The sequence below is a fragment of the Mytilus trossulus genome, chromosome 8 (genome assembly GCF_036588685.1).
Source record: "Mytilus trossulus isolate FHL-02 chromosome 8, PNRI_Mtr1.1.1.hap1, whole genome shotgun sequence".
NCBI lineage: Eukaryota > Metazoa > Mollusca > Bivalvia > Mytilida > Mytilidae > Mytilus > Mytilus trossulus.
The window spans coordinates 74,348,454-74,492,632 of NC_086380.1; the positions used below are offsets into that span (position 1 = coordinate 74,348,454).

The 144,179-nt window shown below is 31.8% G+C and overlaps 3 protein-coding genes and 2 long non-coding RNA genes across 8 annotated transcripts; 2 read left to right on the forward strand and 3 right to left on the reverse strand.

The window, feature by feature from the left end:
- Window positions 1-4,690: 4,690 nt before the first annotated feature.
- LOC134682120 (immunoglobulin domain-containing protein oig-1-like) lies at window positions 4,691-14,204 on the reverse strand. The gene is made up of 5 exons (XM_063541704.1): window positions 14,086-14,204; window positions 8,217-8,311; window positions 6,894-7,071; window positions 5,488-5,594; window positions 4,691-4,796 (listed from the first exon to the last, which is right to left on the reverse strand). Exons 2-5 carry the CDS (start codon window positions 8,272-8,274, stop codon window positions 4,789-4,791), a joined length of 351 nt encoding a protein of 116 aa, XP_063397774.1. The 5' UTR covers window positions 8,275-8,311; window positions 14,086-14,204; the 3' UTR covers window positions 4,691-4,788.
- A 1,273-nt stretch (window positions 14,205-15,477) lies between these two features.
- Window positions 15,478-28,956, forward strand: LOC134727978 (uncharacterized). The gene is made up of 13 exons (XM_063592375.1): window positions 15,478-15,675; window positions 16,813-16,958; window positions 18,457-18,549; window positions 19,394-19,550; window positions 20,115-20,160; window positions 20,739-20,897; window positions 21,876-21,931; window positions 22,942-23,079; window positions 24,005-24,176; window positions 25,020-25,127; window positions 25,860-26,072; window positions 26,766-26,973; window positions 28,868-28,956. Exons 1-13 carry the CDS (start codon window positions 15,506-15,508, stop codon window positions 28,954-28,956), a joined length of 1,755 nt encoding a protein of 584 aa, XP_063448445.1. The 5' UTR covers window positions 15,478-15,505.
- A 12,146-nt stretch (window positions 28,957-41,102) lies between these two features.
- Window positions 41,103-50,598, reverse strand: LOC134682121 (uncharacterized). 3 transcript variants are annotated; one of them, XR_010100794.1, is made up of 7 exons: window positions 50,354-50,598; window positions 48,809-49,019; window positions 47,637-47,726; window positions 47,110-47,160; window positions 44,167-44,378; window positions 42,329-42,608; window positions 41,103-41,154 (listed from the first exon to the last, which is right to left on the reverse strand). It is a non-coding gene; the product is annotated as an uncharacterized LOC134682121 (long non-coding RNA). The 3 variants fall into 3 exon arrangements; XR_010100795.1 differs by lacking the exon at window positions 42,329-42,608 and having other exon boundaries at window positions 41,127-41,154; XR_010100793.1 differs by lacking the exon at window positions 41,103-41,154 and having other exon boundaries at window positions 41,852-42,608.
- Window positions 50,599-50,688: 90 nt separating this feature from the next.
- Window positions 50,689-74,062, reverse strand: LOC134682122 (uncharacterized). Of its 2 annotated transcripts, XR_010100796.1 has the most exons (4): window positions 73,768-74,062; window positions 66,513-66,588; window positions 51,525-51,654; window positions 50,689-50,816 (listed from the first exon to the last, which is right to left on the reverse strand). It is a non-coding gene; the product is annotated as an uncharacterized LOC134682122 (long non-coding RNA). The 2 variants fall into 2 exon arrangements; XR_010100797.1 differs by lacking the exons at window positions 66,513-66,588; window positions 73,768-74,062 and adding an exon at window positions 53,682-53,914.
- A 26,441-nt stretch (window positions 74,063-100,503) lies between these two features.
- LOC134682123 (uncharacterized) lies at window positions 100,504-102,458 on the forward strand. Its single transcript, XM_063541705.1, has 2 exons — window positions 100,504-101,360; window positions 102,050-102,458. The coding sequence occupies exons 1-2, from the start codon at window positions 100,559-100,561 to the stop codon at window positions 102,430-102,432; spliced, it is 1,185 nt and encodes a 394-aa protein (XP_063397775.1). The 5' UTR covers window positions 100,504-100,558; the 3' UTR covers window positions 102,433-102,458.
- The last annotated feature ends 41,721 nt before the right edge of the window (window positions 102,459-144,179 follow it).

Sequence of the window (144,179 nt, forward strand, 5' to 3'; positions counted from 1 at the left end):
CAAAATCAATAAGGAAAACGAATCATATAATTCATTTAAAGAAACAAATAACGAACTCCTTCATTTAAAAAAAATTATTTATACCCGCGAGCGATCTTTATGTTTTAATTCCCTCATTTATAATTTTTCCATCCTGTAAGTCATTGCTTACGTTTTATTTTATAAATCTGAACTATAATACTTAATGTCTCTTGTTATTTTTTAGGATATTAGAAAGTAACAAAAAGTTGATTCATTATAAATTTTTATCTGATTATTTTTTTTCTTGTCTTGCAGGTTTAAAATGAAGAAATATAACGTATATTACGATCAGCTACATTAGATTCAATAAAATATCATGAGGTGTACTTGTTTTTGTTTTTTATTATCGCAAAATACAAAAAAAAAGAAGTGAAAGTAAAAAAAAAAATAGAAACTTAAAACGAACTCAGTGGAAAATTCTAAACGTAAAGTTATTCAGCAAATAGCAGAAACAAAAAGTTTAACACAACGATCGGACGAAAAACAACCGACTGTCATATTCCGGATCGGATTCAGGCATTTTTAGGTAGAAATTTGTTGATGACCCATGTTTAATAACTAGTTTAACCTCTCACTTGTATGATAGTCGCATAGAATTCCATTTCATGTCTTAGAATCTATAACGCAATACCATCTTGTGTTATTTGTGAAGTATATATAAAATATTTCACAACGTCTGAGTAGCAGCTGCAATTATAAGTTGTTATTCTTTCTCTTACTCTATCTGTGTTTTATTTTATTTTGTGCTTTGTATTGATATGATGAGTTAAAACCTTTTTCAACTTACCAGAAGCGTGTTTCGTCAACAAAAGACTCATCAGTGACCCTCGAATCAAAATAATTAAAAAGGCTAAATAAAGTACGATAATTGTTAACTTCCACGTCGTTTAGTTGAGGGTTGTCTCAAAAGAGGCAAGTTGATCCTTCTGCATATGTGGCACCTGTCTTGTTGCTCAAGCAAGTGTAAATTGATTATGAGTCTGGAATCTAATTTCCTCCGCAAAGGTAAGTATATCCTTAAACTAGGTTTAATCCACCATTTTCTACATTTGAAAAAGCCTGTACCAAGTCAGGAATATGACAGTTCTTGTCCATTGGTTTTTGACGCGTTTTGTTATTTGATTTTGCCATGTGATTATGGTTTTTCCGAAATGATTAGTTTAGTGTTTTTGTGATTTTTCTTTTTTCTGCATATGTTGCACCTGTCCTTCTGCATTCGTTGTACCTGCCTTGTTACTCAAGCAAATGTAAACTGGTGATAATCTGAAATCGATTTTTTTCCGAAAAGGCTATTAGATCTTTTTTCGTACATGTCATCTGACGTCTGACATCTACACGTCACATTCAGGAAAAGGCGTTATCAGTTTAAAACCAACAATTGGGGAAAAGTCCTACCTTTTGACGATAAAAAATTATCACATCGAAAAACAAATGTATAACTCTTATATGACGTGAAGTAAATACTGTTATTTTTTGTTCATTATGTTTCTAGAAAATGTACATTTAAGTAGATACATTTGCAATATTTAATCTCAATTTGAATAAACAAAATCTTGATAAAATATGTTCTTTGACCTGTTGATTAAAATATTAAAACTCAAGACAAACACCAATTTTTATTATTGAAAAGCTTGCTTTCTCTTTAGGGGAAATATAGAATGTGCCGTGTTTGTGAGAGATAATAGAGAGACAAATCGTAAATCGAAAACAAACAAACAACGCCATGGCTCTAAATCTAAGACATAAACAGACAAATATGATGTTCAGTGGTTGTCGTCTGTTAATGTGGTTCATTAGCGTGTCTCGTTTCTCGTTAATATATGGATTACACCGTTGGTTTTCCCGTTTGAATGGTTTTACACTCACTTGTAATGTTGAGGTGCTGTAAAGCTCACTGTTAGCTGGGAACAAAGGCTGCGTGTTGAAGGCCGTATATGACCTATAATGGTATACTTTAATAAATTGTTACTTGGATGGAGAGTTGTCTCATTAATACTCATATCACATCTTACTTTATCTAAATAAAAGTTACACATGACAAAACATAGAAAGGTAAAGACTAAGCAACACGAACCCAACCAAACTATTATGGTGATCTCAGGTACTCCGGAAGGGTGAGCATCCTGCTCCATTTATGGCACCCGTCAGGAAAGAATATCAAGTTACACACAAAACTCCAATATGAAGCACATAATCTTTAAGTCCGATTCTAGGCACGGACGTAGTTTGTCACCTTAATTGCATGTAATAGTGTTCTTTTATTTTAAATTATTACTTTAAATGTCTATTCCTATTTTTGGTGATGTCCTTTTGACGTTTTTCGGTACATCTTGTCTGCTAAAACATTTTTGTTTCTTTTTTTCTGATGTGCTTTGATTGTATGACTTTGTGGTTTTCTCTGTTTATATGTTTGTTTACTAGTAATTGAGATTATAACACAATGCTGATGATAAATCCCTATTTTCATTTTTTTAACCTCTCATGTTTTATCAAATTTGTTTTATTCTACATTTTTTAAATTTTCTTCCTTAATAGCACTTCTGTGTTGACTTGAATTATCAATGATATATTCATAATATAAATTAACTGTTGACAAAATTTAGATTTTTTGAAATACTAAGGATTTTCTACCCCAGGAATAGATTACCTTAGCTGTATTTGGCAAATCGTTTAGGAATATTAGGTCCTCTCTGCACTTCAACTTTGTACTTTATTTGACCTTTTTAACATTTTTCGATTCGAGCTTCACTAATGAGTCTTGTGAAGACGAAATACGCGTCTGGTTATAATATAATTTTCGAATCATTTCTATGATCGTTTTATTACGAACAATTTGAAAGGTGTATGATTGTTTGCCTATATTGATATAGGAAGATGTGGTATGAGTGCCACCAATCCAAGTAACAATTTATAAAAGTCAATCATCATAAGTCAAGGCACTGCCTTCAACTTGGAGCCTTGGCTCACAACAAACAGCAAGCTATAAAGGACCCCAAATATTACTTGTGTGAAATCATTTAAACAGGAAAATCAACGCTTTAATCTACATAGAAACGAGAACAGAAAACCACTTATGAACCACATAAACAGACGACAATCACTGGGCATCAGATTTCTTAATAAGGACAGGTGCAATTTTAGAGGGATGATTCGTTATATGCAAATAATACTATCATAACCTTTATGCACTCATTTGTAGTATTCTTCGACTAAACTAAGCCGTTACTCTTAATTCAAAATGTAAAAAAGAAAATGTGGTATGATTGCTAATGAGACAACTATCCACAAAAGACCAAAATGACACAAACATTAACAATTATAGGTCACCGCACGGCCTTCAACTATGTATGTATTCTGTAGAAGTTGCATTCATCAAATGTTTGGTGATGTTAATTTTGATATTTGAGTATGCAGTTAAAACTTTTCATGTTTTTTCATACATCTATTTTGCTGGTTTTTTTTTATTTCATTTATTTACTCAACACTGGATTTCAAATGTTTAGGTTTAAGCGCTCCTAATGTATCAATGTTTTTTTTTTCTTCTAATTTTAGCCAATTTAGTTTAAACATATTTGTTCCAAGTGGATTTGGAAACAAGTTTTGCAACTTATATTCACCCCTTTTCACTTTGCGGGTGCGAGTGCTGCCTTGTAGCGGCATTATCATGCTCTTTTTCGAAATCTACAAGGTATATTTTACGTTCAAGAGATATGGATTTCTCTTAACACGGGTCAGCCATTGATCGTCCCCTTCCAACGGACCATCATCGTTTCCTGTTGCCGATTGATCCATTTCCTGACTTGTTGATCATTTTAATTTAATAATAGTTCGTTTTTATTCAGTTCTTCATCGGTCAAAGTCGAGTATGACGTCAAATTTTCTTGTTTTTCTCTGAATTTCCATATGAGGCGTCATAATCAAAAGAGAGACGTAAAAAAAGAAGAGTATATCTGGTTGTAGATCAATCAAAAAGAAGGAAGATAAGATTGACTGCATATTGTCTAAAAATTATAAGAGAAACAGATGACAACACCATATCTTGTGCAATATCCATTCTCGACAGTTAACTGTTTAACATTCAAAACACTATGCGAGCTTCGTGTTTTGAGAAATTTTGATAAGAAAATTTAACTGTACCGAAATGAGAAATATCGTATCACACTTGATACAGTTGTGGAATCTATCTATAAACCTTCCGAACACACACAATCCATAAAGTGTTTAACAAATTTATTAGCACTGAGTATATTTCGATACCATTGATTGAGGACTGTTGATACTGTCTGCATAAACTAATTATAACATAAAATTATCTATCTACCCACCATAAGAAATTGAGGACCCAAATCCAACGAACAAAGTGGACATTTCATGAATTTGACTATTATGTGTATGTCTTTTTTGAATCATAAAGCTTCCAACTTTGTAGCATAGTTACCATTACTGATTTCAAATGAATAAAAAGAGAGCGTTAAAAGGCGTGTTCCTAGTGTTTCGCATATATTTATTCAAATTCTTTTAGATTTCGAAACAAGTAAATGGGTTTTATTTTTTTTTTTTTTTTTTGTGTATTTCTTTGTTTTTTGTTTTTTGTTTTTTTTTATAAAATCAGTGGTTTTCCTTTAATCTATACCAGAACATTACTATACAAGTTCTAAGACAACTCCTCTAAAATATACTAATTATTATGCTATAGAGTTTATCATTTGGTCGTTGTCACAATCGTAATCAATGAAGCGGAACTTTACTTTCTCCCAATTCATATCATCAGCAATCTAGAGAAAGATTAGAATGCATCATTATATTAATAATATTTAAATTAAATATTATTTTTTACACATATATATCAATATGTACTTTTAAGGGTTTGTATTCCTATACATTCGGTTTTGACGAATGTAAAACATTTCTTAAAATTATTTTATTAAAGTAAAAATTGCGCTTAAAGTATTAAACATTCAAGGTAAAATGCGATCGATTATTATTACGAATTGTAATCATGTCTCCAAAACTATTACGGGTGCCGCATGTGGAGCAGGATCTGCTTACCCTTCCGGAGCACCTGAGATCACCCCTAGTTTTTGGTGGGTTTCGTGTTGTTTATTCTTTAGTTTTCTATGTTGTGTCATGTGTACTATTGTTTTTCTGATTGTCTTTTTCATTTTTAGCCATGGCGTTGTCAGTTTGTTTTAGATTTACGAGTTTGACTGTCCCTTTGGTATCTTTCGTCCCTCTTTTATGTCTGTTATTTCTAGTGTTTTTATATCACATGATTATATGAAAATAGTTTACCTTCAATATGAACATTGAAATTCGTGCATATACATATTTCAGACGTTTATGGTCTACTTTCCAAATTGTTATTTGGATGGAGAGTTGTCTCATTGGCACACATCTTCCTATATCTAGTTAAGTTTAAATGATGTTTAAAATTACTGTTTTGAAACAATTCTTGTAAAAAGGTACCTGTTCTAATATGAAGTTGACCAGAAGATGTTAGATCTCCAGCTGCATTAAAGGCCTTACATGAGTACTCTCCACTATCTGTAGCTATAGTATTAATGATCCTCAACCTATTATAAAGACTTCACATGTAACATGGTTGAACAAATACATACAAATACAGACACATGAATTTCGATTACATTTAAAAACAAAAATTAAAAAAAAATATGAGGCCTACGCTCTTGTTTGAATAGTGAACCGTATTGCATGTCTTTATACAGTCTTGTCTCGTAAGTAAGCAATCATACCAGGACTAAATTTTGTATATACGCCAGACGCGCGTTTCGTCTACAAAAGACTCATCAGTGACGTTCGGATCCAAAAAAGTTAAAAAGGCCAAATAACGTACGAAGTTGGAGAGCATTTAGGACCAAAATTCCTAAATGTTTTGTCAAATACAGCTAAGGTAATCTATGCCTGAGGTAGAACAGCCTTAGTATTTCAAAAATTCAAAATATTGTAAACAGTTAATTTATAAATATAACCATATCTCAACCAGCAATGGCATCGACCCAGTGGTTGTAAATAAACTCATCATAGATACCAGGACTAAATTTAGTTCATACGCCAGACGCGCGTTTCGTCTACAAAAGACTCATCAGTGACGCTCGAATCCAAAAAAAAGTTTAAAAAAAGGCCAAATAAAGTATCTCTTCAACGCAAAAGACACCCTTGTAGGTATGGAAAAAACGCAGTCAAATGCCACTAAAAAGCAGCACTCGCACCCGCAAAGATGAAAGGGATAAATATAAGTCACAAAACATGTTTCTAAATCAACTATAAATAACTAAATTAAAAAAAAAAATACTGAGTTTACAAAAGAGCGAAAATAACCTGATCAAAATTAATGGTAAAGTGATTTACGCAATAAGGGTATCTTGCTGTTGCTTGTTCTTAATTTTGATCTGGAAATGTTATATTGGTATATCGAGTCGACAAAAATATTCTTCGGATTTGTAATTATCTTACCTCATCTATATTTCCAAGAATAGAATTGTTTAATTGCAATAATACTGTGTTTATATATGTGGTTAGAAGACGTAACTTGTTTCAAAACACGGTTAGTAGCTATATTGTGATATAACATCACTTTGTATGAACAACATGGTGTTGAAGACAAATCTGAACGGTTTCGATAGACTAAGAAATTGATGATTAATGCAATTGTTTCTGTAAACACAAATGGAAGTAGATTCTTAATATTCCATATTTGATCATTTCGATAAGCCACTTGTCTTAAACTGCCATATGTTAAGATAGTCGACAAAATACATTCGTTGAACATTGTGATAGTGGCTTAATACGATATATCTGAGGTCAGTAAATCCCATACTATATTAGCACACTATGTAATTTATAATATTTACCTTGAATATTGTGGAGTTTGTCTCATATTAAAACGCATGGTATTGTTTATTTTCACGCCATTATGAAACCAATCATAATGAGGCATTGGGTTTCCATAAATGTCACATAAGAAATATGCAGTATATCCAATGCACACAGCTGCATTTCCCAACTCTGCAGATTTCTTGATTGTTTGCCCTAGATATAAAATAATGAGGAGGTAAGTATTAGAGTTATGTCAAACAAAAACTAGAGGCTCTGAAGGGCATGTGTAGTTCACGTTGGTCTTGATGCATATCAAACACATTTCACATGACATAGTATGATACTCCAACATTGTAGACAAAATTGACTTCATGACAAAAATTGATGCTTTGTTGATCTTGTACTTGTTTAATGATTAGTTTATGTAATTTCTGTCTATCTTCTTAAGTGTTTGCTGAAAAGGCAAAAGAGTGTAAAACATTCGCCAATTAAGGACAATTACATCTTTGAAGAGTTACCTCCACAGTCTACTAACAATCTGCGAACTAATACTTTTTTATAACTCCTGCTTTGCTTATATTGTTTGTGATCTAAGGTGTTAAATTAACTATTACAATTTAAATCATATAAGACATACAGGGGACAATGTATTTCTCTAAAATACCATAGTTCGTATATTAATAGGTTAGAATTTAAAAAAAAATTGTGCAATTACTTATTCATGGACAATTGCTGCTACAAAAAATAATATTACAGTTTTGACTGGTATGTCCAATTGGTAAATCTCATTATGCTAAACTTTTTTGCTCAATTCAGATTTTCTCTATTCATAAATTTTAAATAGATAATAAAAAAATATGCATTTTACCCCTATGTTATATTTTTGTCCATGGGCTTTTCTTCTTCTCATTGGTCGGATATATTTGACAGATTCTCCGTTTCCATTCTTTATTTCATTTCTTTGAAATATACTCTACGGAAAAATAACATTAACAGATATCTAACTTGTAACACTTAAACCTTGGATGAATTTGGGAACATTGTTTATCTCTATGAATTTAAAATCGCATATATGTTACAACTCGCAGAAAAAAAGCAGAAGGGACTGTCAATTCTTCAGGCATTGCAAAGAGTAAAATCACATAAATTCTGAACTCCGAGGAAAATTCAAAACGGAAAGTCCCTAATCAAATGTCAAAATTAAACGATAAAACACATCAAACGAATGGACACAACAACTGCCATATTCCTGACATTTTCCAATGTAGAAAAAGACATTTGAATACAGTTGCCCTTACATATATATTTATTTTTTTAACTCTGCGGTTTAACTGTTATTCTTATGCTATAGTACTTACCTGCAGTTGCCGAAATCACAGTACAACACAACACGAGCACAGCGACCAAATTCGACATCAGTGATGGTGGATTTTTTTACAAAAGGAATGAATTTCTATATAATAAAATGGAATAAGACAATAACAATCAAACCAAAGGAGTAAACAAAAAAGTCAACATCAACAGTTATAAATAATATGCCAGCTATGCTGGCACATATGGTAGAAGCATCGTTTTGGGACAAAGAACGATAACTCTTTCTAGACGACCCATCTGAAAAGTTTCGTCACTCTCGTTAAATCTCGTACGATTAATTTTTTTTAATGGCTGCAAAAATTCTCGTTCAATCGCGATCTTGCAAAACAGGCAGAACGGAACGAATTCGATATTAAATACGACATAAATTTTGATTTGTTTGCAAAAACAAGAATTCAGAAATTTTGGTAACTTGTGTAGTTTATTTAAATTTTATCGTACCACGGAAATTACCGAAGTTAGGACAACAACATCTGACGCCATGTTTCGTCTGCTACAACATTCCATTATCAGTGAGGTCAAAACAAATCACCTAAATAATAACAGGTACTGCATTTAAAAGTCACAAAATCATAGTAAACGATAACATATTTAGTGTAAAAGTTCCGTCCAGTCATGGGAACACAGTAAAAAACTCTGCAAGTAATACATTTCGGATTTTTTTTTATAATGGCCATGCGGCATGCGGGGTTAACTCCGGTGCACCGGTTGTGGTTGACCATGACTACTTATGTTCACCTGCCACATAATTCCCCATTCCAAAGAACAGTGATAATGACGTTGGTTATACTGTTGAATGTGATCACGGTAAGTCATGAAACCCACAGACTAATTCAAAACTTATGATTACCCCCCCCCCCCTTTTCCATAATTCACAATCTGTCTGGTTTTTAAAAAAAAAGTTGGTTAAAAAACTGATAATAAATGTGCAATTTGGATACTCTCATGTTAGCAACTTCACAGCTACAAATTTATTTTCATGACTTCCTTTGGCAAACTCTCAACAAATCTTTTCACTGATTATGTCACATAGATCCCTTTAATAGATACAGTCCCAGGAGATGGAAAATGTTTTGTATTCTCTCTCTTAGTTCAATCATTAAAGGAGACTTGGAGACTGGAGTCTGAGTAGTACATTTAAGTACAAACTATATATTGTATGCTCTCATATTGTCCAAAATTGGATTTATGGGAAGATGGGAGTTAATTTCATAATATAATCCATGATAATACCATGACTTTGATAGGTATATACATGTACAGGGCATACATTACTTGGGAGATTATCATATTTGTGGGCTACATCCTTAAACATTAAAGCTGTAACAGTCACCTGTATATTTTATGCATCAGTTTAAACCTGATCAAAAAACATTTTCACTCTACCAAGTTCTTTATCACAAAATATATAAAATTGCACCTATTCAACAAAAAAACCTGGAAATCTTACAAGTTTTCTTTCACCATGTGAAGTTATCTAATTATCATCTTTATAAAATGAGTAAATTAAATTTGTTACGAGCATCCTTTTCTTCAAAACATAAAGTTTAAGCATGGTATAATGTCAAATTTATTGAAATATTTGAAGAAATAAAACAAAACATTTGTTTAATTCCAGTTTTAAGGATTTGAAATAAAATGTAATGATGTATAAAATTTGGGTACTGACCTTATTACAGAATCATGAATTGTTTGGAGGTCAGTTGAAACCCATTTTTCTATGACTCTGGATGAACTCAAAATTAAATTGGTGACCGTGTGAATATATTGTAAACAAGGATAGTCTAAAAATAAGCACAGAATAAACTTTTGTCTGGTTCATAGAAAAAGTTGGTGAAAAAACTCACAATATAGTTGCAATTTGTGTACTCTCATGTTAGCAACTTCACAACAGAACTACAAATTTATTTTCATGACCAAAACAAACAAAACAGTACAAACCTAAAGGCAATAAAATGCTTTGCCATGCACAGCCTGATACGACCGCAGATGTATATTGAGCATATAAATAACACAATTTTTTTTGTCAGTTGAAATCAAACATATTTTTATTTTGGATCCTTTAAACTTTAATATGGACTAATTTGAAAACAGATAGCAGGTAGACCCACATATTTCTATTCAGCAAAAGTCTCTTACTACATATCTCCTTAATTTCATATGATAGTAAGTCGTACAAAAATATTGAAAATGTGAACATTTAATTTTTTTCTAGCTTCTCTCATGTGAAAGCAGTTCCTTTTTGGTCACTATTAATGTGTTGCGTCTAAATAAGAATTGTAACACTTTATAGTGACTGAACAGGTTAAACAAATACTTCTCAAGAAATCAAAAAAAGAAGACAACTTGAAACAGCACAGCCATGCCAGTATATGTATGTATAAAACTCAGATCAGAATAGCATGGACAATATGTTAGTTTTATGTCCTTGTGAATTTATTGTGAGGAAAGTTATCAATAATTCTGCAGATAATGCAATTTATTCAAGTGTTTTGTACATTGCTGTTAAAATTTTCACACAATCAGTGAAACATTCAAACAAGCTAAACTGAATTTTTATTACTGAAAGTTTCAAACATTGACAAATGTTTTATTTACCAAATAACTCATGTGTTTCTGTGAGAGAAAAAAAAATACGTGAGGATGTCCAACATCTGCTTAGTGGTTTCGTTCGCGATGAAATGGATGTTAAGACAAATATCAATTTCCGCAGCGTTCGACGTATGAATAGCAAATACAAGCCAAGGCCAATAATTGCAACTTTTGACAATTTTAAACAGCGTGAGGCAGTGAAGTCATCTGCTTACAAATTAAAGAGCTCTCCGTTCGGTCTCAGTGTACAGTATACACCAGCTGTGCTCGCTAAAAGAAAACAATTACTCCCAATCCAAAGAGAAGCTCGTGCTCAACAAGCTAAAGCAGTGATGATCAGAGATAAACTGTATATAAATAACGAGCTTTTCGATCAGATTAAGCACAAACAATTCTTACCGAAAACGGAAACTCAGATACCGAATGAGAAGATCGATGTAGATACATGTACTGATAAGACAACTCATCAAACTGACGAGAAGCAGGCTACTACCAAAGAAGACTAGGATAGCGTTGGAGGTTTTGTGTCTCATTCAAAAAACTGTGACAATTTGAAAGTAATTTCTTGGAGAAATCAAGAAATCAAAAAAAGAAGACAACTTGAAACAGCACAGCCATGCCAGTATATGTATGTATAAAACTCAGATCAGAATAGCATGGACAATATGTTAGTTTTATGTCCTTGTGAATTTATTGTGAGGAAAGTTATCAATAATTCTGCAGATAATGCAATTTATTCAAGTGTTTTGTACATTGCTGTTAAAATTTTCACACAATCAGTGAAACATTCAAACAAGCTAAACTGAATTTTTATTACTGAAAGTTTCAAACATTGACAAATGTTTTATTTACCAAATAACTCATGTGTTTCTGTGAGAGAAAAAAAATCATGTGCAATTTTTGGAATTAAAGGGAAAGAAGATCCTTTTCTCGCTCTGGTGCATGTCAATAGTGAATATATACTTACGGTTACCAAATATATTTTCTTTATCATGATACTCACATCAACATTATCAAGAAGTACATGTACATCATAGGAAAAATGAAGAGACTACAGATTAAATGTTTAAAACACCCTATTTTGAGTGCATCTCCTGCCAAATCTGTACTAGATGAGTATAATTGATTTAAATTAGGTAATTTTTGGAAGAAAAACCCAAAATAAAAAAATAAAAATACCCCCAATAATGTACTATAACCCCAAAATCAATTCTTATCTTCCTTTTGAGTTTTGTGTATGAACCTCCTGGTAAAATTTCATGGAAATCCATTTACTTAACTCAAGTTATTGTCTGAAACCAAATGTGTTTTTTTTTAACATGCTTTTATTTCCCATTTCCATTCTCAATTTGTTTTTGCTGTCAATTAAGAACTTGAAAAGTAAGCTACATTATGTACATGTAACAAAAAAAAATATATGCAAGAAATGACATAAAACCGACTCTGAATTTTATAGTACATGATATTGATGTAGAACTCACAAACTGAAGATGATCAGAAATACAAATGTTTTTTTTATTCGAGTCAGATTTTTTTTTACCGAAGCCCTTCAGCGCTATCATTTAAATTTTTTTAGTCAAAATTTAACACTAGTATTAAGGTTTATCATAACAAATTGGCAAATACAGTCTTATTATCACCTGAAAAATACTGAGTACAGACTGACATGTGCGGTTTGGGAAGTTTTTAATGTTTTTAGATATATAAAAGTTAAATTTATTTTGCATATCTGAAAGATAAAATCATTTTTGGCAAAGATCTGGATTCAAAATAATTTTTTGTCCTATGCTTTTTTATTCGTCAATTTGGGAATCAGAATATTTTTTTCAAGAAAAATAGCATTTTCCATCTGAACTTAAAATTTTATTTAAGACATAAACAATACGTAAATGTAGCCTTGGACATTCGTTCTGAACATGCATGAAATATTTGCCACTGAACGTTAAATAACCAACAACCAATCAATATATAGGACATTATAAAACTGGCATTTCAGGTAGCGCCTTCCTTATATTAAATAAGAAGCAACACGAACTCCACGAAAAATCGGGAGTGAAATCACTTGCACCGGAAGGGTAAGCATTTCCTGCACCGTATACGGTACCCGTCGTGTTATTTATTTGTTCAATTCGGTAATGATGGAAGGTCATCATGACTGAGGAAGAGTAATAGTGATGATTTCTGACACACTTTTGTCGTAATGACCAATCAGCTCATGATGACTACCGTGTAATTTCTAGAGTGATGACCTTAATTTGATTGATTCATAGTGTCTTAACATCTTTTGAGAAAGCAGTAATCCTCGTTCAAAAAAATTAACGTCCTTTGAGCTAACTCTAGAGTAACGTAGCAATTGAGACACATATACGCCATATGATGGTGCCGCTGGGATGTTACTACACAGAACTGTGGAAAGTCGACTATGGGAACATTAAAATCATCGCGTTTTTCATAATTTTTGGTATTCAACCTACCATCAGTAGTCATTTCGAGAAAGGGTCTAAATATGAAGCAGATTTATCTGTGTCGGTAGTATCTTAAATTTCAAGTTCACTTGGATATATTAAATGTAAGTCAATATGTTATTACAAAGAGACAATGTATGTGGTGATATATAATCATTAAATCAAAGCCGAGAGTGATAATGATTTTCGAGGGTACCAATCTGCTCTGTCACTCTCTCAGCCATGTGTTATTTATTTTAATTATTGTTTATAACTGGTGAATTTCACCATGACTTCAAGTACACAATAACGCGTACGTTAGGGTGAAATCTGAAACAAAAAACTGAGGACAAAAATTTTAAGTTAAAAATAAAGTCAGAATGACACACTTTGCAAAAAAACGAAGGCAGGATAACAATTTATGTAAAAACTTCAGGATCAATTAGTGAGAAAATATTTTGTACTAGCCCCCCCCCCCTTTCCCCCCTCCCCCTATCACACATACGCACACAGAGAAAAATCAAATGGTAGTTAACCAACACGACTTTGAATTCATACTGACAAATAATCAGACAACTATTACGTTTAATGCCATTTTATGGCGTACTCAAATGTGGGCAATATAAGGGTACGTGTTTCCAACTGATATGAATGGGTTTTTTTAAAGGTCAACACAACAATTTACTTAACCGACGAATATCGGTTCCTGTCATTTGAATAAGAGATTGAAAAAGTTTTTGAATATTATATGTGTAATATAGGGAAAAATTAGATTGGTAAAAAAAATGAAACAAAAACTATTAGTTTTTACACTTACTTGATAACCAATAAATCCGCCTGAATATCCTAATATTATAAATTAGGTTAGCATGGAACAAAGAAAAAGATTGCAGCTAGTTGAAGATATTGATCACCTATCTTATCAGTTGACACTACTTTAATGTTATACAATGTACGCACTTGCAACTCATATTGTATTTATCTTTAATAGCTTTGTTTATTATGTGTACAACGTTTAAAACGTCACAGTAATAGTTAGCGAACTACCAATTGATTTTAGGGGAGGAGAAAGGGGGAAGGGGTTGGAGGCTAGAATGAAATTAAAAAAGAAGCAGGGCTGAAGTTTTTGGCGTAGGATGAGCACCTGCAAGTTGGCTAAAAAAAGCAGGACGACATTTTGTGTAAAAAATACCAAAAATGTCAGGATAAAGTAATAAAAAAGGCAAAAACGAATAGAGTGAAAAAAATGGAGGACAAAATAACTCTCTGTAGCCCCGTCCCTACTCCTCCCTAAAAACCAAATGGTAACTCCCTTAGTTTCTCATTATAACAACTGCATATATCATATATCAACGCGTCAAGATCTGAATTTCTTATGAAAAAGGGAAAATTGTGCTGAATCCGTTATTTTGTTTATCATGGAATGATCAATAGTTAGAATGCAGTCTTAACACGCTATACGTGATTTAGATTCCTTTGTTGACCCTTTTCATGGATACATTGAAAAAACTCCCCCCCCCCCTCCTGCAAATTGACCAGCTTCCTCTTTTCCAAGATAAAAAATAAGAGGCCCCTTAACACTCTTTACGATGTCTTTTGTGTTGTTTTCCTCAATTACGAACTGAGAGCGAAGGAATCACAATTTTTAATTCAGTTTATACATGTAAGGAGTTTACAAATGTTGTAATTCTATCGACAAATCTAAACCTTAGAAGATTCCATATTACTAAATTTTAAATTTGATGATAAAACGCAACTCTATCACATCAACAGAGCATTAACCTGTCACTTAAGGTATGAAATTAACCACTCAAAGAAAATGACAGCACAAAACTTTTCAACCACATTTTGCGTAATATTTCAGTCTATGTTTCTATTAATATGATGTCACATTTAGTCAAATAACAAAAGAATTATTGTGAAGCTACCTAAATATTTAAAAAAAAAAACCGCAAAATTACAAGAAAGGGAGCACAAACATACACATAGAGAGTAATTCAAAATAGATTTTCAACAACGGATCTGACTTGAATCTTTCTGACAAAATTAACATATATAGTTTAAACAAGGTCGTATACACTATAAAATCAATTAAGTACCTATATGACCATATATTCTCAACCCAGATAAGCATTCCATAACAGTAAGCACTCATTTAATGTATATCAGATTAACACAACTTACTTATCTATTTATTGTGGATCTGGATCACAATTTGTAGGCTAAGTATATATACAATGTTAACTGTGTTGATCTTAACGATCGCATGCACTGTTACTCATGCAGAAATTGTGCAAAATGCAAATATGGAAAGTTTGTCAGTTGCACCTTGGCACTGTCATGGCTGCACTGCTAGTATATCGCATGACAGTTTGAATGGAAAGCAAAGTATTATGATTTCTCACAGGTACTATTTTAGTTTGTATATCAATTAAACAACTTAAAGTGTATGCTCAAATCACACCCTTAGTTTTGATGAATAGCTTCATATACTTTACAACTTTTGAAACATTTGTACTTAATCATAATTATTATATATAGTACTTTTGTGGGTTACGGAAGAGTATTGATATGTGAAAGAGGTCGGCATGCTATATTTGCATAAATGATACGATATGTATTTAATTTCATGCTTTCATTATTTTGATTTTTAGAAATGTAGGTAAATATCATTTGTTTAGGATTTCAGGAAACTATTTTTCCCCACTGTGTTGAAAACTTATTGGTGAATTTGGAGTGTTTTCTCCTTTTTGGTTGTTTTGTTGTTTCTTTGACACATTCCCCATTTCATTATCACTGATATATGGTAATATTACCTTGCACTGATTATTTTCGTACCTTTGCCAAAACGAAAAAAAGACAATGAGAAAAAGCCCATACTGCATAGTCAGCAAAGACCCGAAATGACAAAATTCATACGAGAAACATTTAAAGCCTAACTGTGTGCTACATATGGAACGTAAACCAGATAGAAACAAGACGTATTTGCTTGCCTCAAACCAATACTAGTATGTAGGAAACTCCTCTTCCTCAACTTACACTGTATGCACTAGCTGCTCAAGGACCGGTCGACCATCATATCAAATTTATAGAGAAAATTTAGAATCAGTGATAGAATTTTTTTTTTATAGTACAACAACTTACTAATGCATCCTAAGTTTTAAACAATCGTTAAAAATGTGATGCCGTTTAGGTAGAATAATGTCAACTCCGAGCTCTTTCATATACATCTCACCTTAACTACAGGGCTATGGCAAGGTGGATATTTGTAAATCATCAGTCTAATTGAGTTCGTTGATAATCGTTTAGGTGACAAGGCCAAAAGTCACGATATAAGTAGTATTTTAAGATCTACAAACAGTGAATTTAAAGCTGAAAAGATAAAAACAATCCCACTGAATTTAAAAATATTTGTTCAAGTGAACGAATTGCAAAAACAATTTAAAAATCAGAAAAAAAACCCATTTTGTTTTAAAATTTCTTTATCAGATCGTCACTGTTTGTATGTGTGTATATCATAAGTGTGGCATACTGAATATTTCAGGCGAGCCGGATGGGCTGGAATTGAACAGACAGTGCAAGTACAACCGAATCATTATTACTTCTTCAATGTACACTTAAAACTCGTTAACATGGTCCCAGGACATATGTACCATCATGTCAGTGTTAAGTTCAAATATACAGTTAACAGTAAGTATTGGTTTAAGGTATACAAAAGGCGACCTCTAGGGATTTAAAACGGCCTCGATGATCTCGTGTTACCTTGTTAGCTAGCATTGAGTGAAGGCATTCTACAGTTAGAGACTCTGCTGTATCGAACTTATTAAAGGAGGGCGAACGATACCAGAGGGACAGTCATATTTATAGATCGAAAATAAACTGACAACGCCATGGCCTAATAATTAAACCACATACAAACAAATGATAGTACAAAAGACACAACATAGAAAACCTAAGACTAAGCAACACGAACCAAACCAAAAAACAGGGGTGACCTCAGATTCTCCTGAAAAATAGGCAGATGCTGTTTCACATGTGGCACCCGTCTATTTGTTCATGTTATAACAAACCCGGTAAATATTCTTATTCGGTAGGTCATATTCGTGATGAAAAGGGATGGATTGTAGTAACAATTTAAGGAAAATATCCGTAACGGCCAACCAACTAGTGATGGCGACCGTTTAATTTAAGTAGGGGTGATTTCAACTTCATCATTTTGAACTCTTGTTTTTATAGCTGCCTTATGAGCAGCAACTCTCTATCGATGAAATCATGAACTGATTTTTTGTCGTAAACAAAGTTTGTATTTTTGCTTTTCCCCTAATCACACGTAAAGACGTTTTAACGAAGGTTAGTGTCTGAGAGGCAAAACATATGTCTATATTGGATGACATATGAAAAAGATGTAATCGTATTTGCTAGCATGTTTTAACATCTAGAGTGTCGATCTAGTAAAATTGATTAACCAAATGTTCGATGGATAACGTCCAGTGTCAAATTCGGTCAAGTACAGATCAAAAGGATATTCATTTTAAATTTATATGTTTTGACTTTATATTTACGTAATATTAGCCACTGGACGGAACATATTAATTATTCATTATTATTGTTTACGGATCAAAGAAAGTTCACATGAGCATTAACATAAAAAATAAACATGTTTTCTTCTGATGCATATGATGTATGATGTCTCCAAAATTCCAAATTATGGTTTAATTTTTGATATGGAGCAAGTAATGAAAATGGTATAATATGTTTTCATTTTTGAACTTTATCGTTTTATTTATTGACTTTCTAACTATAAGTTCAAGGTATGCAATTATTTAATTATATGGGAATATAACATACTTTATGAAAAAGTGTTTACATCTATTGCTATTAATGAAAAACAATTAGTTTAATCTTAAAGAGTGCTGTCAACACTACGTACAGTCAGTACACATTGCAGTAGCTCCCTTAATAGTAAAAAAATGCAACAGACTTCGTTCGTATTTTGCCCGGATACATTTCAGATCATGCCTTTAATGGAAATCGTATTGAGTGAAAAAAACAAAAACAAGTCAGACTAGATTTGTAAATTTTCGAAAATACAAAACCAAAAAAAATACCAAAAAAACACCAAGAGTTATCATGGTTATCGTTCTAACAATAATATGCTGTACACCTTTTATAATATGATCTATTGTAGGTCACGTTCACTATGTCAGAATAAGTTACTCACCGATGCAGCAGGTCAGTTTTGGTTACCAAGAAATAGGCGGTGATTTTCATGTTCCGAATGGTAAATATTTAAATTCGAAAGAAACAAAAAAGTATTATATGAGAATTCTAAATTATGATCAACCTTTAAAAAGGTATGGCAAATTCAAATGATCATCGTCTGCAAAATGAATTACTTTTAGTCACAGGGGGAATATCAGAATGTAAAATGACCTACTTGAGTTGACTCTAGAAAGAGCTTAGTATTTTTTAATCTTTTATAAACAGAATTCAAAAAGTGTTCCATAAAGTTTAAATGTTAGTAATTGCTATTTGTAATTAAATACGTACAGGGGTCTATATTGTTAACATACATATTTCATTTGATTGCTGGTGAATAATCGCAGATCGTTGTCAATATAATTGAATGTTATGCGAATGTCATTTTAGCTACGTTTTTTTTCTATAATATATGCGTGACTTATACTTTTCACAATACCATGCATTGTTTTATAATGATTATAGAAACTTTTATTTGACTTATTCCTTGACCTTTGATTGTAAACCGCATAAAAAAAACATTGAAATTTGAAAAAAAAACGTTCATGGTGTTTGTTTCAAATTATTTTTATAAGAAAAATACACAACACACTTTACTTCAACGAGGGGACATGTTTCTCTTTTTTTTTTTTTTTTTAAAAACAAATATTTTGTTCCCAAATTCTATAACAAAATATTGTGGTCAAGCAGATGAGCGAATATATCTGAATTCAGACTTTCGCCCTACATAATAGAGCTTATTTTGAAACAAACGTTAACTGGTAGCATCGAAAAACTCTCTCAGTTTTGAAGTAGAGTGGTTGCTCCCTAAATATTTCGATTTAGACATAATATGCATTATGTAAAATTTCATTTGAAATTGTTAGGTGTGAACAGTATAACCATTTATATTGAAATAAACGAGGCTGCTGCAAACTATTTGCTGGACGATGCAACATTACAAGAGATAACACCAAACACAAACTGGAAATTAGAAGCACAAGCAAGGATTGAAAAAATCAGGAAAGCTCCTCTTAATATAAAGTATGTTCATTGTTTAAAATTTAAAATTTTGAAATGACAAAGAAAGGAGGTTAAACTTAGTTTAGTTATAGTTAACGAATCAACCACTAGATAAAGCATGTGACAAAAATAATACATGTTTAAGTAAAATTCGTCTGGAAATTGGATATTGAAAATTGGAATTCGGATATTGAAAATGGGAAATGGAAAACGGAAAATAGGAAATTAGAAATACGAAATACGAAACGGAAAATGGGAAATTGAAAAATTGGAATTGAGATATAGGAGATGAAAAAGTAACATACATCGGTTTCACATTTTTACGTAAGGATATTAGCTACTCGGTTTCGAAATACAATGCATTTTGAAACAATGTAATTAATTGATTGCTGATCAATAAAAGATCGAAGAAAGCAGGAAAAAAATGAAGGGTTTCAATTATGATTATTACCTTAATGCAGGTATGAATTCATTTGAATTCATATATAGTCAGTCAAAAAGTAATAGATACAATGTAATGATTTTTATATTTTCTGTTAATCTAAAAAAAATAACTTATTTTTTGCACGTCTTTATCACCTTTAGGATTGAGAACCATGACAATGCTGATACTAGTGCTTTTAAGATTGAAGTAAGTATTACTAGAATTATTTCACTTGACTGGGCGGGGTTTAAGAAGTTCGTTTATTTAAGACCAGTCCATCCATAGACAGGAGTTTTGTGATAAACTCATCAATTAAGTGTCCAGTTATTATCCCCATATTATACACTTAGTTATTTAGAATATACGTTTGGTGACACTAACAGATGATAAGAATTCAATATAATTTGTAACGGCAATCAACCTATCACAAACCTCTTCAAATAGACTGTCATTATGCAAATTGAAACATAAGCTCCGCCCGATCAGTTAAAATAATATTGGTAATATATGTGAATAACAATTAGTATGTTTAAAAGTTAGAACTTTGTAATTTGACAAAAACTATGTATTTAATACTCATATCTCTTATAATACAATGAGTTTTATCACGTTTTTTTTTAAACTTAAGACATTTAGAATAAGCTAGAATGATTTTTTTTTAATTTTGAAAACCATTCATCATAGCCGCAATTAGCAATATGTATGGAGGGGGAAATAATAGTGAAGAGGAAAGTGACATCTAAAAGCTCATGAATACTGAGGTTTTTTTCCTGTACATTTCTTAGATAAAACAAGTAACGAGTAGCTTTGCATTTGGTACGGCTGTGCGTGCAGACATTATGATGGATCAGAATCAAAAGGCGTATCATGATTTCGTATACAACAACTTTGAATGGGCTACTATTGCAAACAGTCTGAAATGGAGGCTTATGGAATTCACACAGGTAAACTACTCTTAGAGTATACTTTTAGTTCGCACGAAAATATTTCATTTGATATTTGTAACCCCAAAATCATTTTTTTTTACGATTTGTGTGTTGCCAAATAATTTTATAATTTCCCTATAACTATGACAGAAGTACACACAAAAAAGGTCGTATGAATCATTTTCATTATCTACAAAATTTATTTGCTTTGAAATACAAAGAGACCAATTTGGATGATTCCGTCAATGCAGTATCATGTCAGTCAAATTATTAAGAAACTACGACGCGTATCAAGTACAACCGAATCATCGTTAAATGATCGAAAACTAATTAAAATATTGCCAGCAGCAGTCTGTTTAATGTATCATATCAAATTGTGCTTTTAGCGCTTTTTTTATCTAAATACATAGTGTAACATTTTCACTTGTATTTGATTGGTTAAGCTATTGTTCATATTCATCAGTAGGAAATGACAAATATGGCTATGTTCACACCACATAATATTCTCTGAGAATAGACATTATTTAACGAAATTTGACCTAGAATGATTTACTTTTACAAATTATGACTTGAACTAAGTGTTGTCTCATTGGCACTCATACCACTTTTTCTTATATATATCTAAGAAAGTCTTAATGACAAGAACTAGGCATATAAAGGTTGATATTCCTAAATTTAAAACGCATGAAGTTTTATTGATGTATTGTAATGAAACAAAACGCTTAGGGTTTCTGTAATCAGATTAAATAAAATGTAATGTAAATACTTTTTGAAAGCTTATGGATTTTTGTCAACACTGTTGTTTTATTGTGTTTCTTTTGTTTACATCCCCCCTTAATTGAAAAACAATTCATTTTATGAACTTCAAGGTTTAAAAATTCCCGATCATAGTAGTTGGGATGTGTTAATACAATTAGGATCTGATTAATAAAGTTTGAAATACATTGTGTACCTTATACCCTGTTGTATTTGAGTGTAACTGAATATATATTACAGGGTCACCCAATATGGAATAAAGGAATTCCAGCATTAAACCTTCTCCGTTCTAAAAGGTAGGCGTAATAGAAAATATATATGGTATATTTAAACAAGGACCGAATATTAATACAATATTAAAAACAGTATAAATACCACAGCAGATACGAATTCCAATTATTAATGTTCCTTTAGTGATGATCGAAGCATACATACTTTAAAACATGAAAAGCTAATATGAATGTTGAAGACTTAGAAGATCATTCCAAAAACGACCACGAATCAATCAAGATCCGGAACGTTGTTATCTCAAAAACAGGAAGCATTTATTATTTGGCACAACTTTTTGGAATTTTGGATCCTCAATGCTTTCAAGTTTGTACTTGCTTGGCTTTTTAAATATTTTGATATGAGCGTCACTGATGAGTCTTATGCTTTGTAGACGAAACGCGCGTCTGGCGTACTAAATTATAAATAATCCTGGTAATTTTGATAACTATTAGTAGTAATATTTCCACTGATTTGTAAAAGAGTGGCGAAACAATCAAAATCACAAGTAGGAAATTAGCGATGCCAAGGCAAAAAACAGACCGAAAAGACAAACAAAGGATACAAAACATAGCATAGAAAATAAACGAATGAGCAACACCCTACCAAACAACCAGAGGGGTTACAGGTGCTCTGGGAGGGTAAACAAATCTTTACAATTAGGTGTATGAAATATTGCTGGTTAATAGTGCACGTCTAAAAGACCAAAATGTGAGTATAAACACAACTTCTGACATCGAGTCGACTAGTGTTCGATTTCACTTCTAAGTACCGCGTTCTTAGCGGATGGCAGCAAATGTAAATACAAATTTTCAAGTTTTTTATTTGAAGCGGACAGTGGTGGAGTCAAACGCTTCAGTACTCACCACAATGCCACCAATGCTATATTATGGTGAATTGGGGTTACACATTAACAAACATCTCATATGTATTTTGAATTATTTATATTGAAGTTATTTCTAAACAATACTAGTTTGAATGTAAATTTGCATCGTTAATGCACATTTTATATAAAAAAGCTTGTGTATGACATTTTTAGAATGAAGGTCAGAGGTCACAATATGTTCTGGGGAGTACAACATAATTGTCCGAAATGGATTTTGAATATGACTTCATCAGATCTGAACAATGCCATGCATGCTAGAATTCATGGAATGATGCAACATACAACAGGGAAGTACGTATCATTTTAACAATTTCATAAGTTGCAAACATAATATTCTAGATCCCGGTACTAAGTCCCAGGTATTATCTGATATTGGTATATATGTAACATACTGAATATTGCTATCCGAAAACTACACCAACTGTATATCCAAAACTATCAGAATGTAATGCGTTCAGACGGTATCAATACGTGTAATTAAAATTATGATACCGTTTCCAGTCTTTATTCTTGCCGTTATATTTAAAACATATTTTGTTTGATTTTCATTGAAATATTTTTCAATAATTACAGTTCTTTTATATTAAGAATGAAATGTGTACGCATTCAAAAATGATGTTTTTTTCCTCCTTTCATCTTCACCATTTTTTTTTAAATAATGCTCACAAACATAATATACGATGCAGAGACGGGATGCATATTAGATGGGAACGATGCTTATCCGTTCATAAAGGTCAAAACAGCCTGGTATCTAGCGTTTACAATAAAAACACTGTATACTGTCGATCATCTTAGCACCAATCGAAAGTCATATTATAACACTAACATGAATAATGATCATTCGGTCTAAATCTACTTGAATATATATTTTGATGAGTGTCTTCGTATCTCTGTTTATTAAGTAATTCGGCAATATTAATTCTGAAACAGATGCAAACGTAGGCTTTAGTAAAACAATCAAGAACACTTTGCCATACTTTTGCTAGTAATATATAATATGGAGATGTTGTATGAATGCCAATTAAAAAAAAGAGACAGATATGGTATTTGCTGGCTAATATATCCATTGTAATGAACATGTTGCCGTACGACCTTCATCGATGCAGACATCTCCTCAGTATACCATGCCAACATAGTTTTATTTTTAAATAAGTTATACATATGTCATGCATGTATTAGTATTCCATGTAGTATACTTAGGTACTATGCCTTTTAGAGTTGAACACTGGGACGTCAACAATGAGAATTTGCACGGCGATTTCTACGAACAACACATGTCTAGTCCTAACATTACAATGAAAATGTTTGAATGGATGCGATTACAAGACAAAAGTATGAAACTATTTTTGAACGAATTTAACGTCGTAATGGATTCTTCTTCGACAACAGTACGTACATGTATATATAACTTTTATAAATTGTGACCTAGATCGAGAGTTGTCTCATTGACACTCAAACCATATATTCTTATACCTATGTATCTCTGAAATTGGATTTGGGAAATATAACTGTAAAAAAGACAATTCTGCGAAGAAAGAGAGAAAATAAATACCATGGCATGACAAAAAAAACCAGTCTACAATTGTTTTATTGCATTGTATAAACATGAATTCACATTATAAGAGCTTGAATCTACATTGTAATAACTTGAATGCACATTTTAATAACTTGAATCCACATTGGAATAACTTAAATCCATATTGTAATAACTTGAATCCCCATTGTAATAACTTTAATTCACATTGTAATTACATGACTGCATATTGTTATAACATGAGTTCACATTGTCTCATCATGAAAACCAACCCAAAAACTATGAAAAATAAGCAGTTCTTGCTTCCTTGTTTAGCAAGCGCCACGTTTTAATGTCGAATTAAATGTAGCGTTCCGTGATATTTTTACAAAACGTAGGATGAAAAACTGTAAAGTCATAGGAAATGAAAACGAAAAATGTAAAAATTTAAAACTTGCTGATAAGAATTTGAAAAAATCAAAATGCAGAAGCTGGATTCAAACAAATTTTACACCATTAGAATAGATAATTCATGTTATACCTTAAATGTTTTGTTTGTCACCTTAAAATTTACATAAATGACTGCATAAGATTAATTACATGTAAGCTACTGTGTCTAATATTAGATATCTTCATATAAGACGTACTCTTTTCGGAAATAAAAACCTATTTCTTTTTATGCTCTTTCGTGTTTACATAGTTTGCTTTTTCAATCCAGGCATATAGAAACCAGGGTGATATTTTCAAAACTTCCGGTGTACCTATTTATGGACTTGGTGTACAGAGTCACTTCCATTCAGTTCCAAGTAGCATCGACGTTGTGAAGGTATTCTCGAGACAAAGGTTTCTTTGATAATTATAAATGCAAAAAATATGAAATTACAAATGTTAAAATTAAATGTTGAATTAAAATCAGATTGATATCATACTATGATACAATCTTTAGACTAAGTTTGAAGTTGAACATAAGTGACAAATAAAAGTAAAAAATACAACATTGATTAATAGGACACATGGAATACGACGTCTACATCTTGACTTTGTCGTATGTGTGTGCACATCTTTTATACTTTTAATTTTTTTTTTTAAATAATTCGATGTGTATGAAATGTACAATCGTGGTTCTTGTGTATCTGTCTGGTGCATCTGTTGTCAATAATGAACTTGTGGTTATTTAATATTATAATATATTGATCAGATGTGACTATAAGTAGATGTCGAGAAGACGTCAACGAGACAAAAAAAAGAAGTAATAATCCGAAATGCCGATAAAGTGTCATTTGTGTGTATCTTCAACAATGTAAATAAAGGCAACAGTAGTATACCGCTGTTCAAAACTCATAAATCCATGGACAAAAAACAAAATCGGGGCAACAAACCAAAACTGAGTAACAGTGCTTATATATTAAAGACAAGTTGTTGTCAATCGACAACACTCGAAAACTCAAATATAACATTTAATATTTACTGAAACCTTTCAAACATCTACAATGTGTTGAAGTGACGTTCTTCGAGATATACAAGTATTGACATTACATTTTTTTTATATATGTCATAGTACCGATTAGATAAGTTAGCGGAAGCTGATTTACCACTCTGGATTACTGAACTGACAATTCGCGAGGCAGATGAAAACAAAAAGGCTGCCGTCTTGGAAGATATAATGACTCTATACTTCAGCCATTCCTCAATTCAGGGAATTGTATTTTGGGGTTTTCAAAATTCTTCAATACATGATCATGCTGCAGCCTTAACGTCAAACGATATTGTGGTGAGTACATTTGATTTTTAAAATTTCAATTATTATAGACATTATTAAAATGTATACACTCAAGATTGTTATATAATTTATCTGAACTTTGGTAGTTTTAACTAGTTTAGTAAGATTATCGGCAACAATGTATAATGGTCATAAACCAGAAAAATTATTGTACAGTGTAATTAAAAAAAGGACTTCCCAGTTTCGCAACTAAATATTAAAAAGGGATACAATGACTACATCTGAAAAGCAGGATTTAAAGAAGAAATAGATATTTTATTAAGTTCAAAGCTTGTTTGATGATCTAGTCGAGATCCCTGATTTCTCTAAATTTTGAATTAGATTATTTTTCCTAATTCTTTATTTGTATTGCCTGTAATTCTCTATTTTTTATATTTTAGCACCCCCTTTTCTTTGTTCTTCAATTCCCCTATTTTTAAGCGCTTTATTCTGCTATCGTTGTGCAGTATTCTCTTTTCTGCCATCTTTATCCATACTCTCGTTGTAATCCAACCGATAAAAGGAATGGCTAGTGCATCATATTAAATATATCCAACAACACTCTACACATACTCACTTAAAACTAGCAAATTAACTCACTTACCAATTTGTAGCATCTCTGCTCTTTGATCCGGTTGTTGTCTTTTTGATATGTCCCTCATTTTTTTTCGGTATTTTTTCATCTTGTGCTTCTTGTTTTTAAAGCCAAATGCCGCAGGAAGGAAGTACCAAGAACTGTTTCATAAAACCTGGCGTACCAACGAAGTCCATCCAGTTGCTTCGACTATAAATGCCAAAGGGTTCTTAGGAGATTACGAGTTGACATTAGTCCATCAAAATACAGTTATTCATACTGAAAATTTTACTCTAGACAATAATGGCGCAAACCCAACATTTCATATCAGGGGAACAGGTAAAACTTTCGTGATACTAGTATTAACATTTGTTTTTATTCCGTATGTTTAATAGTGTTTGATAGGGAAAAAAATGAATGCAATGACAATCATGCATCTATTAGCAGACAAAAATAACCATAATATACCATAAAGTCAACTGGAGCGAAAATTATAAACCATAGAAATAGGTCTATATTATATCTCATCTCTCATTCTTCAAAATAATTAAACAAGCACTGAAGGAATGCATGAACAAACATTTTTGTCTAAGAACTAACAAAAAAGTAATGCACACTGAATACCCTTGAGGTTGTTTCCTAATATAAAAAAAAAGTATTAATGTTAAGGGTGTAAATCATGTTCGAAACGTTGATGACACCACGATCACGTGACAAAATTATGTCTATGAGATGATCGATTAAAAACCTGTCAGCTAATCAGATGCTATTTCGGAAAATAAATTATACGTGATTATTGGTTTGATTGTTCCTGGTGAAGTTTGATTACAAAAAGATCCGCATTGAGCACACACGATATATAAAAAGTTGTAATTTAAAGGCAACTCAATAGAAATAGGCCTGATACAACAGCTATACATGCGAAATGTAATTTTTTTCCTAAAGGTGCTAACGTATTACTTTCGATAAATTACGAACTACTTACCGATATAACAGATTAGAAATAAATCCTCGTTTTCTTGTATTTCTATGGAAAACATCGACTTTGGTTTGCAGAAATCAAAATTTTCCCATTTAAATTGTTTTACATTAGTATTTTTGGGGGCCCCTTTATCAACTTGTTGTTCGTTGTGAGATAAGACTCCATGTTGAAGACCGTTAATTGACCTCTAATGATTTACGTTTACACCATGTGACTTTAGATAGAGAGTTGTATCCTTAAAACTCATACCCCATCTTCTTACATCTTTACCACTTGTCTGCAAAGGAGACTTTGACTACTTTAGTTTGCAATTTTGTATCAGATATACTTTTATAGTCAAAGGTAGTGTTCAACAACACTTAATGTGATGGAAATATTGGAAATTGTGAGATACTGTATTGGTATCTTTCGTCCCTCTTTTAAAAGTCTTTTAAATTTACCAAAAACAATTATAGTCTCTTAAGTCAGAGTTGATAACTTTAAGAATGTGAACCTATATAAAAAGGAAATGTGGGATGATTGCCAATGAGACAACTGTCCACAAGAGACGAAAATGACACACACATTTACAACTATAGGTCACCGTACGGCCTTCAACAATGAGCAAAGCCCATACCGCATATAGTCAGCTATAAAAGGCCCCGATATGACACTGTTAAACAATTCAAACGAGAACACTAACGACCTTATTTAAATAAAAAAAGAACAAAAAACATATATGTAACACATAAGGCTTCTGGCTTGGTACAGGCACATACATAGGTAATGTGGCGGGGTTAAACATGTAAGCGGGATCCCAACCCTCCTGCTAACATGGGACAGTGGTATACAAGTACTATAAAACGAAGTAAGAACGAACTATGAAAATCAGTTGATAAAGGCTTTACTCATCAGATGGACAAAAATACAAGTAGATGTTGCCGGGTACTTCTACATTTCGACAACAAAAAGACAGCTAGCTCAAAGCCATTAACAACTAATTAAAAAACATGCATATATGCTATCGGTGGAACAAACCATTCTCCTTTTAAAACAATTATAAAAAAGGATCTCATCTTTTTAAAAAATTGAAATGTGTTAAGGGTTACAGAGCATGTTCAATCCTAAGTATACTGACTCAAATGATTTCGATTTGCAACATACATCGTGTATGTAAATGCTGAAGTGAGTATGCCTTTTTAAAATTTACTATTTCATAATAAAATCTGTGTTCCTGTTTTTTTGCTTTTAAATTTTTATTTCATCTTTTAGATGGACGCTTCCTTAACTGCAGTCATTCAATCAATGTCTGTTTATTTGCAAGTTCAGGGGTCCATGTCGCACAGGTCGCTTTTGGATAATACTCACACATGTTATAGCGTCAAATCTCACCTTAGATAATAAAATTAAAAAGCATGTCAACGGTTTAGACTTCTCTCATTTATTTTCGAGATACGAAAAGGAGATATTGAATGATTGCCAAAACGAAAGCTATCAAACAGAGTTTTAGATTGTACAACACTATATTCAATGTAATATTTTCTATCATCAAACGATCATTCTGTATTTCCAAAAAATCCAATGGTATATAGTAGTAAGTATATCAATACATCTAGTAACCCGGATAATTCAGTACCCCCCCCCCCCCCCCCCTTAATCGTTCTTTCCAACTTGTCAGGTTAATGAAGTAATCGTAAAAATCTAATGGTATATAGTAGTAAGTATATCAATAACTCTTGTAACCCGGATAATTTAGTACCTCCCCGTAATCGTTTTTTCAAACTTGTGAGGTTAATGAAGTAATCGTAGATCAGCAGAATAAAAAGTTAAATTATTCGGGTCAATTTTCATTATGAATCTTAATTTTAACTTATATCGTAATTTAATCATAATTCCACCAACTGTCGTGTAATTTTAAAATACCTACCACGTGTATCGACATATTCTTAGATTGTAAGGGATAACACGATATATATGCCACCAATTGGACATGTACTTCTTAAATTTTCAGAAAAAGTAAAGTTATCTCCATAAAATGTATTGACTCACTGCCAGATCTGATAGGAAACTTCGAAACCGATTATACTATATATTTTGTTTTTGATTCAACTGAAATATTTCTTAATCTTAAGTAGAAAAGCACTTATATTGTACAGTCGAATCATCACCTATAGACAATTTGTCTTTAATTTGTCCCTGTTGGATACGCTTACACTTGTTGATAATAAAAGACGAACATTTACTCTAAAAGCATACAGAACGGACTGCAATAAATTTTGATACTCTGCAATATTCGTTCTCAAAATGGATTGTTTTGAATCTTTGCAAATTGGCTAAAATTCTATGTTTTTTGCCTGAAATCTAATGAATTTCTTTTTGTTTAGAGAAATTGCATCAAACTTTTAAATACTACAGCTTAATTCAATTTTTCTTAGAAAAAAAAAGACAATTCTCAGCTACCTTCAAATTCTTCCTGCAATAACAAAAGAAAATAAATAATATACATACTAATATTTTAGCATTTCCCTGTTCTAAGTCATATTGTACTTTTAAATTTATACAATAAACTAAATTTTTAGCCTTCTGAAATCTTACATTCAAAACTCAAGGCTAAATTTTTAGCTTTCAAAGATTCTCAATTAAATGTAATCAGCTCGAGTTTTAACTATAAATTTGATCAGTTTGAACAAAAACAGTTGATACATGAAAAAAATGCTAAAGTTTTAGTAAAAAAAAATAACATGTTGATCGCAATGCAATATAGTAAATTGTAAATTATAAGCCTGGTACCTTTGATAATCGATTTTGGAGATGGAATTTAGCGACTTTAGCGATCATTATTTTGATTTGATCACGAAAATCACGAGTAAGAGTTTACATTTAAGTTTTGAAACAAGCACTAGAATTGAATGTCCTACAACATTCATAAACTGTCATCAACATGTAGAATAGTTTATCATTATTATACTAATCGACTTTTGGTGGGATTTTATTTCTCAATCTGTAGGAATTATGTGGTTTTGGTAGGATTGATATTCTTTTCGACATTTTGAGATTGCCTCAGGCACCAGCAACCTCTTCAATACTATAAAACTATAGTTTGTACCAGGCAGTATATATATTGTACATATGCCTCATTCAATGTAAAGCGCTAGAAATTAATAGAAATGTACTCTTTTGTAATTTAAGTGATATAGTTCCATCTTTTGCTAATATGTGTGAACAAGATAAGTTTAGTTTCATTCTGAAAAGTAATGATACAGACATTAGTACTGTAAGTGTAGCTGGAATAAGCGATATGTATGATTTGAACATTCATTTAAAGCAAAAATAATGTTGTTAAGAACTTTTATAGTATTAATGCTAATTGTTAATGGCTTGAATTAATAATTTTGTATGAATAACACCTCCACGTAATGTAAATATAAAATATGTATCTCTTATCATTGAGAAAATATGTTTGGTTTGGTTTTTTTGTTTTTGTCTGTTTGTTTGTTCATTTTTGTATTTGTATTTGTATTTTGTAAATGTCGGCTGGTATCATTTCTGTATAGGAATTTACACCAATAAAATTATTTGATTTGATTTTATGCCTATGGTTTGTCTATAGTATGTGTTGACACTTTAAAGTAAATGTCTTCTATTATAAGGACTCTATATGAGGTCAAAAGACATGGAACATGGTATTTGAAAAAAACGAGAGAAAGTTTAAATGAAAACCAGACATGAACTCTGGTTACAATTCATATTTTGTTTACATATTTTCATACAAAATAAAACTAGCAAAACTAGTTATATATAGAGATTAAATAACGTTCAAGTTACCAAGTTTCTCCTCCTCTTCTGGTATGCTTATTTCCCTTGAATACAATTATCATTTATATTAAGAAAACACGAACAGTTGATGTATTGTAATATTACAATAGAGTAAAAACAACTTTGCGCCATTTTGTAATCATAAACAGTCTGCGTCCTTCAAATGCTTTAATTATATTTGATGAATTTATAAAATGTCAAACGTTTACGTGATTTTAACATTTAAAGCGCCTTTATGATTAACATTTTGTCTTTAAAACGCTTGAATAATTGTATCACCTTTAGATTATTTGGTTCTTTAATTATTAATGTTACAGCTTCAATAAAAAAAATATCATTATACATTTCTAATTTTATTTAACTGTTCCGAACTTAAAAGATTCTATAGACACACATTTGTGATATATCAGCTAAGCATGTTCAGATTTGAATGACAATATTTGAGTTAAGAACCTTTCACTTGAGCTTCTCATCAGTATTTACATGAAGATCAATAATAGGAGATTAATGAAAACCAAAACAAATAGATAGATGTACACTTAAGTCATGTAAGTATACGTTATCAGTTTGTGTAAATGCCTTGTACTTAATTCAAATTTCAGAAACGTACAGGCATTTTTGTTGCTAAATCCACGAAATGATATATCAGACTATACATTGTTTCCCTACATACTTCAATTCATACAACAATACACTTAGGTTTAATTGTAATCTTTATATTATTGGTGATTAAATTAATCAGATATTAATAACCAAATATTCAGCTGAAACTTCTACTTAAAGAACCTTCAATTGGTAAGTGACATTCCACATAATAGTTAAATTTGAATATTGTCTATATCGCAAATTCATTTTATTTTGATATTTTAAAACATAACTTAACATGTATTGATATCCAGGTATTTATTTTTATATATTTTATAAATGAGGTACCAAGGATAAGTCTTCCGAATTGTGATAATTTCATTATGACATAATTAATTGTGATGTAATTGGTTGCTTTATTGTGATGTCCCCACAGCTGGCCTTCGACTATTTTATCTTTTTTGTGTGTTATTTTGGCACTTCAACTGTTTGTTTTGTTTTTTTACATCCTTAGCTTTCTAATATAAGGTTCTGAGCGTAAATGATGAAGATCAACCCAGAATAGCTTCATTTTTATCACTTTTGCAGCGATTTTTGTTATAAACGGTTATCTTGGTCTGACCCCAGTCACGAACTGTTTTAAAAATGCTATAATATGTAATATGTTAAACAACACGGGCGGAAAATGTAAGGTAAACTTTGTTTGCTATAGTGGACAAAATGATGACGACAGTGCAACGTGTGATTTTGGAGGAAATTACCGATGCTCACGTTTTTATATATAATATGCATGTTTACCACTCTAGTTTGTAGTTCAGAATCTTCCACTTAAGCATGTTTACCTTCTCATCCACTGGAGGTATGACTGAGAATGTCAACCGTTAAAGATAAGTGCAAAACAAAACAAATAAAATGATATAAACCATAATAAAAGTTAGTAGCCCAAGCAAACGCTTGCATTCAGTTATACAACTCTACACATAAGTCGACATTTCAAAATTTTGGCATTGACAATTATGAAATCATTTGTGCGCTCCCGCTGAATCATCCAGAAAAGCACTCTGGGACACTTTGTTTATGAAATGTAATGGAATTTCTACATGCTATCAATTTTTATGTATGCATAAAACAAGTCCTTCATTTTTCGGCGAAAGCTTATAACTTTGTGTTATAACTTAATGTCTATAAAGTGAGCTGAAGTTTAATACTGGTATTATATGGCTGATTCACTCGTTGAAATTGATCTTTTTTCTATGGAGAACACTTGTTCTGCTGACAGAAATGATAGGGTCCTGATATTTTGTGTACTTTAATATCCTATACTCTCATTCAAGGTTTATCCTTAACTTGGTCTCAACTTTTGAATAATCTCTTTCAACTGTGTCTCTGAATGTTATTTCTGACTATACAGCTTATATGTATGTTCAACTTGGCGTTTATTTTTGTTGTAGTTCAGTTGTTTTGCTGTTCTATTGTTTTCCTCTTGTAGTTGATTGTTTGGTTTTGGTTTGTAATCCGGATTTGTTTTTATTGTTTAATTAGATTTATGACTATGGCGGTATATTACTGTTGCTTTCAGTACGATTAAAGAGTTTTTTCATGATGAAGGCTATACTGTAATATTCATTTTCTTTGGCTGGATAGTAGATCATTTGGCAATCATTAAACCTTACCCAACTATAAAAGTTATTTCATGTCTAGAGTTTATTACTATGAAAGGAGGAAAATAAGAAATAAAACTGTTATGTTGAGAAACTTTAAAATACCCCAACAAGGAGAGTGTCAGTCCACGTTAATACAAAAATTGAAAAAGGGCACTGTCTCTTGTCAAATGAGGTAAAAAATTATAAGCAACAAAGCAACAAATTCAACAAGCTAAATGAAACACAATAATACATCAAGACAATAACAAACAATAAAAAGCATAAACCTGGTGGAACTGAAACCATTTTTTTAAATTATGTCCTGTACCAAGTTAAGAATATGTCAGTTGTTTATCAGTTTGTCCGTTTCTATAAACTTATGTTTTGGACAGGCTATTTGCGATGTTTTTTTACTTAGATTTTTCTTGGAGTTAAGTATTTTTGTTGTTCCTTTATTTCCTTTTAGCGACTGATTCGTATAATCAACAGACCTTGAGTTCTTAAGGATTCATTAAAAATATGGCCATTTCAACATGTTCAAATCCTTTTTTTCTGTTTTATTATTTTTAGTATGTTTCTTCTATCAATAAATCAACAACTACTAGAAACTTATATATGATTAAAATAATTTATTAGCATAGTAAATACATAACAATAAAATAATGTGATCATGTGATACATGTAAACTATGGAATAACAGAATACCATTAGCCAGGTCTGCCACCTGTTAACTGTTGTTGTCCCACTGGTAAATTACGAAAAGGGCTATTTGTAATAGGACCATGGTAAGGTGTTGCATAGGTACATCCTGAAAGCTGATTAAGTCTTTCATGTCTATACTCAGTGCATCTCAAACAAATGCAAACTGGTAAAATGTGCACTAAATAATGAGCATGACAGGTTTTAAGTTCATGCAATAACCTCATAAAATCTTCTGCACTTATATGTCCCTGTAAATTAACTCCATGTAAATTAAGTAAATAAAACTCATTAATGACAGAACGATACATTGGTTTGATATAAAGCGAATGAATTGCAACAGCATTTTTTGCACTAATTTTTCGTGGCAGAAGCAGTTTAACAAATTCTGTTTCCAGTTGGAACTTTTCAATCAGTGGAACAAGAAGAGCTGTTTTGCCCTCTCTGCATCTTTTTACTTCACTATTGTCATTTACTAAGCATTTAAATAAAAAGCCTAATGTAAAATTGCGATTATACTCTGATAAAATAATTTCTATTTCTATTACATCATTTTCATTTTGCATTTGCATATAATTATAAACAACATCTAATAAAAACTCACTTCTTTTTAGTGCTAAATGAACTTTGGTCTGGGGCGCAATGGTAACCACACTGGGTTCACCATCATGACCAAAGTTTAAATGAAGAATTAGCTTATTCATGATAGAATTGCAATATCCCTTTTCCTTTTTTTCCCTAACTATTTAATTATAGTTCCCTATTAAGAATAATATTCTTGCCCGCCCCAAAAAGGAAAAAGGATAGAAGCAGATATGTTTTCAAGATGCTTCTACACCATAGCAAACCTTCAGACAATCATGTGGATAGTGTTTTTAAAACACTCTTTGAATGTCCAAACATTTGGTCTTTAATGTGACCCTTGAAGGTTAATCAAGAATCAACAAAATATAGTTTAAGATATCCAATTATTTTTAACAATGACAAAATATAAACAGTTTATAACTAATTCTTATAATTCATCATTGCAGTGGGTCAAACAGCATAAAACTTCTATAGGCCACGGTGGACTGAATATAATATATATTAACTAGAGGCTCTAAAGAGCCTGTGTCGCTCACCTTAGTATATGTGAATTAAACACAGGAAGCAGACAGTTCATGAAAGCATTGTGTTAAGGTGATTGTGAAGTGTTTGAACATCTTACTTTACTGAACATTTTTTGCTGCTTACAATTATCTGTCTATAATGAACTTGTCCGTGTAGTTTCAGTGGAAAATGTTAGTAAAAATTTACAAATTTTATGAAAAATTTAAAAAATTGATTATAAAGGACAATTACTTCTTAGGGGGTCAATTGACCATTTTTGTCATTTTGACTTATTTTTGAGTCTTAAATTGCTGTACATTATTGCTGTTTACAGTTTATCTATATCTATAATAATATTCAAGATAATAACCCAAAAGAGCAAAATTTCCTTAAAATTACCAATTTAGGGGCAGCAACCTAACATCGCGTTGTCCGATTCATCTAAAAATTTCAGGGCAGATAGATCTTGACCAGATTAACAATGTTACTACCTGTCAGATGTGCTCTAAATGCTTTGATTTTTGAGTTATAAGCCAAAAACTGCATTTTACCCCTATGTTCTATTTTCAACCGTAGCGACCATATTGGTTGGTTAGCTCGGTCACAAAACACAATTTTTTAACTTAATAGCCTAATAATGATTCTGGCTATGTTTGGTAAAATTTGGCTTAATAGTTTCAGAGAGGAAGATTTTTGAAAAAGTTAACGATTTACGAAAAAATTGTTAAAAATGGACTATAAAGGGCAATAACTCCTAAAGGGGTCAACTGACCATTTCGGGTGTAGTGACTTATTTGTAAATCTTACTTTGCTGAACATTTTTGCTGTGTACAGTTTATATCTATCCATAATAATATTCAAGATAATTACCAAAAACAGTAAAATTTCCTTAAAATTAACAATTTAGGGGCAGCAACCCAACAATGGGTTGTCTGATTCATCTGAAAATTTCAGGGCAGATAGATCTTGACCAGATAAACAATTTTACCCATTGTCAGATTTGCTCTTAATGCTCTAAATGCTTTGGTTTTTGAGTAATAACCAAAAACTGCATTTAACCTCCATATTCTATTTTTAGCCGTGGCGGTCATCTTGGTTGGTTGGCCGGGTCAAAAAACACAATTTTCTAGATACACCAATGATGATTGTGGCCAAGTATGGATTAATTTGGCCCAGTAGTTTCAGAGAGGAAGATTTTTGTAAAAGATCATGGAGATTTACGAAAAATGACTAAAATTGACTATAAAGGGCAATATCTCCTAAAGGGATCAACTGACCATTTTGGTCATGTTGCCTTATTTGTAAATCTTACTTTAATGACCGTTAATGCTGTTTTCAGGTCTCTCCATCTATAATAATTTTCAAGATAATAACCAAAAACATTAAATTTCCTTAAAATTACCAATGTACGGGGCAGCAACCCAACAATGGGTTGTCTGATTCATCTGAAAATTTCAGGGCAGATAGATCTTGATCTGATAAACAATTTTACTCCATTTCAGATTTGCTCTAAATGCTTTGTTTTTTTAGTTTTAAGCCAAAAACTGCATTTTACCCCTATGTACCTTTTTTTTTTGCCATGGCGGCTATCTTGGTTGGTTGGCCGGGTAAAAAAACACAAATTTTAAGCAAGATACATCAATGATGATTGTTGCCAAGTTTGGTTTAATTTGGCCCAGTAGTTTTAGAGGAGAAGATTATTGTAAAAGTTAACGACGACGGACGACAGACGATGGACGACGACAGACGACGGACGACAGACGCCAAGTGATGAGAAAAGCTCACTTGGCCTTTTAGGCCAGGTGAGCTAAAAACATGTTATGAAAACATATTATGCCAACATGAATCGTGAAGCAATACAAATAATTCTAAAACTTTCTGATCACTGTGCTCTTAAAATTACATTCTGAGTTTTTTTTTAGTCAGTAAAATTTGAATGTATTTGCAGCTTTATTTGGATTCATTTTAAAATTTTGTAAAATTTAAACCATTTTAAGCAATGTATTGTACATGGTATACTATGTTTGAGGTATTTTTGTACAGTTCATAACAAGCCTTTTTGCAATTATATACAAGTTATCATATGTACAATATTTCTGTACATGATATAACATGTACAAAATTGCAACTTGATATAACATGTACAAAATTGCAACTTGAATACAACATATATAAATATTTACATGATTTATGTACATATATATACAAAAAAATATCCTTATTACCGTTGATTCATTTTTTATCATTGTTTTCAGAAGTTAAAATATATATTTCTCAATCAATTTTGTTTTTAAATTTAACACTGTAGCATTTATTTCTCATCCTAGCTGTATTCTAACAGTATAATGACTTGAACAGGTAAAAACTTACTCTTTCATTCAATCCAATAAAGAGACAATTTTGAGCATAATCTCTTCATCCTGGCTGAACATTAACAGTATGAAGATCATTAAACACAAGTATTTGTCTTTTATTCAATTCAATAATTAGACAACTTGTATATCCAAGCAGAATGATGAAGTAAAAGGATTATATCTATATACATTATGGTTCATATTATAGGTAAACAAAAATGAAGTTCAAGATGCATGATGCGTGAATATTTTGACATTTATGTTGCAAAAGATTATCCACAAATTCTGAAGGTCCACAAAAAAACTGATAATGTAACAAAACATGGAATAAATAAAGAAACTATACCTTTTCACAGAAACTTAAAACATTGTTTATATAAACAAACAACAACAATAAAATATTAAAGTCACAAGATAGTCATTATTATATCATTATCCTCACTGTAACTAAAAATAACTATAAGGTTCAATCTCTTTCACTGATCTATAACTTTCCTACTTTTCTCATTTTAAAGATAAAAACTCTTTCATTCAATCCAATAAAGAGACAATTTTGAGCATAATCTCTTCATCCTGGCTGAACGCTAACAGTATGAAGATCATTAAACATAAGTATTTGTTTGTTTTTTTATTCAATTTTAAAATTTGACAAAATTGATATCCAAGCAGAATGATTAAGTAAAAGTATTCTATCTATGTATATATATCATTGCAAAAATCAAGGTCATCTTTGAATTGAATTTTCTTTATATATATTAAGTTCTTGCTAAAAAATCAGACTTAAGCAAAACTTTACTGAATTTGAACTTTTCGGATATGTCCCTGTTATACACATGGAAACTTTTTTCTCAAGCTTCTTATACTATGTACATGATATAGGGGTGTATACAATAAACAGTGAAAAACAGTACTCATAATTATGATTTTGTTTGTGCATAAATATGAACTTAATGGAAAGAACTGTGTAATACACTCTTTTGTTTGCAATACAGACTCATTTACTCCATGAAAAAATAATATTGAAAATTTGCAGACATAACAAACATTTACACTTAGTCTATCTATTGAAAAGTTGAAAAACTTTAGATAAATAATAATGTAAATTCAAGTCAAACAGAATAAATATATACATCCATGTGTTCTCTTTCCTGATTTTTATTGTTTGCTTTGCATTTGCTTTGCATTTGCTTTGCATTTGGTCAAACTTATGGTAAAGTTGCATAACATAAAAAAGATCTGCTGTCATAGAACTGCATGACTAAACTAAAGGTCACAATATTTTCTTGAAGGGATTTTGTTATATATTAATATATTTTTTTATATTTTTACTTCACAGGCTTTTTTACTCTTCCTATTATCGATTTTCATCAATAAGACAAAAAAAAAAATTACGACATTTTGCAATACCATAGTTTTATCATAAGTAGATATACATTCAACTTATTTGAAATATGACACAAAGTATCCTGAATTTGTTGTTTCATATCAGATGAACTTTTTTAAATCTTAATGGGGCACTAGCTACGAGATATATAAAAAAAAAATTATATATTATTTTTTTTGCTCAATCACTAATGAAATACAATGGTGAAATAATAATTCGCTTTTAGCAGCAAGTATGATTTAGTTCTGTCAAAATAAGCTAAAATCATTGATAATGAATTATTCACTTGCAAGTGAATAATTCAACCTCATAGAATTTGTATTAATGTGAACTTCAATTTAACTCCTTAGCTTGAAATGGATAACACATGAATTGAATGTGTAAAATTATTTAAAGGAAAAGAATATCAACATTGAAAGTGAAACAAAGGTAAATCAATTGATTGACTGATTTGATCCACAGAAAATCATTCTTATACAGATAAAAACGATGATAAACATTAATGTTTCATCTATAATATAAAATTAAATAGACCTAGAATAATCCAAGAGCATGAATTTGCTTGATCTATTTATATCTATATTTATGTTTACATCGCTTATATGGTCATTGAAAGACTTTAGAGGTCAACTCAATAATTAATTAGATGGCGGTCTAGACTGCGAACACACGAAATGTAATTTTATACCGTGTCCTCTTAATATTTTTTTTTAGACTTTAAATAGGTTGGATAAATTTTAACATTATTCATTATTATAAATCAAATACTAGAAATTAAGTAAAGTCGGTGAACATGAATTTGACAGCTAGTGCCCCTTTAACATTTAACATTTTTTTTTACAAGTTCTTTACACATATCTTCCTTCTTTTTCTTTTTTTCTCTCTCTTGTTTACATATGTTTTCAAGTTTTTAATAGTACCAATATCAGTCAGTCTTACTGTACACTTCTTGGATTCTGCTGCATCTATTTTCTTATTTCCTGATCTTTTTCTGCCTACAAAACATCAACTTATTTTACTAACTAAAAAGACTATTATTATGCAAATACATTGCTTTTAAAACTAGAGGCTCTAAAGAGCCTGTGTCGCTCACCTTGGTCTATGTGAATATTAAACAAAATCTTACTTTGCTGAACATTACTGCTGTTTACAGTTTATCTCTATCTATAATAATATTCAAGATAATAACCAAAAACAGCAAAAATTCCTTATAATTACCAATTCAGGGGCAGCAACCCAACAACGGGTTGTCCGATTCATCTGAAAATTTCGGGGCAGATAGGTCTTGACCTGATCATCAATTTCACCCCCATGTCAGATTTGTTTTAAATGCTTTGGTTTTTGAGTTATAAGCCAAAAAATGCATTTTACCCCTATGTTCTATTTTTAACCATGGCGGTCATCTTGGTTGGTTGACCGGGACACCGGACACAATTCTTAAACTAGATACCCTAATAATGATTTTGGCAATGTTTGGTTAAATTTGGCTAAGCAGTTTCAGAGGAGAAGATTTTTTAACCAACTATTATTTTATACTAAATGATTTCTCACCTATTTCTGATTTTTTATCTTTTGTCGATAAATGATTAATAAGTCCTCTAATTGCATCTGAAATGAAAATCAGGATTTAAAAAAAAAAATTCATTCTAACCTTCCCTGAAATATTTGTATGGAATTAAAACAATTAAAACTATTTTAAATTTGCATTATGAAGATGAAACTTCTTTTCACAAACTGTTATCATCCTTTTCCAAATCTGAATAAAATTCTTTTATCAGTCAAATCTTCAAAAGTATACAAGTTGCAATTCAGAATGTAAATAAGATTTAAAAGACAAACTGTGAAAAAAACAATCTTTGGACTGATATAAAGTTGTAAAAACTTTAGATTATTTACCCTTTTTAGTATTTTTACCAATCCTTTCATATTCTCCAGTAGTTTCACGGATCTTTTCTAAATTTTGGCAAACATCTATTGGATTATTTAAATCTGGAAAATTAAACAGTTGAGTAAAAAAGTAAATGAAAAAGGAGAAAAAACAAGCTTATTCCACCAGGGATGATTCTAGGTGTTTTCAAATTGGTCCCTAAAACATCAAATTGGGATTTTTTTAGAATAAAATCTAAGACGAAATAACATTGATTTCCTGTAAAAACGTAAAATGTATATCATTAAGTTTAACCTTTACACTGATGTTCATGTAAATTGTAACATTTTGAATAATTCTGGATGGGCTACTGTAATTACATGAATATTTTTGAACATGAGGCACTTGTCTATCATCTTAGCTATAGTTACCTCGGCCTATTCCAAAAGCATTTCAGCTAACATAAATAAACCACTGAAAAAAATCATTCATCGGGTATTTTTTCAACAGCAGGTCATCTCTATAAATTTACCTTAATTCAAATGGAATAAATTATATGTTTATAGAACACAAACTTCAATGCCATGACAGGCAGAAATTGGTTTAATATAAAATAACATATGAAGGTGTATGCAGTAATATAAAAACAAGAAACTGGAAAACAATAACAAAATGTGACAGATTTCTATTATTCAGATAATGAGTATTCTAATGCAATTTGGATGTAACAATTTTTTTTTCATTGGCTAAAATTTGCTGTCAAATCCACAGTTGGTCAGGCTTAACTAAGGAGGGACCCCCCCCCCCCCCCCCATTTTGAATTGATTGAATCAACAAATGTTCGATTACTACTATATAATTGAAAATAAAACAACACCTACCTTGAATTTGGCGTTTTAATGTAATTTTATCGTAATTTGAAGCGTACGGGTAAGGTAATAACCTCCAGTTTGTAAGTTTTCATTTGTATGACGTCACGTTTAGCCATGACATTTTTGTGCCAAAATAATTCATTAAATTTCGCGTTTTTTTGTTTCTAATTGTCAAGTTTAGTCGTTTTTTAAAGTTTTATCGTACTTTTTCTTTTTGTAATGCATTAGAATCGGAATAACAGTACTGTACTTGAACAGTTGTCACTGTCAATTTTAATTTGATGGTTGCAAATCACTGTTTTACTGTCTCTGATACTGTCTACTGTGTAACAATTGACGGTGGCAACTCTTCAACTACAGTACTGTTATTTCTAATGTAACAGAAAGTAAAAAAAAATATTGTTTTCTCTCATAAAAGTTGTACCTTTGTTTCCTGAATGATGTATTATGAATGATATAGTGTTGTGCATCATAGATGGAATGTCAGAACTGACAGATAGATTGAAAATGTCTTTATATGTCAAGCTGAGATATGAAGTTAATTCATCTCTCACTTCCTCAGATATGCCTCTAGTGTTGTCAACATAATGGTTAAACAGGATCTCCAACTTTTGGCAATGATTTAAATGGCTTATAATTCTGCAGATACTCTATAATTTCAGCTTTCATTTCTTTTGCTTTTATAACTAAGAAGGTGGGCATTCCTGAGGAAATATTTTTCATTTAATTCAATTAAAATAAATAAAAAAAAGTATATAGGAACATGTAAGCTGTATTACTGTGAATTCATTTATTTTCGTGGGTACCAGTTTTCGTGGATTGTGGAAAAATTGTGTTTTTTTGTATATTTCATTTCATGGTTTTTATTATGTGTTGAAACAAGCATAGAGAAATTTGTGATTCACCTACACCCACGTTATCCACAAAAATTGGTATCCCACGAAAATCAATAAATCCACAGAATCTTAAAATATAAGCAAATCAATTGTTCCTCCTATTTTTATTGCATACAGTTTAATATCTCATTTCAATTTCACTCATTTGACTCATGTGTAGATCTTACTTTGCTGAACATTTTTTGCTGTAACATTTTATCTCTATATATCTCCAAAAAAAAATTGAAGATAATAACCAAAAACAATAAAATTCCCTAAAAAATAACTATTTCGGAACAGTAACCCGACAATGGGTTGTTGGATATGTTTGAAAGTTACAATGCATATAGATCTTAACCTGATAATGACTTATGTTTATACCTAACTTCGCTGAATTTATTTACTTTAACTTCTCTCTATCTATAATAGAATTAACGATACAATGAAATAACCAACAAATCAACCATTTCGGGACGGTTACCAAACATGGGTTGTCCAATTGCACTGTTCATCTTATGGCAGATAGATCTTGTTCTATTACTTACATAAACCTCCATTATTTTTGCTCTAACTGCCTTAGTGAGATATAAGCCCAAAACTGCATTTATCCTTTATATAAATAAGAAGACGTTGTATGAGTGCCAATGAGACAAATCTCCATCCAATTCACAATGAATTCAAATTTAACAATTGTAGGTCAAAGTAATGCCTTCTTCACAGAGCCTTGGCTCACATCCAACAGCAAGCTATAAAGAGTCCCAAAATGACCAGTGTTACACAATTCAAACAGGAAATAAAGGGTCTTATCTATTCACAAAACGAGAAACAATAAACATATATGAAACACACCAACAAACGACTTCCACTAAACAAAAGCCTCCTGACTAAGGACAGGTGCATATAATAAATGCAACAGGTGTGAATGTTTTAACAGACGCCAACCTTTACCCTAACCTCATTTACAATAGTATAACTTTACAACATGAAAAGACGCACTAAAAAATTTAATTGAAAATGGCATAATTCTATTAAAAAGACACCAATTTCACAAAAACCACTAAACTATGTTCTTTTTCTTAGCAACAGCATCAAGATTTGTTGATGAATCAAATCATCAATTAAAATTTATAAACTATATACCCTAAGGAACATTCACTTTAAGTCTTTTTGAAGTATTTGACACATTAATTTCAGAACGGAAGATTTTGGAAATAATTCATGAGGATTATAGCAAGTGATGGCATAAGCTCAAATGACTATCTGGATTAAAAACTAAATTTCAGGATTTTGAATGGTTAAAGTAATGGTAGAAACTTTCATTGTACCCTATGTTAGCTTCCTCTTTTTAATGGTAATAGGTATATAACATATTTATATTATCACTCACCTTTTATTGCTTTTAATGGAGAACTATCTTCACTTGTAAGGGATTTCCTAGCTTTTAATGGAGAACTATCTTCACTTGTAAGGGATTTCCTAGCTTTTAATGGAGAACTATCTTCACTTGTAAGGGATTTCCTAGCTTTTAATGGAAAACTATATCTTCATTTGTAAAGGATTTCCTAGCTTTTAATGAAGAATTGTCCACACTTCTTTTTCCTATAAAGAAATTAATTGTAAAGTGTTAGAAGTGAGTGTTACGAAGAAACTTGTGTATTCTTTTTTACGTCAGCTTACTACACAGTTATGTCTAGAACAGAAAAAATATATCAACATACAAAATATAGAAAATACCTACCATTTCTTGCTTTAAATGGAGAACTGTCTTTGCTATTTAAGGATTTCCTAGCTTTTAATGGAGATCTGTCATCACTATCAAAGGATTTCTTATCTCTACTACTTACAATTATGTCATAGTTTATTGTTATACCTTGGTTGTATCAATAAGTGTGTATGCATAAACTGTTTCTTAAATTACTTAAAATGTTAGTATTTATATGTTGTATCCTATAAGAACAATGAAAATAGGCCTATTGTGTTTTATTTTTGTACTATCAATTCCAAGTTTAATTTCCACAGCAGTCACTGTGACTCAGAGTGAGAGAAAGTATATTCCACTTCGTATCTTATCACCTATTTTCCTACGTTAGTTCTAGGAGGAACCCCATTCCTAACTCTTCAAATAATTTTTTTTTTTTTGAGTCAGTGATCATGACTCCTTTCCGTACAAATTTATCGGTTCAAATTGCGATCGTTTTAAATAAAATACAACATTTATTGACAGAACGAGCTAATACTGGACATTTCGTTTGACTCAACATTTAAGGAAGTGAGACAACTCGAAACGATAATATGGTAGACTCCATTTCGCCTGAAGGGGTGTTCTATGATGATGACTACATTCATTTTTTTTAAATGATGCATATGATTTACAGATATGCAACAACAATAACCCTCAATAGCAGACATTCATAGAAAAGATCCCATGAGATATAAATTAATTGAGTGGGGAATCCAGAGCTAAAACCCCTTGAAGTCAAGAAATCTATACGCATGCGCATAATTACCAAAACAAACCTTTGAGCAAGATCGTATATTAAATGTTGACTAAACGACCTAGATGGTTCTCTATTTCTTTATGGACTTACAGTGATCTTAAATATCAGTTTCATAACAATAACATATAAGAAAAACTCCACTTCATTTCTTATATGACAAAGATAGATTTATCTGAATTTCGAGAACTATCGTATTTTATCAAAACTGGGATTCCCTCTGACGTGTTTCTAAATTTATAAAAACACTCAATATAAATACTGCTTAATTCTGATTTTCCGTGTTGTTAAAAACACGCATATAAGTCAATGGAATTATCAAATAACATGTTATCACTCACCTTGTATTGCTTTTAATGGAGAACTGTCCTTGCTTGTAAAGGATTTCCTAGCAATTAATGGAGAACTATCTTCAGTTGTAAGATATTTCCTAGCTTTTAATGGAGAACTATCCTCACTTGTAAAGGATTTCCTAGCTTTTAATGGAGAATTGTCCTCACTTGTAAAGGATTTCCTAGCTTTCCTACCTTTTAATGGAATACTGTCCTCACTTGTAAAGGATTTCTTAGCTTTCCTAGCTTTTAATGGAGAAAATTCCTCCTTGTAAAGGAATATACACTTCTTTTTTCTAAAAAGTAATTAATTATAAGATGTTAGAAGTGACTTGTTAAGATGAAATGCTTCTGGCATGCAACATAATAAGCCTGATACATGTATAATTGAGTAGGAAATTTGTAGATGTGTAGAACAACAGCAATAAGTATTTCTAAATACAAATATTTAAAAATACCTACCATGTCTTGCTTTAAATGGAGATCTGTCATCACTATCAAAGGATTTCTTATCTTTTTTACCTAGAATTATGTCATAGAACTTTTTTGTATAGCTTGGTTATCTATAAAAGAACTTTAGTTAAGTGAGCAGGATCACATATCCCACATCCCTATATTGTCATTAGGCAAACAACATATAAATCTATGATTTTCATCCTTCCCCCCCCCCCCCCCCCTGACAAAGTGGTCCACCTTAACCGATATCCAGCACTTCATTGAAATTTATAGGAAATCCAACAAAAAATAAATGTGCTTTCTACATGTTCTAGGCATAAAGCAAAAATCTATGAACTTTATCCAGTCTCCTCGTGGAAAAAGTCTCCCTCCTCTTATTTCTGTCAATAACAATCCCATCCAAGCTTTTTTGATACCGCTGGACCAGTCAAAAATATTTTACCTTTCGTAACTTAAGTTGCATGGGGTATAAAAAATGTGTATAAATAAACTGCCTAAATTGTTAGTATTCTTTGTTATATCATATCTCCCCAGGTTGGCATAAACATGTTTCTCAAATATTGAAACAAGATATCTACAGAAACAAGAGTCTCATTAAAGCCTGAAATTACTCACCTCTAATTTTTAGGGGCAGATTTTTTATAAATGATTATATATAATTCATGATGCCTTAAGTACAATTAAATACATTTTAAAAAATGATATTTCATTTTTCTGCCAAAAAGCTAAAAAAATAGATCAAAATCATCTTTTAAGAGAAAAAATGGAATAAGAGGTGAATTTTCAAATTTCAAATTACACAAATGAACAACCTATCTGGTTTTATACTAAATCAATACAAATATAAAAAGTAAATAATATACTATGCAGAGTTAACATCTTGCACTATCAATGTTACTGGAGCATATTGATAAATATGTAAGATGGTTCAGACTTATCTGTAGAACCCAAACTGTTGTATGTTCAAAGAAATACTTGTGCAGTAGAAAACAGTACTAATCAGAACATTATAAATTAAAATACTTACACAAGTCAAGAATTACTTACTTGATTTAATCTGGTCTGATGTCCTTTTTGAAAACTTTTTGAATATTCTTCCTACATTTTTTTTAAAAAAGTGCTTGAATACGCGTTATCCTTAAAACAATGGTGAAGTTATTACAAAGTCTTAACATAATGTCACAAAGTCTTCATAACTTCCTACATTTTAAAGATTTTGCTTATTGTTGAAGGCCAAACAGTAACCAATAGTAGTTTACATCTATGCAAATTGGTCTCTAGCTCATTGTTGTCTCCTTGAAAATCTTTTACACATTTTATATTTTCATTAATTAACTTATTGAAAATAAAATCAATTTGCTCTTAGGTCCATGGCCAGTTAAACACGTTTCTACTATAAACCAGCAGAAACCAGTCAAAAGTCAACTTTATAATGATGTCAAACTTGAACTCGTAGAGAGCTTATTTAATACTTGTTCAATGTCGTAACTGGGTTTGGTACCAATGGCAATTATTCCACATATACGTACTTACGTTCAGATGTTTTTTTCAATATTCATTAATATGAAACTCACCTTCAACTGGACCTATTAAAGCTTTGCCTTTTCTTGTCTGGCATGGAGAAATCTTATCATAATACTTCTGAGTGTTACTAATATACATATCTAAAACATAAATTAGAGGCTCTAAAGACCCTGTGTCGCTCACCTTAGTCTATGAAGGACACAGATGGATTCATGACAAACATGTGTTTGAAGATCTTACTTGACTGAACATTCTTGTTACTTACAATTTTTCTATCTATAATAAACTTGGCCCTTTAGATAGAAAGGAAAGTATTTTGTAAACCAATTTACCAAATTAATGAAAATTGTTAAAAATTTACTATAAAGGGCAATAACTCTTTCAGAGGTCAACTGACCATTTTGGTCATGTTGACTTATTTGTAGATCTTACTTTGCTGAACATTTATGCTGTTTACAATTTATCTCTATCTATAACAATATTCAAGATAATAACCAAAAAAGGCATTTTTTTTTCAAATTACCAATTGAGGGGGAGGCAACCCAACAATCATTTCTCCAAATCATCTGAAAATTTCAGGGAAAATAGATATTGACTAGATACCAATTCAATCCTTTGTCAGATTTGTTCTAAATGCTTTATTTTCAGAGTTATAATCTTCATTTTACCCCCATATGTTCTATTTTTAGCCATGGCGGCCATCTTGATTGGTTGCCTGGGTCACTGCACACATTTTTTTTTCAAAAAGATACCCCAATAATGATTGTGGCTAAGTTTGGTTAAATTTGACTCAGTAGTTTCAGAGGAGAAGATTTTTGTAAAAGTTAACAACGATGTCGACGGAGACGAACAAAGGACGAGGAACGCCAAGTGATGAGAAAAGCTCGCTTGGCCTTGTGGGCCAGGTGAGCTAAAAAAGCAATGAACATTCTTTGATTGCAGCAGTTAAGTTAAAATTTAACCTTAAATAGTGACAAACGTTAATGACTGATGAATAAAACTGAAAGTGCAATGCAATGTGATATATGTGGAAATGCCAATGTAAAAAAAAACCTGCATGTTTAACCCAGCCACATTATCTATGCATGTGCCTATCCCAAGTCAGGAGCCTGTAATCAGTGGTTTGTTTATGTGTTACATATTTGTTTTTTGTTCATTTTTATATTTAAATAAGGTCGTTAGTTTTCTATTTTTAATATTCAGACTGGTTACATTTGTGTACCTTCTAATACTTTGAGAGTATTTAAAACAAGCTGCCATGCATCTTTTCTAAAGTAGGTCTTCGCTGAAGTTTGTGTTTCGGGACATATTAAACAGAATATCTGTATGACTCAACAGATTTTCTGGCTTTGTTTCCACTTCTTCTTCAATCACAAACAGTACAGACTGTGCTCTTAAAACAGCATCTAGATCAGCCATATGATGTAAAAAGCCTGAAAAATTAAGATCTAACTATGTAGTTGAAACTTTTAATAAAATTTTGAAAAAGAGGCCATCAATAGGATGTGCTATTTCAAACAAACACTGAATTCAAAAGTCCTCCAGGGGCAGGTAGGAAAAAGTGGATATGACATTTGAAATCATGCAAATGGTTTAATCATTCAAAACAAATAAAACTTAACCTTAAATTGTGAAAAAACGTTAATGACTGATGAATGAAACTGAAAGTGCAATGCAATGTGATATATGTGGAAATGCCAATGTAAAAAAAAATTTGCATGTTTAACCCAGCCACATTATCTATGCATGTGCCTATCCCAAGTCAGGAGCCTGTAATCAGTGGTTGCCGTTTCGTTTGTTTATGTGTTACATATTTGTTTTTTGTTCATTATTATATTTAAATAAGGTCATTAGTTTTCTTGTTTGAATTGTTTTACATTAATATTGTCATATCGGGGCCTTTTATAGCTGACTATGCAGTATTGGCTTTGCTCATTGTTGAAGCCCATATTTTTGTCTCTTGTGGACAGTTGTCTGATTGGCAATCATACCACATCCTCTTTTTTTTTTTTATATATAACAATATCATTAGTGGTTCCCCTTTAACAGCTTATATCTACAGTTTTCACATTTGAAATAAGTTTTTTTGAAGAATACTATACTTTTTCACATAAAAATAGACTGTCCATTTCAAACATACTTTTTAAGACAACTAATTTCTTTCAATGGCCACTTTTGTCCTAGCTTACAAAATTGGAATCAACCATATTTCCTATTTTCAATCATTTGGTTTGACCTTATGGTTGTACAGTCACAAACAAACTAAAATTGGAAGAACAAGGATGTGTCCAAAGTACACGGATGCCCCACTCGCACTATAATTTTCCATGTTCAATGGACCATGAAATTGGGTAAAAAATCTAATGTGGCATAAAAATTAGGAATATCATACCATAGGAAACACGTGTACTAAGTTTCAAGTTGATTGGACTTCAACATCATCAAAAACTACCTTGACCGAAAAATTTAACCTGAAACTCACACTTTCATTTTCAATATCTCAACACCATAACTCCTGAACTGTTTTCAGCTGGACCAAATCACTACTTTCTTGTAAAATTCTGGACCCAAATTTTTTACAGTGTAATTTCACTCCCTACTTACAATTTGAGGCATTAAACATGGAGAAATAAACAAATCCCATTGACTTATCACAAGTAGTTGCCTTTAAACAAATCTAAACACAAACTTATACATGTAAACTAAGCAAAATTTCAAAGTCAATATTCTTCTGACAGAAATAAAAGAGAAGCAAAAACAGACAAACCTGAATCAAAGTTGGATGGTCTGTGTATCAAAGTGCATGTAATAGTGACATGAATTAGACTTGGTACATGTACATCAAGGTGTTGCAAGGTGATTGGATGAACATTGTCACATAAATATTTTAGGATTGATGATCTTTGCTCCTAAGTAAAATTCCTAGTTTTATCAGCATAGTCCTCACAACTATTCGCGGGGTCTCCTACTTTTGGCATTAATTTAATGTAGTTGAACAATTTTGAATATATTTCAAAATATCGAGATATCCAGCATTAATTTTGAAAATTCGCCTTTAGTAAATTTCTGTGCTTGATCTGACGTATTTTCGGGACAACATGAGAGGTTTTTGTGTTGTTTGTCCTTTGTTGATGAGTTTCATCAATCTTTTGTACATTAGTTGATTTTGTTTCAGAATTGTCTTTTCTTTTAGGAGGTTCCTCTTTACATAAATTTCTGATGATTTCCCCCTACAAATAAATTTAGATCTTTAGATACATTAAAATTGTAGAAAAATTTTTAGAAACGTTAAATGGAACAAACATTATAATGATAGTTTATGACTGAATATAGATCTTTACAAATCTTTAGGTTGTAATAGTGATGTTGGGTTTCCTCTCTTCTTCATTTAAACCCACATACAAGTTTATAGATAACACTTACAGGTTACATCTTTATACTCTGAACATGATGCAAATCATCTGATAAATAAGTATTGTTGAAGCGCAGCAAAATGTGAAGTATACATTGTATCAACAGAATTTATGAGAAAGTTTTAAGTTTTAAGAATTTTCAATTATGAAAATAATGCAAAGTTCATTTCTGTAATCTGAATGTTTTTCTTCTCTTGTGTGATTTTTTCATAATGTTGAGCTTCAATATACATAATATATAGATTTGAAAACAATATCTACATTTATTTTTTTCAGTGTTTTTGTTTTTTACTCTGTAAATGTTATATAATAACAATTTCTTACATATTTAAAGAGGTTAACATCGTAAGCTGTAGGACTGTTTTTTCCTGAGGCCCATAAGAATATACATGTATTACTTAGGTGTACACACATTTTTATATCAATTTGTAGTCCTTATTCAGCTCCTTCATTTCAAAGATTAGTGCAAGAAAACTTTAAAGTTCATACCAAACTACATGTACATTATCATATCATTCAAAATACCTTGGCAGCTATTTTAATTACTTTATTCTGCCATTAGCACGAAAATTGCTTGAGGACGATGTGCAGAGCTCACAATTTTTCACATTCACACTGTTATCATTTGTCACTGTACATGTACAATTTATAGCCTCTGAAAAAAAAATCTATAGTACTATCATTTACATCTACTTTACATACCTAGTACGCACATACAAATATTTTGAACATAGGCTAGCTGAATATATAAAATATACAAATAACCGTCACACTATAAAAGATAAAAATGATAAAGACATTGATGGACATCCATCTCTTAGTTAGGGTTTATTTTATCGGCTTCGGTAAAAAAGCGATTTGTATAGAGTTTTGCTATTTTGCCGGTCTTATTAAGACAAACAATTTTACGAACAAGTAAGAACATCCTGACCTCAAATGTTGATGTGCTTGAAGAAAACCTCACATATAAAAAGACAATACAAGTATTAATGGACAAAACAAGCATATAAACTGTTTACTGAGTCACATCTGACCTGATATCTCAAAATAAAATTCCAATCAAGAAGGTCAGTGTTCCTTATACAGAATGCACGATATCAACTGGTGATGAAAGACCAAGCAAACAAAACACATGCACGAAGAGTGGGTCCAAGGATGGGTGTTGCAGCAATGAATAATTAAACAAACATTTGAAAATCTAGTCTACTTAATACAATTTTCAAAAGTATAATCCTTTTTATTAAATCTTAAAGTCTCAGTTAATGAATATGTGAATTAACATTAAATAAGTCGTTTTTTTTTCTATTTACCCTCATAATACGCAGTAAATAAATTAGTGCCATATTACTTTAAAGATATAAAGGTCAATTCTTAAAGGTCAAAGACTATGAATTTAGTTTTTTTCTGAATTACGAATTATCTAAAAAGAATTTATGTAATTTATTCTGTAAGTGTTATTACATTAAATAGTACTATACCAAAATAAAACAAACTGTTTAAAGTAAAAAATCAGAAATATTCTTAACTTTGTATGTAAAAAGTCTTAAAAATCTGTAAACTTCCCATGTCAAAGTAAAAAAACTGTAAACTTCCCATGTATAAAGTCATTAAAACTTAAAGATCCTAATGTAAATAGTGAACATAAGGTTGTTGTGTTAGGATTGTTAATTAAGTTTTCCGTTTATTATTTGGTGGTGGAACTGTTCGACATACGAAAGTATGGTTATCCTTTATCTAGTCGAAGACTAAAAGATTATAGAAATCTCACCTAGAAGCCACATATATAATGTGTGTTCATGATAATTTTTTTCAATAAAATGTATTTCATATAGTCCGGAGCCGGCAACATAGCCACTGCCTTTTCTTACCTTGCTTTCGATCGGTAGTTATATCCTGCATTCCTTGTTTACCTTTATATGTATTAGTCCATATGGACTGGTGTGAAGCCTCATATAAAATCAAACTAGTTGTTATTTTGTATAAAACAGAATCCCGGTCCATTAGCCCTTATTCATGTTCTATCTAGTACATGTTTGCCCTGATTATTATGTTTTGTTGTTGTCTAGTTGCATAATGTTTATTATTAGAACAAAGTATATTCAAGTTTGTTGACAAACAATCGCTGAATATTTGTATTGACGCAACCAATTTATTATTTTCCTGAGATTTGCATAGACGAATTCTGGAATACAATGTATATCTTTATTGATATTTATTACCAATTTGATCTATTCAATCAATTTGTGCATGCAGTAAAATAATAAATGACCTTTCGATAAAATATCCAAATTTCCTGATCTTTTGTAAACATATATGAAATTGTTTCACATTCAATCCAGTCACTCACTAATCCCCACTGTTACGTATATTTTAGACACGAAAAAATTTAATGAAATTAAAAATGTTTTTTCTTTCTTAATAAGTTAAGGTAGGCTGTGGTATCTATTCGAAATAACATCAAACATGTGATCCAAACTTTAATTAGAAAGAAACAGATATTACATTCATTCTTTAAACATTGTTCAAGTATAGATTTCAATTCTTGAAACTTGTACGCACAACTTACAAATTGTGCCCAAAGCGCTAGCCTGACCACTACTACCTAGTCTCTAGACAAATTTTACCAAATATTGAATTTGAATATATAAAAATAAATCGATGAATTATTGTCTTCCTACTTACCAATTGATAATTGACATTTTACATTTAATTTAGAAGCGACAGAGTTATCCGGTCATTCAAGGGTTTCCTAGAATCCTATCTCTCAAGGTCTATCCATAGTCCAAAACCAATTCTGTATCTTTCGGTATATTAACTTTAGACACCAAGAAAAGTTTCTCACAACTTTTTCCTTTTAAATTATCATGCACCACAGAAATAAGTTTAAAACTCGGAAACTGTTACGAAAGATTGAAATATCGTGCTTAGTTTTCCTCTTAATTAAACAAAACTCGACGCTTATCCTTTTAGAATCTAACACTAAATTCGTTACAGGATCAAATACTGCTACTGGGGGCAAATTTTTCTCTGTATATTCCTTCTCGCGATCTTCATTTTCGGAACTTGTTCGGCGATGAAGGTCAACCGCCTCAGTTCAAACATTTACGTATCCAAGGTATATATCTTCAAATCAGTTCTTTTAACTGCAATGACAGACGACTTCAATGATTTGACAAAATCCTCAATATATAGAATAACTACCAACACGTCCCTTTGATGGCGATTTATTACTTTTTATTCGGGATTCTTAGGCATTTAGCGTGACGGTTTTCAACACTTATGTACTTGATTAACTCGACGTTCATAGTAAACTAATACACAGTTTAATTGAAATGTCAAATTTAATTTAGTCATTGCATGTCGAAAAGTTTATACAGTGCTGGTATCGATTGTTAAGTCGACGCAAATATATATGAACCATTATGAATAACAAACAGAGGATGGGTTTATGAAGTCATCCCGTTAGTTTTGCTGTAATACAATTTGTGACCACAGAAGATCTATACAGCTCCATTAAAATCTTCCAGACATTAATGAAACTCTTAACTTGAGGCACGAACACATACATTTTGTATAAAAGGTGACATTGTGACAATTGCCAAACCTTTTAGAATACGTATTAACATTTGTACCTCCCTTTTAACGCTTTGTCAACACTTTGAGTCCGTTCATTCGTCCGTCCGTCTGTCGTCCATAGATCTCTCAACTTTAAACATTTTGTCTTCTCCACTAAAACAACTACATGTAGAGAAAAATGGAAATAAACTAAGCAGTAAGTCTTTCATATAATTTGCCCATTCTGACCAGATGGCCAATCGTTGTTACTAATTAACTGACCAAATTGCAATGGCTTCCGTTAAATTTACGAAGGGATGATTTCAACTTCACCATTTGGAACTCTTGTTTTAATAGCTTCCTTTATTAACAATTGGTTGAGGCAAACTCAATATTGACAAGGGAAACGACAGAATTATCACTTTTCCATTAATAAAGGACTTAACCTATGAACTTATGAACTGTAAAAGTGACGCTCTTCAATTACAAGTTTGATTGTGTTTTGTGGTAAAAAGTATAACGTATAAATATTGTAACATTTGGTCAAATTGTTTCAGCGAATAAGACTTTTTATTTAAAACAGCAACAGGTGCAACCTAAGGGGAAAATCTCACATTCTAGTGTGGGTCAGGTGTGCTAAACATCTGTGAAAATGATTTTTAATCAGAAATCATAAATTACTAAAAAATGATAATTACTAATTCAACGAATTTAAACCGTTCTAACCAATTAAATAATTCGTTATCACAAATTACAAAAAATGTTTTGCACTCTTTTTACACAAAAAAAAAACCTATATTTCCGGCCAGACGCGCGTTTCGTCTACATAAGACTCATCAGTGACGTTCGTATCAAAATATTTATCAATCCAAACAAGTATCGGACACGTAACTAGATACTCCAATTATGATTGTGGCCAAGAGTGGTTAAATTTGGCCCAGTAGTTTCAGAGGAGAAGATTTTTGTAAAAATTGACGGACGACGGACGACGGACGATTGACGCAGGACGAATGACGCCAAGTGATGAGAAAACTCACTTAGCCCTTCGAAGCATGCTATCGCTGTTTTCATTTTGAGCTAAACTGCAAACCCTTTGTTATGTTATAGCAAAATTATTGAAATTAAATCAAACATCACTATAGTGATCGCCCTTATGTCCGCGTCTCACTGTCCTGATTTTTACGCCGATGGCAACTCGATTATGGAAATTTTCTAAATCGGGACTAATCGTTTCCAGATCGGGCTATTCGTGGTGCCATCTTTAACCATCGTAGAACCATTGGTCACTTTTTCAAGCCTCCTGGGACAACTTCGGAAAAGGTTTTTAATTTTCAACATGTTCGTAATCTCGTCGTGTTGCCATCGAATACAAGTACGAAGGCGAAAAGATGGAACTACGACGGCATTAAATCCAGCAAAATGTAAGCTTAATTTTCGCGCTAAAATATATTTTAAGTGCCATGCGCGATATGCACAGCTGGTCAGTCTAAGACCACAATCAAAAAAGACGTTCACAAAAAATGGAACTCATATCATATGATTCTATGAGATTCTAACAAAAAAAGGGAACTGCATTGTTTCTATTATTTCAAATAGAACAAGAAGAGCAGCTATTACAGGCTCAGGATTTACATTTACAAGTATTATATTATTTTTTGTCAATTTTTCATATCAAGTAACATAATGAAAATCATAAATGCGCCTCGTACACCAACACTGCAGGTACATGTATATAGGGAAACCAACTTTTTCTTCGTTATTCTGATTATTTATGTATCGTTTGAGTTGTTGTCACACGAATGTTTACTCCATAACCATTTTGTTTTCTATATGTCATATTTTGTCGCATTTGATGATTTCCCCACATCCTTCCGTGTGTCTATATTATAATGATATTCAACTGGAAAGAGCTCGTTTTGCATTACCTTACCTTTAAGATAGACCAGAAAACATGGGCATAAATATGGGTGATTATTCAGACTAGTAGACACATTTTACAGTTCAAACAAGGCAATGCCGAGCCTGGCATGTCCTCGTATATCACATATTGGGGAAAAATATGGACACTATATGTGTCATATACATGCAGAAAATTGTAAATTGAACGTAAAAAATATCAGATCATTACAAGGAGGAAGAACATACCAAATGTGTTTTGAAGCATAATGGTTTTAGAGTGTCCACAAGGGTGATATTGCCATGTATTACAACTGCCACTGTGACCTTGACCTTTGAACTTTAAAGTCAATAGTGCTTAAGATTTTCTTAACGAGTAACACCATACCAAGTTTTGAGCATTTTTGTTCTAGAGTGTCCATAACAGTTAATCTACACGCAACTTACATGTAGTAGGCGAGGGGACAATAAACTAAGTTTCATAAGAATTAGACAAACAGATCGATTTCCCCCATGCATGGCAGCCTTGTACAGATACGATATGTTGTCGAAATTATGTTCGTACCATAAAAAAATCAAAACAGGTAGAACGCCGTTTTGATCGTTTTCATACATGTATTATGTACATACATGTATTTTACCTTTATGCATCTTGTTTGTTTTCACACCATCGTCGTAATCAATCGTGTAGCAATGGTAATCCATCGTGTACATAGCCTTCGTGATCCATCGTGTAGGCTTCGGCTGAGATATGAAGCTTAAATACACGTCTTCGGTAACCTTCAAATGTCCATCTTTTGCTATCATATATAATTTCGGCACCATCGTATAGACTTCGTTATTCATCGTTCTTGCTTCGGTCTCTTTTTGGTATTTTAACGAGATCGGGAACAACTTCGTACGAACTTAAAATTTTCCCATTCGGGTGTCCATCGTATATAATAATCGGGATAGTGTGACGCAGGCATTAATAAAAGAGGGAAGAAAGATACCAAAGAAACAGTCAAATTCATAAATCGAAAAAAGTGACAACGCCATGGCTAAAAATGAAAAAGACAAACTGACAAAAAAAATACACACGACACAACATATAAAACTGAATAATAAGCAACACGAACCCCACCAAAAACATTAACTTGATGTATTTCAGAGATTGGTTGATTGATTGGAGGTTAACGCCTTTTTTGGAAATATTGGACTATTTAGTGGCAAAGGCGGGTCCAAGTAGGACCTTTTGTATGACAATTTGGTTGATTATATATGGAATGACCGAAGCATGATTGCCCCCCCCCCCCTTTTTGTTTGCTCATCCAGCGGCCTGTCCCTAATAAAAACTATAAAAAATGAAGATGTGGTATGATTGTCCATGTAACATCTTATATATAACATAAAGACACTAAGTACAGATCTGAGAGTACTTGCAGTTACTGAAAATCATTTCAAAGCCACTGGTATATTTCGGCCCTTTTATTTATGTAATTGTGTCATGAAACCCTTACTGAATAACTTGAAGCTAAAGATCGCTCTTTCTTACGTACATGTACAACCGTTTACATCATTTCTTAAATTCCAAACTAAGAAAATATTCAGTTGACGATCGCACTTTCCTACCTTCCGTGCAAGTTTAATATTTCAAAGTCTTTAACTTGCACAATAATGCAGTGATCATGCAATAACTACCCAGAAAGAGTATTCTCAAATAAAGAGCGAACTTAAGCAGAATTTAACAAGAAAGATAATGATGTGTAACTATTGAAGTTGGAAATTGAAAGAGAGTTGGATGAAAAATGCGGAAAGCAAACATTATCTGAATATTTTATTTTGTCAAAATTAATGTCCATTGCTAAAATAAATTTAAGTTGTTAAAATGTAAACGTATTTTTTCTCTTGACGAAAAAAACGTTATTCATAACGAAATGTTCCTTCCGATTAAAACAAAAAAGGAGGTTTTTGTAGAAAAAAACATACAAACAAACTATCGCTGTGTTCATTCTTAACAGAACTCTAAACCAGAGATTTAAACGGTTAAAACCAAATCAAACATATTTAACCAATGATCGCCCATCACTTTTAAAATGTATAGGATAGTTTTATAGATTTGCTTTAAAGATAACGACTATAAAATTACAGATACGAATACACGATTTATATCTTGTTATTCTATCATAAATTCCCATACGAATGACATTCCTTTTGTCGAACACTACACATTGTGACACAGAGTGAGACAAAGGTTGAAATAATACATAGAAACATGAAAATATATACAACTATCGCTGTCTACATTTTTATAAGCAGAACGTCACAAGAAAGATAATGATGTGTGTTAAAGTTGGAAAAGGCAGAATACCAAAATATTCATAATGTAATCATCCTGACATAAACTATTCTCTAGGTAAAAATTAAGTTGTTGATTGATCTTTTGTACCTTAAAGTAAATTAATATTCACTTGCAAACAAAAAAACCCAATCACACTAAGTTTCTTTTTTTAATTATGACATAGAAAAAAGATTATTAGCAAAAACAAGAAAAACATATCGCTGTCTTTGTTATTAGAACAACTCCATATCGAACATTTAGCCGCAAACATAGATAAAACCCGATCGCCTTTCCTATCATTAAAAATAGGATAGTGATGTGCATCAAAGAAAGAAAGCTGCAAAAATGATCTTTTTTTATGTTATTGTGTTATAAACCTTTTACTGACGAAATATAGGCCTTAGCTCTTTCCTACGGAAGCCGATAAGGGCCATTCAAAAAAAATATTTTATGTCGTTATTACGACATAGGATGTCGTAATTTCGACATAACATGTCGTTATTACGACATCGCTATGTCGTAATTTCGACATCGCTATGTCGTAATTTCGACATAACATGTCGTTATAACGACATCGCTATGTCGTAATTTCGACATATCATGTCGTTTTAACGACATAGCTATGTCGTAATAACGACATCGCTATATTTAAAAGAATATGTATTATGATTGGCAAGAGACTAAATGAAAAAGAAATTAACAAGTATACGTCATCATAATGTCCCCGATAATTATAAAAGCCCCCGCATGGTCAGCTCTAAAAGAGGGAAGAAAGCTACCAGAGGGAGATTCTCCGAAATGCTGTGTGGCATACAGTGTTATTATTCAATTATTAGCTCCCTTGGTAAAACTCCAAATTTCATATTTAATGTATTCTATTGTTAAATAATTTACATGAAGCTTATTAAGTATTTATTTGATAATTGCATAGCTTTTGCTATTTGAATTCATTGGTTAAAGATATTTATTTATATTGTAAAATTTAATATTTGCATCGTCGCAAAATCTTTGGTTACCTTCTTTGGATACCTTCAGTGAGAAACTTAAATATGTTATAGATACCAATTTAGATTAACTTGGCCCATAGTATTAGGGCTGTACAGACCGACAAAGTAGCGTTTAGATTAACAATATTCCGGTCGTAGAATAGCTATGCAGTCAAGAATGAAATGTGAAATTAATAGAGGACTGAAATTGTACAACCAAGCCAAGCCAAGCTTTCCATCTCCCTTTAGATAAGCGCAAACTACATGGCTTCTTGGTATAAGGGTGTATTGAAGTATTGATAGCTCTTTTTCTACTTTCAAACGTTGGGCGTGCGCGTATTCCTACAACCCCTAGGATTTAAAACAGAATCTTCGAAATTTCATCCGCAAAACAAAATAAAAATGTTCGAAAACACGAACCAATATTAAAACAAATTCAATATATGTTTTGAATTATGTTTTTTTCTGATCTTCTTGATTCTTAACAGGAACAACGACATGTGTCGGTTCTTTGTGGCGTTAAAGCCGTTATGTTACCAAATTTCATTTGACTCGACTGCATATTAAAGTAGAAAATGAATAAAAATAGTAAGACAATAATAATATCTAACAAAAGTACAAATATTTGCCTCATGTGAGTTCAAATATTGCTGATTCAATAAAATCTTCTCTCCACAGTCTTTTTTCAAACGGTAGCCATTTTTTCCAAGTTGATATTTCATTTTTCAAAGCAGTTAAGGTGTATTTTTTATAATTGATCAAAACAAAAGTTAGATATACGAAGAGTAAAACATGCCAAGATTCTTTCCTTATTAACTACATATTTGGGTCTTAAAGGAATAAAATGCTTCCATACATTACAAAACGGTAGCCAATTTTTCCAAATGTCTGAAATCGTCTAAAATCTTAGAGACGCTGATTTCCGACGTTAAATGTGCTAAAGTTTCAATTAAATGATTATGATAGTTAAAACAAATCGTGTTATGAAATTTGGAGAAAGATGTTAATGATTGCTGCCGGGAAAAAAATAGTGCATGTTGCTAAAGACTCCGCCCGGGGAAAGAATTTGGAAATGGGGGGAAAATCCCATTTTATAAAATAAATTGAAATTTATGTTACGAAAGTACTCCGAAATAGATCATTTAAAGTCTTCACTTCAGTAAGGTGCAATTACCAATATCAAAACAATTAGTACCAGTTCACGGAATGTTTTACTTCGCGATTTGTCCTGCTATTTCGTGATGAAAATAATTCCTGTACTAGCGAAGCCGGAACTTTTCGTCAATATAAACTTGTGCATGAAATGGAGATAATTGAAAGACGAATCCCAAACAGCAACGAAAACCGTTTCAATGAATTAAAAAAAAAAGGATTATATTTTTATTTGCCGTTTTCGCGGACGACCCAGGAGTAGATTACTATATTTCAAAATGTATATATCTGAAGATGACTTGGGAAATAATTCTCAAGCCAAGGTTCAAGTAATTGAAGGGGTGTATTTCGACAACTTATGTGTTAGGGAAAATACAATTCTATTCAAATTTAACCAAGGGTAAAAATGTTCGATTTACTTGCAGAGTGTCAGATATATTTGTATTGGGGATGAATAAGGATATAGAAATTTTACAATGACAGATGATATGCAACTTGAATGTTAAACATCCTATATGATAAAAAAAAAATATGAAAACCGTATACATGTACTTCCGTCCCATCTTTCCTTCCTACATTACTTGCGACAGTACTGAATTTTAAGTTGAAATAACTTAGCATTAGAGCAACTGATACTATAATTCTACTTATTACAAGAAGCCATGTAGTATGCGCTTATTTTAATGGATATGGGATGCTTCGCTGGCGAGTTAGGCTCGCATATTCACATAGGATTGTTTACCTAATCTGTCTATACCACCATTTGACAAAACGTTATTTAATTAATCTTGTATTTAATAAAATATATAAGTTTCTCACTGAAGATATTCAAAGAAGGTATCCAAAGATTTTGCGACGATGCAAATATTAAACTTTACAATATAAATAAATATCTTTAACCAATGAATTCAAATTGCAAAAGCTATACAATTAACAAATATATACTTATTAAGCTTCATGTAAATTATTAAACAATAAAATGCATTAAATATGAAATTTGGAGTTTTACCAAGGGAGCTAATAATTGAATAATAACACTGTCTGCAACACAGCATTTCGGGGACTCTCCCTCTGGTATCTTTCCTCCCTCTTTTATAGCTGACTATGCTGGGGGCTTTTCTAATTATTTGGGGCATCATAATGACGTATAGGTGTTAATATCTCTTGGCAATAATAATACATATTTTTTATATATAGCGATGTCGTTATTATGACATAACGATGTCGTTATAACGACATAGTGATGTCGTTATTACGACATGATATGTCGAAATTACGACATAGCGATGTCGATGTTATGTCGAAATTACGACATAGCGATGTCGAAATTACGACATAGCGATGTCGTAATAACGACATGTTATGTCGAAATTACGACATGCTATGTCGTAATTACGACATAAATTATTTTTTTTGAATGGCCCTTATCGGCTTCCGTACTTTCCTACCCACAACCGTTAATTATGTCACAAACTTCATACTTAGAAGAAAATTTAAGTTGACGATCGCTCTTTCCCACCTTCACGCCTTCGATTTAGTGTCATTTTCACTTGAATAAAAAATTAAACTTTCTTTTTACAATTATGAAACAGAAAAATAAAAGTTGACAAAAAAACAAACAAGAAGCTCTCAAGAACTTGAATCTTTCACCTGTAATTCTTTTATCTATGATTTTTGTTTGTTTTTCAATATAGTACATTATTTAATGACTTAAAATTTCCTTTGAAATGATCTTTGTATCTGTCTTATTTTCTTCAAAATCAAAGAAATGCACTTTACCCATATGTTCCATTTTAGTCCTAGTTGCTATGGTTCTTGACAAAGAAATTAAATATAACATTTATAGTAGATACTTTGAAACTCATTCGGCCCAAATTTGGCTGAAATTGTTTCAGCAGTTTCAAAGGAGCAGATTAAATGAACAAATTGTGATTTTTTTAAAAGGGCAATAACACCTTTAGGGGAAAATTGACAATATTGGTCATTGAACTTATTTGTTGATAGAACTTTGTTTGAAATAGTATACACTAGACGCACAACGACGAAGACGGAAACGACGACGACAGACGGAGTCGATGAACGCCAAGTAATGGCTAAAAAAAGAAACAGATATTTCTGTCTGCGTTATAAAAATAACTTGATATCGAATTAATATTGATATATATATTAATAACAATCGCCCTTTCCATCATTCACAATATGACGTAGAGATGCATCAAGAAAAAAAAGCTGAAAAGGTGGAATGCCAAAATGATCAATGTTCTTCAACTGCGAACTTTATTTGACCTTTTAAACATTTTTGAATTAGAGCGTCACTGATGAGTCTTTTGTAGACGAAACGCGCGTCTGGCGTATATACTAAATTTAGTCCTGGTATCAATGATAAGTTTATTTGATGTTGTTGAGAAATGAACGAGGAAAGGTAACACACGGCCACTGAAAGCTTTTTTTTTGTAGAGCCCATGTGGCCGTGTGGTCTAGCGGGACGGCCGCAGTGCAGGCGATTTGGTGTCACGATATCACAGAAGCATGGGTTCGAATCCCGGCGAGGGAAGAACCAAAAATTTGCGAAAGCAAATTTACAGATCTAACATTGTTGGGTTGATGTTTAGACGAGTTGTATATATATATATATATATATATATACAACTCGTCTAAACATCTATATATATACAACTCGTCTAAACATCAACCCAACAATGTTAGATCTGTAAATTTGCATTCGCAAATCTTCTGTTCTTCCCTCGCCGGGATTCGAACCCATGCTACTGTGATATCGTGACACCAAATCGCCTGCACTGCGGCCGTCCCGCTAGACCACACGGCCACATGGGCTCTACAAAAATAAAGCTTTCAGTGGCCGTGTGTTACCTTTCCTCGTCAGTTTTAATCTAGCGTCGTACTACAGTACATGATATATAAGGCATGGAGATGTTATTGTTACTTATATATGAATATCAATTATATGGTCAGTTTATAAATTTTCTGTATACAAAAAAACTTTGAATTTTTCGAAAAACTAAGGATTTTCTTACCCCAGGAGTAGATAACCTTAGCCGTATTTGGCACAACTTTTTGGAATTTTGGATCCTCAATGCTCTTCAACTTTGTATTCATTTGGCTTTTTAACTATTTTGATCTGAGCGTCACTGATGAGTCTTATGTAGACGAAACGCGCGTCTGGCGTATAAAATTATAATCCTGGTACTTTTGATAACTATTTACACCACTGGGTCGATGCCACTGCTGGTGGACGTTTCGTCCCCGAGGGTATCACCAGCCCAGTAGTCATCACTTCGGTGTTGACATGAATATCAATTATTTGGTCATTTTTATAAATTTTCTGTATACAAAACTTTGAATTTTTCGAAAAACTAAGGATTTTCTTACCCCAGGAGTAGATTACCTTAGCCGTATTTGGCACAACTTTTTGGAATTTTGGATCCTCAATGCTCTTCAACTTTGTATTTATTTGGCTTTTAAACTATTTTGATCTGAGCGTCACTGATGAGTCTTATGTAGACGAAACGCGCGTCTGGCGTATAAAATTATAATCCTGGTACTTTTGATAACTAATTATATATATATATATATATATATTTCTCTAATTCTTCGTCAATTTATCCCTTTCTGCACCCATTGTATACCAAAAATTTAATCAACGTGTGGTTCGTTTGATCTCAGTACTTCATTGGTTAAAATCAGATTGTGACGTCGAATTTTCTTGCTTTCCTCTGAATTTCCTATTGTGACGGCATGAAAAAGGCGACCATGCCTGACGACGTCACATAGAAAGAACACATCTTTTTGCAGATCATTCGAAAAGAAAGAATATGTTTGCCTGCATAATGTTAGAAAATCATTAGAGAAACAGATTCCACCACCAAATATCGTGTAATACGATATTTATCCACTCTCAACAGTTAAATTATCAATTTAAAAGTCCTTGCTGAGGCGGCTCGGACTTAAAATTTGAAAATGTAACTGTCTCGAGTGGATACATATCGTATTACACTCGATGCAGTGGTAGAATCTATATACAAATCAAAAAAAGAAACGATACCCAACATTTTTTCATAATATTTTTTATTGACAAAATAATATTTATTGCGACTAGTTATATGTTCGAAAAGAGTCATAAGTCTGTAGGGTACTGCACTTTTGTTTTTATTTTACCGGACAATAACGTCATTTTAGCGTCTTTTTGAATTCGAGCCGAACCACATTTATGCCGTCCGAACAGGGGTTTTCAATTTAATGAGGGTGATTGAATATCCGGTCAACACAGGTAAACAAAAGATGATTGAAGGTGACATTCACAAAAGGGGATTTCATATGCCTCGCAAACATGAGCGTGATAGAGCTGTGGGAATGGTACAAGCAGATATGCGTCATATTGACGTCGCAAACAACGTTGGTGTTTCTAAATTGACAATAACAGGATCAATGAGTCGTCTAAGACAGACTGGGTTCTCAAATGACAGACGACGTAGTGGACGTCCAAGAGAAACGACGTTACGCCAAGATCGTCGAATAAGATTCACACATCTCAGGAATCTTTTTTTACCAGCTACAATTACCGCTAGACAATCACCTGGAAGCCATTATCCAAGGATATCAGCCCAAACAGTACGTAATAGGCTAAGAGAGGCTGGTTTACGTTCACGACGTCTAGTAGTGGGAGCCATTCTAAAACAGTGTCATCGAACTGCACGCCTACATTGGGCAAATGCACATTTGTATTGGAATCGTGTAAGGTGGCAAAACGTCATTATAAGCGATGAGTCAAGATTTCTCTTACGTAGAAGTGATTGCAAAATGAGAGTGAACCGACGTCAAAATGAACGTTATGCAGACGCGTGTGTACATGAATGTGATCGCTTTGGTGGTGGTGGTGTGATGGTTTGGGCAGGAATCACGCATTGTGGACGAACTGACTTGACGTTCATTAACGAAAGCCTTACTGGAGTTCGTTATCGTGATATATTTCTCTCTCCCATTGTACAACCATTCATTGCAAGGCATATAAATCGGCATAGTTTCCAACAGGACAATGCTAGGTGCCACGTGGCACGTGTATCAACACAATATCTTGGACAAAATAACATTGACATTCTTCCATGGCCAGCTTTATCACCAAATCTATCACCCATTGAACATTTATGGGATGAACTTGATAAACGTTTTCGCAGACGTCATCAACCACCAGAGTCAGTCAACCAGCTACGAGCCGCTTTAGTGGAAGAGTGAAATAACATTCAACAAGCATTTATTCAACGATTACTTGGATCAATGCGTCGGCGATTGACTGCTTTTATCGACGCAAGAGGTGGCCATACGCGATATTTACTCTTCAACTTTTGGTTTTGACAACAACAACTTCAACAGTCCGTGCAATAAGGAAAATTATTTTTGATTTGTTATCTTTGTTAAGTTTGTGTGCTTTGATGTTATTGTTTCATAAAATACAAAACAAAAACAATATTGTTGAAAAATAAAGTAGATATTTTTGATAAAAATCAGGTATCGTTTCTTTTGTGGCTAGTATATATATCATTCCTAAATACTGAAAAAAAAGTTCAGTTGACGATCGCTTTTTCCTACCTTTTCTACCTATGTGTATTTTAATTCTAATCGTTGTGTTCATAAAAGATCAGTAACTGTATATTGCCCTGCAATTCTGAAACAAAACAAAAAAGACTGGTATAATTCGACCATAATCAAAACAAGGGGAAACATACTGCCGTACAATCTAACTATCAGTCAAAATGAAACCATTGGAAAGTATATACACAGTGTACGGTTTTTAAATATTTTGGTAATTCGGGAGACTGTACATGTCAAGCGGGGTTCCGACATTCGACAAAAAACAAGTTGCTTGATTAAAACTTTTATGAACCAGTATAGAAGTATAGTATGGGTAGTATAGTTTGCCAACGATTGCAGAGTAAAGCTCTCAAGTGATTGTACAGGAAAGTTTCAAGTGATTGTACAGTTAGATCGCAAGCGATTCAAGAAAACTATTCGACATGGATAAAAATAATGTATTTGGGTTTTTACTGCGACAATGGTTTTAAATCATCAAGACAGGTAAGACTATAATATACCAGAAATGGTACACGTGAACATTCTGGTAGTAACGATTGTTTTCTTGATGTTTTTTTGACATTTTGTATCGCTTTTGTGTGGCAGTTTCGATCGTTTTACTCGGAGCTCCTCCATCCTAAAGAACACGTTAGGATGGATATTTTTTTTTTTACCATTTGATTAATTCATATTTATATGTTGAATGTTTTAGCTACCGAAACTTGAAGCAGAAACGTTAAACAGTAAGATGAATTTCATAAAAATTTTCATCAAGCAGCTTCATATGTCATATGTCGGAGCCCCGCTTGACAGTCTCCCGAATAACCAAACTATTAGAAAACCATACAGTTCCGTCCCCAGCTTCCCACACTGTAATATACAGTTGATACATTTACAGATCGGACTAATGGTCTAGATTTAATTTTTAAATATCTAAATGAGTTGACCTTAACGAGACGTGGGTGTTATTGGCAGAGCCCGGAACTGTATCAGTGGAGCCTAGGGCGACAATATATTGGTTATGTTTTAAGAATGATAAGAGCAAAAACTATGTTTGCATATTATTTTATTTGAAGAATTCATAAGTGTTTTTTTCTTGTTTTTTGCTTTGATTTTTATAAGAATTTGCGTTTTCCTAAAAAAAAAACAACTTTTTTCCGAAAATAATAATAAATAATAATAAAAAAACAACATTTTCCTGGTTTAGATTTTTTACCAATTTTTGTTTGAAAAATATAATTCGGTCTATTCTCATTTTTTACATTAAGAATTAAGATTACTGAAATCTTAAAAATAAGAAGTGTGTTGGTCTCGTAAGTTATCTCCAAATGAAACATTGTTAAACTTGTTAATTCTCCAAACAACGTAAATAGTTATTGGAGTGCCGTGTTTCTGAAGATATAAACGAACAATGACTTTTCCATATCTGGTTTACAATTTTAATTTGATATCTGCATGCTACAAATAAAGTCTATAATATATTACAGAATGAGATTTAGAACGATTTGTATTAAAATAAAGACCTTACAATTGCCCTTTTGTTAAATGATAGAGTAGTTAATTGTAGTAGTTGACAGGTAAATGTTAAACTTTAGTGCACTAATCATATAACTTGCTGGCCTTGCATCGTGGTGAAATTGATTTTATACAAATAAAATTTAGGGATGATTGTCTACTTAAATAGAAAATTGCGCAAAAAGATGTCAACACGGTCGATTAATGAAAATTTATGTCACGTATATTATAGATGTACATTTTTGTATTTAAAGAAAAAATATAACATCAAAAATATAAATTTTCATTCACTAGAATAGATAACTGGTTATTGATCGAATGATGACCGTGAAAGAAAATGCATGTGTGTTCTACTGACCGTTTATGAATGTACACGCTGAAGGGTCAAGAAGAATTCCCTGACCAGTTTTAACAAGAAAATTTCACAACCTGTACATTTATAGAAAATATTTAAACCGCAACATTTTCGATACATGCGATAGTCGGTTAAAGAGCTCTCGAATGGTGCTCATTTGTTGTCTGGTATTATGTATATCATATGTCAGCTTAAAATAAAACTTACTAACTTTCTTTCGCGTTATAAACAGTGAAAAACATTTGTTTATCTCTTGGACGATTCATTCATTGAATCTTCCGTATGTCATATTTCTAGGGAGTTCGCCAAAGTACACCCCAGCTAGGTCACGCGTCTACTTAACACGCTGGATCACACATTCACGATTTGTACGTCCGTCCTGTTTAAAATTAAAACTTTTATTAAAACTTGAAAAACCTTCATTTAATCACAACAACAATCAGTTTGTTCTGGAAGCGTCAAAAAAAATATTTTCCATCCAAACTTGTACCGATTATCCCGTCCTCCATCCGATTTTAGTCCGATTTGCATCTTTCCCATGGTTAAAAACGACCGAATATATCTCGACAGCGTCCCTATTAAGCTGTATGCGACGCAACAGACATCAGACAGTGACCAGACAGTTAACCGACGCTGATGGAAGATATCCGTTAGAAAACTGTCTCTATATTTGGGATGATCAGGTACTGTCGGAACACAACCCTATCACAGTTTGCTGGACAACATTTCAAACGGCTTTGTATAGACTCGTATCGTGTTCTGTAATTTTCAGGACTCAGACGAGGGTCCTATTGCTAATTTCGTATTAATAACGGGACTGTTCCGGAACGGTTTCGTCACAGACGGTTCGTATTCAGGATGTGGATTCAACCGGCAAAACATAGCAATGACAAATCGCACCAGATCATGCCCGGTCCATAGGACAAAGTCTACATTGTAACTCAGAACATTGTTACGATTTTGATCCGATACAGCAGAGTCTGTCGTGACATAATCAAGATTGTAATCCGACTAGACAAAATCGGATGAGTGTTCCCGAATGTTACGAGACGCATCTAACTATTTGGGGTGCTTCGATCCGTTCGAATATGTAACGAACGTTTACAACAGCATTTAGCCAAAAATAGGACACTCCAGATCATTGTGGAATCCGACTTTTTTACTTTTCGTGTTTAAACGATGTCTGATTTCAAACGGGAGCAATAATCGGCACTGTGTGAACGCCGCGTAAACGTTTCAATTTTCAGTTACAATTCACAGGATCTTAATCAGACTTGGGACAAATTCGAATCCAGAATTGTCCTGTCAAGGACAACAGTAAAAATCTAAATTAAAAATCGTGAATGTGTAACCCTGGCTTAAATCGACTCTATTTTAATGTTTCCGTGACAAATTGTCAGCGGGGCTTATTTTTTTATATCCCTGTCTTTCCGCCTGTAAATCTAATTTACAATAACAGTGGTATATATATTAAATGCTACCTCTCTATCAGCATATATGCTAAATCCCAAGTTAAGTTAAGTTAACGTTTCTGCTTCAATGTAAATTTTTTAAACATTTTTGAAATGGGTTATCTAAGCAAAAGCAAATTCAGGATATGATTTAGATGTTTTTCTTTCTGTAGAACCTCTAGTCTTGTTTTCATTCTGAATTTTGCCCAATATTGTAATTATCTATAGGCGAGCGCCAAAACACGGATTCTGAGGTTTTTAATGCACCTACCGAACACTATATACTAGAATATATATAATTGAGTTGAATTTTGAATAGGGAAGTATAAATCCAGAGTACTTCATGTGGCTGTTTCATATCTCTATCTTTGTTTCGGGTTGTCTTTTCTTATTTGAACAACAATAGTGTATGTTTCTATAAGGGCAACTACAATACTCAGCTTATATTGTTATGTAAAGTATTTGGAATTTGCTTTTATGCATTATAACAAAGGGACAATCAAACTCATTACCAGAAGACAAACTAACATCGCACACACGTCATAGCAAAAAATCAAACAATAAAAAAAGACCAGCGCCAGTCTTCAAAGCACTACACAGAAACCTAAGGATCAACAAATACCTAACAAATACTGGAAGAGGTCTTAGATGCCCCTAAAGGGTTAGCAGATCCTGCTCCACATGTGACACTAGTCTTGATGGTCATGTATAATTCAGCTGACAAGTCTCGAGCATTCTAAGTGATGTCATACTTGAGAAAGATTACAGAGGAATGTGGTATCAACACTTGGAAAATATCCGTGTCGCAGATATCCCCTAATGTTCAACCAACTCGTGATGGGTCCGTAAATCAGTCAAGGCAGGACTGCAATTTTATCTGGTCGATACCCTAGGTTTTATGAGCTTCTTTGTAAGCAGCAACCCTCTACCACATAAATCATGTAAACTTCATAACATGAAATCAATTTGGATATTTCCTCCATATAAAGGAACTTCATCCATAGAAAATGTAATGTTCACAATAAGGAAGCTGAAACTATAATTGTGAGTCTACTCACAATAGCATTCCCCAATTCCGCACTACTCTATGCACATCCTCATGTCTTGTACTATAACCGTCCATCCTTTTTTACCAATCCATTCGTTACGGAGGAGCTGCGTTTACCAGACAAATTAACAGACATGCAGACCAAATGACAGATGGACACGGACACACGAATGGATGGACATGGTGATTCGTATATACACCTAAAGCTTTGCTTACAGGAGGTATGCTCATGATTCCTTTTGTATTATTCACAGCAGACCATATATAGCTCAAGGTTAGATAAGGTTTGTAAACAATTATATCTGTGTTAACCTTGACGTTAATTTAATGTACGACGAATCCAGAGTCACATATTTGAAATGTTTAAACTTAGATGATTGGCCATGGCCAAATTATTTTTATTTCAAAAGTAGTCAATTATATTTTTAGTTAACGTCGCTCGACTCTGGTAATCTATTAGTAACGTGAATGCTTTGCACGTATACGTATGAAGTACTAGGGTCGTTCTTGATCGGCTATTGGTATTTGCAACCCGATCCCAAGCACGCACTCAGTTGGGGCGACCTGGTAGAAACCTATTTTTCATTCTTCTATACTATCAGATTATTACGTGGCATTTCCCAGATAAATTATGGGATAACCTTTGTACATTCATGGTTTCATGAGAAATAAACTATCTAATAAACTATTTATCAGCAGAGGGATCTGTGTCAGTCCTCGAGTCTTTGCGTCGTGGGCTTACATTGACCGAAGAATTATAATACATCTGTGGCTGTGTCAACGAAACTGTCATATAACTAGGACGTGTCTTAGGATGGTCTCAGAACAATACATTGTTTACTTAACTATAGAAACCACTAAATAAATAACCAGCAAAGCTCCTGAATGACTGCGGGTACTAGGCAGAATAACCAGTGGCAGATCACGAGGGCCGTAGAGGGTGTACGCACCTCTTACTTGCACTTTTCTTTTTATTAGGACTACACTATAATTAATCCCACTAGATATCGTTGTTAACCTTGTCATTTCACGTATATCTATTTTGTATGGGACAATTCGTTATATATAAATAATTTGTTTGTTTCTATTTACGTGTAATAAATTATTGATTAATATTTCAACGTAACATGATTTGGCAAATTGCCACCGTGGAGTTGACCAACGTCCCTCGGTCATTATTAAAGTTAATAAACTCATCATAGATACCAGGACTAAATTTTGTTTATACGCCAGACGCGTGTTTCGTCTACAAAAGACTCACAAGTGACGCTCGAATACTCAGGATTGCTTAGGTTAAAAATGACAGGCATGATGCCTTTAAAGCGACAAAGGATGGAACAAGGACGTATTGACCCCTATTTCACAATTCCACCCAACAGAAGGAAATACTCTATTACAGTCACATGATAACAAAATGTTCCACAGCTTAAGTATTTACATACAAAACATGTTTAACCCCACACGCCCCAGTCCATTTGTGCCTGATTGATAATAATCCCCAGTCAGTAATTCCTTTTATTAAATTTATTAATTTATTATTTTAAATTAAAAGTCAATAGTACGGACCATTTGTTTTTCTCAGAGGGGAAGGAGAGGAAAGGGTAGGGATAATTTTGAACTTGTTTGTTTTTGAAACAACTATGATTGTACCTTGGTTGAAAACAGTAATCTAGTCCATTTGTTTTTCTATAAGACAAAATTAATTTCAAACAAATTCATTATTTGAATTTTTATTTTTACTATTTTTATAAAAGAAGACCAACGTATTTTTTTTTCGCATGTAAATCCCAGGCAATCCCCCTAAAAATCAAATGGTACGTGCCTTAACATTTGTTGGTTTTTGAATTACTTTTCTTCTTTTCCTTAATGTTTTTAACAGGATATGACTGTAACCGGAAAATCTGTTTCGCCGAAATGTTATACTGAGTCCTTTTTGCAAGGACCGACTGCAACTTGCCTACTGGGAATCCCCCTTTCTCAACCGTCATTCACAACTTAATTGTCATTTAAGACTCATTCGTATAAAGCCTTTGATTGATATTGAAACACTCATTTCCCTTGTTGGGTGAAACATTTCAACCGTACATTTGAATAAAAAATGCTTGTTTGTCTTTCTTTATTTAAGTCGCGGTCGTATCTTACATTTCATTAAATGACCGTAAATATTGTTTACAACAAGAAACCTGTGAGGTTATGCTAATTAAACTTACAACAAACGTCAGTCACCGTTGCAATTAGTCATCTCTCCTTCGACTTGACTAGGATAGTGATCCGGTTTTATCCTGCAATATTGTGTCCTACACTGTAAAAACAGTGTTTAGATCCTAAACACTTATCTAAACACTTTTTCTGTGTACGTTTTGAAACGCGTTTAGCATCTAAACATGTTTAGATTTAAACAAGTGTTTAGATTTCAACAAGTGTTTATATGTTATATGTTTAGACCTTCCAACGGTTAGCCTACTAGTACTTTGATTTCACAGGAACTACTTGTGCGGTACAGCACTACAGGTTGAATAGTCCACACTGTTTTGTAATATATACTATGCACGTGTACATTTCTGCTTTCATGTTCTTGCAATGATTTTTACCCTAATAAAATTATTTTACTATACAGATACAGCCTACAGCCCTACATATATCGCTATAAAATAGTTATCAAAAGTACCAGGATTATAACTTAGTACCCAGACGCACGTTTCGTCTACATAAGACTCATCAGTGACGCTCAGATAAAAAATATTTAAAAAGCCAAACAAGTACAAAAATGTACAAAGTTGAAGAGCATTGAGGATTTAAAATTCCAAAAAAGTCGTGCCAAATACGGCTAAAGTAATCTATGTCTGGGATAGGAAAATCCTTAGTTTTTCGAAATAAATTAAAGTAAAAGAGATAACTATTCACCTTGAGCGATGTATTATTGTTGACCATTCCAGATTCTTTTTTTGATAACCAATCTCCAGCTGAATATGTGATTTAATTTTACTACTCTTGCCTCAGGGGATTTCAAATCGAAAATAAATGCAAAATAAAGTGATTGTTTGTGTCATTCAAAAGACAAACAATAACAGAATTAATTTCAGGATAAAGTCAATAACTGTTCAGTGTCTTAAAATATCAGCGGTATTTGTACTCGGCTCGAAACAGAAGTAATAGCCGGCTTATGCTCGCATTACACCTGTTTCTTAGCCTCGTACAAATACAGCTAATATTTAAAGACACTTATATTATATTTATTGTCTATTTAACTTCACTTTTACACTATATGTTCACGTAACAAACCGTCAAATATGTGCTAATTTATGTTTCGGCCAATAAAAGGTTAGTAATGTTTTTGCTTTGCTCCGCTAGCCGAAAGATTCTATTCTACGTCTCCTTTCCAAAGTCCTGATTATACCATTTCTTGTATCCGAGAAAATATGATATGTCATAGAATGTATATCAAAGCTGTCCTAAGATACGTAGTCATACCTGTTCATGATGCTCGTATGGCTGTCATGACTTAGGGACACATTTCCTTTGGATTAAATAGACAAAAACAAATAAAAAAATGACCATTCTCATTATTTACGACTCTGCGTTCATGTTTTTTCGAACCGGAATGATTATCTGATCGTGAATATATAACGACTCGTACATCGAGTACCTACATTTGTACTTAACGAAATGCCGCGCAAAAAACGTTTATAAAGTACTAAATAAGGAAAGATATAATATGTATAGTTATTATATACAAAATCATGGGTAAGAAAAATAGTCTAAGATTTACGTAACAGGAAATCCAAATTTTAATTGACGAAGTGGAGAAAAACAAATCTTTACTATTTAGCCGACTGAGCAACACAACTATTATTTCTATCATAATTAACATGAAAATAATCACCGAAAGTAACTTACATTTTAGTTGATAACCATAAGGCCATCACCAGACGGGTCAGTCATATCGGGAAAACTCTTCAATTCTTCAATTCTCAATTTAAGATTTACGAAAAATGTTATGACATATCGTAACTTTGGACAGTTTTGAAAACAAATCTTATGACTATGGCATGTCCTACAACTATCATAAGACATGGCTCAGTCAAAAGATATTTTTGAAAACCAAGCCCTTTGTCAATAAAAATATTAAAAGACCTGATTATCATAAAAGCGAGCACTAAAAAACATAATAAATATATTATTGATTATGGACTTTTTGCACTTGCAAGTATATATAGCCTTACATTTCCAGTGCGAAATAATAATCTAAAAGAGTACAAGATATTATACTTGAAGTAAAGAATGTCAAAAAACATATATGATCGCACATCTAATGACTTATCAAAACCAGCCGGTATTTAGGTTATAGGAAGATGTGGTATGAGTGCCAATAAGACAACACTCCATCCAAATAATAATTTATAAAAGTAAACCATTATAGGTTAATGTACGGCCTTCAACACGGAGCATTGGCTCTTGTCGAACAACAAGCTATAAAAGGCCCCACAGTTACAAGTGTTAAACCATTCAAACCAGAAAACCAACGATCTAATCTATATAACAAGAACGAGAAACGAAAAACACGTATAATTACATCAACAAACGACAACTACTGTACATCAGATTCATGACTGAGGACAGGTGCAAACATTTGAAGCGGGATTAAACGTACAAAACCTTCTCCTTATTACTGAGACAATAGTCACAACATAGAAAAACACGCGATAAAATATCAATTGGAAAGCTTGACTCAATCAAAATACGTAAATTAACACACTATGAACGAATAAATTTGAGATGCGATAACTGAATGCATATACATAGTACATTGTATAGATCAGCAACACTGCAATAAACATATCTTGACGAAAATTGCATCTGGTGCAATAAATTTGTATCCATAGTCATAGTACTAGCATTTGTTCATGTTTGGATTTTAATAGCATGCAATCTGTATTGTTTGTGGTTTGTTCTTGGTTGAAGGTCAAATAGTGACAGCCCATTGCTTCTACGGGTGTGTTTAACAACATTGACTACTCATGAAAGTCCTGTGAGTTGTCAATTTGACTATCATATCACATTTCCTATATCTTTCTATCAGATTTCCTCCATTTTTGTACACAATATTTGACACTGAACGTTAGACGCCCATTTGTCACTGTCAGTATTGTGGTGTCTTTTTCACGTTTTTGCATGCCGTCTAATATATATATATATATAATGATGGTGGAACTTTCTAAATCATGATTTTTTTTTATGTGTTTTGTATTTCAAAATCAATGAATATATACACATGAAAAAAGTAATGCAACGCCGTATTTTCTTTTTAACCTTAGAGACTAGCCTCCTTTTTTTTGGATAAGATATGATAAATTATTTGTATAATAATAAATAAACATTGTTTTAAGATAACTGGATTCGATTTAATGGTAGATTTTTTTTATCGTTTCTGTTAAATTTATACTCAATTTTTATATAAAAAAGTGACGAAATTGTGTAGAGACCTCTATTGTTGAATACTACTATATGTTGCCTCCTATATATGTCCTTAACTTGTGTTTGTTGTACGATTGCTGTCCTATTGACGTATAATCTACATCTCCAGACCTACAGTTTTAGTTCGGTTTGGTGTAATTTTTGAATATGTTAGAAAAATCAAAATTGACAGGGTTATTGAGTTAAGATAAGTTGTAGATATACATCACAGTTTTGCCAGATATTACCAAAAAAAAATGTGTTTTTATCGGTTGGACTTTTAAACACTGATTTGGATTTACATTGAATACAAAAATAAATCATACATTAAGTTCCCACCTATTGAATGGAAAACAAATACAGTGTTTAATCGTAAAATTGTCAAAAATTTTGCTAGTCTCGCTACACACGATGATGTTGTTTTTTTTTTTTTTTTTTTTTTTTTTTTTTTTTAAATCAAATGGAATTACACACCTTTCAAAATCCAGGGTCTGCTCCTACAGGTCAGAGTATTTTACACTGTGCAAAATATCTGATGTAGTTTATGCACACTTTTACTGTGCATTATCCATATTATAGCACAGTTATAAAAAAGAGACTTTACCCAGGTTATGTGTTGAAAACAATGAGGATAAACGCAGTTGTTATGCTGTTTACGGGAACAGTAAATAGAACTTATCGAGTCGACATTTATTTCGATTAAACTCAAGCGATGTTTAAATAATGTTTAAATAGTCCTATTTCAATAACTTATATCACAAAACAATATAGAGCGTTTTTAATTTTCAATTTCAAAATACCTTTTTCCATGTGTATTTATAGACTGTTCAAGAATCTTAATGATGAAACTTATTTTACGGCAGTTTGTAGGATGTTAGACTAGAAGTAAAAGTCGAAGTCTTTTGGGCTTCAGGTATATAGCTAGCTAGGACACACAAGATGTTGTTTCAAGGTTAATATAGTTAAACCGATTTAAATAGCAATTACAGTCAATCTTATGAAAAGACAGAGTCACTGCGGATTATTAGAGAAACTATGATGAGCTGCATATTGATAGTACAAATGTATAACATTGTCATTTTGTAACATTCAAATAACATCGACCTAATAAACATTTTCGTAAATTCCATATTCTACAAGCCGTGCACTTGCCTGTCTAAACTGATTAGTGTATTAATATGCAATGTAGGCATTTTAATTACATCATTTTGAAATTGGCGTACCACACGGCCGTTTCTTCATTGAAAATGACACATTGTATTATCATAACAAATATTAGGTGAACACAAATTTAAAATAAACTGAAAATAGGTGCATATCCCTTGTTGATGTGTGCAAATGTTAAATGCTTATTCAGCAAAGTGAAATTGCCTTTTAAATTTGTTACACACTATATTTTCTAAATAAAACGTAAAGTTGTCACACATTATTTTGGTACTAAATTTTATATTTCAAACTGTCTAATTATATTGATTTCTATTATTTACATTTCGTATACTGCATGCGTATTTAATTTATTCAATAATAAGAATGATCTCGAAAGTCGCTATGAATTTACATGTCCGAAATATTTGTTTACATCTGAAACATGTAAGATCATAAATTTCTGTTTGTCAATAACCTTTTAAACTTTAAGCTAATGCAAACATGTTACAAGTTCGTTATGCAACTTTTATACGGTCATATCAAATACATGTATACACATAATTTAATTCACCGATAGATTGATCACCTATCGTAATTCTCTTTGATAAACGTATTCAATTTGTTATCTAATTTCTGTTGACGAAATGACCATTACAAACTTTGTTGTAAGCAACGCTATTTTGTATTTAAAGAAAGATAAATGTATATTCAGGGACTCCGTTTGGATATGCCAACAAGAGCACATGAACTGCGTTCGGATTTTCCATCGCATTCATATACATTGTTTTTGATTTAAAATAACTAAGTTGTAATACTGATACTTTATATTTGGACTTAATAAAATGAATTTGGACTTTACCAATTTGTTTATGTTTACTGTATTGAACTGCCGACTTGTGTGTGAATAAAGAGCTAGTACCCCGCATTGTGGATCGTTCCCAAAGACGGAATCCCACCCAAAGTCGTTCTGGCAATAGTTATTTAGAAAGTATCAAAATCTTTCTTCATAATTTGGTGAACTTTCTTAAACCTATACGATTGTCTTTTCTATGAAAAAGAAGCTTATTGTGCACGTCGCTTGATATGCATGACACAATTATGTAAGTATTGAATAAAGATGTAAAATATTTATCACTGAGACAGCAAACTAACAGACAAAATAAAAACAAAACACATGCGTTTGGTACCCATCTTCTGATTTTCTTTGTTCGAATCAATATAGTTCAGCTCTAAATCGATTAGGGTGTAAAAAGGGAGTCGTAACATCCAGCGATATTCCATTTCATAAAGAACAAAAACCTTAAGTTGATATGACGACTTTTATTGTCCACGGTTTTTGAGATTTTTTTCGAGGTTTATAAATTTTGATGATTGATAAACTATAACAAGGTTAATGAGAGAACATTCATTGAATGCATGTGCAATATTTACCGCGCTGAAGTATGTTCATTATTCATTTTTCATTATTAAGAATTCAATAATGAATAATGAAATAGTTCATTATTCACTATTCTATGTTAAATCATGAATAATAAATAATGATATAGTTTATATTTAATTATTCAAATTGAAAAATGCCTAATGAAATAAAATAAAAAATGACTGTAACACTAGTACTTAGTCTTTATGCCGTATTATGGAACTCGTCGATTTGGTGCTATCCAACAAATATTCAAACTAATATACTAGAAAAAAGTCACTCTTTGAAATTTTCCTCTTTATCTATTTTTTTTTTACTTTCGGAGCTTAAACGAGGTGATTTCCCTATCTATTTTAACAGAATTTTCTTTGTAAATGATAATAAACGATATAAACGACCTACATATATACCAAAACATTGAAAAAAAAATATCATACATTGTCTTGTTTTTAGTTTACAGATATATCTTATATCACATTCGAAGCTCACCAAAAGAGTAATAAAAGGTATATAATAAATATGTTCCACGACGCCTATTAGAGGAGTTACGGAAAACCTAAATGTCGAAATACGCGTGAACATTAAAAAATAGCTTATTTTGAATAATGGACTGCTGCGACCCGCCATTCCTTACGGACAGAACACTTTATACACCTTCTGAAAACTTGTTGATAGAAGAACAAAATAGATATAAAACAATATGTGCCACAATGACGTAAGATAGGTTATGGAGGACATAAATACTAAAATTCGATTGAAAATTCAGAAATAGCCAATTTTGAATAATGGAATGGACATTTTAGATAAAGGAACGGTAAATTACATATATGTCTTATACCTTATTCGCAAGCTTATCAATAGAGGAACATAAGGTACATAGTAGATATGTTCCGCAACGCATATTAGAGAAGTCACGGAGAACATAAATGTCAAAACACGCGTGCATTTAAAAAAAAAAAAAACTATTTTAAAGAAAAGAATGGATTGCTGCGACCAGTTAGCCTGTATTTTCATACATATATTATATAAAAAAGAAGATGTGGTATGACTGCAAATGAGACAACTACCCGAAACGAGCCAAAATGAAACAAACATTAACAACTATATGTCACCGTACGGCCTTCAACAATGAGCAAAGCCCATACCGCATAGTCAGCTATAAAGGGCCCCGATAAGACAATGTAAAACAATTCAAACGAGGAAACTAACGGCCTTATTTATGTAAATATATGAACGGAAAACAAATATGTAACACATAAACAAACGAAAACCATCGAGTTACAGGCTCCAGACTTGGGACAGGCATATACTTAAATAATGTGACGGGGTAAAACATGTAAGCGGGATCCCAAACCTCCCTCTGACCTGCGACAGTGGTATAACAGTACAACATAAGAACGAACTATTAAAAATCAGTTGAAAAAGGCTTAACTCATCAGATAGACAATAGTTATCAAAAGTACCAGGATTATAGTTTTATACGCCAGACGCGCGTTTCGTCTACATAAGACTCATCAGTGACGCTCAGATCAAAATAGTTAAAAAGCCAAATAAATACAAAGTTGAAGAGTATTGAGGATCCAAAATTCCAAAAAAGTTGTTCCAAATATGGCTACGGTAATCTACTCCTGGGGTAAGAAAATCCTTATTTTTTTCGAAAAATTCAAAGTTTTGAAAACAGAAAATTTATAAAAATGACCATATAATTGATATTCATGTCAACACCGAAGTGCTGACTACTGGGCTGGTGATACCCTCGGGGACGAAACGTCCACCAGCAGTGGCATCGACCAAAACATACAAAACATACAAGTGGACGTGGCCGGGTACTTATACATCCCGACACAAAAAGACACAATGAACAGATCTGAGAGCACTCGCAGTTTTCTGACAGCTAGTTCAAAGCCACTTACAACTAATAAAAATATCATGCCTCTAAGACTAAACAATCAATCCGTACACATCCAACATACAATGGATTTAGGGGAAAGACGTCACAAACAAACAGAGAAAAACATTATACCCAATTCGAAAACTCATCAATAGAGATACAATAGGTGAATTGTAAATATGTTCTGCAACGCCTATTAGAGGAGTAACGGAGAACCTAAATGTCGAAATACGCATGAACATTAAGAAATAACTTATTCTAATAATATAACAGACCCATCAGCCCCTAGATACAGAAAATGTCGTACACCTTTTGAAAGGTTGTTGATAGAGGAACAAAATGGGTATACACAATATGTGACGCAACGACAATAAGGGGTTACGGAGGACCTATATGCCAAAAATTAGGCATGAAAATTCAAAAATATCCAATTTTGGATGATGGAATGGATATATTAAATAATAGAATGCATGGACTGCTGCGACTCTTCATCCCATAATTAAAAAAATAGTGTTTACACCTCATTCGAAAGCTAAATAATAGAGGAGCAAAATATATATACATTTAGGTGTATAGTAAATATGTTCCACAATTAGAGGAGTCACGGAAAACCTAAATGTCGAAATACGCGTGAACATTAACAGAAATAACTTCTTTTAAATAATGAAATGGACTGATGCGACCCACTAGTCCCTTTGTTAGAAAAGTTTATACACCCTTAGAAAGCGTGTTGATAGAAGAACAACATGCATGGATATGATAAATGTGTGCCGCAATGACTATTAGAGAGGTTACAGAGGTCACGAATACCAAAATACACATGAAAATTTAGAATTAGCCAACTTTGAATAACAAAAAAGACTGCTGCGGCACTTCGGACCATAATTACAGATGTATTTTATACCTCATTCGAAAGCTTACCAATAGAGGTACACAAGGTGTAATTGTATATAGTAAATTTGTTCCGCAACGCATATTAGAGGAGTAACGGAGAACCTAAATGTCGAAATACGCGTAAACATTAAGAAATTGCTTATTTTGACTAATGGCATTGACTGGTGCGAGCCTCTAGCGCCTATATACATAACAGTAAATAAACTTTTTAAAAGCTTGTTGATAATGGAACAAAATGGGTATACACAGTAAGTGACTTAATAACAATATTAGGGGTTATGGAGAGCATGAATGCCAAATTTAAATAAGAAAGAGCCATTTTTGATTAATGGAATGGACTGCTGCGACTCTTCAGCCCCTTATTACTTATATGTCTTAGACCTCATTCGAAAGCCAATCAAAAGAGAAACCAAAGGCATAACATTAATCTGCCCCGCAACGCCTATAAAGAGAGTCACGGAGAACCTAAATGTCGAAATACGCGTGAGCATTAAGAAATAGCTTATTTTGAATAATCCAATGGACTGCTGCCCCTAATTACTAAAATATTATATGCCTCATTTCAAAGCTTACCAATAGAGTATCTAGGGGCATGCTCATGCGGATTTGAACATATAGCTTCAAATCTGTTTTGTTAATTCCTCTTTCAACAATCTGAAAAGGGTGAATAAACTTTCTGTAGAAAGGGTTTGCGGGTCCCAGCAGGCCATTTCATTATTTAAGATAAGTTATTTCTTAATGTTCATGCGTATTTCGACATTTAGGTTCTTCCTTTCTCCTCTAATAGCCGTTGCGGAACATATTGAATTTATACTTTTTGTTGCTCTGTTGATTAGCTTTTGAATATTTCAAGTAAACAGAATCGCTGTGCATCATGTCACTTTAAGCCTTTTTCTTGAAGCACATGGGGGTATCTGGTTTAGTAGCTTATTCTTAAATGACTTGGTTAGTATCTTAAATAGATAATATAATCGCAATTTTACATTAGACGTTTTACTAAAACACTTAGTAAATTAAAATAGGGAAGTAAAAAGATGCAGAGAGAGCAGAACAGCTCTTCTTATTCCACTGATTGAAAAGTTCTAACCGACTTTTTTAAACTGCTTCTGCCACTAAAATTCAGTGCAAAAAATGATGCTGCAATTCATCCACTTTATATCAAACCAATGTATCGTTCTGTCATTAATGAGTTTTATTTACTTAATTCAAATGGACTTAATTCACAGGGACATATAGGTGTAAAAGATTTTATGAGGTTATTGCATGAACTTAAAACCTATCATGCTCATCATTTAGTGCACATTTTACCAGTTTGTTTGAGATGCACTGGATATAGACATGAAGGACTAAATCAGCGTTCAGAATGTACTTATGCGACACCTTACCATATTCCTATTATAGTCCTGTCTGTCCGATTTACTAGTAGAACTACAACAGGTCATGATACATAATTAGTACACAATTGATTACCATTTGTCTTTATTTTAATCATATATAAGTTACTAGTAGTTATTGATTTCTTGACAGAAAAAAAAACACACTGAAAAACAATAAACAGAAAAAAAGATTTGAAAAGGCCATATTTTGAATAAACATTCATTTTTTGTAGCATTTTCAAAGGTCTCAAGGTCTATTGATTCACGGAAATGTGTGTTTTTTTATGTATTAATTAAACAATTTCTCATTAAATTTCCAAATAAAGGCAACCAATGTTCAATATTCATAATTCGATAAAAAGGAAACAAATCTAGGCTGCAAACAAAAACTAAGGGAAACGCATCAGTCGCTAAAAGAAAATAAAGGAACAACCGAAATACAAAACTTCAAACAAAATATCTATGTAAAACAATCTCTTATAGCCTGGCCAAAAGAAACGCTCGAAAGCTTATAGATACGGACCAACTAATAAACAACTGTCACATTATTGACTTGGTACAGGCCATTATTTAAAAACAAATAGAAAAATGTTTTAGTTCAACCAGGTTTATGTGTTTTTATTGTTTGTTATTGTTTTAATTTATTATTGTGTATCATTCAGCTTGTTGATTTTTTGGCTTTGTTACTTTGTTACTTGTGTAGCTCATTTGACAAAATAATGTCCTTTTTCAATTACTGTTGTACAGGGAACTTAGACTCTCTTGATTGGGTATTTTAAAGTTTCTCAACGTGACAGTTTTATTTCTTATTTTCCTCCTTTAAAGTCATTAATCCTACATGCATACCTGGAATAACTTTTTTAGTTAGGTAATTAGGTTTCATGATTGCTTATGGTCTACTCACCAACCAAAGACACAAGGATATGAATATTACAGTATAGCCTTCATCATGAAAAAACTCTTTGATTGTCTTTAAAGCAACAGAAGTATACCGCTGTTCAATAGTCATAAATTTAAATCTAATCAAACAATAAAACAAATTCGAATTACAAGTCAAAACCGAACAATCAATTAATAAGAGGAAAACAGAACATCAAAAGCACTGAACTACAACGAAAACAAACGGCAAGTTGAACATACATAGAGACTGTATTGTCAGGAATAACATCTAGAGAAACAGTTCAAAGAGATTATTCAAAAGCAGAGACCAAGTTTAGGGTAAATGTTGATTGAGCTTCTAGCATATTAAAGCATATAAAATATCAGGACCCTATCATTTCTGTCATCAATACAAGTGTTATCTACAGATAAAAGATCAATTTCAACCAGTAAATAAGCCATATGGTACTAGAATCATATTCAAAACAGTGTGGTCCTGGCCATTGATTGACGAACTAAATTATCCCAATGACTGGGACAGATTAGGTGAACGTTTGTCTGTAACGACCATTGCTTACTTCTTACTTCTTACATAATTTAAACTTTGGGGTCACCAAAGGTTCTTAACACCTTTAATAATAAAATAATTCAAAAAATTATTCAGGAATAACCTTTATGTTTTGATTTATATTATTGATATAAATCAACACATCGTATTAATCCGGATTCGTTTTTCGAATTGCTTTATTTAGGTGTTGAGAACCTTTGGTGACCCCACAGATTCAGTGTCCTTAACAAGTACATAGTGAGCAGTGATTGTTACCGACTTCCTAATCTGTCCCAGTCAATGTGATAGTTTAGGTCGTCAATCAATTGCCAGGACCACACTGTTTTATGATTCTAGTATGAAACATCAGCTCACTTAACAGACCTAAACAAAAATTATATGCTTTCTCCGAAAATTGAAGGTTTTTTTTTAGCATTGATAGCATAAAGAACTCGCATTACATTTCATAAACAATGCGCCTCCGGAGTACTTTTATGAATGCTTCTTCAGCAGGAGAGCTTAAATGAGTTAACAAATGTCTATGCACAGATTTTGAAATGTCGACTACTTTTTTTTTGGCACTTATCTCTAAAGTTTGATTCCTCCCACACCAATGAATGAGAAAGTGAGTTTAACATGCTTAAGTGGAAGAATCGGAGTTACAAATAAATAATCATGCATATTATATATACATTCGGAAGCATAGGTATTTCCTTCCAAAGTTTGCACGAGTTAACAAATACTACTGTATCATTTTGTCCACTATCGCAATTGCTATTGTGACTATATTGAACGCATCTATCCCATCGAGCATGAGATAACGGATAAAACAGATACAGTTAAGTCGGCCTTTATCTTGACTTACATCTAAACATTGACAATGAGGGTCTTAGCAGTGCACATTCTAGCAGCCAGCGCCTGCATACTGAGTATATATCTCTAAATTGATACGGTTTTCCCGATCTTGTATTTCCTATCAATACAGGATTTTCTTGGTAGAGGATTGCTGCTCACAAGGAAGTTATTAAACCAAGAGTTCCAAATGGTGAAGTTAAAATCATCCCTTCGTTAATGTAACAGACGCCATCACGAGACGGGTGGCCGTTATGGAATAACAGTTTCACAGATGATATTGTATATGTTCCTTCAGTGGTAACATTAATCCCCTTTCATTTGTGCATGAATATGACCTACCGAAGTAGACTATATACCGGATGTGTAATAACATAAACAACACGACGAGTGCCACATATGGAGCAGGATCTGCTTACCCTTTCGGAGCACATGAGATCACCTCCAGTTTTTGGTGGGGTTGTGTTGCTTAGTCTTTAGTTTTCTATGTTGTTTCATGAGTACTATCATTTGTCTGTTTGTCTTTTTTTTTTTTTTATAGCCATGGCGTTGTCAGTTTATTTTCGATCTACATGTATGAGTTTGAATGACCCTCTGGTATCTTTCGCCCCTCTTTTGCCAACAAAGTTTACCTTATATCTTCCTCCTTGCGTTGTGTCATACATTTCATATTACAGCACTTATGAAAACAGTTTGTTACTGAAGTCAGACTAAGATAACTGTTGACAACAAAACAATGAAAAAAAGGTATATATATTGCATGCGTCCAAAGCGCTTTTCCGGGTTGATCTTAATCATTTACGCTCAGAACCTGATATTTGAAAGACGAGAATGTAAGAAAAACAACAGAAACAGTTGAAGAGCTATTCGACCAAAAGAGCAAAAAGATAAGACAACAAAGTTGACTGTCAGCTGCACTTGGTGGACTGAAATATTAGGTTTTTTTTATTTAAATATTTATTATTGGACAATTCTAGGGAATCAAAGGAATTGCAGAATAAAAACTCCTTTTTTTGCTGGCATGGTTTCTTAAAAAAAAATCGAAATAATATCTGTTATAACAAATGTAATTTCAACTGATCTTACGCTTTAATTTGCATATGAACAGTCTATTTGAGCATGTGTGTGATAGGGATAATTGTCGTTACAACTATTATTGATTCTAATCACTTATCAGTGTCACCACGCGGATACATAAAAGAACTGACGGTATGATACTAGTATGGGACAAATAGTTGAACACTAATTAATGAATTTATCTCAAAAACCTGTATATATACGGACTGGTCCGTGATGACAGGTTATAACATCAGAGCAGTTAAAATTAAATTAGAAATATATTATAATTGCTTCCTTTGTTGAAACACCATTTAAAACAAATAATATAAAAGGTCAAACACTTATTCAAGCATTTAGGAGACAAAAGTCAAAACATAAAAGCGCTTTAAATGCTGAAATCACCTGAACGTTTGAAAAGTCCTTGATTTATCCTTTGTCTAAAGCGTTTGAAAGATAAAGAATTTTGAAGACTTCAAAATGGCGCAAATTTATTTTTTATTTATAGTTAAATGGCAAAAACATCATTTTTTTCTGTTTTATAAATTGCAATAAGAATTTTATTTAGAGAAAGAATCATACCAAAACAGGAGGAAACATCAGGAATCTTTTACGTGAGTATTTCTTTATATTTGACTTGTTTTTCTAGTTGTTATAGGTATGATAAAATGTAAACAAAAAATCTACTGAACCCATATGGTCATGTACAAGTTCTATAGCTGATATATATGTGTTCAAACAGCACAGTCAACTGTTGTTTGTTATACATTTATTCAAGTATTTTGGACATCTTCACTCGCCTGTCCAAAGCCAAACTGACCCCTCTTTAAGTTTGTCTTGTCTTGACTTAATCTAAATGGTTTACATATTGTTATTAAAACAAACGACGTATCATATATGTAGACACAAAATTAAATAAACAGTACTGGTATACAATATGAATTTGAAGTATACAAAAGGAGGATGATAACAAAGATTTAGCGATAATACCGTGTCATAAATATGCAAATGCAGCTATTGTGTTTCTTTGAAACTTTCATGTAAACAAGTACCTGTGTTACTTAGTATTCTGAAATCAAGATACAGGGGCAGATCCAGCCATTATCAGAAGGGGGAAAAAGGGGGGTTGTCTAATAAAATTGAGAATGGAAATGGGGAATATAATATAGTTATAGTACATTGTATAGTAACAGGCTGCTGATACCTAAGGCAAACTCAGAATTCAATTGGCGAAAACATCGACAATACCGTGTCAAAAAACGTGAAATATCGAAAAGAATACCAAACCTTCTCAAACCACATCATACCTACAGATTAGAGCAATAAAATCCCACAAAATGTCGATTAGTATAATTTGATGATAGACTATTAAGCATGTTGATGCCAATTTATGAATTTTGTGAGAAATGCGGTACGTTTAAGTGCTTTTCAAAGGTACCAGGCTTATAATTTACAATTAAGTATATTACAATAAAATCAAATTGCAATTTTTCGAGCAAAATGTTATATTTGTTTTTTTCTAAAAATTTAGCATTTTTGTTCATGTATTAACTGTTCTTGTCCAAATTGCTCAAACAGTTAAAACTCGAGCCAATATCATTGAAATGAAAATCTTTGAAAGCTAAAAATTTAGCACTGAGTTTTGAATGTAAAATTTCAGTAGGCTAAACATTTAGTTTATTGTATAATTTAAAATGTAAAATATAACTTACAAAAAGGAATGCTAAAATTTTAGTATGTATATTATTCATTTCTTTTTTTATTGCAGGATGCATTTGAAGGATGTTGAGAATTGCCTTTTTTTCTAAGATTGATATAAAGTTGTTAAAACTCCTAGATTTCAGGCAAAAAACCCTAGAATTTTAGCCAATTTGCAAAGATTCAAAACAATCCATTTTGAGAACGAATATTGCAGAGTATCAAAATTTATTGCAGTCCGTTACAGATAATAAATGATAACGATTTGATTTTGTCAAAAATATAAAAAATGTCATTCTTAAAAACATAAATGTAAACTATTATCCTGGTACCTTTAATAACTATGTAACTGCCCATAATTAACAATTTGTACGGAAATTGCTCTCGCTTTGATAGTAAGAAACAAATCTGACATTAGAATAAGAATTCTTTAACCTGGATACGAATATTCTAAATCAATTACTCAAGGCATATAATGAAAAGATTTCCGTGATATATAAAAGCTAATATAATTACGTAACAAATATCCCAACTGATTCTTCATCAACTGTTTTTTATTTTCTTAAAAAAAAAGCAAGTTATTTTTTTCATTTGGGTACTCTCAATATCAATAACTTAATGTTGTATAGCTGTTATTGCAATTAATTAACAGTATTATATCCAGAAAGGAGGACATATTTATAGACTATCTTGCAGTATCTTTCAGGTCAGTTTATGGATTTTTCCTAATCTGTGTATCATTTGTGTTGTGCATGATTTGTAATAAATATACGGTCGGTGATAAATAGTTCAAACAGTGATTAAAACAGATAAATACATCAAAACAAATATTACGATTTTGTACAATATAATGCGAGTTGTAAATGTATGTGAAGTCGAGGTGACTAGCCGTTACTTGCATATATTAGTCGGAGAACTATTTATCTTTCATATAGCATGTATAAGTTGATCCGATCTAGACTGGTCTATTCCATAGGAGAATAATGATATTGCAAGTCCAATTTATTTTCGTTTCTTCTAAAAATAAATAATATTATGGCCTCATGCCAATAATGTTTTTTTTATTTTATTTAATTTGTTTATAATTAGAAATTAGTTCAATAACTATAAGGTTACATGAGCTGGTAAGGGTAGAACTTCGAACTTAAACAAGAAAAAATATATCAACTTCCTTTTGAATATTTTGTTTATATTTATATCATACTAACATTAAATTATTTTTCATCATATTAAAAATATATTTATGCAAACAACAATAATTTTAACGTTTAAAAAAACATACTTCATCATTTAAGCAATTACGTATACACGGCTATAAGTTATCCGGTATCCGGGTTTTCATTCCATTTATGTCTAATTTATACAATCTAATTACATATCAATGTTCTTCAGCAATTAAGATGTTTATTACAGGAGACATAAGTGTTCACAATTGAACAATTATATTTAATTTAATATAGATTTAACTGTTGAAAAGATATAAACTGGTGTATCCTCCAATAAATACCAATATTTAAGACAAAGAAGGAAGGATATTCTGAAACAATATTTGAAGGAAGTAATAATATACAATTCAACTTTGACATTCTAATAAACTTAATTTTACTATTGAAAACAATTGATGTCCATGACCTCCTGAATAACATGTTAAATGCCATTCCTTGCAACTACAATATAAATACCAAATTTTCTTTAAATGAAAAACTGACAAATTATTAGTCGCATTTGTTGTCATCTTCATAACTTCAGTAGACACTGAAACTAACACAAACTTGTCCATTAATTATACCTGTAATGTAGGTCAGATAAAAGTATTACAATAATGAATCAGTAATTGAGGATTTAAGGTAGATTGATGTGTTTTTCATGAACAAACTACCCAAATTTTGGCAATTTTTAACGACTCATAGCTTCAAAAATAGCACGGTGACCCATACCTTTTTATTAAATTTTTGAAAAGAACATAGTAAAATCTTCATTTTGGCAAATTATTAAAAAATTCTGTCTCAAAAAATATATACTGGTGATCTACCTTAAACCAGATAAAGGAGACATGAATGTGAGAAACAATTTTCAGTTACCAACTTTTTTCCTGACTTAAACAAATGTTATGGTTGTAATCTTAATTGACAAACTGCAAATTAACTTTATTTTGTTTTTATCAATATATCTTGGTAATTGACTATTTTGATGCAACTTCAAAAACACATTCTTTTAATGTACATTTTTGAAACTAAAAATGTATAACGTCTATGATGACAACAATCGACTAAATTGCGGAAAAGTATTCAATTTGTACATTCCAATATTTACACTTGTTCATTGACCAATTCCGCATTTAATGTTGATAAAAGAGGGACGAAAGATACCAAAGGGACAGTCAAATTCATAAATTTAAAACAAACTGACAACGCCATGGCTAAAAATGAAAAAGACAAACAGAAAACAATAGTACACATGACACAACATAGAAAACTTAAGAATAAACAACACGAACCCCACCAAAACTAGGGGTGATCTCAGGTGCTCAGGAAGGGTAAGCAGATCCTGCTCCATATGTGGCACCCGTCGTATTGTTCATGTGATTACACATACGGTAAATAGTCTAATTCGGTAGGTCAGATTTATGAAAGGAAAGAGGATTGTAGTTACGACGTAAGGAACATATCCGATATGATTTGTGATGGCGTCCGTTAAATTTACGAAGGGATGATTTCAACTTCACCATTTTTAGCTTCATTGTGAGCAGCAACCCTCTGTCAAGAAAATCATGACAGGAAATGCAAGCACGGGATAAATAAAGTTCACAGAAGGCATATGTCTTTTTTATACTCTGCAAATGAAATTGATATAAGTAATAGAAGAATGTTATAAAATCATCTTGCTAGATCCGAACATTCATCAACACAAATAATGAACCCGCATGGATATTATGTTTGGTACGTATATCACCCAAGGGCCTCGGTCACCGAGTGGTCTAAGCAATAACTAATGTAATCACTAGCCATAAACCACTGATGTTGTGAGTTCTCATCTCGCTTGTTCAGTTGCATTTGACTCAAAACTTAATTGACTAGGTTTGTCAGTTTTCATATCGAAAGTCGGATGTTTTCTCCGGGAAACCCGAAACCACGAGATGGCGTTTTAAAAGAAAAAAAAACCAAACATATCATCCAAATATAGACTAAATGAATTAAAAGCCCGAATATAACATTAAATAAATGATCTTTGATAACATATTTAAACACACATAGATCTAGATAAAACAAATCTCTTTAAATACATACATGACATATTATACCTCACTTTATTGTTTGTCAGTTTGACGATGAAGTTCTTTCCTATATTTCTTGTGCTCATATCTGCTCATGGATTTCTCTTGGATAAGCCACAAAGTTCCAGTGGTCAATCTGTTGTATCAAATCAAGTTGTCACGGTATCAGAATTTCTCACGGAGACAAAGGCGAGACACCAGGGTGATGAACAATTACGTCAATATGTCGACAAATCTCTTGGTTTACTCACCTCTCAACTTGAACTTAAGTTTGATATTATCGAGCAAAAGTTAATAAAGTGCGAAAATCAAAGCATTGCTAACCAAGAATATGAATCTTTAGAACAAAAGTTTATGGATCTTGAGCGAAAATATGTGGATTTAGAACGCAAATATACCCAATTGCAGTCAGTACATAAGGACTTAGGTTTGATCAAGAATCAACTTGTTTCTGTACAAAACAGAACCAGTGCAATTAACCACGATGTTACAATTTTGAAGCAACTTGGGAACATTAAACCGTTACATGAAATTCAAACTCTGCAGCAAGCCGTTCAAACAGTTTCTGCTCAAACACATTCTTTATCTGTAAACGAGCGTGCACGAGAGCAGGATTTTCTAGCCTTGTATAATATGACAATAGATTCAAAACGAGTTTTGAACGAGTTAAACACCAACACAAGTAACCGGTTGAACAATTTTGAAACGAAAAATGATAAAAAAATGTTGAGAATTGAACATAACCACAATTTGACAACGGCTGGTATCATTAGTAAGATAGAAGCCATGAAGAACCAGGAGAATAAGACCATGTCCGTGATGCAGAAACAGATAAACAAGAACTCAGAAAGAGGTAAGACCAAGGAATCTTATCTATTTCCTTTTATGTCATTATCCCTTTAAAACCAAAATGAGAAAACAATCAAAATGTTATACTATTTGGCTACAGTCATGTGTTAGTTCTGTGTTTACCACTTTTTTCCTCTCTGATTTATTTGTTCAACAGAGTATTCTCTGAGTCGAAATCGTGGTTAAATTTAACCTCATGAATATTTCAAATACAAAAAAAATGATAATGGAGGGTTAAAGGACTTTTCAGTAATAATTTCATTTTGATTCTATGAATTTGTTTTTCATAAATATAAACATATCATTTATAAAATAAACTAAGCACAAATTATGTAAATCACATATATTTTCATGTTACTATTAGAAGAACACGATAACTTCTGTCAGCTTTTAACATGTCGTATTTTGTACAAACAAATTTCAATATTGTTATATCTATTTTTATTAATACAACATATACCTTTCAAGACTATAGTTGTCGCACTTATTGTAAAATTGTGAACAGCCCATTAGCCTGAAATTCAGTTTTTCGTTTAGAAATAGTTTTCTTTGTTTTTCTCATTACTTTACTCAATTTTTAAAACAAAAGTATAAATATAATTCAGTAAACATTTGCCTATTGTCTTTAATAAAAATTTACCTTTAGAAATCGGATGATTTATTTTATCATTCATAAATAAAGACCAAATATAACCCCATCTTTAGCAACAACAGAAACATATGGTCACATGACCTTGTTAAGCATTCATACGGCTTTGTGTAGAAAGACGGTAAATCTGCACTAAATTCCTATATTAAAATCGAATACTTTTCAATCCTGTAGTTAAATAAATAAGTGCAGTAAGCATTTTAAAAATAAAAAGCATTTTCAAAATCAGTATAACTCCATCTACTAAAAAAAACCTGATTAATCAAATATATATATATATATATCAGTCTGACAAGCACAGGATTTGGGTGTTTTATAAAATTCTTTTCCCCAATTAGGCGGTACTTGGTGTCGTATGGTATTTAGTGAATTTACCTCTCCCCCCCCCCCCCCAAAAAAAAAACAAACTATCTGGTCATCGTATCATGAATAATAAATAAAAAAGTATAGTATGTCTTGTATATGCAGAAATGAAATAAACAATAAAAAAAATGGTGTGGGATCAAAATGAATTACCACATATACTAGATTTTTTTTTCTTTACAATGAGGAAATAACTCTACGAAACAAACAGTGCTGTCAAAATCAAATCAACATTTTTTCACTTCTATCTCACTGACTTTTTACGACATTTACTCTGTTAAAAAATAACAAGCTTTTTAAAAGACTGAAATGAACTAATAATACATAAATAAAAAAACTAATACAGCAGAAAAAACTGAGGGTCCGTGTGCTTGTTTTCGAGATATAAGCCATTGAAAATTTGGCAGGATATAATTCTCTCTAGATTTTTTTATACATTTAACATAGGCACCTTTTTTGTTTCAAAAGCTATGAAAAAATTACAAGGATTTTGTAAGATTTTGAAATATGGCTTTTTAAACTTTATTTAATAAAATTATGAAAAGAAAAGTAGGGGTTAGTGGACAACTTTTTTAATCGTAATACATGGATTACACCAAAGGATTCCAAAAATCTGGCAAAAAATCCAAAATTTGAGGAGCAAACATCCTTAACTAGTTAATACTAATTATATTTCATTCTTCCTTTGCTTCAGTTGCCATGACCGCACACCCATCAAGAAGTAGAGACATTTCTAATGGTGCTATAATGCAATTCGATGATGTTAAGTACAGTGTCGGTGTCGCTAACGTGTCGGCATATGAAAATACGGGAAAATTCACATGTGAAGTGGAAGGACTTTACATTATATCAGCTTCTGTGCTGTCGTATACCGGTGGTGCACAATATTACATCAAGTTGAATGGAAATTTTATTTCAGAGACACACATTCTTAGCGGTAGTAATCACTACTTTACTGGTGCAGTGACTGTCACCCGGAAGTTAAATCCAGCTGATCAAGTATGGTTAGAAGCTTCCAGTAGTTGGCATTTTGATGGAGGATTGTATTCTTCATTCACTATTATCAAAATCAAGTAACTACACAGAATATAACTTAGTAGTAAAACGATGAATACGTTTAGAGATGAATGCAAAGAAGTAATTTTCTTCCTTTAATTTTGTATTGATGTATTTGATGATTTTTCCTTCGTGATCATTTAAGAATATGAGTGATTTAATAATGATATGTATATTAAGTGATTTTTTATTGATAAGATTTTGTTTATTTTATGGAAAAAATTTAAAAGAAGGACACGTAGTTCCCTTTACATCTTTATTATATTAGATAACTAAAAATGTTAACCTTTTTGATCATGTTGATTCTTCAGTTTTGTTCACAAGAGAAGACGAAGCATGCACTTTTATTTTGAAATAACACTAAAAATTATGTTAATCAAGCAATGTCTTAGTCAAGTTATTTGATATTAGAATTAATATGTACATGAAACTAGCTTCATGTTACATGTGGTATCAATATTTGTAAAGTGATATTAAACTTAATAACACACCGTAGGATAATTAGGATTTATAAATCAAAAATGAACTGACAACGCCACGGCTAGACAGACAAACAATAGTACACATGACGCAACAAGGAAAACTAAAGAATAAGCAACACGAACTCCACCAAAAACTAGGAGTGATCTAAGCTGCTCCGGAAGGGTAAGTATACCCTGCTCCACATGTGGCAACCGTCATGTTGCTTGTGCGATAACAAATCTAAGCGCTTTACACGTTAAAATAAAAGTACACAAGTTCGTACATACATAAGGTAAAAAATAGACTAAAATATGTTTAAAAGCATACACCATCAAATCAACTTTAAAAAGTTATGGCTCGCGAAACTTGGTTAAAAGATATTTAATAAAAGAAATATTAATGAAATAAGTCAAAATTAAAAAAAAAAATGGAATCTTAACTAAATATTTCTAAAATTGCTGAATTTTGTATTCCAAACTATTTTCCTGCTACTGCTTGTAAAAAACATGTTATATCAAAATATACAGAAACAAATAAAATCAGACTAAAAAGTGCAAACTATTTATTTGTGAATCAAATCTTGAGTTCAATTCTTCGAAACGGATCTTATATAACTAAAAGAGAATTTGCATTTAAATTCTTATGTTCAGGATTAAAAATCAACATCAGTCAAATACACTCAATCACAGTTCCAGGTCTTAACTATGAGCGATCCACAACATTCAGGATAAGAAATCAACATCAGTCAACTACACTCAATCTCAGTTCCACAAATGCAACTTTGAATAGATGCGTCTTTAGTCCTTTATTGAAAAATTCTAGCGATTGTTATTTCGAAGATTTGTTGGAAGGCTATTCCACAGAGTCCCGGCTGCCAAATCGAAATGTAGAGAAATAACTAAGACTGAATACTTGTTAACGGATAAAATACATGAATATACATTCATGTTTCGGTTTTATCATTGTTCCGTAACCCTTATTGACCATCGAGAAATAAGCACTTATTTATTTTGTGCCAATAATTCAAATGTCCATTAAAGATAAAGGACAGAGGTGTCATGCAATAGTCTTACAATCGAGAGCATTTAGAATAGAAGAAAGAAGTACAACGTCCTGAAATGGAATGCATTCGGTCATAGCAATGTGATTCAAATAACAAATAGTTGTTCATCAAACCATATACGTATGCATATAAAACTAATTTGAAAACCATCTCGTTTATGATTCTTCAAAAAGATATATATTTAGACCTTGAAAAAAAATTATAAAATAAATCTTGAGTTCTTCAGGACGGATATTATATAACTAAAAGTAAATTTGCATTCAAAACCTAATATTCAGAATAAAAAATCATAGCATTTTTTTGCTCTACAAATTGTTTGTAATATTTGCAGACAAATTAGATCAAACCAGTTACGTTCATTCACTAACGAGAGTAATCATTTTGAACGACATTACTTCATGTACATTGCTATAAAATCTTACTTTCTAAAATGTTGTATAGTAAGTGACTGCAAATAATATTGTAAATAATGATTCTCTTAAACACAATGTGTCTTAGACATAATATACAACAAACCTTTTATTAAAACGTAACCGTGATACTTAATATAACATAATATGGTGATACGTAGATTAAAGTTTTAACCCTTACATATATAATTCGGTCGAAGAGTTACACTTAGTAGATAAGTTTTGCGTATTCATAGTTGTAACTTATTATTTGTAATCTGTGCGTCATGTGTAATGCATGTGACTTGATTTACATTAATGTTCATTGATAACTAATATAAACATAATTTAAAAATTCACAGATATAGGAAAAAATTAATATTTTTACTTGCATGACTCTTTAATTCACTGAAATATAAAAAACTTTTTATAATAGGATTTTTTTGAAAATTTACAACATAAGAAGAAATAAGACGTGAATATAAAAAATGGACAGACTTTCATTTGAAGAATTAATTTATTGTTTTGCTAAAAAAGGTTTATTCTAGAACATTTTAGTAAATACACATGTTAAACCCCGCCACATTATTTATGTATGTGCCTGTCCCAAGTCAGGAGCATGCAATTTAGTGGTTGTCGTTTGTTTATGTGTTACATATTTGTTTTTCGTTTATTTTTTTACTTGAATAAGGCCGTTAGTTTTCTCGTTTGAATTATTTTACATTGTCTTATCAGAACCTTTTATAGCTGACTATGCGGTATGGCCTTTGCTCATTGTTGACGGTCGTACGGTGACCTATAGTTGTTAATGTTTGTGTCATTTTGGTCTTTTGTGAATAGTTGTCTCATTGACAATCATATCACATCTTCTTTTTTATATATAGAACATAACCGTACACAATACGTAATTGTTTACCAGAAGAAAAAAACCCAGAGAAATAGCTATAATAATAATATACCTATAAACATTGACCTATAATGGCTTACTTTTATAGTTGTCTCATTGGCACTCACACCACATCTTCCTATATCTATCTGTATAAATGTTCTTGCCTGTGTTTATGATGTTTTTCAGCCACGAAGTGCTGTCATGTCATCGATTTTTTTTTTATTGTCAAAAATTAGGAAAGAGGGCTAGCCATTAAACCAGGTTCAACCCACTATTTTTTCTTAAAATATCCTGTACCAAAAATATGGCAGTTATCAAATAGATCGTTGCTAGGTATGGTAGCGTTAACACAATTCAATGTTTATGTTGTTCCTTTGTTTTTCTTTTATACATATCATAATGTATGTGTTCCCATTTATTTATTTTCTAAACCGGGTTTGTTTTCTCTCCATCAAAATATAACTATTACACACCTGTAAGCTTGAGTTGCCTTTACTTATATGGTCTCTATATTAAGTTGACTAAAGTAAGGCAAATAATTTGCTACAACAGGAAAATGAAATATAACTCTTAAAACTTTATTCAAATATTTAAAAAATTATATATTATTATATATACTGTTGCCTGGAGAATAACTTGCAATTACCGGTAATTGTCACTTCCGATCCCAATTGAGGTTGTTATAACACAGATTATAAAAATATAAAGTTTTGAAAACAATATTTCCAATAGTAAGCCACTTTCTGTTCATTGAAAATAATGAATTTGAATGAAAGGTTAATGTATGCCTATCAAAGAATATAATTGTTTTTATGGTACTTTTCGGGAAAAAAAAGGTGACTACACTCGTTTTTTTAAGTCTTTTCCGCTTGATATTTTTTCAAAGTCCAATAAGTTGACATTGTATTGTTTCAGTCCAATTACATTTATATTCTCTCCACAATAATTCAAATGTTCTCCATAGAAAAAAAAACACAGTAAAAGCAAAAACAGGCAAAAGTCAAAATTGAGAACAAGACCTAGACTGTTAGCCTTGACCTCAAAAGTGAGGACACGGTGACATCAAATTAAAGACTAACGGTTTATATAGGTAACAGTTTATGAGTTGCAAAATAAGACATAAAATTGAGAATGGAAATGGGGAATGTAGAAAAATAAACGCATAACAATACGCACATTAAAATTCAGTTCAAGAGAAGTCCGAGTCTGATGTCAGAAGATGTAACCAAAGAAAATAAACAAAAAGACAATAATACATAAATAACAACAGACTACTAGCAGTTCACTGACATGCCAGCTCCAGACTTCAATTAAACTGACTGGAAGATTATGATTTCATCATATGAACCTCAGGCACAATTCTTCCCGTTAGGGGTTTAGTATTATACCATCATAACATATATGAGAGGAACATAGCCCGTGTCATGCCAACAACTGTTTTTAGAATAAATGTCTGTAGTTCCGACGCAAAGACCTTATCAGTGACTCAATATTAACATAATTATTAAGTAAAGAATGTACACAATTAAGTATGCCATAAACAAAAACAAATCAAATAAGATTGGCGTCCCAGCATGGGATACAATTTGGAAATAAAAGGTTACAAACAAGATTCACATACAATCATGACAATAATATGAGTTTCACAGTAAGTATTCATTTTAAATATTCTTTGGAAAGTAATGATATTTGAAAGGGACAACGAAATCATGTGAATTGCAGAGTTAGACTATTTAGCGGGTTTTAAATAACATGAACAGACAATTTTTCTTTCCACAGGACCAAACGATAATTACAGTATACAGACCATTACCGTCAACTGTGGTGTAAATATTTGAAATCCAGACACATCTTTTGCTTGTTATTTCATTGAGTGCTTTTTTCTTTTAAGTAATGTTTGTAATATTGATCTATGTAAAACACATTCTGAATACAACATGTCGAAAAAAGCATATTTACAATAAACCTACAATGTAATAACAAGTTTGATGTAATTGATAGATACTACTTTGAGACTTTCAAAATTAAAATGTAAACATCATCGGACATAATTAAATTTAGTCGTAAACACTACTGTCATACATGACACATCCGACACGGGCTGCAATAAATGTTAAAGGGAAGTCATGCGATAAAGGGTGTAACAATGGTCCCCTGCGAGCATCAATAATTTATCACGAAAACTATGATAATGAATGTTTTTTGTTAGAATATCGTTTCAAATTGGAGATATATTCTTTATTTGCAGGCGCTGCTGGAGAAAATGAGAGTGCACAATTTGAAAGCTGAAATAATCGGTCTTGAAGTACAATTTTGTTCTAAACCGACCTTCATTGTCAATTCCAAATGTACATATAGGTCAAGATGTGATACACAGACCTACATGTAACTGTATATACTGTATTCTTTAGTATTAGTCCGATGGGATAGATGTGTTCAACATAGTCCACTAACTTTGAATTATTTATAACAAAAAGTGAATTTAAACATGTTAAAGGATAATGATAGAATCTTTCAATTTATATTCAAAGCTGTTGTATGAAAACAGCTTCATTTAAAGAAAGTACAAGTAGACAAAAAGAGAAGCATGTTTGGTTCGAATGGGAATGCCGACTGTTTGTTGTAAAAATACGTTTCAAACGCGACAAAAATGTTGATTTAGTCATAAAATTTGTCAGACTATTTTATTTAAGTTATAATGATTTGTGTATCGAATGCGTTTATACCTTCATCATGTTTAAAACATCAGACACTTGTATTTACATAGGTCATTTGTTTTTTATTGATATAACCAGGATCAACTCTTTCAATCTGCTCTACGTTAAGTAAAAGCAATACTCATGAAAGATGTAAAATATCCAAAGTGTTAATACTATCAAAGGTAGTGTCACAACAATTTCGAAACACGCCTTGAAATGCTCATTAAATTTGTGTTAAAAAAATAAAAAGAGGATTCGTAGTTTATTTTAGGACCGAGCAATACAAATTTCTCATAAATGTCCAAATTTGTCTTTTCCAACGCTTTTATATTCCCATTGCTTTCAATATTCTAATACAATTGTTAATTTTCAGACCGAATGAAAAATGAAATATTCTAAATTCTAAATATAGAACATTTTTCTTGTACCTTTGACTACAACTAGTATATCGTTGTTAACAACACAGCGTGAAATAGATGTACTTTATACAGTTTGAACATACTGATTATGTTATATCATTTTAAATTCATTTCAATCAAAACACTGGCGATGTAAGTAAGTTGTCAATAGCAGATTAAAAAACAAAACAAATGTTGACATTTCTTGTCAACATTTAAAGTCGACCTTAAAAACACATATTTCAGGTACTAAGAACATTTGATAACATTTTCAATATGTTAAGATAAACCTGCATATACACAAACACCAATCAATAGTTTATCAACAATTGTTGTTTATGGTTTAAGTTGTATGTTTAGACATTAGAGTACTACGTATCTTACTTATATTATGCTGTGTCTTTTTCTGTCCCTTTTTTTGCCAATCATAAGATGTTTTCTAATAGATAGGCCACATAACGAAAGTGGCAACCTACTATCAACAAGTCAATATGTTACTGAGGCGGAGTTCTTGAAGGAGACAACATTTATTCACCAGGAAGCGGGACAAATAAGAACATTCGTAGAAAAATCCCTTGCATTGTTGACTTCTCAACTGCAACCAAAGTTTAACATTCTGGACCAACTACACCAGAAATTTGAAAATTTGGAACATAAATTATCAAAATGCGAAAATCACAGTGAATCAACTGTCTCTTTAGAACAGAAATATACAGATCTCGAACAGAAATATAACAAATTAAAGTTTGACTATAATTTGATTAAACTAGATTTGGATAATAAAACAACTGAACTAAATCAAAAGATTACAGATATAAAGCAACTGGACAATATTAAACCGTTGTCCGAATTTAAGATACTACAACAAACAGTGCAGGCAGTTTCTGCGCAAACACATTCTCTGAGCATAAACGAGCGAGCCCGGAGTCAGGATTTTCTTGCGTTGTACAATATGACAATGGATTCAAAAAGAGTGTTATATAATCTTGAGAATCGTCAAAATACGACAGAAGCTGATCTTAGCAACGAATTAAAGAAATTAGAAACCAAAACTAACACACAATTATTAATAATTGAACAAAGTCAAAACTCTACAGCAGCTGATATCATTACTAGGATGGAAGCAAAGGAAATCAGTGATAAATTGACGATGTCAATGGTACAGAAGCAGATCAACAACAATGCAGAAAGAGGTAAGACCAAATAACGTGTCATATTTCATATACAATATTTGGTACTAAAAAAGGAACGATAGATACCAGTGGGACAGTCAAACTTTTAAATAAAAAAAATAACTTACAACGTCATGACTAAAAAATGAAAGAAGACAACCAGACAAACAATAACATAGAAAACTGATGAATAATCAACACGAACCCCACTAAAAACTAGGGTTGATCTCGGTTGCTCAGAGAACTAGACCACATAACTCTATTAAGATTTGATAGTCTTGACCTAACGAAATACAACTGTCTCGTAAGTTATGTGACACCTATATATCAAAAAAAATTCCCTGGAAAGAGGATGTTGTTTATTTTTGTTCGATAAAAACAGCCAGTCAACTTATATTATCACTAAAATGTGAACAGCATTGGTCTGTAACTGTCAACTTAGTCATGGTACACGTAAATTTCAAACTTTCTTGAAATTCTCTTTGTTTATTATAAATGTGGCGACCCACTTTGTTTGTTAGGTGCAACTCTATCAAGAAATGTTATTTTAACACTCAATCACCATATTCCGTCTTTTGTAGCCAAGTAGTCATTTTACTACACCTTATCAGAGGATAACATTATTATATAAAGTTGATAGTTCGCAAAAGGTATTCTAAATCAGTTCACTTTTTCAATATTAAAGACATTTACTTTCTGAACTATTTCAGTTGCCATAAGTGCTCATCCACTGACAAGCAGAACAATAACTAATACCATAATGAGATTCAACGAAGTGAGGTACAGTGTAGGGATCACCAACCTTGCGGCTTTCAAGTCCACGGGAAAGTTTGTATGTGAACATGTAGGACTGTACCTTATATCGGCTTCTGTGATGTCGTATACCAGTGGTGCGCGCTATAGGATTAATCTGAATGGGAATGATATTTCAGAAACACGCGTCGGCCAACATAGCAGTAATTACGACCATACTGGTGGAGTGACTGTCACCCGGAAGTTAAACCCAAATGATCAAGTTTGGTTGTATGCTATTGGGTCTTTGTATCTTACTGGTGGTATTCATTCTACATTTACAATAATCAAAGTAAAATGAATGCACGTCATTTAATATTGAAGACAATGGAGTCGGTTTTTTTTAGAAATAAATGTAATGACGTTTATTAAGATAAATAAAAATAAAAGCTGAATAGATTATATGATTTCTGATAATTTCGAACATGTGTTTTAAAAATGTTTTATGTGAAATCTAATTTCCATCATCATAATGTACTGAATCTTTTATTGTTATTCTCAAACCGATCCGTGAAATATTTGGATAATTTTATATAAACAGTTACACATATCTGTATTGAAGGTTACTCGTTTATACCGAGTATTTTATATAACAGTAGAAAACTGTTACTGTACGTCTAAGTCAATTGCATTTATGCTTTAACATATTGTTTAATCTCAATTTATTGTGTAATGGTAAAGGTTCAATGGCAAATATTTCCGATATTTTGGGTCCAGGATCAAATATAAAATTGAAATGAGAAGACTAGGACGAAGATCGTTACATTTTGTCTTTCACAGAAAAAATAGATTATAGGTTATACATTAAAGCTTAGCACATGTAACCAGTGAGCCCCTTGGAAAGTTCACTGACATGAAAAAAACGCGGTATACCAAAGAAAATGTGGTATGTTAACAAATAAGATAACTCTCCACAAAAGACCAAAATGACACAGAAATTAACAACTATTTGTTACCATACAGCCATTAACTATGAGCAAATACCAACTGCAAAGTCAGCTATAAAGGGCTTAAAATGAAAATGAAAAACAATACAAACAACAAAACTAACGTTCTAATTTATGTACAAAAGATAACAAAAAAACAAACATGTAATATATATTAACAAACGACAACCAATGTGAACTTGGCTGTGTATTCATATGCCAGCTTTATCTGGCACTTATGGTAAAAGCATCGTTTCAGAATAAAGAACGATAAATCTCTCTATACTACCCATCTAAAATGATTCGTCACTCTCGTGAAATCTCGTACGATTATTTTTGTTTAGTGGCTGCCGAATCTAACGTTTCAACGCAAACTTGAAAAAACGGAACAGATCGGAATGATTTCGATCTTAAAAACAACATGATTTTTAATTTGTTTACAACTTTTGTAGTTTATTTAAATTTGTTTGTACCACGGAAATAACCGAAGTTTGGACAACAACATCTGACGCCATGTTTCGTCTGACAATCATGACTAATGATAACATGTTTAGCGTAAATGTTCTGTCCAGCCATGGGAACACAGAAAAAAAACTATGCAAGCAATACATTTCTGGAGTGTTAAAATGGCCATGCGGCATGCCGGGTACACTTCGGTGCACTGGTTGACCATGACTACTTATGTTCATCTGCCACATAATTCCCCATATCAAGGAACAATGATAATATCTTTAGTTGTACTGTTGAAGTGATCACGGTTATTCATGTAGCCCACAGACTAATTCAAAACTTAACAAAAGTTTAAAAAAAAAAAAAAAAAAAATATTCAATTCATTCACACTCTTCTAATGCTGTACTTCCTATGGCACTTTTCACTGATTATGTCACATATCAGATATCTACCTTTTACAGTCCTAGAAGATGGAAATTGTTTTGGTTTAATCATGAGAAGACTTGAGTCTGACTTGTACATTTAAGTACAAACTTTATATAGTGTATGCTCCCATATTGTCCAAATTTGGGAATGATGGAGTTAAAATGATAACATCTGTTTATATTGCTTTTTTTCTTTTCTTTTTTTCCAACTTCAGATACTTTATTTTACTATAACAGTTGTTGACAAAGACCCTTAATGTTATAACAATGGCACTAAGGTTCTGCCCTGTATGGTTAATTACCAATAAAACCAGTCTTATGGATTTGAAATTAAACGTGTAATGATGTATGGAATGTTGGTACTGACCTCATTACAGATTCAATTACAGTTCAAACCCATTTTTTCTATGACTCTAAAAGGACTCAGAATTAAAATGGTGTCACTATTTTGTAAGCAAAGATAATCTACTAAATACGCACAGAATCAGAATGGACTTTTGTCTGGTTAATAAAAAAAAGCTGGTGAAAAAACTGACAATAGAGATGCAATTTGGGTCTTCTCTTATTAACAACTTCACAACCAACTTCAAATTTATTTTCAAAACACAAATTTAAAAAAACAGATCAAACTTTAAGGCAATAAAATGTTTCGCCACACACAGCATGATACAACCACAGATGTATTTTTAGCATATACAAACACCAATTCATCATTCGTAGAACACTCAATTTCGTTGTCCATCTGTAACCACGAAATCCAAGAAAATTGGTATCCAATGAAAATTAAGGAATCCACAGTAATTGACTATGTTCACTATCAATTACACCTTATGTAGGAATCCTGGGTTTTGATTGGTTGATAGCCAGTGTATGTTTCACTAATTCATTGTCATCAAATAAATATCGTTCATGTTTAACGCCTCGGGGTATTTGCCAAGAGGAAATGCATTTTGTATCCTCTCTGCCGTGATATTTGCCAAAAAATACTCTTTCCGACTAGACGCTTGTAACGTCACGATCATCAAGCGTTTTTGAACATTAACATTCGGTGTAATTAAACAGATATATCATTTTATTGAGGGGTATTTGCGAAAAATACTACTCTTAAGAATGAATTTACGGCTCGTGAAATTTAACATTCTCTCGACTGGTATTTTTCGCAAATACCCCTCCTTTACATGATATATCTGTTCAAAATTCTGAATATAAAATATTAAACATTTAAAAAAAAAATTATAAAACGTGCTCTTAATTTTGAATAATCCTCATGAGTGAAGTGGAATTTACGCATTTTCAACATTTTTGTGGGACCATCTTATTCAATTTTAAAAGATGTGGTTTCATTGTCAATTTAAAGACAGATATTCATAGACACGATAGAACAAACAACAAAAAAGTTAACTTATTCATATGCGGAAACCACATGTATAAAGGTCTGCTTTGACGAGAATTGTAGCCTTAATAAGGGGCGACTGTAACTCGCGTCGCCTACCCCTAAATTCACTTTTGAAATTAAAGGTAACCACAGGGCCTTTAAACTCCAAGTTTCATATTTCGGGTCCGTGTTGAAAATAGATAAACAAGACTTTGAAAAAAGCAAGAATTATAAGCTAAAATTTAAGTGACGTCTATTAAAATGAAATGTCTCCTTACATAGTTCAATAACTATGACGGAACATATAAGAGTCTTTCAAAACGTCATAATTATTTACAGTGCTTTCTTAAAAATATTTGAAATCAATGTGATCGTTTTCATGATGAACACTGAGCGAATAATGATAAGATAAATGAAATTTTATCCACTAAACTAAGTAGGCCTATTTTCAAAATGTAATTATAACTTGTTGTTGAACTTAAAAATGAAGATCGATGAAAAATCTGCTGATTCATATCGTAACATTCTAATGTTCTGACTTACTGAAATCACTTACTCTTGATTTCAGGCTGACGGGATTTACTTTATTTATATTCGGGATTAGGACCCCTCCTTTCCCTCCTCTATGTTGATGCTTTGTGAAAAATAAAGTAAATTGACTTAGTGGTATGCTACCATTATATTTTCCATTGTTAGAGTCATGTCCAAAGCAGAATATTAATGAAACACATGCAATAATTCCTTTTCAATACTTTGTGCAAGAGAACGCCATGTTTTCTGCACTGTGACAACATTTCAAATGACGTGATGCAGCCTGAGACGTCATGTGTGATTCGTCGTGATTAGACGCGAAAAAGAAGTTAGTTTGTTATTTTCTCTATAATTGTAGGGATATTTTTTTAATTACCGATAAACAGAATAAAGGACGTTTTGTTTTTGATGCTGACCTTATTACAGAAAATATCAGGCTCGCTTTTCGGGCTCACCTGATATTTTACTGTGATAAAGTCAGTATCAAAAACAAAAAAGTCCTTTATTCTATATATATGCATATAATGTAAATGTAGACAGATATAATAGATAAATGTCAAGTACTAATTTGACTTTATACATTCAACGAAAATAATATACGTGTTATAAACTATTACTTAAATTGATATTATTTGGGCATAATAAGAAAGGTTGCCAATGTATGGAAACATTCCATTTTTCCACGCCTTGATGTTACAATGTTATTGACGTCGAGATATTTTAGATTTGATTACTAAAATAGATTAAATAGGAATATATAGGATTATTTAACATAGAGTAACAGCGTCGCTCAAGTACCCTTTTGCCAGCAAAAAGATAAACATAGTATACACCTACTGTATCGTTAAATCACAAGGTGTTCGTTTTTTCGACGTTTGCGTTCTATATCAATAACAATAAAAAGTATTTATCCATCTACAAAACAAGTTAATACTGTTTCAAAGTTATTCAGAAGACTACCTGTACCTAGCTGATTTATTTATACCTAAACATTGACTTGACGGAAAAGACGTACGGCAGGTACAACACGGACGACAGCCGTTACAAGTAATTGGAATGTGACAAGCAATACGACAATATCCCAGGATTTGAGTCTTTTTTGTGAATTTACTTACTAGTCTAGAAAAATAGGACGTATGGTCAAGTAAATTAGGATCATCTATTTTTTTTAAAACTTAAGAAGCTGCTTTGCATAGCCTGTTAGCGCCGAATTAAGATGTTCACTTGTATTTCAATAGCCTTTTTTCAGATATCAGGTAAGCTCGAAGAGCCTTTATGCTTTTTAATTGTACAAATGTAAGAATTAAATTACTACATGCGTTTCATTTATTCTGCTTTAAACATGCCTTTAACAATGCAAAATGTAATGGGAACATACAGGTACATTGTAAGTCAAATGTTATATGTTGACAAAGCATATAATGATACGATATGAATTTAAGAAGTTCAAGTTAAATCTTTTAAATAGATGGATGGATATGAAAATGAAAATGATCACCAATTTTCAAATCATTTAAGAAAAGCACTGTGTAAGACAATAATTTAATCATAGCTAAGAGTCAAAAGGCTAAATGTGAATTATGAACAAGCTCATTTTGGGAACTATATAATTATTTCAAAATGTTAAACAGATGTCAGTCAATTTTAGTCTATTTACTTTCGCTTAAAATTCTTGTATTTTGTTCGAAGAGATGCCATTTATTTTAAATCCCAGTACAGAATTAAATATTGATGACATACCGTCATTTTCATAACGAATTGAGGAGAAGCCGACACGGGTCACTTCTTTTAAAATCTATGGTTAATATGCAGACTTTTTACCGGTTCCACATCACACCTTGTCTAATTTTGGTATGGCAGTATCTGCGAGAACTCTCAGAACTGTACTTGGTGTCCTTCTATTGTTGTGATGTATAAGTACCCGGCCATGGTATGTTTATTCATCTGATGAGTTATGCTTTTCTAACTAAAAATATAGTTCGAGCATATGTTGTACCGTAACACCACTGTCTCAGTTTAGGGAGATGGTTGATATTACGCTAACTTGTATAAACCCGCCACATTCTGTAATTATGTGATTGTCTACAGTCAGGTCATGTTATCAGAAAAAAAATAACTGGTTAAAATTGTGAGAAGTTGTTTTTGTCTTAAACTTTAAAAATAAAGTTCTTTTTTGGGAAACTAGTAATAAAAACATAAACTTATAAATAATAATGTTGATACAAGTATGTTTATTTGTTTTTCAAAAGATGTGTGTTTTTTTTTAAATACTGTAATCGATTAAATGTTTAATGGTCAGTAATTCAAAAACCAAATGCCTTTCATTGTTGCCTCCTTCATGGTTTTGGCTCTTTGGCTCTAATCTATCATTTATCCATTAAATATTTTTTGTAATATTTCATTTTATGACTTCAAAAGATCCAATATTGAGTTTTCACCTGTTAAAGATTCTTCAAAAGAAAGGCACGGTGTTCTCAGGTGACATGGGGTGAACGGACACGAACTTTGAACTGAAATGAAATGAAATATTATAGGTATTGGATGATTTTATAACTAACTTGTAAATTTAGATTGGAAGTCTAGTTACAAAAATATGATCTTACTTGTAATCTTTGATAACCAATGCAAACACAGACGATTTTATTTCAATAAAAAACTAAGTCTATGAACATGATTTTAGAGCCTACTCTATTCGTTATCAAACATGATGCAGTTCATAGCGTTGTTTCTCTTATTCGTACGAGCAAATGGCTTTCTGTTGGATAATTCTGGAAGCACCAGAAGTCAATCAATAATATCAAATCAATATGTGACAACATCAGAATTTATAAACGAGACTGTGGCGAGACACCAGGAAAATCAACAATTACGACAGTTTGTAAACAATGCTCTTGCTGTTCAAACTTCTCAACAGCAAAAAAACTTTGATTCTCTGGAGCAGAAATTACTAAAGTGTGAAAATCAAAGCAGTTCAAGTCAAGATTCTTTAGAACAAAAGTTAAATGATCTTGAACACAAATATATGGAATTAGAACGCAACTATACCCAATTACAGCAAGTGAGTAATGAGTTCAATATGATGAAAAGTCAACTTGTGTCATTAGAAAACAAAACGAATCAAATAAACAACGATGTTTTAATATTAAAACAACTTGGAAATATTCAACCGTTACAGGAAATTCAAGCTTTGAAACAAGCAATTCAGAATATTTCTGCTCAAACACATTCTTTGTCTATAAACGAGCGCGCACTAAGTCAGGATTTTCTAGCGCTACAAAATATAACAACAGATTTAAAACGGGCGCTAAACGAAATTACCACGAACACAAGCAACCATTTAAATGAATTTGAAGCAAAAACTAGTAGCCAACTATTTAATCTTGAGCATCATCAAAATACAACAGCAGTTGATATAAACAACCAGTTAAAAGAATTAAAACCAAAACTAACACACAATTATTAAGAATTGAGCAAAGTAAAAATTCGACCGTAGCTGATATAATCGCTAGAACAGACGCAAAGGAAACCAGTGATAATTTGACATTGATGATGGTACAGAAACAGATAAACAAAAATGCAGAAAGAGGTTAGTCTAAATAGTCAGTTATTTTTGTCCTTTACCACATTTAAAATTTAAAATCACTGCTAGAACAGTTGCTTAAAATTATGTGTAAAATGTTAATAGTGAAATGCTGGCTGTTCAAATCTAGTGATCGCTTCTGTATTTAAAAAAAAAATACAGATTTTGATCAAAATTTTATTGAAAACAAAACAATTTTAAATGCTTTACTTGATAGTGAATAACTATTATGTTTGTTAATGAATAAGTAGAAAAAAATTAACTTTTTAGACAGATATCTGCATAATATGTATCAAGAAATAAATTACAACTATCAATTGTTTTAGAGGTTATTTGAGTTTGCCTCAATACATGTTGTCGAACTTCTTTTTTATACATTGTATTATCTTCTCCCAATATGAACAATTTGTGAAACTGTAAAGATAAACTTGTTTACCATCACGTTTCATGTGGCTTGAAAACTTGGCCACATAACTATTTGGATATGATATTCTGACCCTCATTAAATGACAACCTTTTCGCAAGTTCAGTGACCCGTAGGTCAAACTTCGTTTTGATTAACACAAGATACTCGGGTAAAATGTTTTACGTTAGACAGTAAAATCGAAATAACTTGCAAATCGAGTTAACTCTGCAAACCCTTCATATGAAGTAGAGAAATATTTGTAAAGGATTGTATTATCTCATAATATTATTCATTGTTATTATTGTTTTCTTATTTAATTCAAATTATTATGATAGGTTTTATTTGTGTTAATTATGTAAATTTTAGGAGAACTTTCTAAAAGTAAATATTAAAAATTATTTCTTTATAAAGAAAGCGGCAAAATAAAAAATTTCAAGATATTGCGAGCGCTAACTGAAAATAGAAATTGCTATAGAATATGCCTTTTTGTGGGATTTGATTAAGTTATTTTTTATCAGAGAACAACAAAACTATTTTTTTCTGTTTACTCATTTCGAAGTCGACCCAAAATAATAATAACAAAAAAGATGCCAGCCGTGGAAATCACCATCGAAAGAGGATGTTTTTTTTTTAGATAAAACCAATCAGTCAATTCTAATAATTTCACAATGAGGTAAATATAAATGTTCTGTAACTATCAACTAAGTCGCGGTATGTATATTCTTGAAATAATGTTTGTTCAATGAGTTTGATAAGCACATGTGGAGAAGGATCTGCTTACCCTTCCAGAGACATGATATCACCCCCGGTTTGAGATCTGACTCGTGTTGCTCAGTCTTTAATTTTCAATCTTGTATCTTGTGTCTGTTTGTCTTTTCTTTTTTCTTGATGGCGTTATTTGTTTATTTGATCGATCTTTGAGTTTGAATGTCCCTCAGGTATCTTTGGCAACTCTTCTTTACAAAACAATGCTAAATTTACATTTTCCGTCTTTTGTGTTCAACTATTAGTTTTACTTCACTTTTAAAGGATAAACTAGATACATAATCTATAGTTCGAAAAAAGTGTTTAGAAATAGTTCACATTTCAATACAAGATGTACTTGCATTAATTTTATATTTCAGTTGTCATGACCGCTTATCTCTTGTCGTCATGATCAGTAACCAGAACCATAATGAAGTTCAGCGATGTGCAGTACAGTGTAGGTATAACCAACCTGGCAGCCTACAGGACCACGGGAAAGTTTACATGTGAACAGGAAGGGTTGTATATTATTTCAGCTTCTGTTATGTCATTAACCAGTGGTGCATAATTATATATTTATATGAATGGGAATATTAGTTCAGATACATACATCGCCCAAAATAATAATAATAATGAAAAACATACTGGTGCCGTGACTATCACACGGGAGTTAAATCAAAATGATAAAGTCTGGTTGTATGCTACTGGATCTTTCTATCTTTAGGTAGGGTTGCAGTCAACAATAACGATGATCAAAATAAAATGAATACATATCAGCAAGCATTGAGGACACTGCTATCAATTATTTTTAGAAATAAAGCTAACGAAATGTTTTAAAACCGTATCTATTATAACTGAACAGATTATTTAAAGTCGAAGCTGAATGACGTCATATTATTAACTTTACTGCAAGTAACATAATTAGATAAGTAAAATGTAATAAGTGGGAATTAAAGTAAATTTTCTATTTATTTTTATAAGTATATAATCCGTTGTGTTGTGTGTCTGTTATGTATGTTTCCCTTTTCGTTGGCTGCTCAATCCCAATTATAACGAGAACGTCTTGACTTTGTCATCAACCATAACGTTTTGGAATGTTATCCAGTTAATCAATGAGTATAAAGTTCCTTAGTTAAACATTTCACAAAAAAAATATAATGCGTGCTTAACCTTTTCACATTTGAATTATGAAAATAGTAAATTTTGATGTATTGAAAATTATTTTTTGGAAAAATCCTTATAAACAAAGATTCTCTCTTAATCAAAGTATATCACACACATATTTTACGTTTATAACAAAGATAATAATTGCAAGTATATGAGTATACAATTGAGAATGGAAATGGGGAATGTGTCAACGATACAACAATCCGACCATAGAAAAAAAAACCTGCAGAAGGTCGCCAACAGGTCTTCAATGTAGCGAGAAATTCACGCAATCGGAGGCGTCCTTCAGCTGGTTCCTAAACAAATATATACTAGTTCAATGATAATGAAAGTCCTACTTATTTCCAAATTGTACACAAAAAAATTCAAATTAAAATAATACCATACTAACTAAGGCCAGGGGCTCCTGACTTGGGACAGGCGCAAAAATGCAGCTGGGTTTAACATGTTTGTTAGATCTCAACCCCCCCCCCCCCCCCCTATACCTCTAGCCAATGTAGAAAAGTAAACGCAAAACAATACGCACATTAAAATTCAGTTCAAAAGAAATCCGAGTCTGATGTCAAGATGTAACCAAAGAAAATAAACAAAATGACAGTAATACATGGATAACAACAGACTACTAGCAGTTAACTGACATGCCAGCTCCAGACTTCAATTAAACTGACTGAAAGATTATGACTTCATCATATGAACATCAGACACAATCCTTCCCGTTAGGGGTTTAGTATCATACCATCTTAACATATATGAGAAGAACATAACTCGTGTCATGTCAACAATTGGTTTTTGAATAAATGTGTTTAGTTCTGATGCAACGACCCTATAAGTGACTCATTATTAACGCCCAAATATGCAAAAGTTAGTGACCTGAACACAGTATCGTACCTATATTCCTTCTTAATAGGTCTATTCAAAGGTTTTGTTGGTTTCTGTTTCAAGTGTGAAAATCAAAGCAGTTCAAGTCAAAATTCTTTAGAACAAAAGTTCAATGATCTTCAACACAAATATATGGAATTAGAACGCAACTATACCCAATTACAACAAGTGAGTAATAAATTCAATATGATGAAAAGTCAACTTGTGTCATTAGAAAACAAAATGAATCAAACAAACAACGATGTTTTAATATTAAAACAACTTGGAAACATTAAACCGTTACAGGAAATTCAAGCTTTGAAACAAGCAATTCAGAATATTTCTGCTCAAACACATTCTTTGTCTATAAACGAGCGCGCACTAAGTCAGGATTTTCTAGCGCTACAAAATATAACAACAGATTTAAAACGGGCGCTAAACGAAATTACCACGAACACAAGCAACCATTTAAATGAATTTGAAGCAAAAATTAGTAGCCAACTATTTAATATTGAGCATCATCAAAATACAACAGCAGTTGATATAAACAACCAGTTAAAAGAATTAGAAACCAAAACTAACACACACTTATTAAAAATTGAGCAGAGTAAAAATTCGACCGTAGCTGATATAATCGCTAGAACAGACGCAAAGGAAACCAGTGATAATTTGACATTGAGGATGGTACAGAATCAGATAAACAATAATGCAGAAAGAGGTTAGTCTAAATAGTCAGTTATTTTTGTCCTTTACCACATTTAAAATTTATCATCAATATAAGAACAGTAGGTTAAAGTTATATATATATATATATATATATATATATACAACTCGTCTAAACATCAACCCAACAATGTTAGATCTGTAAATTTGCTTTCGCAAATTTTTGGTTCTTCCCTCGCCGGGATTCGAACCCATGCTACTGTGATATCGTGACACCAAATCTCCTGCACTGCAGCCGTCCCGCTAGGCCACACGACCACCTGGGCTCTCAAAAAAAGAGCTTTCGCTGGCCATGTGTTACATTTCCACGTCAGTTTTAATCTAGCGGCTTACTACAGTACATGATATATAAGGCATGAAGATGTTATTGTTACAGATCAGCTAAATTATCCATAGTAAAGGATCCTACAAATTAATGTAATATACAGTCACAGAAAATAATTATATTCATAAGTATGTCTGAGTCAGTGACAACTTTACAACAGATATATGTATATATATAGTTAATAGCGATATGCTGACTGTTTAAATCTAGTGATCTTTTCTGTATGGTTTTTTTTTTTTTATAAAAGAACACATTTGGTACAAAATTTTATTGGGAAAAAAACAATTTTAAATGCTTTACTCAATAGTGAATAACTATTATTTTTTTAAAAGATGGATATAAAAATTCCCTTTTTATACAGATATCTGCATATTATGTATCAAGAAATAACTTACAACTGTTCATTGATCCTGAGATTATTTGAGCTCGCCTCAATACATGTTTTCGAACTTCGTTGTATACGTTGTATTATCGTCTCCCAATATCAACAATTTCCGCAACTTTAAGTGTGAAGATAAGCTTATTTAGCATCACGTTTCATGTGCTTGTAAACTTGACTGCATAATTATTTGGATTCGATAGTATGACACTCAATAAATGACAACTGTCTCGTAAGTTCAGTGACTCGTAGGTCGACTTCGATTTGACTTACACAGGTTACTCGGGTAAAATGTTTTACGTATCTGCGCAAGCGCGCTAGACATTTAAATCGAAAAATAACGAGTGTATGATCTCAAATATTATTCATTGATATTATTGTTTTCTTATGTAATTCAAATTGTTATGATATGTTTATTTGTGTGAATAATGTACATTTTTGAAAGTACTTTTCAAAAGTAAATATTGAAAATTATCTCTTTATAAAAAAAGCGACAAAATTAAAATTCACAATATTACGAGCGCTGGCAGAAAATAAAAATTGCTATAGAATATGACGTTTTGGCGGGTTTAATTAAGTTATCGTTATCGGATATGGCACAAAAGCTTGTTTTTTTTTCTCTATTTAATTAGTTCGAAGCCGACCCTTAAATACAAAACAAAAGCCAACCGTGGAAATCACCATCGAAAGAGAATTATTTTTTTTTAAATAAAACCAATCAGTTAATTCTTATTGTTTCACAATGATGTTTATATAAATGCTCTCTAACTGACAACTAAGTCGCGGCTTGTATGTTCTCGAACTTTCTTGAAATAATGTTTGTTCATTGAATTTGATAAACATATCAGAAATGGAGTGTCAAATTATTTTACGCCCAATTCTGATAGTTAGATTATTTACCAGGTTCGTAACATGAGCAGCACGAAGATTGTCACATGTGGAGAAGGATCTGCTTACCATTCCAGAGACATAAGATTACCGCCAGTTTGTGATCTGGCTCGTGTTGCTCAGTCTACATTTTTCAATCTTGTGTCTTGTGTTCTAAAATTTGTCTTTTTGCTTTTTCAGTTTGTTCTTTCGATCATTGATTTTGAATGTCCCTCTGGTATCATTCGCCACTCTTTTTATACAAAAAAAAAACATTTTCATCGCTAAATTAACCCGTTCCGTTGTATGCTGCTGGGTCTTTCTATCTTTATGGTGGGTTGCAGTCAACATTAACGATAATCAAAATAAAATGAATACATATCAGCAAACATTGAAGACACTGCTGTCAATTATTTTTAGAAATAAAGCTAACGATTTTTGTTTCAATCGTATCTATTATAACTTAATAGATTATTTAAATTTCTGATAATTTTGAACATGTTTACTAAAATTAAATGCAGTCTCATTTCATTCTGCATACTATACTGTATCTTTGATGTTTCATTGCTTTTCTGCGACCGAGCAGTGCAACAATTGAACAATTTTCTAAAAACAGTTTCACATATCGGTGTTGTATGGTTCCTCGTTAATACCGAGTATTTGATATAACAGTAGACAACTGTTACTGCTCATCCCATTCAATAGTGTTTAGGATATTACATATTGTGTGTACTGACCTAATTGTTCAATAGTAAAGGTTCCGTGGCATACATTGCCAATGTTTTCAAGACAGGATCATATAAAATTGAAATGTTCTGTAAAGTAGGTCGACTGGAACGAAGGGCGAAATTTTTTGACTACAAAAGGAAAAATAGATAGGTCATACATGTCGGTCATACATATAAGCATAGAACAGGCAACATATGAGCTCATTAGATATTTTTTCTGATATGCAGATATATTCATTTTTATCCGAAATATTTATTTCAACGGTCTTATTTCGACTGAACATAGATGAACCAAAGCTCAATATTGGAAATTGTGGAAACCGCTAGGACTGCAAAGTAAATTACTTTTTGCAGATAAGTAAAGTGAGCACATCCTTTGAAATATTCACCAAAGTCAATGAGCATGCAAATTATAGGAATAAAAAAAAAAGGTGTTTACAGCTATCGTTATGGAAACAGTATTTATATTTGGATGTTAAGCTAAGTGGTTTTTTGTTGGGTTTTTTTCGGTAACTTTGGTTCCGGAGTTGATATCGGAAAAAAAAAAGTATATGTTTCTGGAAACCCTGATTAATAAGATAGAAATATATTGTTGTGTTTCTTGTCATAATAGATCCTGTGGTAAATTTCCAGTAGAATGTCGAAGCTGAATGACATCATATTATTAATTGTACTGCAGGTAACATAATTAGATAAGTCAATTTTAGTAAGTGGGAATTTTAGTAAACTTTCTATTTATTTTTATAAGTAAATAATCAGTTGTGTTGTGTGTCTGTTATGTATTTTTCCCTTTTCAATGGCTGCTCAATCCCAATCATCAGGAGAACATCTTGACTTCGTCATAAATCATAATGTATTAGAATGTTATCCAATTAATTACTGAATATATGACCTACCTTTGTTAAACATTTCACAAGAAAAAATATAAATTGTGCTTTAACTTATCACATTTGAATTATGAAATTAGTAAATTTTGATGTATAGAAAAACAAATTGGAAAAAAATCATTATAAATAAAGATGCTCTCTTAATAAAAGTATATCACACACATAGTTTACGTTTATAACAAAGATAATAATTGCAAGTATATGAATATGCATCGATACACATGTTAAACATATTTAAATCGGTCAACATGTTAAACTAAGTACAGAACCTTGACGAAATCATGTTATCATGATGTCATGTGTTCTGCATGTGACTTGTTGTTTATTTATTGTTGTTCTAAACTTCTCACTTGTGTCCGAGTGTCATCAAAATCCATCATATTGACAAAAGTTCGAGTAAAATATTTTACTTACTTGGATGGATAAGTTGCTTGTATTCATTATATTTATCTTGTTACTTTAGAGGATCACATTGATTTTTAATTATATAAGGAAAGCACAGTTTTAGGCATACATTGATTAACGGGAAGGAGGGAACGGGTCAGCAGATTGGCTGTTAGTTATTCTAAACAAGCTCAACTTTGTCTACATTTTAAATATTTCAAACTTTTTAATAGATGTCAATCAACTTTGGTCTATTTATATTTGCCTAATTTTATGTTTCGAAGTTATTTCATTTATTTTTGAACCCAGACCAGTCGTTGCTATCTTCAATATTATGAATGAATAAAAAGGGGCGATCCATGTCAACCCTTTAATAAATTATGGTTAATGCAATTTTGAGAAGAACATAACCCGTGTCATTTAAACAACTGTTTTTTTAATAAATGTGTTTAGTTCCGATGCAAAGACCTTATAAGTGACTCAATATTAACGCCAAAATATGCAATCTTTAATGACCTGACAAAAGAATAGTAACTATATCCCTTCTTAATAGGTCTAATCAAAAGTTTAAAAGTTTTTTGATGTGAATACTGACACCTTTGTGCTATATGACGATTATTTTCATAAATAATTGGATGTGAAGTACCTGAACGTATAAGAAGTTTGCATGTTGAGCTATATTTACGAATGATGTCCTTATACAGATAATACAATTTAGTAAATGTTTTGACTAGTTTGTGATATCAAAAACCCTGGTGTAATAATTTTTCAGTAATACATATATTTCTTTCGCAAATATCTAAAAACATTGTTACATAAACGAGCGAATCGTACAAGTTGAGGTATATGAACACCGTAAGATGGTGACAAGAGAACGTCACCATCTAAAAATGAGTATGCATTGATTAAAAATCGGTCAACATGTTGAACTTAGTATACAACCTTGACGAGGTCATGTAATCTGGGTGTCATGTGTACTGCATGTGACTTGTTGTTTATGTAATGTTATTCTAAACTTCTCACTTGTTTGAGTGTCTCTTCAAAATCCATTATATTGACAAAAGTTCGAGTAAAATCTTTTACTTAGTTGGATGGATAAAATGCTTGTAAACATTATATGTATCTTGTAACAATATTTCCAGCATTTATCCTTTCACGGATTACAATGGTTTCTAATTATATAAGGAAAGCACCGTCTTAGGCATACAATAATTAACGGGAAGGAGGGAACGGGTCAGCAGATTCACTGTTAGTTATTCTCAACATGCTCAATTTTGTCTACATTTTAATTATTTCAAAGTTTTTAATAGATGTCAATCAACTTTGGTCTATTTATCTTTGCTTAATTTTATGTTTCGAAGTTATTTCATTTATTTTTTAACCCAGACCAGTCGTTGCTATCTTCAATATTATGAATGAATTAAAAGGGGCGATCCATGTCAACCCTTTAACAAATTATGGTTAATGCAAATTTTTTATCTGTTTCACACTACAGAACTTAGAAACACGAGACCATCCAAACACTGAGGGTGGTTTCCCTTTTTAAGAGAGCAACTTGTGCCCATACAAAGGCATACAAATCAAAACGTGAAAAGTTGTATTAGTCTTTATTCATATCAACTTATTTAGTATTTAAGGGGATTTAATCTTATGACATCAAGTTAGATATTTAAATAAATATTGATAACTTGTTCAAACAATTATGTTTAATAATAGATACAATTTATCATTAGATCAATACACGATATGTTACAACTTACTTCGTTCTTTATCAAAACAATTATTGCGATGAAGTTCTTTTCTATTTTTGCTGTTTTTGTAGCTGGTCATGGCTTCCTCATGGATAAGTTACCAATTGTAAGTGGTCACTCAGGAACAGATCTTTATGCTACGGCGCCGGACAGTTTTACGGAGTCTAAGGCGATACATCACGGTGAAGATCGGTTGCGTCAATACATCGACAAGTCGCATGCGATTCGTATTTCTCAACTCGAACAAAAACAACTATTTAAAGAATCTAGAAATCAAAACAAAATATAACAGCAGCTGATATGAACAGTAAGTTTCAAGCTGTCATTGCATTAAATAAGAATACAAAAAAATAGTTAAAGAATCTTGAAGTCAAAACAAATAAACAATTATTGAGAAATGAGCAGAGTCAAAATTTAACAGCAGCTAGAATGGAGGAAACGGCAGCCAGTTATATTTTGACAATGACAATGGTACATAAGCAGATAAAAAACAATGCAGAAAGAGGTATTACTTAATCATGTTAATTGTATGTTATTTTACATATATAACATTGAATACTAAAGAGCACTGCGAGAACAGATGTGTTAAGTATTTTGGGGCAAATAGAAAACTATAAGCTTGGTATCTATGATGAGTTAATCATAAGGTATATATTAGGTTATAACGTAATAACGATATATATACATATAATAGTTTACTTTTAGAAATTGTTATATAGATGGAGAGTTGTCTCATTGACATACACACCACATCATTTCTATGATGGGTTTAGTCAAATTTGTAATGCATATCATGCATCGTTCCAAAACAACCAGTAAAGTAGTATGTCTAAATAAATGTTTGATCTCAATAACTTTCCTCTTCGATTTTGTTTAGGTATTTCGAGATGAATTATACTGCAGTATTCATAAATCGTTGACCTATTGATCGCTCAAGAGTTTTATACAAAGATTTGCAAACTGTAATACAGAATTATAGGGCTCAACATATAAAGGAAAATAAACCAAATGATTTGTCTAATAGTTACTAATAGTTCCTTTTCCTTTTATTAATAAATGCAAAAACAATGATACTGCCCTCTTTTTTTTTTATCGACATCTGCCTTTTATGTAACAAGAAAACAATACATCTACCTGCAGTTCTTGGGATTCATTAATACAAGTATGCCTTCAAAACGACACTATAATGAAGTTCGACGATGTAAGGTTCAATTAATGTACCAGAAACCTGGGCCCCTACAAGAACACGGGAGATTTTACTTGCGAACATGAGGGACTTTACTTTTTATATAAGCTTCTGTGTTATCGTATATCAGTGGTGCGTTCTACAAAATTAGTTTGAATGGGAACTTCATTTCAAAAACCCACATCGGCGATCATAGCGGTAATTTTGCTTATACTGGTGCAGTGTCAATTACCCGAAAGTTAAATTCAAATGATCAAGTCTGGTTGTATGCTGACGGGTCTTAGTATTTGTATTCTGGGCTGCTTTTTTTTTGTCAAAATTAACAATTATCAAAATTAATCATCAAACACTGAAGACACTGCAATATATTACTTTGAGAAATAAATGTAATGACTTTGTGAAAATAAATATGTATTGAAGCTAAACAGATTCTTTAATTTCTGAACCTCTGAAACCCGTTTTAAATTTGCAATCTCATCTTATTCTGCATGGTGTACTGAATCCTTGGTGTTTCGTTGATATTCTGTAACCGAGCAGTGACATATTTGACCGATTTGATTATAATAAGTTACAAATTTCTGTGTTGTGTGGTTCCTTGGTAACACCGAGTGTGTTATATAGCAGAAGACAACTTTTACGTTTCATCTTACTCAATCATTGTTAGGAAATCACGTATTGTTTATAATGAATTAATTGTGTAATGATAAAGGTTCAGTGGCACAAATTTACGATTTGTGCAGGACAGGATTTAAGAAATAATCGAAATAAGAAGACTTTTTGTAAAGTAGGTCGCACGGGATGAAGGCTGGAATTCGGATCTACAACGAAATAGAGGTATGTCATAGGTCATACATTTTAAAGTAGCACATCAATCTTATGAGCCCCTAAAGGAAGAGTTCATAAGTCATACATTCGAAAGTAGGACATGCAATCTATGGGCCCATCAGATAGTAGGTCATAGGTCATACATTTAAAAGTAGAACATGCAAACTATGATCCCTTAGAGTATGGAACGCCACACATGTCTTGTTATGACCATTTCCATCATATTATGTGCATTTACTTTATATGATGTGCATAGACATTTATATGATGTGCACTTGTCATTATATGATGTTCATCTACCTTTATACGATGTGCACTTGCAATAATATGATATACACACACCTTAATATGACGTGCAACTATGCTTTTATTATATGAAAGTATCTTGATATGATGTCTAAACATCTTTATATGACATGCAAATATACTTATATGATGTGCAAATGTATTTATATGATGTGCAAATGTATTTATATGATGTGCAAATATACTTATATGATGTGCACACATTCTTATAGGATGTGCACACATACTTAATATATGATGTGCAAAGATCTTTATATGATGTACAAACATCCTTATATTATGTGCAGTTTACTTTATATTATGTGGAAACATCTTTATATGATGTGTTATAGTCATAATATTATGTTCCTGTAATCTTATATCATGTGGTGTGGTTAACTTCAAGATATGATGTTGAAACGTTTTTACATGATTTGATTTCATCGTCGTTATGGTCAATGAACATGATTACGATTAGTATGATTACTGTTTACGTCGTAACTGATTATAACATGTTTCTGTCCAATTAATATCATCCTGTACCAAATCTGTAGCTATCATTTGGAAAATGTTTGAGGTTTAAGTGCCAGTCTTTTTTAGAATCAGGCAATCTAGGGAAAAATCAAAACATGATCAGAAAAAACCCACCGAGCTAATCATGCTATTTAATACTAACCATCGTCCTGAGTTCAAAAAAATTGGTCTTTCGTGTGTGTGTGTCTGGTAATATCAAATAACTTGGTTAGAAAATTGGTTAGAATGATAGCAAATTATAGCAAATTACAGAGTTATCTCCCCTTATTCGTTAATTTCTAGTGCATTTCAACCAAATTGTATCTTCTATTACCAAAACAGATAATGGAAATAAATGTTACTTTTGTGCATAACTACATTTTATGAACTGAAATCAATGTGAAATTGGGTGGGGTTTTTTGGTCATGTGTTCACCACTGCCTGATTCTTAGCCACTGGCACTTAAAAAGAGAAACACCTTGACTTGGTTGTGCCTCGATTTAAGATGAAAAAAATCACACTAGATATTATTGGACAATAATCAAATCATTAATTGCAAAATGTAGTTTTAATCGATTGGTTCTTAGTAATTATCTACGGGGTCTACAATAATGAGGTTTATATTACAAATAAAGTAATTTAATTAAAGAAATGATTCTGTTATGCCATAGCTCACTTAACTAGGCTTGTATTTGACAATATCTTTATACCAAGCGTAAGCGTTTTTTTCAAAGAAGAAAATAGTTAAATGATTTTTTAGTGTTTTTATTTTTTTGTAAAACTGATCATTTTAGCTTTGGAAAAGTTTCTTTTTATACACCACTTTAATTTTCCCAAGAAAGACACAAAAATTAATAAAAATCGGACAGTGATAGGGTAATTACATATATAATGGACCGGTCATTTGAAACATTAATAAAGAGGGGATAGGAGAAATAAAGGAACCTTTATTTTTTATTTTTTTATTTTATAGAATGGTGGCATTCAATTGTTGAAAGTTATAGATTCGTCGTCGTATAATGTTTTGGCGATGTGTTCTTTGTCCGTTAAAACTTTGTTGCCAGACAATCACGTTATACAAATAAGGGATCAAAACGGGACCAAAAAAACAACTCTTAGTGTTCTTTGAAATTCTCAATCTAGCAATACATTGAGATTTCGGAAATTGGACAGTATAATACTAAGTAATTGTCCAATTTCAATTTTTTGAAAATTTTAGACCTCATTCATTTTGTGTCATAAAACTATGATTGGTCCCTTATCGTACTCTCCCTCACCCCCAAAATATAAATTGTAGGCAAATTGTTTTGGTTATTTTATCAACACTAGGCATACATTCATCAAATTTTATAACGTGTAAAGAATTCGTGGCTAATTGTAGTTTCAATAATATTTATTAAGAAGAAATTCTCACTCGTTTTACAGAAAAAAAATCACATAAAGTACAAGATTTACGTTTATATATACATGTATATTATATATATAAATTTAATTATGCAACATCGTAACTTAGAAAAAAATTCAAATCAGATGTTAAGGGAATTTACATTATTATTCCCGTCAGCAAATTAATACATTGTTCTGAAACTCGAATTTAAGGTTGAAACATTTTCAGGCAAACTAAATATTGTCGTGATTAAGCAATACTGTGTTAATTTCTGCAAAATGTATAAAAACATAAGTTCTCTCGAGGATTTTATAAAGAAATGTGCCGTAAACATAGGAAGGATTAATTGGACACATGTGTTATTCTATTTTTATTTAAGTCTCTGCGTAAAGCATGGAATGTACATTTTAGATAAGCCCCGCATAAACTTCAATTCTTTTACTAGATTGTAAAAAATCTAGAACTAACAGGTAATACAATCTGACAGGATCCCCCCATTGAATTGAACAAATTGCTTAGTGTTATTGATATTTTTAGGATATAGTTTGTACTATCAATATAATGTGACTGAATACGTAGCTACACACATATTTTTATCATATTGATAAACATTGATAAGTTCTGCAAACACAGTTTGATTAAATACAATTATTTATCTTAATTTTGATTCATAAAAGAGTCGTTTTACAGTTTATGTTACATTTTATTTATTTTGTTTTATTAACCAGTATGTCGACAAAATTCTTTCCTTTATTTTGTGTGTTTCTCACTGTACATGGATTTCTCTTAGATAAATCACAGAGCGCAAATGGCCAATTAGGAACATCGAATCAATACGTTACGGCATTAGAATTTCTGGACGAGACTAAATCGAGACATCAGGAGGATGAACAAATACGTCACTACGTCGACAAATCACTTGCCGTTCTTTCTTCTCAATTGGAACAGAAATTTCATACTCTTGAGCATCAACTAATTAAGTGTGAAAATCAAACCGATTTAACCCTAAGTAACGCATCATTAGAGCTAAAGTATCTGGAACTGGAAAACAAATATAAACAGCTACAAGCAGAGAACAAAGTTTTACAAACTGAACAGAATTTGATGACAAACGAACTTCGGTTATTACGCAACAGAACTGGAGAAATGAGCAGCGATTTCAAGATCTTGAAACAACTTGGAAACATTAAACCATTGCAGGAAATACAAACTCTGCAACAGGCCGTTCAAACGGTTTCTGCTCAAACACATTCTTTGTCTGTGAACGAGCGCGCACGAGGTCAGGATTTTCTAGCATTGTACAATATGACAATAGATTCGAAACGAGCGGTAAGCGAACTAATCACGAATACAAACAACCATTTAAAGAATTTTGAATTGAAAACTAGTACCCAATTATCTAATCTTGAAGTTCGTCAAAATATTACAGTAGCTGATATGAGCAGTAAGTTTCAAGCAGTCATAGCATTGAATATGAACACAAGCAACCGGTTACAGAACTTAGAATTTGAAACTAATAATCAATTATCAAGAATTGAGCAGAGTCAGAATTCGACAGCAGCTGCTATAATTACTAGGATGGAAGCACACGAAATCAGTGATAATTTGACAATGACAATGGTACAGGGGCAGATAAACAACAATGCAGAAAGAGGTAAGACCAAATAGTGTTTTATTTTTCATTAATACTAAATTGCACTGCGGTAAAGATGCTTAAAGATACATATATATAAGAAAAAGTGGTATAAGTGCCAATGAGACGACTCCTCATGAATAAATATGAATAAGCGATATGATGGCCACGTTTGATTGCCCAATCAAACAGGGAAGAAGTGCGTCGGTAAATCATTGATCTCTATAACTGTTTTCTTCGATATATTGAAGTATATCGAGGTATGTTATATTGGAGTCTTAAGAAATTGTGGTTCTAATGTTCACTCCAGAGTTTTAGGGAGAGTGAAATATTGTGATACCGAATTTTATAGGATTATTCATTGAAACTAACACATGTTTAAATAACATTTCAGTTGTTATCCTAGTGTTTGTTGAATTGTCGCTTGTGTTTCGTTCACCTCAGTATTTCTGTTGTTTCGTTATTTTCCATTTAAAGTTGATTTGTTTCCCTTGGTTTTATTTTGTAACCCATATTTGTTTTTGTCTTAATGGATTCGTGATTTTGGAACAACGGTATACTACTGTGGCCTTTATTTAAATGTTTTAGTAAATATATGCTAACATTTCCTTTTTTATTAGATACATTTAAAGTATAACTTTCCCTTTTTATTTCGATATCGGCGTATTATGTAACTAGAAATACCAATTTCATACGATTCTTCCATACGAGTATGCCTAAACACATTTTTGAAAGTTCTATAGTTTTACCCCATGTAGTTTCTTCCCACAATATTGTATCACACGCATGATAATGACAATGCTCTGTAAATGTCTACTGTGTTACGGTACTCATATTCTTGAAATTATGAAAAAAAAGTGACAATTTGTTTTAAGTGTTCAGTTGTAATGTTTTAAGGAAAGCAATTTTAATACTTTATCACCATAGTTCGTCTTTTGTATCCAACTATCTATTTTACTTTACTTTCAAATTCTTAACTTTCAAATACTCCAACTCCCAAGTTTTAAAATGCTGTAACTTTCTTAGTAATGCTTGAAAATTTATAAAAGTGGTAGTTTTGGATAGATAACAGATAACTCGTTCAAATTAAAAATAATTCAATGTTAGTATTACGCAACAATTATGTAACCAATTATAATGTTAACTGTGTCTAAAATACTTTCACCAAATTTCCACTTTCAAATGAAATTAGCTTCTGCAATGGTATCCCTAGAGGGTTGATTGTATTATGTGTTGTTCCTATGGCTATTATCTACAAAAGACTGTCTCAGATTTCAGATAGAATGTATAGAACAAATTTTACACATAATTAAACATTGTCGTCTTTTATGTGGTTAGAATGTTTAAATAAATTAAAGATTTATGAGAGAATGGAACCCCATAGAGACAATCTGAGACATACTTTTAAAACCCATGATGTTTGAATTAAGATTTCGTTAACATTTTCTGTATAATTAAAGAGATGATAGAGCTAAATTCATTCAAGTGAACTTACCTAGATGTTGCCACTAATTAAATAACAGTTGATTACATAATGATTGCAAAAAAAAATATTGCATTCATTTAAAAGATTAATCGTTATCTATCTATATATTCCTCTTTTATTATTTTCTATGCATTCATTAAAAAAGGTACAGCATTTCAAAAGGTTAGTGATTGGAAGTAAAAAAAATCTTTGTACTGTGCTACCTTTATAATAGATAACATTTTCATTACTAATTGCAGTCATTTTCTGAATTATTTCAGTTGCCATGACTGCTCACCCATGGACAAGTGGAACAGTAGCTAATACTATAATGAAGTTCAACGATGTTAAGTTCAGTGTCGGGATCACTAACCTTGCGTCATACAGGTACACAGGGAAGTTTACTTGTGAACATGAAGGACTGTACCTAATATCAGCTTCTGTGGTGTCTCATACCAGTGGTGCGTACTATTATATTTATCTGAATGGAAATATTATTTCAGAAACATACATCGGCACACATAGTGATAATAACTACTTTACTGGTGCAGTTACTGTCACCCGGAAGTTAAATCCAAATGATCAGGTTTGGTTGTATGCTGCTGGATCATGGTATCTTTATGGTGGCATCTATTCAAAGTTAACAATCATCAAAATAAAGTGAATACATGTTATTACGCATTGAAGACGTTGATTTCATTTATATCTAATAACATTGAATTTAATTAAATTTGATATTTAATCAATCTGTATAATAAACTCAGATGAAAATTTAAATTTCTGATAATTTGAAAAATGTTCAATAGCTCATTTGTTTTTCATTCTGCATAATTAATGTACAATTTTTTTTAGTATTTTGATGTGAATCACATTTTTATGTAACCAAACGATATACCTTTAATTACATGCAAATGTCTATATTGACATATTTAAAATGTCGCCCTTTCGAAAAGATCACTAGAAATTGATAGGTCGAAGGACAATGGAAAGAATTTTTAACAAATATCTTTTAATTCTTGTTATAAATGTACCTGTAACGTTTTTCACGTATACAATTGTATTGTAAACATGTCGTAAGGAAACCGTATCGTTGAATCTGCTCAAATATTTTTTAAGCGTTACGTTCTATGTCAGACAAGAATCACTGATATATTAAATGTTAATTATGATTACGAATCACAATATCACATCATTTTTTTTTTATCAATATGCAAATTGAATAACTGAATAATAATTTTAAATGTTTACGATGCAAATTTTATAACCTTTTTATTTCAGTAGTTGTGGTTAACACGATTTTCACCGGTTTTTGTTTATCATTTGTTAATTTAAGGATATGAACAAACGCTTCAATTGTGTTTATTTTGCATATGAATGAACTTTCATTTGAACTTTATACAAAACAACAGGCTTTTAAATAATTTCTAATCCAATTTACAAGAAATGATGCATTTAGATTTGACTCATCAATTCACTTCACAATTAAGTTAATTCCGAAATTGCGGTCCGGAACGTGTTTTTTGTAATGCTATCTTCACTCTGTTCAGTTCAGTCCGCATTGCAGGACATTGACTTGAAACAAACCCTCTGACATGCGACTGTTCCCATTCGTCTTATAGTTACAGCCACTCTGGCCATGTTAATACTGGAGATCAATGTCTAAACATAACATGCATAAGTCACTGTGAAAATTTCAGAAGGTGAATTCTCATGACCCTTAGCTTAGAGAACCCCAACACATCAGTTGTAACCCTCACTTCAAAATAATTATGGATTCCATTGAGGACTACGTCAGAACATTGGCTAAACGAAATGAAAAAGAAACTAAACACTTTGTCAGAATGGGTAAAAAACATCAGGCCTCACGGTCATAAAACTTTCGAGCATGATTTTTGTACTCAGACTCGAAAATTAATCAATTAAATTGCTGGATTTCAAGTTTCGAGCATGATTTTTGTGCTCCGAGCACTGAGCAAAGTTTTATGCCTTCAAGGCCGGGTCTCTGATCAAACGTCGAATTCATAAGTTGAAAAGTGTGTGAATGGTCGACAAAAGTCTGTTTTCAGAGACAAAGAAGCCGTGAAATGTCCATCATCTCTTCATGATACTTAAGTTTCACAAAGTTCCGTACAAACAACAGCAAATGGTCGGCTTATCTGCATTTTCCACTTAAGAATTGTCCATTAAATTGACTAAAACTATATCTGCAAAGAAAGAGGGACTTCAGAAATTCTGTGAAACTTGTTTCTCGTGTAGGGGTATTAACGATATGTTGATTCTTAAAAATTCCAAGTGTTGGTAAGTGTATAGAAAGGTATACTCTAAGTATATACCTTTCTATTCACTATCCATTTTAGCATATATTTACAACTTGAGTAATCCTGTAATAAGTCTATTGATATGTTTTGGTTGACTGGATGAAGCTCATTTTCGTAGTTTTGTAAATCTACTCACCTTTTATATCATTGTAAAATATGTTATTTTAAAAGGTCATTGACTCCAGAATGAAAAGATTGTAGCTGCTGGTGTAAGTATATTTAAGAAATAATTCATGGGGGCTTGAATATATCGTGATTTTACCACGGGTTGGCCCTTTAAGACAAATATTATACCCTGAGCGATAGCGAGGGGTAAAATATCGGCATAAAGGGACAACCCGTGGTAAAATTTAGATATATTCAAGCCCCCATGAATTATTTCGATTCTGATAGGACAAATACGGCAATTCTTTTGGATCAAAGCGCTCTAGGTAGATGCTCACATTTGCCGTTCCCATAAATAAACGCACCGTTTAATTGGCGTGAAAGAACGGAACAAACTGAATTAGTGACATGCTAAACTATTTACAATAATGTTTTTAGATAATTTTGGGTGAATTTAATGATAATTTACTTAAATGTCTTATATATTTTTTAAAAGTTGGCTTATATCACATTTTAGCATCGTTTGTTTACGTTTTCTAGTTGTGATGATTTTCGGTTTCACAAGCGTGTATTTTCCCGTATTAAAATGTTTATGTTCTGACGTCGTTGTTCTATGACGTTGGGTAGCTCATTCAATAAAAATACATATGACGTGGGAGTACAATAGGAACAGCCCTATCAATATATTCATATTTTTACCACGGGTGTGTACTCAAAGCGTTTGAAGGACGTCATGTTAGAATAATTGAAATTATTTCTATAAATTTACTTTTTTATATGGTAAGATGACAAAATAAACTGAACCAAAATAGGCAATTATTAAATATGCAGTGGAAGCTTTACATTCTTGCAAGTTTCCAATGTGATATAAAAAATGAAACCATGATAAATGTTAAAACATATAAATAGTTGCTTTTGAATGAGGACATACAGATGGAACGCCTGCCCCATTATCTTTGTTTGGAACCCCTTTTAAAAATGGATGGATCTGCCCTTGGTATGTAATCATAGGCAGTCTAGTGGATAGTTTACATGCAAGAAATATCTGTGACTAGACATTCAGCAGCTAATAATCAATCAATGTATGACGAAAAAGATCAAATTACTTTAATTTCTATTCACAAGGTTCAATGGTTCACTATATTTTTGAGTACAAGTAATTACATAGACGATAAATGAATACAATTTTAGATGTATGACATCGTTCTCTAATCAAGGTATAAAGAACCATTTTGTTACTCTTTATTTAAATGAAACAAACTGTTAATCGTCAAAAACATTTTAAAGATCCAAAGATTAAATAGTAGGATGTTTAAAAATTGATTTTGAAACTAATTACAAACTATTTAGTTTAATTTTGAACACAACATATTTTTCCAAAGAGCCAGAGGAAATTTTCTTTCTATATCTTGATTACGATACAAAGAAATCGTATCCTTGTGGTCATTCATGCGTAGTTACTTAGTTCACGAATAAGTATGTACTATGAATAACAGAAGACAAATCCAAGCAATTTAATAGGACGATAAGTTGTAAGTATGTGCTAAAGGACGTCTGGATTATTTTAAATCTCGGTCCCTTTCTGCAATTAGTTCTATCATTTTTTGGATTTTTTCAACCCTGTAACCACCATTCTCATGTGAGATCGTTTAAAAGAAATAATCCACAATGCCTTCCAACGTAAAAATGGTAGCATACGTTATAAATTTATTACTTTGGCATATAATAAGGCATATTTTGTTAATAGTTAACAACAATAAGGGTAAAACATGTTACACAGAGGAACAAGCGATCAGTATGCTGGAGCTTCTTATCGACAACATATTTGTTAAATTTGGAGGTAGACTATTTCAACAAATTGTGGGCATTTCTATGGGAACGAACTGTGCGCCTCTTCTTGCCGACCTCTTCTTATTATCATATGAGTCCAAGTTTCTTCAGACACTTGATGATTTTCTTTCCATTTAAAATCTGCACTTTTCGGAGTGGGTTCTATGTATATACCCCCAGAACTAGAAATTTAAGAGACAACATACACGACCTTTTCCGCTTCATTTTTAGATTATATCTGAAATTTGACATACACAGTCATTTCAGTACCAGAATCTATGACAAATGACACGATTTTAATTTTGAAATTATCAATTTCGCCCACCGTAGTAGCAATATATCAACTTCACCTGCATATTGGATCATCATTTCCCGATATTCGATATTCTATAGCTTGCAGCTCCTATTCATACTTTGTAAAACGTCACTAAAGTCTGAGCAGAAAGTTAATGAACGTAAAAAGTGATACGTCAAAAAAGTCATGTCTTTTTTTTCTAAAAAAAAAAGTCAATCGAGAGGTACCAAGACCTTGTTGATAAATATTCAGTATCATCTTCCCAAATAATGACGTGATGGTCTTGCTGTATAGATTATGTGTACCGACACTGTTTATCATCATTATAACGTATTATATTCGTTTTTTTTATTTGTCTTTGTTCTATTATAAATACTACTTTTACTGTTTGGTCTGTTTTGGTATTACCCATTTGTTGTGGCTCGGTACTTAAACATCCCGTCAATGTGTTTGTATTATCTTTTTTATTTGCTGATGTGCTTTGTACGTGTGTCTTATACCGTTTTTATGGTACCTTTGACGTGGTTCTATACTTTTAAACATCATATCATTATGTTTTTGTTCTATCAATATGCAATTATCTTAATGTGCTCATATGATTTAAAAATTATTTTATTTCAATGTGTTGTTTGTATTATTTTTCATTTTGCTGGTGTGCTTTGTACATGCTACATTCTGTATTTGTTGGTACATATTACGTAGTTTAACATCCCACCGGTACCATATATGTTATTTTTCTCTTATAATGCATTAACATCAACCAAGCGACTTTCAACTTGATTTAATGAGAACCTCGCAATGCAGTCATTTGGGTTGATTTGAAATACATATATAAGTAGCAATGCATGTGGTTGTCAAATTTTATATGTCCTTCTTTGTTACATTATTGCTTGGTACCATTAAAACGTTAAGCCCCGTTGCAAAAGTGTGCACATGTCCTCAGTCATTAATTTGATGTTCAGTAGTTATTGTTTGTTGATGTTGTGCATAAGTGTTTCTCGTTTCTCGTTGTTTAATATAGATTAGACGTTGGATATCCCGTTTGAGTGGTTATACGCTAGTAATGTTTGGGACCCTTTATACTTTGCGGTCCGGTGTGAGCTAAGGCTCCGTGTGAGGACCGTACTTTAATCTATAGTGGTTTTACTTTTATAAATTATGATTTGGATAGAGAGTTGTCTCATTGGACACTGATTATGGACTTTCCGAATTGATTTTCCTCTGAGTTCAGTATTTTTGTGATTTTACTTTTTATTGGCACTCATACCTCATCTTCTTATATCAAATTACCCATTTTACAGATCATAAGGATAGAATAGATAAGGAGGAAATTACAAATGAAATATTAAAACCCTGAAATATGTTTCTTTTGTTAAATTTTAAAACAAAATTAGTTAGAATAAGAATCGAATTTTTCTATTAATTGTTGTTCGAAATACAAATATTTATTGTACTTCGAAATATATATCAAAACTAAAATCACAAAAATACTGATCTGAGAGGAAAAACAATTCGGAAAGTCCATAATCACATGGCGAAATCAAATAACAAAACGCATCAAAAACGAATAGATAAGAACTGTCATATTCCTGACGTGGTAAAGGCATTTTCAAATGTAGAAAATTGTGGATTAAACCTGGTTCTATAGCGCTAGCCCTCTCACTTTAATGCCAGTCTCATCAAATTCCGTTATATTTACATTGTAAATAATAATAAGTAAGATCATTAAGAGTAGAAGAAAAAATTGTTTGCCGTTCATATAATTGATCATGATATTCAGCAAAAGTTTACAATTATTAAGTAAACACTTTTAAGTGTGCATATCAAGCAGAAGTTAAATGCTGCAGTCGATTTTTATTCCTCGAATGGAAATTTATATAAACCTCAAACAAATCCTGATGAATTAAATTATGGAATATACTTTTCAGGACGTTTTTAAATATAAGTGAGTTTGTAATTAAAAGCTTTCATCTAAGAAAAAAGACAGTTTCTTTTATCTTTGCACTTACGAAACGTACCTACTAAGATGTGTAAAGGTCGTACAACGAAACAGATACTTTGTTACTACTGAAAAAAGGAAAGTTTAAAAAATTGAATTTGAAATTAACATGTGTTTCGTAGATTCGTGTTAGAAGTTGTCAATGTTTGTCAGTATTAAACAAAAGAGCAATATATGAGAAATTCCTACTGTTGATAGTACCCGGTGTTTGCGAGTTCTATTTGATGGCATTAAGAGCTGAAATATGGGTCATTGAGAGACGATACATTGTCTTTCTATATCAATCTTGCTTCAAATGTTCAAAAATAGTCGATCAGAAATGGTGTATCGTTAGTATACATACGAATATTGACTGTTTTCTAAAAATATTTAATATCATCTAATTCGTTGTTTTTTTTTGTGGGTTTTCGTTTAATTCTTCACTAAGCAATATTTTTTCACGACTCAATCAAGAAATTTCTATCTGTATTTTTGTTTTGTATTTTTAAAGATACGATGTAATCGACCTTCCAATTAAGCATGGGAACTACAAGTGTAATGCGTCGAAAAATAAAAAAAAAATCATGTGACTTTCATGCATCATTGTTTTGATAAAAATTAACGATTTGATTGTCAATGCTGGTTGCATCGTGCAATGTTAAGGGGACATTCTAGGAGGGTGATATCATTTACCATTACACCATTACTTAATATTATGTGGGGTCGAAACCTGCTAATGGCCATGTTACCACACATTCCATCGAGTTTTGATAAAACGTATTAGGTTTTAAAGAATTTTTTAAGATTTTATTCAAGCTTAACTTCATCAAATTTACCTCCAAACTTAAATAGGTGATTGAATTGTTTTTAAATGTTTATTTGTTTTGTTTCTTTTTATCCTCACAAAAAAAATATCTTGTTTCAAAAGTGGAAAACAAAGATTATTTAAAATTGTGAAAATAAAGTTCTTCCTTCGGAAACTAGTAATTAAAACATACTTATATGGTATTGTTGAAACTATTTGTTGTGTTAAAGATAAAGATGTGTTCCGAAAAGAACTGTTATCCATCACACATTGTGAACACATAAAAAAATGCCTTTCTTGCAAACTTTTATGGTTTTAGTCTTGTCAAAGCTCAATGTCTTTATTACATATCATTTGTCAATTTATTAAAAAAAAAAAAAAAAATTTAAAATTAGTTAAAAAAAATGAAAAAAAATGAAAAGTAATAAAGCTGATAAAAAGCAGAGGTATTTTAATGTAAGTTTGTATTTATATTACTAACTAGTAAGTCGGAATGAATTTAGTTACCAAATAATGTTTAAGAAATAATTCCTTCATGTCATGCTCTATGCTCATTTTACATGGGTAGGCATTATAATTGTCGATATTTTACACTGAGTATTACTATGGCTAGGTACCACAAAGCACAGACATTTCTAATTTCTTATAATCAAATCGTCCAAATGTTTAATTATTCGATATAGCATGCAGACAAAAATTAGATTGCACATGTAAAACATGTTCAAAATTATCCTAAAATTTATTAATCAGATAATATACATTTTTGTTTTAATAAATATCATGACATGTATTTCTTAACATAATTGACTGCATTCTCTTTAAATTTGAATGACGTGTATTTACCTAATTTTAATTATTGTTAATTAAGACAGTAAGCCACCAGAAAGATACCAAGATCCATCAGCATAACACCAGACTTAATCACTTGGATTTAATTCCCGTGTGACACCAGTTTATACTTCATTATTTCTATTTTGTCTGATGTTTGTTTCAGAAATAGTATTCCCATTCAGATAAATGTAGTATCGCGCACCATCGGTGTATGACATCACAGAAGCTGATCATCAATTTTATTATCATTGATGCGCAAATATCAGAAACACAGTTTTGACCGTATTTGGGCACAGATTTATAACAAACCACACAATTGTAAACACATATAACTAGATAAACAGTTAAGATATATATACACGTGGAAAAAGTATTGCAACTAATTGATTTTTTAAAACTTAAAAAATCAGCCTCTTATTTTGGATGAAAATGATAAAATATTTGTAAAATAATATTGAAACATAGTTTATGATAACATTGGCATTTAAACGAACAAAAAAATGTTTGAAAAAAAAGATTTATCTAACCACAGTTTTAGTATCAAAATGATGTGTTTTTCGTACAAAAAAATGCATTTTACAACTTTACAATGTCAGACATTTCAAAATTAATCTTAAAATGATTGTTCACATCACGGTTGATCGTTATACGCCAAAGGATTAGTACTTTTCCTGTAGCCTCCGTTCAGACGGATAACCGCCCTTTAACGTTTTCTGATTCCTGCCATAAATTGACTAATGTGTTGCTAAGGTAGCAGCAACCATTTCTGATGAAGGGCATTGTTTATTTCATGACGTGTTTGAACTGGGGTGTCCTTACGCGCACTTTACGCCCAATAGTGTCCCATATATGCTCGATATGGTTCAAATCCGGGCTACTATCGGGCCAAGGGAGATAAACCGAATATCAGTAGAACATTAGATCTTCCTAATTTCCAACTTTGGCGAGCTCTGCACTACATTTGAAACGGACAACTGTGTGTCTGTTCGTAATCAAAGGTCCCCGAAATGGTCTTATCGCATGATAACCAATAGCGATGAGTCGATCTCGAACAGCTCTTGTTAAAAGGCTCCTGTATGCCCACCATTCTCCTTTTAGTATTGTATTGTTTGCAATGGGTTTCCTTCTAACTAACCTTTATTATGCTTAATTTCCCCTAGCAGATGGTATAGAGGGTCTTTTTGATCTTGGAAGGTCTTTAAAATCGTTTATTGCCTTTTTTTTTACAGCGATATTCCTTAATTATTATCTTTTTGTAATATTTTTCATATCTTAATGAAAAAAATCCACTACTGAGTTTTTGTCTCGGATTCCTCAAATGAAATGCCATTGTTCACAGGTAACACGATCTGTATGGACCAACACCTTAAACTAAATTTAATAAAATAGTATAGACATTTAAAGATTAAGTTTGTGTTTGTATTATTTACATGTAAATATAATTAAGTCTAGTTAAAAAAATATGAGTTTGCTTTGAAATCGTTTATAACCAATACAAACACAGACGTTTTTATATGAATAAAAATCCTCATAAAGTCTACGAACATGCTTTTACAGCCTACTTTATTCTTTACCAACAGCATGTGGACGATGCAGTTCTTAATGTTGTTTCTCTTTTTCGTAAATGTTGATGGTTTCTCCTTGATAATTCTGGAAGAACAACAGGTCAATCAATAGTAACAAATCCATATGTGACAGCGTCAGAATCTGTAAAGGAGACTGGCGAGACACCAGGAAAATAAACAATTTCGACAATTTGTAGACAAGGGTCTCGCTGTTCTGACATCTCAACTGAAACAAAATTATGATTCTCTCGAACAGAAATTAATAAAGTGTGAAAATCAAAGCAGTTCAAATCAATCTTCTTTAGAACAAATGGTTTTGACACCTGCCTTTTATATAACAAGAAAAAAAATACATCTACCCGTAGTTCTTGGGTTTCATTAATACAAGTATGCCTTCTTCATACATTGTTCAAAGTTCAATTTGTCTCCTTGTATAATATTCTCATGATATGAATAATGTACGCAATCTTTAATGTGAAAATAAGATTGTTTAACAACACTTAAGAAATAAATGTAATGAATTTGTTAAATATGTATACATGTTATATCTGAATAGATTATTCTTATTTTTGAACATGTTTTATATGTACGTCATTACGTGAAGTCTAATTTTATTCTGCATAATTTACTGAGTATTTGGTGTTTCATTTTAATTCTGTAACCAAGCAGAAAAATATTTGAACGATTTGATTATAATAATTTACACATTTTTGTGTTTTGTTGTTCCTTGGTAACACCGAATATTTTATATAACAGACGACAACTGTTACTTGTCATCTTACTCAAGCATAGTTAGGTAATCACGTATTGTTTATAATGAATTAATTGTGTAATGATAAAGGTTAAGCGGCAAAATTGTGCGATATTTGCAGGACATGATTAAATAACACTTTGGAGTAAGAAACTTTTCTGTAAAGTAAGTCGCCCATAATGAAAGGTGGAATATCTTATCTTAATCAAAGTTAAGGTGTGTCATAGGTCATATATTTTAAGGTAGCACATGCAGCTTATGAGCCCATTTTTGAAGAGGTCATAGGTCATTCATTTGAAAGTGGAACATGCAACCTATGAGGCCTTCAGAGAGTAGGTCCTAGGTCATACATTTGAAGGTAGAACATGCAACCTATGAACCCCTTAAGGAGTAGGTCATAGGTCATACATTTGAAGGTAGAACATGCAACCTATGAACCCCTTAGAGAGTAGGTCATAGGACAACCATTTAAAGGGTGAACATGCAACCTATTAACCCTTCAGAAAATAGGTCATAGGACATACATTTAAAGGTAGAACATGCAACCTAAGCGTATGGAAAAGCAAAAACTGTGTTGTTTTGACCATTTTCCTTATATGATGTGCATTTATCTTTATATGATGTGCACTTGTCATTTTATGATGCGCAAATATGCTTAAACTATGTGTATCTTCATATGATGTCTAAACATCTTTATATGATGTGCAAATATACTTAATATATGATGTGCATTCATATTGATATGATGTGCATTCATTTGTATATGATGTGCATTTATATGTATATGATGTGCATTCATATGTAATAGATGTGCATTCATATGTATATGATGTGCATTCATATGTAAATGATGTGCATTCATATTTATATGATGTGCAAACATACTTATATGATGTGCAAATTTTTTGTACTTGTATGATGTGCAAACATACTTATATGATGTACAAACATCCTTAAGTGATGTTCATTTTCCCTTATATCATGTGCAAACATCTTTTTAAGATATGATTGTGTCATAATATAATGTGCTTTCATCGTCGTTATGGTCAAGAACATGATTACGATTAGAATGATTACTGTCTACGTCATAACTGATTCCGATTTTCTGCGCAATTAGTATAACCCGGGATAAAATATGTAGCTATCATTCAGAAAATGTTTGAGGATTAAAAAGAGACAAACCTTGACATGGTTGTTCCTCGATTTAAGATAAAGAATCACACTAAATTTTATTGGAAAACTATCAAATTATGAATTGCAAAGTTTAGTTTTAATCGATTGGTCTTTATTGATGAATATACGGGATCTACTACTACATCTTCATTTGTATATTTTCAGTTCTTATTTGGGAATACTTGTGAAAAATGTTGACTAGACAAATGTTTTATAATTCTGCAAAATGAAACAGTCGATAAATTAGATTATATGTAGTCTAACAGAATTTTGATCTTTTTATAACCACCTTTGATTTACGCCGCCTTTATTATACATTGTTTCGCATTAATTTTGAATCTCTGATTATACCCGGTATGTGTCGTAAGGGTAAATGTTTCCATTCGAAAAGAGTATAAACGTCTCCTTTCTCGTGTTTAGTCCTTTGTATGACTTAATCCTAGATGTAATCTTATAATATTTTGAAGATGAAATAAAATTTCATGGATGAAGCTCACGATATGTTGGGACTTTGAATTAAATAGAGAAGAGTTGTTGACAATGTGTTAATCACTAGTAATAACGCCACCCATTGGATTTTATATAACCGCGGAACTAGCATAGATATAATGGTGTGGTTTAGACGGGTGTCACATGTAGAGCAGGATCTGCGTACACTTCCGGAGCACATGAGAGAACCCCTAGTTTGTTGTGGGGTTCGTGTTGCTTATTCTTTAGTTTTCCATGTTGTGTCATGTGTACTACTGTTTGTTTGTTGTGTAATGTTACTTTTGTTTGTCTTTTTAGCCATAGCGTTGTCATTTTTTTTTTCGATTTATGAGTTTGACTGTCCCTCTGGTATCTTTCGTCCCTCTTTTCGACTTGAAAATTGGGCAACACATTTTTGTACTTGAAATTTTAGTTGTGATGTTTAATAGGGGCATTCGAAATAGGATTTTTTTTTCGATAGAAGTAATTAATATTGAAGAATTTTCCTAAATATACATTAGGCAACAAAACACTACGTAAAAAAAATTCAATTTTCTTCATGAAAAATTCTGTGTTCCGAAAAGTACAGCTTTTTTCAAATGGGATAACGGCCATTTTACAACTTAAAATATTGATGAGTCGGAACAAGTAAGTTTACTTATAAAACCTTACAACTCCAAGAATTGAAACTAAAAACACATTGTGCACGCATTTGGTATGATGTCAAGTGTTATCTTGAAGAAAACTGTAAAAAAAATAAAAATACCGAATATCGAGAAAAAATTCAAACGAACTGTTCCTTACCAAAATAAAACAAATCAAACAAACGGTTATAACTGTCATATTCCTGACTTGATACAAGTATTTCCTTGTATTGAAAGGGGTAATTTAAACTTGGTTGAATAGCTAGCTAAACCTCTCAATATTCGACAGTTGCATACAATTCATTTTTTATTGATAACAATGTGAGAGCAAAACAAACAGACATTTGGGATAAAAATTACTATAATCTGGGATCAGTAATCAACATTTCGGAATAATCTTTATATAAACAAACAACTATGCCAACAAAGAAATACTAACTGGTATTTACAAGCTATACATATAATGTTCTTAATTCAACTTTTATTACACAAAGTTGTTTTTTCTCTCTTGTTATTGACGTATGTTTTATTGTCTCTCGGTGTCAGTGTTTGTCTATTCCAACTCTGCTACTTGTGGAAAGGGAAAGTGTATGTCTTCAATCTCCATTCGATTATTACTGCTTGAAGTCTTTTCTTAAGATTTTTCTCATGTCATTGATGGATGAGTTATCCACCCTTACTATTTTATTATCATACTCTCATTCAATTCTGCTATTATGGTGAATGAAAGCATACTTTCAATACAGCAAACTGTTCAATCTTTCTTAGGGTAAAGATGTAACGTAAGAGATTGTAAAACGGTTCCAAATTAATATGAAATCTGTATGCTTTCGTTCAGCTAATTGACAAAAAGTAACTGTCCATAGTTCATTTGTGTATACTTTGTTTTTAAATGAGGGTGTACGAAGTTGTAATTTTCTCTGAATTTGATTTTTAGAATTTGCACATGAATGCTTTTCGATATTCTTTTATTCGAAGGACATATAATACAGGTTCTATAATCGGATTCATCAACGTGACAATGATTGAAATATATTTAAATTGCGGTAGATTTATATCGTCTTTAGTAGTCAATATAATACTCGTCACACTATACGGTAAAACAAGTAATGTAAGTATCAATATCAGTATACCTAGCGTGATAATTGATCGCTTGTATTGTTTCATGTGATGTGAAACTCTTGGAAGTTCAGCTGTGGTATCCTGATGGTAAACCTTGGTTAATTGTTTTCTCAATCTTAATATCACAATACCATAGACAAGAACGACAATTACATATGTTATAAGTCTACATATGGTTATTGAGAGTTTATATATCCAGAAGTTATCTGTGAAAATAACTTTAATTATACATGATGTTGTTTCTCTTTTCCCATATACACCAAAAATTATACCATTGTAAGCAGCAACCAATACAAAAGAGCCTATATATGATAGCGTCAGTCTTGTCCTCCAATTTCTGGTATCTTGTGTGAAACGCAGAGATAGAAATCGCTCAATACAGATGAAAAAAACTTGCACCAGAGAGAATGTATGTGCTATCGATCCAATTAAAACGAAAACGAAACAAAAACATTGACTATATCTATCTAGAGAATTCAGAACTGTATATATTACAGCCACAATAACGGATGTACTTGTTATGATGTTACCAATGCTTAGACATAATGTGAGGCACTTAAATTTCTGCTTCCGTGCTTCTTTTGATTTTATGAGAATGACAAGAGCAAGTAGATTTAAACCAAGTGATACTGTGGAGAAGGATACATACAAAACTATAGCAGTTGGTGTTAGAGTTTTCCCTTCTATTGCGTTCAGTTGACTAATATTCATGGCAAGAAATCTACAAAACAAAACGAAAACGTATAAAAATGTGAAACCAATCATTTGATGAAAATAACAGCCTATTTGTTTATATAAACAAATTACGAAAAATAAATATTATAGACGTGCACTAACTACATCTACTGAACTATAGGCTTCTGAGCTGCGAACGACATACAGAATATGGCTGGTTTAAATATGTTAATTAGTGGTCAACCATCCCTTAACCTAAGACAGTATTAAGAGCACAACTTAAGAACAAACGGTATAAAACATTTCTAATGGAAAGCCATCTTAACTATTGCCTTGAAAGAATTGGTGCATATTCGATTGATGCTTGAATTAATAAATAATTGCGTTATGAATAAATGAAAGAAAGAACAGATAAATGAATAAGAAAGAATTAATAAATGAACGAACGAATGAATGAATAAAGGAATATATGAATGAATGAATGAAGGAATAAATGAAGGAATGAATGAAGCTATATATAAAGAAATGAATGAAGGAATGAATATATGAAGGAATGAATGAATGAATAAATGAATGAATTAATTAATGCATGAATGAATGAATGCATGAATGAATGCATGAATGAATGAATGAATGAATGAATGAATGCATGAATGAATGAATGAATGAATGAATGAATGAATGCATGAGTGAATGAATGCATGAATGAATGAATGAATGAATGAATAAATACATAAACGAATGAATGAATAAATGAAAAAATCAATGAATAACTGAATGCATGGATAAAGGAATAAAGGAATAAATAAATGAATTAATGAATGAATAAAAGATCGAATGAACGAATGAATGAATGAATAAGTGAATGAATGAATGAATTAATGAATGAATGAATGAATGAATAAATGAATGAATGAATGAATGAATGAATGTATGAATGAATGAATGAAAGAATGAAAGAATGAATGAATGAATGAATATATTAATGAATGAATTCATGAATTCATGAATGAATGAATTAATTAATAAATAAATGAATGATATGTTACCACATATATAAAAATAACAAAGTTCAAAATTGAGCATTCTTTCCAATTTTTTTTTTTTTTTAGATATAATGATATTGTAAATCTTCATATATAAACAAAATGCTGAGAAGCAAAATTCTGATGTCATATACGTTGCTTCGTTGTTGTTTCTATGATGTGTTTCACTTCTTCTGTGTTTAATATACATTCATGTAATGTCACTTTGAGTATGGACAATGAACGTTTTCGTAGTTATTGTTTTAAAGGGTTTGAAAGGTTTGAATAATCAATTCCCTAGACCAATTTTAATAACAGTTTGTGTTTATCTTATGCAGTTAAACATACTAGTATTAATATAACTGTGACTTCGACATTCATGTTTGTCTAATTGCACTGAGACTTCAAATTTCTGAATTGATAGAATGGTGGTATTATTGTCATTAAAATTTGTACATGTGTTGACCTATAATGGTTTACTTTTATAAATTGTTACTTGGATAGAGAGTTGTCTCATAGACACTCATACCACATCTTCCTATATCTATGACATACAAATCTTAAAGATATCTATGATAAATAATTTGTTAATTAATCTTTCTAAATTAGGAACAACCAGAAATGTTTATGCTTGCTTGTTGGTGAAAAAAGGTAAGCCAAGGATACCTAAGCGACATTCAAGTTCATTAGTCAAACACAAATTGACAATGCCATGACAACCAAATTGAAAATCAATTCATAAAAGAGGATACTTTGAAATGAAAGATAATACAACGGTCGATATTCGAGAGTAAATTTGAATAATTCAGAACAATGTAGAGACTTTATTGAAAGGGTGTGCTCCTTAAACATACACTGTTTTATATTCCCTGTGTGTAGATTTATGATTTGTTTTCATAATTGCTGATTATTAGACTCATTTAGTCAATAAATAAAGACAACAGAAGTATGCCGGTGTTCAAAAATTATATATCGATAGGGAGAAAACAAGTCCAGGTGACTTACTAAAACCGAGGGAAACAAATAAACTCCAGGATGAAAACAAATGAACAATAGGAATACAGGAGAGCAACAGAAACAACTGTCAACATTTATAGAAACGATCTGTTTAAAAACAACTGCTATTTGCATGACTTCGTACAGTACATTTTCAGAAATAAATGTGTGCTAAACCTGGTTTAACTGCAAGCCAAACATCCCGGTTCATGACAATGTTAAATAAAAATCGCTTAAATGACAATACTACTTGACAGAAATACAGCACAGAAACATTGAAGAAACATTCATCGACTTTTAAAATATTCATTTCATATTTATTTATCAAACAGACAAATGCATACACTCATCATTGATATTTATTTTGGCAATTTACCTTAGTCATCATTTTACAGCCAAAATAAACTGATATACTATTTTATATCTATAATTATTATTTGTTTTTTAAATAATATGATAACTGAATTTTGGTTAAAGGACATATTTTTTCTAAATATTATTCCATATTTTTCATTACTCTGTCTTGAATTCCGTTGACGTTGGCATTGAGTTTGGCCATTTTCAATTGCGTTTCCTAAATTGTCAATGTTCAGATTTTTTAATAACTTCATTGTTTCTTAATATATTATAAATAGTTGCTGAACACATATTGTACAGTAATTAAATAGTAATATTAAGCAAGCATAACAATCTTTTTGTTGTTTTTAATTGTACAACATAATAAAACTTGTGTGGTTTGTATTGAGTCATACTCGTGTGGTTGCATAGTCATAGCTGTTTGGTTTTATTGAGTCATACTTGTGTGGTTTTTATTGAGCCATACTTGTGTGTTTTGTATTGGGTCATACTTGTGTGGTTGTATAGAGTTATACTTGTAAAGTTTGTATTGATTGTAAGAGTCATACTTGTGTGGTGTGTATTGCTAGTGTGGTTTGTATTATTGAGTCATACATTTGTGATTTGAATTGAGTTATACTTGTCTGGTTGTATTACTTGTGTGATGTGTATTATTGAGTCATACTTGTGCTGTTTGTATAGAGTCATTCTTGTGTGGTTTATATTGAGTCATTCTTGGGTTGTTTGTATTGAGTCATACTTGTATGGTTGTATTGAGTCCTACGTGTGTGATTTGTATTGAGTCATTCTTGTGTGGTTTTTATTGAAACATACTTGTATGGTTTGTATTGAGTTATACTTGTGTGGTTTGTATAGTGTCATTCCTGAATCATGTGTATGGTTCGTATTGAGTCACACTTGTGTGGTCTGTATTGAGTCCTACTTGTGTGATTTGTATTGAGTCATACTTGTGTGGTTTGTATTATTGAGTCATACTTGTGTGGTTTGTATGGAGTCATACTTGTATGGTTGTATTGCTTGTGTGATGTGTATTATTGAGTCATACTTGTGCTGTTTGTATAGAGTCATTCTTGTCTGGTTGTAATACTTGTGTGGTTTGTATTATTGAGTCATACATGTGTGATTTGTATTGAGTTATACTTGTCTGGTTGTATTACTTTTGTGGTGTGTATTATTGAGTCATACTTGTGTGATTTGTATTGAGGTATACTTGTCTGGTTGTATTACTTGTGTGGTGTGTATTATTGAGTCATACTTGTGTGGTTTGTAAAGAGTGTTTCTTGAGGGGTTTGTATTGAGTCATACTTGT

What these genes read in the sequence shown, in the direction of transcription:
- LOC134682120 (XM_063541704.1), bottom strand. Translation starts at nt 8,274, where the DNA reads ATGTCGAATTTGGTCGCTGTGCTCGTGTTGTGTTGTACTGTGATTTCG. An exon ending in TGTGATTTCGGCAACTGCAG is followed by an intron (nt 7,072 to 8,216) that starts GTAAGTACTATA and finishes TTTTATATCTAG; the next exon opens with GGCAAACAATCAAGAAATCT. An exon ending in CAAACTCCACAATATTCAAG is followed by an intron (nt 5,595 to 6,893) that starts GTAAATATTATA and finishes TCTTTATAATAG; the next exon opens with GTTGAGGATCATTAATACTA.
- LOC134727978 (XM_063592375.1), top strand. Translation starts at nt 15,506, where the DNA reads ATGTTAACTGTGTTGATCTTAACGATCGCATGCACTGTTACTCATGCA. An exon ending in TGATTTTCATGTTCCGAATG is followed by an intron (nt 18,550 to 19,393) that starts GTAAATATTTAA and finishes TGAAATTGTTAG; the next exon opens with GTGTGAACAGTATAACCATT. An exon ending in AACCTTCTCCGTTCTAAAAG is followed by an intron (nt 21,932 to 22,941) that starts GTAGGCGTAATA and finishes TGACATTTTTAG; the next exon opens with AATGAAGGTCAGAGGTCACA.
- LOC134682123 (XM_063541705.1), top strand. Translation starts at nt 100,559, where the DNA reads ATGCTGTGTCTTTTTCTGTCCCTTTTTTTGCCAATCATAAGATGTTTT. An exon ending in CAACAACAATGCAGAAAGAG is followed by an intron (nt 101,361 to 102,049) that starts GTAAGACCAAAT and finishes GAACTATTTCAG; the next exon opens with TTGCCATAAGTGCTCATCCA.